Source organism: Bombina bombina, chromosome 3, assembly GCF_027579735.1.
Source record: "Bombina bombina isolate aBomBom1 chromosome 3, aBomBom1.pri, whole genome shotgun sequence".
Lineage (NCBI taxonomy): Eukaryota > Metazoa > Chordata > Amphibia > Anura > Bombinatoridae > Bombina > Bombina bombina.
Genome location: NC_069501.1, coordinates 366219671 through 366363849, shown reverse-complemented (window position 1 = coordinate 366363849; position 144179 = coordinate 366219671). Strand labels below are relative to the sequence as shown.

At 36.5% G+C, this 144179-nt stretch overlaps 1 protein-coding gene across 4 annotated transcripts; it reads left to right on the top strand.

Moving 5' to 3' along the window:
- Nucleotides 1–26653: 26653 nt before the first annotated feature.
- Nucleotides 26654–143516, top strand: NDP (norrin cystine knot growth factor NDP). 4 transcript variants are annotated; one of them, XM_053706499.1, is made up of 3 exons: nucleotides 26654–27158; nucleotides 75345–75676; nucleotides 139440–143516. In XM_053706499.1, the coding sequence occupies exons 2-3, from the start codon at nucleotides 75503–75505 to the stop codon at nucleotides 139665–139667; spliced, it is 402 nt and encodes a 133-aa protein (XP_053562474.1). In that variant the 5' UTR covers nucleotides 26654–27158; nucleotides 75345–75502; the 3' UTR covers nucleotides 139668–143516. The 4 variants fall into 4 exon arrangements, with proteins under 4 accessions (XP_053562474.1, XP_053562472.1, XP_053562473.1 ...); XM_053706497.1 differs by having other exon boundaries at nucleotides 75340–75676; XM_053706498.1 differs by lacking the exon at nucleotides 26654–27158 and adding an exon at nucleotides 28535–28784.
- The last annotated feature ends 663 nt before the right edge of the window (nucleotides 143517–144179 follow it).

Here is a 144179-nt window from a genome sequence, read left to right as displayed (position 1 = left end):
CAGAATTACGCTGGGATTAGAGACATTTTCATATACGCCCATGGAACACCCATGTTCAGTCCATTTTATGAAAAAACAAAGTATAAATTTCTGTGTGTTTTTTCCAGTGTACTAAAATTATGATTTACGCTTTGTATATTTAATACGATTTATTCCTGTGTTACATACAAATGTTACGTTTTTTGGTAAAATACAATTTTTGGTGAAGAATTTTGTTTTACAATTTTTCCCTGCTTAGTTTTGTGTGAATGATTCAAATATTTGTTTTGTATGATGTTTAAAATACAAATTTTATTGTGCACTTTTCATATGAAAATGCAGCATACGCCCCTTAGAGAGACACCCTGTTTTCAGGGTAAAAGGTGGCTTTATAGAATTCCACTAGGGAAATAGAAGGACTGGAGAGTATTCTTTAATAATCTCGCCAGCCCAGAGAGCTTTAGATCATCAGGCCCTCAGAGTATTTAGTACTGTCAGGGCGGGGGTTAAGTCAGGGATAATTCTGAGCAGATACTTTGCAACCTGGGGTTTAAGTAAGGGTGGCTAAGGGAGCAGAGCTGGGGATGTCATGGCTGGGTAGAGGCAAGTCAAGGTTGTGGCTATGTTGTCTCCATTTTTACGTTTTGTCCATGGAACTTTTGTAAGATAGGGAATACTATGAGAAGGACAGTGGCGCAGTGCTCCCACACCGAGAATAAATGAGAGATCTTTGTCAATATGCTTGTTATCAAAATGCTAGAAAACATTTGCATTTTCAGTGTTTATAAATATTTGATTCTTAACTTGTATTGGCACATATCTTGGCCTACTACGTAATCAACATCCAGCAGTGTTAATATTTATGACCTTCTGGGGTACTGTTAGGCAACACAAAAAGTTAAACTTTAATGCACTGAGGGGCTACTCAGTATCAGATATTGACCTTCTATGAGACAGGAGGTGCTTGAATTCATCTAGGCCTTGATTATTGTTAATAGCTATAGTCGTAAAAACATTAAATTAAAAGTATTTGAGGTGCCTTGTGTTAATATTTCCTGGTAACCACCTTCAAATACTTTGCTGTTTTCTGAGAAGATAACATCAAAAAAGCACATTTGTGTGGCTTCCATAAAACACCATCTTGTGTGGATGAACGAGCAACAACTTGCTTAGATCATTCCATATACATTGCAGATTTATAAAATAGCTTGGATGGCTGTATGAAATTTTCTATTAGACTTTATATTTTTTCACAAAGATTTTCTAAAGGTCTAAAGACTATGGCCTCTAGTTATTAACGTGTCTACTTTACCTGCCTTCGCCGGCCCAATACGCCCGCCTAAGCTCGCCTACCATCGCCGCCGCGGACCTGAAAAATCTTGCCAAAGTTATCAATAAAGCTGTCAAAAAACTGTGCACCAAGTACGGGGCGATGAGCAGTGGACTGTGATAGTTATCACTCATCCGATCTCGCTGCTCTTCGGCTTTTTGACAGCTTTATTGACAAGCTGTCACTAAGCACCCACACTAACTATACTGTTCTACCCCTTATACCGGCGCCCCCGGAGCCCCCCGCAACTAAATAAAGTTATTAACCCCTAAACCGCCACTCCTAGACCCCGCCACAACTCTTATAAATGTATTAACCCCTAAACCACTGCTCCCGGAGCCCACCGCCACTCTAATAAACTGATTAACCCCTAAACCGCCGCTCCCGGACCCTGCCGCCACCTACATAATACCTATTAACCCCTATCCTGCCAACCTATACCGCCACCACCTATAATAAATGTATTAACCCCTATCCTGCCGATCCCGTACCCCGCCGCAACTAAATAAATAGTTTAACCCCTAAACCGCCGCTCCCAGACCCCGCCGCCACCTATATTAAACGTATTAATCCCTAATCTGCCCCCCCTACACTGTCGCCACCTATAATAAATTTATTAACCCCTATCCTGCCCCCCCTACACCGCTGCAACTATAATAAAATGATTAACCCCTAAACCTAAGTCTAACCCTAACCCTAACACCCCCCTAACTTAAATATGAATTAAATACATCTAAATAAATATTATTATTAACTAAATTAATCCTATTTAAAACTAAATACTTACCTTTAAAATAAACCCTAATATAGCTACAATATAACTAATAATTATATTGTAGCTATTTTAGGATTTATTTTTATTTTACAGGCAAATTTCAATTTATTTTAACTAGGTACAATAGCTATTAAATAGTTATTAACTATTTAATAGCTACCTAGTTAAAATAAAGAGAAATTTACCTGTAAAATAAAAACTAACCTAAGTTACAATTACACCTAACACTACACTATCATTAAATTCATTATTCCTATTTAAAACTAAATACTTACCTGTAAAATAAACCCTAATATAGCTACAATGTAATTAATAATTACATTGTAGCTATTTTAGGATTTATATTTATTTTACAGGTAACTTTGTATTTATTTTAGCTAGTTAGAATAGTTATTAAATAGTTATTAACTATTTAATATCTACCTAGCTAAAAGAAATACAAAATTACCTGTAAAATAAATCCTAACCTAAGTTACAATTAAACCTAACACTACACTATCATTAAATTAATTAAATAAATTACCTAGAAATAACTACAATTAAATACAATTAAATAAACTAACTAAAGTACAAAAAATAAAAAAAATAAGTTACAAAAAATAGAAAAAATAAGTTACAAACATTTCAAAAATATTACAACAATTTTAAGCTACTTACACCTAATCTAAGCCCCCTAATAAAATAACAAAGCCCCCCAAAATAAAAAAAATGCCCTACCCTATTCTGCATTAAATAGTTAACAGCTCTATTACCTTACCAGCCCTTAAAAGGGCCTTTTGCGGGGCATGCCCCAAAGAATTCAGCTCTTTTGCTTGTAAAAAAAAAATACAACCCCCCCAACATGAAAACCCACCACCCACATACCCCTAATCTAACCCAAACCCCCCTTAAATAAACCTAACACTACCCCCCTGAAGATCATCCTACCTTTAGCCGTCTTCAGCCAGCCGACCACCGATGGAACAGAAGAGGAGATCCACAGCGGCCAAAGTCTTCATCAAAGGGGCGCTGAAGAAGTCTTCCATCCGATTGAAGTCATCATCCAGGCGGCGGCTTCAATCTTCATCCGGAGCCGAGCCATCTTCAGACGAGCCAAAGTGGAGCCATCTTCTTCCACCGACGACTGAACGACGAATGATGGTTTCTTTAAGTGACATCATCCAAGATAGCGTCCCTCGAATTCCAATTGGCTGATAGGATTCTATCAGCCAATCGGAATTAAGGTAGGAAAAATCTGATTGGCTGATTAAATCAGCCAATCAGATTGAAGTTCAATCGGATTGGCTGATCCAATCACCCAATCAGATTGAGCTCGCATTCTATTGGCTGTTCCGATCAGATGTTCTCAGGGTAAAATGTGACTTTATAGAATTCCACTAGGGAAACAGAAGGACTGGCGAGTATTCTTTAATGATCTTGCCAGCCCAGAAAGCTTTAGATCATCAGGCCCTCAGAGTATTTAGTACTGTCAGGGCGGGGGTTAAGTCAGGGTTAATTCTGAGCAGATACTTTGCAACCTGGGGTTGAAGTAAAGGTGGCTAAGGGAGCAGAGCTTGGATGATTAGAGCTGGGGATGTCATGGCTGGGTAGAGGCAAGTCAAGGTTGTGGCTATGTTGTCTCCATTTTTACGTTTTGTCCATGGAACTTTTGTAAGATAGGGAATACTATGAGAAGGACAGTGGCGCAGTGCTCCCACACCGAGAATAAATGAGAGATCTTTGGCAATATGCTTGTTATCAAAATGCTAGAAAACATTTGCATTTTCAGTGTTTATAAATATTTGATTCTTAACTTGTATTGGCACATATCTTGGCCTACTACGTAATCAACATCCAGCAGTGTTAATATTTATGACCTTCTAGGGTACTGTTAGGCAACACAAAAAGTTAAACTTGAATACACTGAGGGGCTACTCAGTATCAGATATTGACCTTCTATGAGACAGGAGGTGCTTGAATTCATCTGGGCCTTGATTATTGTTAATAGCTATAGTCATAAAAACATTAAATTAAAAGTATTTGAGGTGCCTTGTGTTAATATTTCCTGGTAACCACCTTCAAATACTTTGCTGTTTTCTGAGAAGATAACATCAAAAAAGCACATTTGTGTGGCTTCCATAAAACACCATCTTGTGTGGATGAATGAGCAACAACTTGCTTAGATCATTCCATATACATTGCAGATTTATAAAATAGCTTGGATAGCTGTATGAAATTTTCTATTAGACTTTATATTTTTTCACAAAGATTTTCTAAAGGTCTAAAGACTATGGCCTCTAGTTATCAACGTGTCTACTTTACCTGCCTTTGCCGGCCCAATACGCCCGCCTAAGCTCGCCTACCATCGCCGCCGCGGACCTGACAAATCTCGCCAAAGTTATCAATAAAGCTGTCAAAAAGTCACGCACCAAGTACGGGGCGATGAGCAGTGGACTGTGATAGTTATCACTCATCCGATCTCGCTGCTCTTCGGCTTTTTGACAGCTTTATTGACAAGCTGTCACTAAGCACCCACACTAACTATACTGTTCTACCCCCTATACCGGTGCCCCCGGAGCCCCCCGCAACTAAATAAAGTTATTAACCCCTAAACCGCCACTCCTAGACCCCGCCGCAACTCTTATAAATGTATTAACCCCTAAACCGCCACTCCCGGAGCCCACCGCCACCCTAATAAACCGATTGACCCCTAAACCGCCGCTCCCAGACCCCGCCGCCACCTACATAATACCTATTAACCCCTATCCTGCCCCCCCTATACCGCCGCCACCTATAATAAATGTATTGACCCCTATCCTGCCGATCCCGTACCCCGCCGCAACTAAATAAATTGTTTAACCCCTAAACCGCCGCTCCCAGACCCCGCCGCCACCTATATTAAACGTATTAATCCCTAATCTGCCCCCCCTACACCGTTGCCACCTATAATAAATTTATTAACCCCTATCCTGCCCCCCCTACACTGCCGCAACTATAATACAATTATTAACTCCTAGTCTAACCCTAACCCTTACACCCCCCTAACTTAAATATTAATTAAATACATCTAAATAAATATTATTCTTATTAACTAAATTAATCCTATTTAAAACTAAATACTTACCTTTAAAATAAACCCTAATATAGCTACAATATAAATAATAATTATATTGTAGCTATTTTAGGATTTATTTTTATTTTACAGGCAAATTTCAATTTATTTTAACTAGGTACAATAGCTATTAAATAGTTATTAACTATTTAATAGCTACCTAGTTAAAATAAAGAGAAATTTACCTGTAAAATAAAAACTAACCTGTTACAATTACACCTAACACTACACTATCATTAAATTAATTATTCCTATTTAAAACTAAATACTTACCTGTAAAATAAACCCTAATATAGCTACAATATAATTAATAATTACATTGTAGCTATTTTAGGATTTATATTTATTTTACAGGTAACTTTGTATTTATTTTAGCTAGTTAGAATAGTTATTAAATAGTTATTAACTATTTAATAACTACCTAGCTAAAAGAAATACAAAATTACCTGTAAAATAAACCCTAACCTAAGTTACAATTAAACCTAACACTACACTATCATTAAATTAATTAAATAAATTACCTACAAATAACTACAATTAAATACAATTAAATTATCTAACTAAAGTACAAAAAATAAAAAAAACTAAGTTACAAAAAAAAAAAATAAGTTACAAACATTTCAAAAATATTACAATTTTAAGCTACTTACACCTAATCTAAGCCCCCTAATAAAATAACAAAGCCCCCCAAAATAAAAAAAATGCCCTACCCTATTCTACATTAAATTGTTAACAGCTCTATTACCTCACCAGCCCTTAAAAGGGCCTTTTGTGGGGCATGCCCCAAAGAATTCAGCTCTTTTGCCTGTAAAAAAAAATTCAAACCCCCCCAACATTAAAACCCACCACCCACATACCCCTAATCTAACCCAAACCCCCCTTAAATAAACCTAACACTACCCCCCTGAAGATCATCCTACCTTTAGCCATCTTCAGCCAGCCGACCACCGATGGAACAGAAGAGGAGATCCACAGTGGCAGAAGTCTTCATCAAAGGGGCGCTGAAGATTAGAAGTCTTCCATCCAATTGAAGTCATCATCCAGGCGGCATCTTCAATCTTCATCCATCCGGAGCGGAGCGGAGCCATCTTCAGACGAGCCGACGCGGAGCCATCTTCTTCCACCGATGACTGAACAACGAATGACGGTTCCTTTAAGTGACGTCATCGAAGATGGCGTCCCTTGAATTCCGATTGGCTGATAGGATTATATCAGCCAATCGGAATTAAGGTAGGAAAAATCTGATTGGCTGATTAAATCAGCCAATCAGATTGAAGTTCAATTGGATTGAGCTCGCATTCTATTGGCTGTTCCGAGCAGCGGTTTAGGGGGTAATAACTTTTTTTAGTTGCGGCGGTGTAGGGGGGCAGATTAGGGGTATTTAGACTCGGGGTACATGTTAGGGTGTTAGGTGCAGACATTTCCCATAGGAATCAATGGGATGTCGGGCAGCAGCGAACATGAACTTTCGCTATGGTCAGACTCCCATTGATTCCTGTGGGATCCGTCGCCTCCAGGGCGGCGGATTGAAAACCAGGTACGCTGGGCCGGAAAAGAGCCGAGCGTACCTGCTAGTTTTTTGATAACTAGCAAAAGTAGTCAGATTGTGCTGAACTTGTGTGCGGAACATCTGGAGTGACGTAAGAATCGATCTGTGTCGGACTGAGTCCGGTGGATCGAAGCTTACATCTCTAAATTCTACTTTTGCCGGTGTGTAGGGCTTGATAACTAAGGCGAATCAGCCTCGCCACAAATACTCTGCGGAATTCCAGCGTATTTGAGGTTGACGGCTTGATAACTAGGGGCCTATAACTGTATATGTTTGCTTGGGGAAACCTCCCTGAGTTGATTCCCGAAGTGACCATTTATTTGGCATGCAGGAATTACCTGGGTTTTTGCCAGTTATGACTAGTTTTACTGATAACTTTCATTCTCCTCTACAAAAGCTGCTATTGAGATATATTACTAATGTTTGCCATACATTGCATCCCTCTGTGCCAGCTGATAAGAAGTGAGGGGTAATACTGAGGTCCAGAGGTGTTGGAGAGATCTTCCCGCTGTGTGGCAAAGGAACTAGTCTGTTCTGGGCACTTCTCCCCAGTCTTTTTAGATCATGTTCTATTATGACAATACAGCAGTGATGTGTCCATATCAACATTTTAGTCTTGGAGTTTCTCTTTATGGCCCATCACTGTGGATTGACATACAGTTTTTGGATTGCCTCAAGGTGGCCTCAATCTGCTCCACTAGCCTATTTTAACTGGTCCTTTTGATTACAGACTATGAGGCCTATTTATCAAAGCGTCAACTGAAAATACGCTGGAATTCCGCTTCGTAACTGTCGCGAGATTGATCCACTGTAATTATTAAAGTGTAAAGATTGTCAAATGATGAAATTTGTGACGTAACATACGATCCAGCAATCTCAATCCGACACAGATCGATGCGAGTTAAAAACCCGTGGAATTCAAGCGGAATTGTGTTCATTCACCTTCCTATTCGACACTATTTGAAGCTGATACGAAGTTATAAAAAATTCAGCAGTTACGCTCACGTCTTTTCCGACGCAGCGTACCTAGTTTTCAATCCACCACCCTTGAGGTCGCGGATGCCATAGAACTCAATGGGATTCGGAAAACACTGAAATCTTATGTTCGATGCTGCAAGACAATGAAGCATATAACCTAATAAAAGCCAATTACAAACTATTAAATATGTATACCCTTCAAAAATCAAACAATATTATTGCTCCACATTTGGTGCACTAGTAGATATAGGGATAAAAATGAAAAATACGTTACTACTGATGGATTATGCTACAACTTTGTCTCATTACAAATCAAGGGGACAATATTATTTCTACATATTTGGTGCAAAGTTTTGCCCCAAACTTGTTGCACTAATAGATATAGAGATAAAAATGAAATAAATACACAACATAATAAAGCTAACTTCCTTTTTATTTTTAAAAAAAATCTATGTGCACCATGTTTAAGCCATGTAATACAAGTCCCACTCTCCACTTCGCGCCATATTTGACTCAACACTTTTCGCACCAATTATGACGCAAACTCCTAAATAACCCCCACACTAGTGAATTTTTCAACCATTTTTTATTGGAATATGCATAATCACATGATTTATGACATCAGCCAATCTGATTCAAATATATGTAAGTGCCATTTGTTACATTGTGTATTATACTTTGAAAGTATGTATATGGGAAATTAGTATCAAAGATAAACATTAATGCTGACATTAGGACACACAGTGTAATATTTTAAAATTCGAATTGATGTTTGTTTCAATAAAATCTTAAGCTGATAGCTCAGACGGATAGCCCACCTAACTTTAAACTGTCATGATTTAGATACAGCAGATATTAAATTCACCTCTTTACTGTCATGATATGTTCAGTGTATTTCTTCCTTCTCTTGAATTTATTTTTCAGTAAGAAATGTCATCTTATATGCCAGGCCATTTTATAACACCTGTGAAGGGGTGGTTTTTAAAAAATAGATTGCAATCAGGAGGGGTTAGACAGGTGCAGAGAGAAACCTAGCCCAGCTCTTAAAGAGACAGGAAACCCCAAAATATTATTTCAAGATTTGGATAGAACATACAATTTTAAACAACTTTCCAATTTACTTCTATTATCAAATTTGCTTCATTCTCTTGTTATCCTTTGCTGAAGGAACAGCATTGCACTACTGGCAGCTAGCTGAAGACATCTATTTAGCCAATCATAAGAGACAAATGAGTGCAGGCACCAATTAGCAGCTAGCTCCCACTGGTTTAACTTAAATTTTCAATTTCCTATCCCTTTAAAATAGCCATAGATTTAAAATAAATACATATGATACTCTGATTATATGTTATATTCAAAATTATTCCTACTCAGAATAATAATACATTTACAATATATACATATAGTGGTATAAATAAACACAGAGATATGACAGACAACATTGTTTAGAACAAAAAAAGGAACTTCGGGACATGTAAATATGTTTGAAAAAGATTTCTGACATAACACACACATATATATATATGTGTATGTGTGTGTGTGTGTGTATATATACATACTAAAATATGTATGTCCAATCTTAAAAAGAATTCTAATAAGTCACTCTCCACTTTGCACCAAATATGTCGCTACTTGCTATATTCGCAATTAGTCCTGCTCAGAAAAAGAATACATTTACACTATATACAATAATGTGCTAAAGAGAAATGTGCTTGTTCGTGGACAGTATTAAAATGGTATAAATAAAGATTGGAAAAGCCAGAATAGCCGCGACATCGATGACTGTTAGTTAACACCAGTCTGATGCTCTTCGCACCGTACTTGACGCGCGTTTTTGACGACTTTTTTTATAAATAAGGAGATCGTATTCAGATCCGTGGCGGCAATGTTTGGCAATGTTTGGCGAGCATATTGACGCCCGCGAATGCAACATAGTTGACGCTTTGATAAATAGGCCTCATTATGTTTTTTTTATTTTTTTTATTTTAGAATTGTATCATATACTTCTCTTATACTTGCTCTGTATTTTCTTTTACATTTAATACAAAATTAACAAAAACAAATCACATGCATCTGTATTCCTATTTGTAGCTGGAAACTTGGACTTATTTGATCTAATGGTCAGTTTGTAGGTATTTATGACTGGTCTGGAAAAATCAGTATTCCTTGCTCCTATAATTGTCAGGTAATCTATTCAGATATACTAGAATATTTCAGAAAGTGTTATACTCATTTTATGCCACACTGCAGCTAAATATGTCAGACAAGTAATAATTCATTTAAAAATAATAACATGTGATAGGACAAAATGTTATTGTCATTAAATGTACCTATACACAAATATCATAAATCTTAAAAATTCCACTCTGTCTTTGAGACTCGTTTCTTAGCCACCATAGAACATGAGAAATATGAGATGACTCAAATATACATTAAAGGGACATAAAACAGGTTGCGATATGTTCATATACTAAAAGGGCTAATTAATTAAAAATAGTTTGCATAAAAAAATTGTTTCCAAATTGCTGGCAAGTATTATAAAATAATTTTAAAAAATAAGCAAAATTAATTACATAGCTAAACTGCCTGGAGCAACCAACTTCACCCCTCTTAGGGCTTGCTTCCATTGAGCTGTAATTCCATTTGCGTGCACTCCCAAACTGATAAATATGCTGTCGGCAGCAATATTGTTTATCAACTCCTTCCAACGGCCTGTTAAAACCTCAATTTCGGCAACTGGACTGCGGCTGCCAAAAACATTATCGTGTCCCATACAAAGTATAGGAAGCCGCTAATCTTTAATTAATACCCGGTTTCCAATGCCTGCGCAAACAGTAAATACACTGTCGGAGGCTGCCGATACACTAACAAAAATAGCACCCAGCTCAACTAGGTTCTAAAACAGGAAAAAAGTGCTCTTTGAGACCTTTTTCCCATTGAAATCTAACCCAACACATCAAAACCCCTCTATCCGCCATCCCCCCCACATCGCAATTTATAATAAATCTATTAACCCCTAATCCGCCATCCCCCACAACGAAATCTAGCTCTAAACTCCTAATCCGCAATGTATCTATTAAATCTATTTACCCCTAATCCGCAATGCCCCCACATTGCAAAGTATCTATTAACCCCTTAATGACCGGACCATTTTTCAATTTTCTTACCCTTAATGACAATGGCTATTTTTACATTTCTGCAGTGTTTGTGTTTAGCTGTAATTTCCCTCTTACTCATTTACTGTACCCACACATATTATATACCGTTTTTCTCGCCATTAAATGGACTTTCTAAGGATACCATTATTTTCATCATATCTTATAATTTCCTATAAAAAAAATATAAAATATGAGGAAAAAAATGAAAAAAACACACTTTTTCTAACTTTGACCCCCAAAATCTGTTACACATCTACAATCACCAAAAAACACCTATGCTAAATAGTTTCTAAACTTTGTCCTGAGTTTAGAAATACCCAATGTTTGCACGCTCTTTACTTTTTTTGCAAGTTATAGGGCCATAAATACAAGTAGCACTTTGCTATTTCCAAACAACTTTTTTTCAAAATTAGCGCTAGTTACATTGGAACCCTGATATCTGTCAGGAATACCTGAATATCCCTTGACATGTATATATTTTTTTTTAGAAGACAACCCAAAGTATTGATCTAGGCCCATTTTGGTATATTTCATGCCACCATTTCACCGCCAAATGTCATCAAATAAAAAAAAAAGTTCACTTTTTCACAAATTTTGTCACAAACTTTAGGTTTCCCACTGAAATTATTTACAAACAGCTTCTGCAATTAAGGCACAAATGGTTGTAAATGCTTCTTTGGGATCCCCTTTGTTCAGAAATAGCAGACTTATATGGCTTTGGGGTTGCTTTTTGGTAAGTAGAAGGCCGCTAAATGCTGCTGCGCACCACACGTAAATTATGCCCAGCAGTTAAGGGGTTAATTAGGTAGGTTGTAGGGAGCTTGCATGGTTAATTTTAGCTTTAGGGTAGTGTAGTAGACAACCCCAAGTATTGATCTAGGCCCATTTTGATATATTTTATGCCACTATTTCACCGCCAAATGCGAGCAAACAATTAAAAAAAAATTCATTTTTCACAATTTTAGGTTTCTCACTGAAAGTATTTACAAACAGCTTGTGCTATTATGGCACAAATTGTTGTAAAAGCTTCTTTGGGATCCCCTTTGTTCAGAAATAGCAGACATATATGGCTTTGGCATTGCTTTTTGGTAATTAGAAGGCCACTAAATGCTGCTGCGCACCACACGTAAATTATGCCCAGCAGTGAAGGGGTTAATTAGGTAGGTTGTAGGGAGCTTGCAGGGTTAATTTTAGCTTTAGTGTAGAGATCAGCCTCCCACCTGACACATCCCACCCCCTGATCCCTCCCAAACAATTCTCTTCCCTCCCCCACCCCACAATTGTCCCCGCCATCTTAAGTACTGGCAGAAAGTCTGCCAGTACTAAATAAAAGGAGTTTTTCTTTTTTTTAATAAAAAAAAATAAAATGTTTTAGCTGTGATGGACCCCTGCCTTAGCCCCAACCTCCATGATCCCCCCCCCCCCAGCTCTCTAACCCTCTCCCCTACCTAATTGCCGCCATCTTGGGTACTGGCAGCTGTCTGCCAGTACCCAATTTGCCCCAAAAACAAGTGTTTTTTTTATCTTTTTTGCAATTTTTAATGTTTTCTGTAGTGTAGCAGCCCCCCACAATACCCCAACCCCCTCCCCCTCCCAGATCCTTATATATTTATTTTTTTTAATTCTTTTTTCCCCCCTTTTCCCTCCTCATTGGTGTCAGTGGCCAGCTAATCGCGCGTGCGCACGCGCGCCCCCGCACGCTCCCGGCACCCGGCGTGCACATTGCACTTACAGGAACCGGATGCCGGGTAGCGATGGGCCGCCCACCCGCCTCCCTGTTATGCTCCCACCCAACGAACCGGCACCATCGCTACCGGTGCAGAGAGGGCCACAGAGTGGCTCTCTCTGCATCGGAGTCTTCTGAAAAGGTATTGCAGGATGCCTCCATATGGAGGCATCACTGCAATACCCTGAGAGCTGCTGGAAGCGATTGCGATCGCTTCCAGCACTCTCTTAGACAACTGACGTACCAGGTACGTCTATTGTCATTAACTGGTTGTTAATGCATGACGTACCTGGTACGTCAGTTGTCATTAAGGGGTTAAATCTATTAACCCCTAATATGCAATGCCCCTACATTGCAAAGTATCTATTTAATATATTAACCCCTAATCCGCCATCCCCCACAACACAATCTAGCTATTTAAACTATTAACCCCTAATCCACCAATAACCCACATCGCAATTAACCTAATAAATCTATTAACCCCTAAACCGCCAATAACCCACATTGCAATAAACTAATCACTAAGCCCCCTAACTAATCACTTAAACCCCCTAACCTAACACCCCCTAAATTAACCCTATTACATAAATTAAAATAATCCTAATTTTCAATTAAAATAAAAAACCTAACATTACTTATAAAAGAACTAAGTTTAAATTAAGCTAAAATTACATAAAATAAAAAAGTCTAACATTACATAAAATAATAAACAAGATTATAAAAAATAAAAAAAATTAAACCTAATCCGTATGAAAATAACAAAAAACACCCCCAAAATAAAAACACCCCCTAATCTAATACTAAATTTACCATATATATATATATATATATAGCATTTGTTTCTTAATTTAGGGGTAGCCTTAGAGATAAATGGGTGCAGCTTTTGCTCCCAGGATACTTAGAATAATAAACACTGGGCAAAAAAGGCCTTCTTAACACTCCACCATAGTAATTGAGATGGAAAGAAATTTCTGTTATGACAGACAGGGAATGCACCTTGGGGTCAGCTTTTAGACTTTATTCCAGTGGGGCTGAGTTGTGGTTAGAATTTGTTACAGTGTATCTTGGTCATGGCTTGTGCCACAGACAGGATAGGTTACTAGTATCAGGTCTCTGGCTATTTTCCCTAACAGGGCATAAAGCATCAACAAATAAATACCCAAATCCTAGAATAAAGCAGGGTAATTGTAAGTTGCTTAACTCTTAGTTTACCTCACTATTCATGGACCAGACCCACAAAAACATGTGCCCCTGCTCATTTCAGCAATTAGTAATTTGTTATGTCAGATGTTACCGCTTCATTAAAGGTTGAAGCGCTCTATCAGTATCAACAACACATAGATTAGTGGTAGGAATTCTATTTAACTACACATGAATTAGTTCACATTAGTAATTTGGTAAACGTGCGATGTGCCCCAAGTCTATGGAGGACTAGGGCTGACAATTGCTGTATGAGCAGTTAGTCAGCTTGGCCTAAGTATACGATCCAGAATTTAAGAGTTAAATCTAATCAGGAGAAAGCTTAAATTCGCTCCGGTGGTAAATTCAACATTAAATCTCCACATTTATGAAGTAATGAAGTAGGATTATGGACATAATAAGAAGATTATAGATATCCTCCTTTGAGCTGGAATTCTTGGAATCATGAGAGAGAAAGCTTTGTCTTGTTTCTATCAAAATAGTTTATTTTGTTGCATATACTGCAAATATGTCTTTCTTTTATTGTATAGTCTCTGAAATCATAAAGTCTGTTTTTCTGGTAAATGATTTTTTTTTGTTTCTCTTGACTGTGTTGTTATGAATTGGGTAATGTGCAGTGAGGCATACAGTATATAGTAGAACAATCATATGATTTTATAGTCTATCTATGGATATATATATATATATATATATATATATATATATATATATATATATATATATAGATAGATAGATAGATAGATAGATAGATAGATAGATAGATAGATAGATAGATAAAGAGCTGGGCTGGAACCACAAATAGGCTTTGGAATTTAAATGCAAAGCAGCCCAGTCTACCCATCTTTTGTTATTTAACCATGCTCCAAAACTTATAAGTAAAATGTACTAATTTAATTTACCAAAACATTTAAAGTTCGTAACATCATTCTGTCACTGTATTTTAAGAATTAGTTGTCATTAAACTGAAACATGATTAAAAAAAACTGAAGCTATTAAAGTTCAAATTTAAAAAGAATAATGGCTTATTGCAGATTAGCCCATGTGGTTACTGTCACTCAAAATATCAGGCACCTGAGCATATGTCACACATAAGCTGCACTATCAGAGAGTAATGACACTAACATCCACAGATCCACCTGCACACACAAAGCACCCATACGTTCACAATCACACAAACAGGTACCCACAGACATCAGCAGGCCCCATCAAGTGGAGCTGCTTCTCTTTTCCTGAAACGTCACAGTAAAAAGTTTTCTAGCGCTAAATGTGGAGTCCCTCTTATATATGAGTTTATTATTTCACCTCCTCCAGCACAACCAGTGGGTGTTTGTCATTGGAGTGCAGTTAACTGATTAGAAGAGGAAGTAGCTGTAATACTGTATTTATTGTCACACTTGAACATTTTCACATTCACCTATTATCATTCATAATTTATTCTGTATCTCACTGCTGCATGTTAACAATAGAGCAAAATACAGGTACAAAGACCCCAATGTGCGGAATTATCAAGCTCCGAATGGCTCGCCGGAAACAGCAGTTATGAAGCACCGGTCTTAAGACCCCCTGCTAGCAGCCGATTGGCAGGGGGTGGCATTGCACATCGCTTGTGCAATGATAAATGCCGACAACGTATGCTGTTGGCGTTCATCAATGTCTGTCGGACATGATCCGCTGAGTTTTGAATTCAGTGATCCAAACTTTTTAATTGATAGTTTTTTTTAAAAAAATCAAAAATTATTTTTCACACCTGCAACAATCTTTTCTGCCTGTGTTTTCTTTTTGTTTTTGTTTTTTTGTGTTCTAAAATGCAACAAATGTTACCTTTCTGATTACAGTACTTTACTATTTTTCTGATGGTACTATATATACAAAAGTATTAAAATGATATAATACTACCTTAAGGTTACATGTATAAGCTGTATAATGAAATGTAAATATTGCCTAAATGACATAAGATATTTTTGTATACTCTTGGTTCCATCCCCTCTCTAAACTGTACCATTTTAAAGATACAAATATTCCAAAATCCAAACTATTCCGAAATCCAAATCTTTTCCAGTGTCAAGCAGTTGGGATAAAGGGTTTTCTACCTGTATAAGTAACCAAAACGTGTAACAACTGACAAGATACATGAGCAATTTTCTTATTTATTTTGGTTCTCTTAGGTCTTAAATAGTATTACAGTAAGTAAAACACAGTAGCAGCAATGCATTACTGAGAGCTAGCTGAACACAGCTAGTGAGCAAATGACTAGAGACATATATGTGCTGCCACCAATCACTAGCTAGTTGCCAGTAGTGCATTGCTGCTACTAAGCCTATTTAAAGAGATTGTAAAGTTTTAATATTTAATACACACTATATAAAACCATTCATAGAAACAGGGGCACTTTAAGTCATTACATTTTTTAAAAATGCTTCCTTAGTAAATTATTTACACTTACTGATGGTGAACATTGCGCCGTTCCCCTACCTGCTTCTAATACTTAATATAGTTGAGCAATGACGAATCTGGCTTCATCCAATCATTGCGTGCCACACATGGCGTCCAGCTCATGGGGCATGCAATGATTGGATGAAGCCGGACCTGTCATCGCTCAGCTAAATAAAGTATTAGATGCGGGCGGAGGAACAGCACAATGTTTTTGTTTTACTAAGGAAGTGCCCTTACAAAATTTAGCAAGGGAGAGAATGCCACTCAGAACTCCACTGATAAGTGTGATCACATAAGCAGAAGGGAAATACCTCTATACAGTACTGTGATGGCGTGGTGTCGGCCAGAAGCGGCGTAGGTGATGTAAAAACAAGTAAATTATTTTATATAGTGTCTGCTAAATATGAAAACATTACATTTACTTTAAGTGTGCTCTGCAGCAAATGAGGCCAAGATAATAAAGCAAATTTGATAATAGGTGTAAATTGGAAAGTTGTTTAAAATTACTTGCTCTATCAGAATCAATAAAGCTTCTTTTAGTCCAGTAATGCTTTTCTCATAGAAGAACTTCCTGTAGTATATAAGTCTGATCCCGCCTGTTAAGGTTAGTCCAGTGCCAAAATACCAGGCAACCACAAACGATCATTTCAACCGTCATTGGGCTTTGTCGGTGAGGTGCAGCCATATTCCTTTAGGCACATTGGGCAAGGAGTCCACTTCTGGTTTCCCATTTTTCATTTACGGAGACTAAATACATACTCCTTCTGTATGCATTTAGTCTCCCTAAGATTATAAAATCTCATAGTGCTCACGTTTTTCAATATTGTTTATTGTGATCATAGGGCTCCATGTATGAAGCAGAGTAAGCTGGTCCAGAGCCCTTGCTGGGCAGGTTTGCACATGCAAGCCTGCTGCACGTAATGTAAGAAGCTGCGGTCATTAGATAAATCTCAAAGAGCTCACTCGCTTTGGGTGATTGATAGGGATGAGCGAATGTTTCCCAACATTCAAAAAATTAAATGAATTTTAGCACATTTGTTTATTCGTTTCAAAATTTCGAATGTTTGTACAACATTCTAACATTCGTTTTATGCATTAGAATTATGCTATTATATTTATATATTTGTATTAGTATTTCTAATGCTTTCTTTAAATGTAATATTCGGATTATTCAATATTCAAAATAGAAACATTCTAATTTATATATTTGTATCTATCATGTATCAATTTACTAAATTTCCTACTACATGAACGATTGAACTTCTGAAAATTATTTGTTAAATCCAATGTAACATTTGAAATTTCGAATGTGGACATTCGATCTAATTATGAACATTCAAATTCGAAAGTGACATTTAAAAAATTGAAAATAGCATTCGATTATAGAATTTTTATGTAAATCGAATTTCTACAAAAAACATTCGTTCTTACATTCAAATATAAACATATACGCCCATCCCTAGTGGTTAACAGTCCCTTCTCTCTGAATGTGCTGGTATAACACACTCATCGGAGTGTGTAATGATGCATAAGGGCCAGCGGATGAACAGATGCACTGCACGTATGCAGGGAAGGCGTGTGGACAGCTTCTCAAATTGAGAAGCTTGTCCACACGCCAAATAATACATGGGGCCCATAATCTCATTGCACACATCTGCAATTAGGACACACTGGCTTATTCAGGACAGGCAGTCAATTAAAACAAAAATACATTTTGATGTGTCCTCTTTTAGATTAAACAAAGAAGAAAAAAATGACTATAGTTACAAGCATAATTCTGTGAGAGAAAAATGATAAATTGCAAAGGGATTATTTTATTCCTCAACAAGTAATATATAGGGAACAGTTATAACTTAATGTTCTCCCATGTGCAGATACACATTATTACGCCTTAGTCTTCCTGTTTATGGAAAGTCTATCAGGAGTTTGATCTTTTAAATATATGATAACTCAGTGTACTTTTTTATAGTTTCTTTTAGCACATACAAACCTATTCTTTTATAAAAGTTATATTTTCACCTTATTTTAATATTTTGAGTAGAAGAATCTGCAAAAAGACTAAATATTCTTTCTTTTTAATTTCAGTAACTAAATTAACATTTTGGATATAGCCTAGCTGGAAAGTTTTACAGTTTAGTTATTCATCAAGTTTTAATATCAGCCTGTTTTTTTTGTTTGTTTTTTTTGCTGTTACATCACTCTTTGTGGACTGACTCTAACATTTAACCACTGGTTCACTATTTATATCTTAAAGGTACAGTCTTCACCAGAATTTTTATTTTGTTAAAAAGAAAGATAATCCCTTTATGTCTCATTCACCAGTTTTGCATAACTAACACGGATATATTAATATACTTTTTACCTCTGTTATTACCTTGTATCTAAGCCTCTGCAGACTGCCCCTTATTTCAGTTCTTTTGACAGACTTGCATTTTAACCAATAAGTGCTGACTCCTAGGTAACTAAACGAACGTGAGCACAATGTTATCTATATGGCACACATGAACTAATGCCCTCTAGTTGTGAAAAACTGTCAAAATGCATTCAGATAAAAAAGCGGCCTTCAAGGGCTAAGAAATTAGCATATGAGCCTACCTAGGTTTAGCTTTCAACTAAGAATACCAAGAGAACAAAGCAAAATTCATTATAAAAGTAAATTGGAAAGTTGTTTATAATTACATACCCAATCTGAATTATGACAGTTTTTTTTTGACTAGACTGTCCTTTTAATATACTTTAATTAAAATGAAGCAAATTCAGTAAAATATAATACCATCATGTGTTTCTTTCTGTTTTCCATATTATGTGTATAGCTGATGAACCATGAGTGTATTTATGCATGGGCAACTTGGGTTAAGGAGGCATATTTGAAGGGGAGCAAACAAGAGAAGAAACAAGTACAGTTCACATGGAAGATATTATCACACAAAACTTTTACAGGAAATGTGGAGGTTAAAATGTCAGAAAACATTAAACAAAATTACATGTAAATGATCCACTGAAGAGAAGTCAACGCAAAAAGGTGCTTTTCATTTCTGAACATAAAAAATGAACATATACAAAGAAAACATAACTGAAAAGAGCATAAACAGTAATACACCAATAACTATATCACCCGAGTAATGTGTATTTAAGGAGTTTAACTTCCAGCAACTTATAAGTTTATTCTAATGCTCAAAAGACTATTGCTAACAAAAAGGTGACAATACTATTCCAACATTACGTTTGTTGAACCCTCCCCACACTGTAAGTATGATCTGCCTATATACACAACCTTATGATTATAATAAAAATGGTGACACCTGTGTGAAGGCCTCATAAATCTGAAGTTAGGGAATGCTGAAGGCGGATTAATTCCCCTGAAGTAAAACTGCACATAGTGAATCATAGGGGGCAGCATTTGCAGATAGCAATGTAAAATTTAAACTCAGATATCTTATAGGGAAGTATAACATTGGCAGCATAATAAAATCATAATTTTATCATAATAGGAGTTTAAAGATTACAATATATTAGCCTTCAGTGGTTTTGAACCACACTCATCTATCTCACAGATATTTGTGAGGGTAGTACAAGGGATATTCTTGTGATTGTACTAAGGATCAAACGTAATAACATATTAAGCTTCATAAAAGTATTACTTGAGCATAGTAAATGAAATAAAGTTGCAGGTTGTATCAATCTTAACCATACTCTTCCCAGATTAGAAAATATTTTGGTGCGAAAATGGCAAAATTATTAATAACGTATCTAAAGAACAATATAATGGATGCAACAAAAATAATTGCACATACTATACAAAATTAAATACTTAGAGCTATTCTCCCAACATGAAAATTGAGATACAGCAAGCTTATAAACTTACAAACAAGTCATTCATACAATGCCTTGCCAGTCAGAAAATGTCCTCTTCCAACTGCCATGTGTACTGCATAATGGAGAGAGTATGATTGATGTCAGGGCAAGCTTTCATTCTCTGGATAGCGCTCCAACTTATACTCCCCCCTCTATATTTTAGAGTTTTTTTTAACTGTATTGGCAACTTAGTCCACAAAGGCAGCTAATGGGATAAGGAAGGAGCATGCAGCTGAACTCATGGATCCAATCAATAAAGACTCTGCACTTGATCAAAGGGCAAAAGCCAGCAGGTTTGGTCTGGAGTCAGTGCCCATGAAAACCACGAATGTATGCATCTCAAAATTGAAAGTTTGAGGTAGGTAGTGGAAGTTCTCTTTCCTGGAGGTCACCATTGCTGAATTTGTGAGCAAGTGCCCCTGATTGAGCAGGACATACTGCCGCTCATATCTCCTCATAAAATATATAACAAGTGCAGAAAAGATTGTCCAATAGAGGTAAGAGCTCTGCTGCCAGGGACTCAGTAGTAGGATCTGTGTAGCTTAGCATAATGATTCTCAATTAAGTGACAAACATGAAAAACAGATGGCTGATGATGCAGTAGTATCGGGGGAATCACTGCTGGTCAATAAATAGATAGATTTGATTAGAGAAGATGAAATTTCCTCTGTGCACTGCAGTTACCAGGTACAGGAGACACTGATGGTCAAAGATTCTTGCTGCTAACAAAAGTTCAAGGTAAGTATCTCCACAGAACTCTAGTTCTTTGCAGCCTTCTTGGTGCGCTGCCCACCGGAAGTCCCAGAGACTCAATTTTAATGGAACTTTACCCAAATGACACTCTTGGGCACCTCAAATTAACAGGTGAACAAAAGGAAGTCAAATAGAAACATAGGTCAAGATTTATTGTAATGCGTGATGGCAAGGTTCTCATAGAGAGAACCTGTCCGCACGCTTTCAGGGCCTCCGGGAAAGCATCGGCTGATGGAATTTAAGAGTGCACAAGGTAATCGCTCTTGCAACATGCCCCCTGTTCTCATGCAACCAATGAAGAGAAAATAGGGCTTGTAAATCATTCCAGACAATCAAGTCTGACATGTTAAGAAGCATCAGTTGTACAATCTGTGCTTCTTCACTTTCAGTTGCAGGCTCACATGAGTGAGCTTGTTTCAAAATGGCCCTGAAGCTGCTTACACAGCTTCATAAATGGGGCCCAAAGAATAAAAAACAGGTAAGAGGGTACGTCTATTAAAAGTAGAAATGTGATAACATTAATATTGGTCAGGGATGAATAGTCTTACATACTAAATATAAAGTGCCTTTTGATAAAGAATACATTTATGGCACTCAGGGAGCAGTGGGATAAGTATCACAAGTTATTAATAAACAATAAAATACACGGGACTTCCGGTGGGTGGCGCTTGAAGATGGCCACAGATTCTTGAGGCTCTGCACAGCTCATGGAACAAGTGGCTATATATCTCGCCATCCTAACATCCCTTGGCAAAATTTGTGCCCAGGAACTCTCCTGCATCGAGGAACACCACCCCTTGGCCGCCAAGAAGCAAGTTAAAGCTGAAAAGGATGTTTGGCGCTGTGGAACGGTTTTTTTACCGCCATGTTGTATATAGTTTTCATAAAATTACTGGCGCTCCTTACTGATCCTAAACAATGGATATATCTACTACTAAAGAGCCATACACTGATGCTCAAGTTCTGGTTGAAATAAGAGCCATGTTTCTGACTCAGCTAGACCGACTCCTATCCTCCTGCACAGACTTGTGCACAATAGTGAAGCTGAAGGAGCAATCTTTCTGGCCAAAAAAAGACTATCTTCAGTCAATATGGTGTTGCTTTCCAGAACCTAACGACCAATATCACATCTTACCCACAGGAGAAATGTAATGAACTCATGGACCCAACTCCTTCACAGATCGGAGAGGTAGCTGTGATACCGGCAACTAGGGAGGTTCCCTCCGGTTTACTTGGGTTAGAACCTGCCATAGATCTGCCTCTAGTTCCAGGGCTGGACCCCCTGCTACCATTGCCACCACCTCAGGCGCTTACCTCAGCTGGACCAAACAGTGATGAGAGAGCCGCTTACAACACCTCTACTCCCACAAGAATCATCAGGAAATTTTTGGTCTTGCAATACCAGCCCATCACTAAGTATGAAGACCAGCATGACCACTATCCGTATGCAATAGCTGCACAACATGTCACCCCACCGGGAAGGAAATTAAGTAAACTTAGATTGCGGCAGGCTGGTCTGGGATGCCGCGGATATGTTTCGGTTGATTGGCGAAAGCATCGTAATACCCATTTGGCTGCGGAAGTTGGATGAATTGTTACCTAGCTCATTATATCGTAAGGGGATTTCTCTAAGTACTCTGACAAAAGTTTAGGTATTTTACTGAACAACCCGATCGATGTTTCATCTTTCTATTTAAGGACTTAAAAGATGTCCTTCTGATGCACTGCTACACTTAGATCCTATTTCACGGCAGTTCCCCACTGAAATGTTATCTGGGATCCCTGCATTTATAAAAAGCACAACTGTGTGTTTTCCCCAGCGCTCCCAGTTATTTTTGCCAAGTGAACTGGCCTTCTCAAGCTATCCTGTGCACCAGATAAGATGGTTACCGGACCAGTACTACTGAACAATAGCTTTGGCCAAAGAGGGGATAGGCTAAAAAAGCGTGAAGACCATACTCATGCTGGCTTTTCTGGCATTTGAGCTAACACACTCCTTGAATAGTACTCGCAACTTGTGTTTAGCTTGATGAGTAGTACACTGCTTTCCATATTACATTGTACGCTGGGATTCAGTAAAGTTTATCACAATGCTAAATTTACTTTACACTACATGTGGATGTGGTAGTTCATTTATTTTCCTTTTGATTTAGTTGTGGTTTTGTTTTGTTTTATTTACTTTGTTTGTCTTGTAGTTTTGTTAATGCCAAAACCCAATATTGCCTTGTATATAAGCTTGGAGCCTTGTACCTACATAGATAATGGATTTACTGCTCATTTAAACACTCTGCTCTGTACTATCTCCTAATACCTGACACCTTGACCCTTCCTAATACGTATATTCCCATCAATAAGATCCTATTCCCATCAATAAGATCCTGATTTCTATTTGGCAGTTAAATTTGTCTTAATAACTTAAGTTGTCTACTTCTTACCCATTCAGGTCCATTGGCAATATGACCCTTCTGTCACTACTTTTACCAACGTGCCTGTGTAGAGTATAAGGTCTCTGCAAACTTGTTCTAATCTATTACTTATTATGTTTTTTTTTTTTTTTGTGTTCCTCATAGTTATATCTCTGCAGATACACAGTTTATTCCCCTATATACAGAATCCTGTCATGAGCTATAGGTGAAATAGCCTTTATTCCTGTATACATAAAAGCTTTGAACTGTGCACTTACTCAAGTATTGGTTATTCTGCTCACTGGATGCACCCTGCTGTGTGTGTCACTCCAACTCCACTGCACGCTTACGTTTGGGTATATTTTGATTTGATTTGTTTAGCTAGGTTGTTTTGTATTGTTTAGTATGATTAAAAAGAAAATTAGAGAGTTCAGATGACTGACGAGAAGAAAGCTGCAGTAATTATATTGTGGGTATTAACATGTTAGTTTATTTCACAATTCAATTTCTTGCTGGTCTTAGAAACCCACCTATTAACTGTGTTTAACTGTATTTTCATACTCTTTGTAGCAAGTGCTTAGTGTCAAATTATTCTATAACTGTAATCTGAGCAACACTGAATTTTCTGCATGTCGTTGACTCTATGTTGTTTACCTGAGCTCTTCTCAATAAAAATAATTTTAAATAAAATACACATGAAAGCCACCCATATGTTAATCTAGATACTTTTCTATAGTTTACTAAACTGTTCCCCCATACAGCTTGCACCCCTTTGAATCATGTTTTTTTGCTTAGACACCATATTATACCTCATGTCTAGGGGCATTGCAGGCTGACCTTTCCTTTTTTTCCCTCTTTCCTCTTCAATTAAGAAAAAGAATACATGAAATCAGTGAAGGAGCGTTGACTGATCACCTGTTTTCACTTAAATTTAATTCCTGAATACATTATTTATTATGACAAAAATTAATTTTACAATATTATATTTACAATGGCAAAGAATATTCTCTTGATAGGATGTAGTCTACATATACATGTGCATAATAAAGTCTTCTTCCAATAAACAATCCAAAAATCGTAAGGCACTGAACTATTCCAATAGTTAATTATTTTGTGTAGTTGGAATAGTACAGCTGGAAGTAGCTGCTAAACAGTATGTGATAAACTGCCAGATGAGATTAACCCCTGAACTGCCAAAACAACCAAATGTTAATCAAAAACATATGTTCTTGCAGTGACCTTGGCCAAAGTTTTAACACATTGATGGGCCATATTACAAGTGGAGTGGTATTGAATGCTCCCGCTTGTACTCTTATTCCGCTAGAAGTAAGCTTTTTGCGTGCTTCGGGTAGCACTCGTATCACAAGTTCAAAGTAAAACATTTTTGCTTGCGGCGCTAAGCCGATGCACTCATTTTATGTATCAATGTAAAATTTAAACTCAGATATCTTATAGGGAAGTATAACATTGATAGCATAATAAAATCACAATATTGTCATAATAGGAGTTTAAAGATTACAATATATTAGCCGTCAGCGGTTTTGAACCACGCTCATCTCTCTCACAGATATTTGTGAGGGTAGTACAAGGGATATTCTTGTGATTGTACTAAGGATCAAAAGTAATAACATATTAAGCTTTATAAAAGTATTACTTGAGTGTAGTAAATGAGATTAAGTTGCAGGTTTTATCAATCTTAACCCTACTCTCCCCAGAATAGAAAGTATTTTTGTGCGAAAAACGGCAAAAGTATTAATAACATGTCTAGTTATTGTTATTGTTGAAAAATATAGATAATCGCTTTATTTAACATTCCCCAGTTTTGCATAACTAACACTGTTATAAAAAAACTTTTTTCCTCTGTGATTACCTTGTATCTAAAGCTCCTGCTGACTGCCTCCTTATCTCAGATCTTTTGGCAGACTTGCATTTCAGGCAGTTAGTGCTGACTCTTAAATAACTCCACGTACATGAGCACACTGTTATCTATATGGCACATGTGAACTAATGCCCTCTGGCTGTGAAAAACAGTCAAATGTATTCAGATTAGAGGCGACCTTTAAAGGCTTAGAAATTAGCATATGAGACTACCTTGTTTTAGTTTACAACTAAGAATACCAAGAGAACAAATCAAATTTGATGATAAAAGTAAATTAGAAAGTTGTTTAAAATGACATGCCCTATCTGAATCATGAAAGTTTAATTTGGACTTTACTATCCCTTTAAGCACAATCAATTCTATTTTTGCACTCATATAACAAGTCCAACATAATTTTTGATAGCTGGAGTTATAGTCTAGGCCAGGGTGCATATACATCTGCATGTTGGACAGTGCGAGTATGCTAAATCCCTCACATAATAGACTTCTATAGGGGTGCACAGTTATTCATGATGGATATCACTCGAGCACTAAGCTAATGGTGCGTTAATACAAACACAGAAGGAAATATATATTAGGCAGTGAGTGATGGGTAAGTGCTGATATATTTCTCTTTACAATACCCTAATGATGTGTTAAGCCAATAGTGCACAAGTAGTAGAGTTTTTTCCTGTGTTTTTTTTTTACTATACTTTTATTAATAAGGACTGACTTCATGTCTCTCAAGCACTAAATTTAACCTGTTACTTTCCATTGCTCTTGTGCACAACACTTAAATCCCCTCTTGTAATTCAAGCACAAGGAGTGCACTAATAGCACTTCCTGCACTATTCATTAAAAGTATCGGGCACGCTAAAAAGTTTTCACTATGTTAAAATGCTTTGGTTAAAACATTTAACCATGCACTTGTAATACTAGATTGTGCAGTATTCTTTGCATGATGCGCTATCAATTGTGCTCCACTTGTAATCTAGCCTTATGTGTTTAACCCTGACAAATGTGTTAAACACATAGGTATGGTCATGCTCCTAAGCAGGACATAGTCAGTGATTGGCAGCTATGGGCTCATAATTGGTTCACCGGTATTGCTCTGTTGAGACTCTCCAATAATTGCAGTCCCCAAGCAGGGTTTTGCCTGTGTGTTTAACTCCCATAAAGGTAAGTAAACTAGGTTTAGTAATGCAACAATTACATGTACATTTGTAAGAAAACAATTCATGATACAAATTCCTTTCAAGACTTTATGCTAATTTAAAGATAACAAGAACAATGTATGAGCTTTGTGCCATGAACCTAATACTGTTTGACACCAAATGACAAAGTTCCCGGTGGTCTTGCAATCTGTGGGGAGGTAAAGGTGTGGAAACTTTATTCCACTGGCTCTCTGGTTTCCATTTAGGAAATTTGGGGCTGCCCAGAGAAGCACAAACCCAACCCAACACGTCCCAGACTCTGCCCCAGCTATCCAGACACATCCACTGTCAATCCTGTACCAGATTTCTCATTTTAAATGTTGGTTGGTATGCAGTGAGGGTTGTGTCACTCTAGGGTGACCCTGCTTGAAGCATATCAGGATTTCATTGTCAACTTAGTTAAATATACAAACTTTATTGAACTACATTAGACTAAATAAGTTTCAAAACAGAAATGACTTACTGGATTTCTGGCTAGAAAATAACATTCCTTTCTGGTTTATGATACTCTATTAGGTTGAAAAACATGTGACTCTGGTTTGTAGTAATTTCAACAAATTATGTTTTGTGATTTCCCAGATAACAAGAGCTTCATATTTCTGCGGAATTCCCATTTGTTAGTGAACTGCCGCTGTTATCCTGATTGATATATGACTGCAATGGCATTTTTCCATCTGACATTCTCTTTACCCCACTCTCTCTTCTGCTTTTAAACAACAGAATCAAGTTTTCTGTGTTAAAATAAAAGGCAGGTCATGTGACACACACAGAGAACAAAAAGCATTCAGGATTTACCAAGACTGGATCTCTCTAGAGCAGTGAAAATATGGAACTTGAATTTGCTGATTGTAAAGGTAGGTGATATGTTAAAAGCTGCTGTGGTGCAACTGCTATAGGTTTTATGAAACTTTATTAGTTATCACAAAAATATAACACAACTATTTTATTTTTAAGTTTGTAAAAGCAAAGTTAACCCCAGTAATGCGAATGCTAATAAAAAGCTAATTGTAATAGCATATGACCAGATAAGAAGGACGTGTGCTTTCCTTGAATATTGTTTCAGATCTAAGACAGAAAGCAATCTCTTTAAAATCTCTTTAAAATATTTTTAACATGAAATGCTGGTCTAATAAAAATGAATCAAAATATGCAACAATACTTTTATTTTACATATAATTAATTTGCCTTGTAAGATATTTGATCATTTGTGTTAATTTGTGTGTGGTGTGGTTTGTGTACATATATATTTATATATAAAATATATATGTGTGTGTGTGAAGGTAATTATTGTAGAATTTAAAGATGTCTCATTTATTTGCAAGTGGATGTGCTCCAATCCCCACTGTTTTGTGTAATTATTTAATCCCATCCATTTTTGTAAGGTGCTAAACCAAACTTTGTGGATATATATATATATATGTTTAGATATCAAAATAAACAGAGTATTGCATTGAGCAATGATACTTTTTTATTGGACTAACAATACATTTATAAGATGAAAAGCTTTCGGAAGAATGTCTTCCTTTTTCAAGTCTGAAGCAATACTGACCTGCAATACTAACACGGCTACTCCAATCAACGTGACTATATATATGTTTAAAAGAGCTCCTGGTTACTCATTTTTTTAATTAAGGTATATACATATATATATATATATATATATATATATATATATATATATATATACTGTATATAATTCTAAATTGTCAGGATAAAAAGTTGGTTACTTACTAATTTGGAAATTAAGTGCAACTTTTTTGTAACTGTGCTAAACCAAATTTTATGTGTATGTAAATATATATATATATATATATATATATATATATATACACATATATGTGTGTGTGTGTGTGTGTGTATATTTTGTTTTATTGTCTGATTTAAAAGCTCCTGATTACTAAATTCAAATGAAGTGTTACTTTTTTAACTACTTATGCCTGTTGTTCTCTTGTCTCTTGAATTTTTAGCATGACTATGACAATAGGCAACACTTATTTCAAGTTATGGGAGTCATGCTGCGCGGCAGCACTTTTAATTTATACAATAATATTTATACTAATGTTAGGAGAGCTTTGTTATGGATTGAAGAGCACTGGTTATGGATTAGAATGGATTTAATGTATGGCTTTGATTGGTTGCTGGCTATGAGGAAATCTACAGTGTTTGTCTTGGCAGTACCTCACAGGAGTATATTTAGTAGTGAGCTTAGTTCCTACAGCACAACAAATGCAAACGTGTGAACTGGGTAGTCAGTACATTGCAGACAAGAATGCTTAATACAAAGCACTGGCTTTAGACAATCTGTGAAAGGGACCATCAATACAAGACCTCTAGGAAAAGCTGAAAGCAATGCTTGAACATCAGTTTTTGAAAGTAGACTAAGATTTTTTATTCTGTAAAATGTAAACTTCACCTTTTTGATATTTTAAACAATTGAAGAATGAAGACACATGATATCAGCAAATATTACTCAGAAAAAGGTAAGATATGTACTGTATTGCTTATTGCTAAATATTATTAATTGTAAAACTGTACTTATAGATGTCTAAATATGTTATTATTAATGACTAAAGGAAAGCACATTTATAGTGATGTTAAAATAAAAAAAAACAAAATAATTAAAAGTTCAATAGAGGTACCCTCTGTCTATCTATCTATCTATCTATCTATCTATCTAGCTATCTGTCTGTCTGTCTGTCTATCTGTCGATCGATCTATCTATTATCTTTCTATCTATCAATCTATCTATTTATATATATATATATATATATATATATTTATCTATTTATATCTATCTATCTATCTATCTATCTATGTATCTATCTGTATCTACCTCTATCTATTTATATCTATCTATTTTTCTATCTATCAATCAATCTATTATCTTTATATCTATCAATCTATCTATTATCTACCTATCTCTATCTGTCTATGTATATCTATCTATCATTATATCTACCTATCATCTATCTATTGATCTATCTATCATATGTCTGTCTGTCTGTCTGTGTAACTGTCTGTCTGTCTGTCTGTCTGTATAACTTTCTGTCTGACAGTCTGTCTGTATGTCTATCTATATGTACACTTTACATATTGTTAGGTAATTACATAAATACTTTCTAAAATATTTTTGTTACTTATCTGATTCTTTTCAAATATCATTACTTTTAAGATATTTTTCTCTTTTAATTTATAAGCCGGTCAAAATTTTATTTTGTTCTTAAAAAATACATTGTATAAATTTTATGTAATAACCATCAGTGCTTGGGAATATAATTATTGTATTGTTGGTTACTTTGGATTAATCTGCTGTGCACTTTTTTAATTTAAAATTTAAAATATCAAAATATTATGATTTTATGCAAGCTGTTCATGTATATTTTGTGATTCAATTGAAATATATAAATACACTAAAAAACAGCTTAGCTGGTGGTTTCTGTGTAGATGTAGATCCCTTTGTATTATTAATGTTGCATTTACAAACCCAGACAAAGGCATTAGTATTAGACACTGGCACTGTTGGTGATAAATACTTTTGACTTTCCATTGGATGCTTAAATTCTGATAATACCGAGATAAAAGGCCAGCTGTAGTTAGATTATTCATGCCTCGCTGTGGGTGACCAGCTCTCCTGGATTTTCCACAGTTCACAAAATGAGTGTTGTCAGAGTTTTCTGTCTGGACTGATTCTGATCAGCTGTTATTTCCTTTTTATGTGTGCGAGTGTGTGGAACATATTAACATTTCTGTATAAACATGTGCTATGTTTGGAATCTCTCTCATACCCCACCTCTAACTTTGTAGAACAATAAAGAAAGGTTGTGAGCCCTTTGAGCAGCTGGTCGTCTGAACATGCTGGACATTGAACCAATCTTCTAACGGGCACCACTTCAATCACTTCCACTTTAGCTGGATACTTAATGCTTCTCTAGGCTTTGTTTATTTCCACCTCCCTTCTCTTAAGAGTGGTATTAAGGACAGAATTATTTAAATGCCTGGCTTTAATTTAAATTGTTATTATTAAGCTTTTCAAAGCCAATAGATAAAACCCAAATAAAGTAGTGCCCCATAATTTATAATCCAACACTACAATTAAACAACTATGTTATGCCATGATGAAAAATTAAGATTTGAATATACTACGTTTTTTTGAAGAAAAACTAAATCTGCACATGCTAAATAGCATAAGTCTACATTAATAATTACATATCAAAAATCAGAAAAATAAAGCTAAAACTGATGCATTTTAATCTATCATTTATTTTTAATTAAATTCCCACATGCTTTAAAGAAGCCTTGCCCCAATAAGCATTTATATCTAAATGTATTCTTAATTATCTATATTGACCTACATCTTATAAATATTAGCTATGCCATGATGCCAGTAAAATACCCTCTGGGTGGCTACCAAACACATTAGTGAATAGTCTCCATAAAATATGCAATGCATAGTGTGTAAATATACGCTATTATTTGTCATGTTAAAGCTGATGATGAGAATTAAAGTTCGCTAAATTATTTACAATTATGATAGGTTTAGCTCACATTTGCCTAAATAAAATAGTAGCTTTCTTTTAAAATGTGTTTTAACATTCTGTATCACCAGCTAATTTGTCTAATTGCTGTGCTGAAGTTGGTAAAATAAGGGAAGTCTGTATACAAAATTACATGCAATCAAGTATGACTAAAGTATCAGGAGACTTACAATGCTTAGGTGGAAATACAGAAAGTCTAGCACTGGTGACAAAACTGGTGAAAATGTATTTGTATAGTGCCATTAAATTCCATTGCGTTGGGTGCATGACTGGGAGTACACAATGTCACTAATCCATGGTAAAAAAAAAAAAAAGATTTTAAAACAGACTAAACCTAGAGCTTACAATCTACAGTAGAGGGTGTGCCAGTGATAGTTCTAGCCCAGTGGTGGCAAAACATTTTTGGAGAATGTGCCCAGATTGACAACAATCTTACATAAAAGGGTCTTATAAGCAGCATGGGGCTAGTTGCCAGTAGTTTGGTGGTAGGTCAGTGGCAATACTACATGCCACACAGCAAGATTATTGTTTTTTAATACCATCTCGACCAAGTGTGCCAAGATTTGTTGGTTTGTGTTCTAGGCCATATAAATTGAAGGTGCTAAAATGGGGAGAAGAAAACTACATTTCAGTCTTATGCTCATGTCCTCAACTTTATTAATTTACAGTCCTTTCTTATTTTTTAACCCTCCTTGTCCTGGGTAGGGTGCATGATATGTCTTGCATATTCTTTTTTTCCTTTTAGATTTGGGAGTGCAACAATAATGAATGCTTAGAGCACCACAGGCCCCCATCACTGCCACTAGGGTATTCTACAAAATTCACCGTGCAGCTATCAATTGTTCCGCTGCATGTTTTGAGAATCGGTTAGTCTAAAAATTATGTCTTTTTCCATTTCTACTGGAACCTGGGTATCTTGCATATTCATTCAAAAAACAGCAATGTGTAAGGAAATGACAGCACAAGATTGTTCATACTCAAGGCTGTAAAATATAGCCATGTCTTCATGCAGATGAGTAAATCAGAATGAGTGACAAAGATAATTTGGACACCTGTACTAAATCTTTATACCCATAAAGGGACAGTAAATGGATAGTAAACCTTAAACATTTCATTCATTCATTTATTCATTCATTTATATGTATATACCACTTGAAGTCTATAGCATGTACTTTATATTCTCAGAATTGTAAAACCCACAATCAGAGTTAATTTACAAAAAAAACATTTTATATTCCAACCTCAAAGTGTTTTTAAGCCCCTTTAGGTTGCTTAGTGTAGTAGCACTGACCTTTCCAAACAATAACAAAGTAATGACATTTTTACATGCTATTTAGCAAATGTACTTGACGATGTAGACACAAGCAGGCAATGTGTGTTAGGGGACAACATGAAGCATGGTGGGTCTTATAAGTAACTTAGTTACACAGAATGCGACCCCTGGTCCCAAATACCCCTCTCTGTGCTAAGATTTTAATATGTCTCTTTTTTATTTACATCAGAGCTGCATCACGAACATGCGTGTTTATTGCCTTACTTTCATTGCTGTTGTGTTTTGTCATTTGATACTCAGTTTCTAGCCCATATAGCTAATCCAGATGTTGTATTTAGGATTTATTGGAAGTCCATAGAAAACATACACTGTTACTGCAGTGCATTCTAAAATAAAGTTGCTTGTACATTCAGATGGAGGTAAAAAATGTAACTGTTGGGATTTCAGCTATTTAATCTGTGGGTTAAACTTAATCTAATTTGCATCTAGTTAAATTAAGGAACCTCAGGAATGCTTATCTGCAAAACACTAATCAGTATTTCTAAATTAAGCATCTTCAAGATCGTTCTGGTTGTGGAAAACCTCAACATAAACGTTATTTTCATCTTATCCTGGAGATGAGAGGTTTGAGGTTTACAAGCAGTTTTGAAGTGGAATGATCAAGCAGTGTTCCTCAAACATAACGAACATACACAAAATTGACGAATACTCCTTAGTAGCCAGGCACTCAGGTCGATAACAAAGGGCCAGATAAAAAGTGAAGCGCAAATTAACGCTCCCGCTTCAGCAGTAATTGCACTAAAAGTAAGATTTTTGCACTCTTATTATGAGTTGAAAGTAAACTGTTTTCGCTCTCACAGTAACCCGAGTGCAAAAATCCAAAGTTAAATTATTGCATGCACGTTCACGTATTCCCCATAGAAGCCCATGGAGAAAAAAAGTGGGGGAAAAAACCTAACAATCCACTCTTGCTCAAACACAATCACAGATTATGATTTGCGCAAACCGGCATGAAAATATAAATATATCACATTCCAATGTTCTGCACATAACAGAATATGTTATATATTTCTACATATATCTGATTTTTTTTATACAATATATATATATATATATAGGTATATAAATATACATATGTGTATATATATATATATATATATATATATATATACAAAACATGCAAGGGGACTGCACTATCAGACCGGACCAGGTACACATCCTATGACCATGCAACATTCTCAGCCCTGGGTACTCACTGGCACTCACAGGAAGGTATGCTGTCCCCAGAGTCACAGGCAGTTAACCCCAGACAGGTCTGGGTGCAAGAACCATAGGGACAATTACAAAACAAATTAATACAACACACAGAGAAAGTCCAGCACTCACTTACAAGCTCTAAGCTGACATTAAACGCAAAAATGGAAGGATTAGTTACCACATCTGGCCAAATGGGACAAGCCCAGGTACCACGTCAAGGTCCCTTCCAAAAAATTGGGACCCTAAAACAGCCACACAATGCAAGCTCTCAATCCAACAAACTGGGACCAAGTGAAGGGTGCACAGGCTTATGTAATCACCCCAGATATATACAAAACACGGAAGGGACTGCACTCTCAGACCGGACCAGGTACACATCCCATGACCATGCAACATGCTCAGCCCTGGGTGCCACTGGCACTCAGGAAGCTGTGCTGTCCCCAAAGTCACAGACAGTTAACCCCAGACAGGTCTGGGTGCAAGAACCATAGGGAAAATTACAAAACAAATTAACACACAGAGAATGTCCAGCACTCTCTGTGACTCTGGGGACAGCACAGCTTCCTGTAAGTGCCAGTGAGCACCCAGGGCTGAGCATGTTGCATGGTCATGGGATGTGTACCCAGTCCGGTCTGAGAGTACTGTCCCCTTCCGTGTTTTGTATATGTCTGAGAGATTGCATTGATATAAAATAATATTTACAGTAAATACATAGTAAAAAATATTGCATAAATATGCTTTTACATATTTTCATCTACTTAACGGCAAAGGGCTCCAATGCACTTATTTATATGTCTATATGTATGCATATGTATTTATGTGTTTATATGTGTATATGTATATATATATATATATATATATATATATATATATATATATATATATATATGTCTGTAAATACATATACAGGCAGTCCACTGGTTACAGACACCTGACTGAAGATGACAACATTGACTAAAATAAATCAAGTAAACATAAAAGCATTTCTTGGATACACTACTACACAAAGTTCTCTCTCTCTCTATCATTCAAGGAAGCACTGCCAATTTATTATTTAAATAGGTTAGTAAAGTTGAAGTCCTAGCTTCAAGCATTTGTTAAATTGGTGGAATATGATAAGGACTGTTATAGTATCTTCTTTCTGCTGTGGTTATGGAACTTTGCTTATTATAACTACGTTTTTGGTGTAAAAGAAGATTGTGGAACCACTAGATCTCCTTCTATCCATTCTCTTTGATGGGACTTTTACCATGGACATTTGAATGTATTTATATTTATAATTTGTATTCTTTATATTCAGCTTTTTATATTATATGATTCTTTATTTATTAGTTATATATTGGGTTGATTAGAGTGCCCCCTAGAGATACCTTTTCTGGTTGTTTCTATATGCTTATTATAACTACAGCCTAGGACAGTTTATAGACATGAAATATAAGAGACTATGGGGTCAATGTAACAAGTAGTAAATGCTGCTTCCCACCCACATCATTTCTGACTCACCAGAAACGTAAGTTAAGAAGCACGCTGCTCCTTAACTTCTCCACCACCTTTTAGCTGGCGGACTCAAATCATTCTGGTTTGATCCGATCAGGATGATTGAAACCCCCTGCTAGCGGCCGATTGGCCACTGGTTAGCAGGGTGTGGCATTGCACAAGCACTTCACTAGAAATGCTTGTGCAATGTTAAATGCCGACCATGTATGCTGGCAGCATTTAGCGAGGTCAGGCGTACATGATTTGCTACTGCTCGCCTCTTGATAAATTGACCCCCAAGTAACTATTCAAAGAATTTTCTTGACCACTAGGGTCCGAGATAGATCAGGCCAGTGTAGATAATTAGTCGTACGGACAATATGTTCATCTTTTATTTATATAGTTTTACGTCATAAAAAATAATACACTAAGGATGTGTTTTGTGTATGTTCAGTATGTTTTGGGAGTGTTGACCAATCTTTCTTCAGTGGTTTTGGAACTGTTAGCATTGACTGCTGTAACATTCACTCAGACTCCTCTTTTATCTTGAGTCTTGGAGAGCTTATGCTGACTACAGCACATCTGTACTTTGTAATAAACTCTCTATGATCAATGCTAATTGTGCTTGCATGTTAAATATCAATTTGCAATTATGTGTATAGATGTAGTCATTTTTTTCGTGTTCAGCAGTGAATGTAATAAATCCCAACACTGGAAAAGTTTCAAGAAAAAAAAAAAAAATACAACAGTAGAATACTCCTTTTGACATTGACCATTAGGTGGCACAATTCCAGAAACTGTGTGTTACTGTATGTAAGGTAAGATTTACAGTACTTAGATACTTTCAGATATCTATAACTATCATTATAAATTAAAATTTAAAAAAGAAATATACAATGTAGTACTTTTTTTAATTAAAAATTAATAACATTTAGTGTATGCAAAAAAAAACATATTTTTATGGCATGTTTTCATCTGGATAACTCTTATTTGGGAAACAAAACTAAATATGAGGCTTACTACTTTATATATTTGCATATTGGGAATCATTGATGTTGAACAGGTCAGAATTTCTTAAAGGCACACGGGCATAAGGCAAAATAAATAAATAATTTCCTGGTAAGACCTCACCCTTATTGTGGAGTAAAGTTTTGGGCATCTCCTCTTTAAAATACACTAGAAATAAGAGGGTTGAGAATAAGCCAACAAACCGGTAAGGAGATATGATTATCTTATGGGAATATGCTCCCAATCAGGAGGGTTTGTTGTACAAAGAATGAGGTCACCCACTGGCCTTCAACAAATGTTTGTTTTTACAGTAATAGTTGTCAAGTTATAGAAGTCTTATAATGTTGTGACTCTATGTTTATAATATCTAGCACTGAACCTTATTCATCTGTTTACCCTTGAAAATGCCCATTTACAGTGTGTATTTTCAGTGGTAGGGGAACTAGAAGGAAAGTATTAACTCTCCTATGAGAAAAAAATGCCAAATATTTTGAATTCAAATGGTGTTTTTTTGTTATTTATTTCAATATTTTACAATATGTATTTGAACTTCACCTATTTCTCTTTGTTGTAGTTCTTAAAGGGACACTAAACTCAAAATTAAACTTTCATGATTCAGATAGAACATACAGCGACTGTGCTCAGTTTTTTATATGCGCAGTTTCTGAGGCACCTGCTACTACTACGCATAAGCAAGTGTTCAGTATATATGTACGGTATATGAGTCAGTGATTGGCTAATGGATGTCATATGATACAGGTGGCTGGCAAATTGAAGTAAATGTTAAAATTGTTCATTTATTTTATCTAAGAATGCATGAAGGCACCCAGGAAAATATTTCCTTTTAAGGGCTTATATTACACGTGGAGCACTAATTTAATGTGCGCCCATAAACGGCCAAATTTGCTCGGTTACGGGCGCATGTTAAATAACCAGCCATTGCAAGTGGCTGGTTAATTAAAAAAATGTCCCCCAATTGCCCCCAAAAGCCACTCTTTGAAGGTGCCGGCAAAAACGGAACAAACAAATATCCAAAGTGTAATTGAGATAATAAAAAAGTTTTTATTGCAACACGTTTCTTGGCCACACACGGGCCTTTTGCTCAGGCAGATATTTGTTTGTTCCGTTTTTGCCAGGACCTTCACAGAGTGGCTGTGAGGATCGGCTGTTCATAGCTGTAATCACTGCGACCACTGTGAGTGCCAGCCTGCCCCATTAGCACCTATTTTCTAACAGGTGCCACACAAAATTCTGAGTGAATTTCTTAATACTATATTGATTGTTATCTGCAGCAGAGTTATACTATGATACACCCCTTGTTCTTGTTTGCATTTATTAAATATGAATATTGCATAAATATGCTTTGACATGTTTTCAACAGCAAAGGGCTCCAATGCACTTATATATATATGTCTATATATGTATACATATGTATTTATACTTTTATATGTGTATATATGTCTGTAAATACATATATACACAAATAAATACATATGTATACTTATAAAGACATATAAATATACATACATATACATGTTTAGACATGTATATGTATGTGCCTCAATGGTAAAGACATTTGCCTGCCTGAGATCTTATATGTTTTAGCCTTTATAACTTTTGTGTGCAATATTTTTTTTAATAATTTTGATTAGATGGTGTTATTATCAGTGTAACTATAATTTGTAATTTGTAATGTATTTTGTTGTGTTTGTTCAACTTTTATGTTTCGGGAATCAGTTAACCAGTACTCTGAAGTCGCAGTAATGATTTTAGCGTGAGCACTATCGTGTTTACTTTCAAATCATAAGACGAGCTGTAAGTCCGTTGAGCACAAACCCTCAAGATATACGCCTTATCGGTCGGTCGCAAATGTTTACACTCCACTTGTAATCTAGCCCTTAATAGCATGTTATTAACGTACAAATTGCAAAGTCATTACATATTATGCTCCGGGTTTAGAGTAATAAAAAGGAAGGACAATGAAATAATGTCTCCCTTTGGGCACCAATTAGAAACATACACCTATGAGGCTCTAATGTAAAATAGATAAGTATTCTGCTTCAAATTAATTTTATCATACCCTTATATATAGAACATGCTTGATGTAAACATTTTTAATATTTAATTCACTAGGCTAAGTTTCTGATCAATAAAACTTATTGGTAAAAGAAAATGCATCATTCTTACTACAAAAAATAAACCATAATACTGATGAGACCTCACTTTATAAGGAACAGAGTATCGTTTCTTCAATTATGGGCTACATTGCCCTTTAGATATAATATGGTTGCTGTAAAAATAAAAATTACACATGTCACTAGATACTTCCATATATTTGTTTGGTTATTAATATGTTTGGGATATTTTTTTATGCCACCCATTAAAAAATTAGACTCCCAATTTTGTAACATTTTGCTTTAACTGCTTCATATTCTTTGGCTCTGACAGGCTGTTTATTTTTTTGTTCAATTTACTTCTTAAAATAACAGGCACATTACTGTGAAAATAGTGTCACAACGAAAATACATTTTGTGTAATTATGTTAATATGGATGTCAAAATATGTTATATGGTGATTACATTTATTCAGAATTGTCATGTTATTTTTAAAGACATTTAAGTCTTTCACAATGTAATTCTATTTGTTAGCAAAGTAAAAATAAGCATTAAATGAATTTGCTTAAAAAAATCATCAGGTTTAATTGTTAGCAGGTTTTCCAAATGTTCATGTCAAACATGCTTTATGTTTTACACATGGATGAACTTTATTTTTCAGTTTTGAGAACTCTTATATTTATTTGCACATGACCTATATAAATGTCATTAACCTTGCCAAATTTTTATTTGTTATGGCTTAAAATTTTACCTTCAATTCTTGATTTATTGAGACATAAAGCAAGCATGCTCACTATTATGAACATTCCATAAAATGATATGTTCTATAAATTAAAAAAATCAGAATAATATTACTCAGAACAGATGGTTATTGGTAATTATCAATTCATTTAATATAACTACTTAATTTTCTCATGAAACACCAATAACAGATATTGAAATAAACAAAAACAAAAAAATGCAAATAGATTTCTATGTTTAACTACAGAAACAAATAGAAAAAAATTATTATTATTATTATTATTATTATTATTATTAGTAGTAGTAGTAGTATTAATAATAATAATAATAATAATAAATGCAAATAAAACATGATATACACCTTACATTGAAAACATTGATTGATGCAATGTTTTTTCATTAAAAAGGTTACAGTATCTGAAACAAGCAAATGTTTTATTAGATACTAGTCCTAAAGCCCGTTAACACGGGCCGTGTTGTGTTGTGTGTTATTATTTATTCTCTCTCTCTCTCTCTCTCTCTCTCTCTCTCCTGTGCGCGCCTTCAATTGCCGGTCCTCGCGCTGCTTTCTTGTCAGCTGTGCTGCCGGGTCCTCGCGCTGCTGCCGGGTGGGTGCGCGTGCGATCAGCTGCAAGAGTTTGTCTGAACTGCGCATGACGGCTTCAGACAAACTCTTGTCTTTTATAATATAGGATAAAAATATGATATATCCAAAAATCAAGATGTTACTCTAAAATATAATATGCAAAGTTTATTCCAGTTTATAACTTGCAAAGTTAGACTGTGGAAAGTGTTTGGAATGCTTGGAAGTAGCCTTGAGGAAAAAATGTAAAGATAAAAGTTTAAGGAGAAAGAAAATAGGATGTCAATCTTAACTTTCTTGGCACTCTGTATTGACTGATCAAGGGTGGGCTAATTTTAAGGATATTTACACACTTTTCATGGATGAAAGGACAGCAGCTACATAGCCTATTAAATTGAGTAAGATTGCTATTGACTGGAGAACCAAGCAAATCCACAATTAAGCTAAATTGAATGCACTGCAATGTAGGCCTACAAAATACAAGCATAGTTTCTTTGACCATGAAACCATGAAAGCAAAGATCACACTGAATACTCATATTCAAGGCCTTGCATCATTCACAAGAGTAAACTCCTTTTTGTATGGGAGATATACCAGCATAACATATTAGTAAACCTAGCTTTTAACCCTAATGGAGTTAAAGATGTTGAAGAGAGAGAGAGTGATAATCCTAATTGTGTCACTACATTATCACCCATCAGTTCTCTAAAAGGTCATTAAGAACAAGAGAAAAATATCTAGACCCTTGTCTTCTTGTGCACAAGGAGAACAACCATGTACCAAGTAGGTTTAAGAAAAAAGTTCTAGCTTTAGGATCTTTTGACAGAAACAGGTCATAGAGAATGTTATGGAAAGAAAATGTATCTAACTAAAACAGGGTGTCATAAATGTCCAAACAATAACAAACTTATATAGCTAGTTAGCACAGAAATAATTCCACCATCCACACACCAAACAATTATTTTTATAATGCCTCATTTTGACATAATTTAGATTAAGGCCTGAAGTGGGGAAAAAAAGATCTACACCATTGGGAGATAGATTTAACTGGGCTTAAAAAGACCAATAAAATATAAGAGGTAACAAAAATTAGAGAATAAAAAAAATGTCATTGGAAATTAGTCTGCAAATATCAGTTGTGTAATTTTAGTTTACAACTGTGGTTTCATTTCTAGATTCGGATCACCCAATGGGTCTCTGGACCCTCTCATAAGAACCCATGTAGCGTAGCTAAACTGTAAAAGTAGAGTATATAAGCATATTACCCAATATTTTCAAATGTATTAGTGTTTCTAGTTTCAGTAGCTTACAAGGTCCAAGATAAACCTCAGAAACATTTTTTTTTTAAATGTTTTATTGAAAACTGTAAAGTAAATTACAATACAAACAGGAAACAATAAATTAAGTCGAACAAATCTCGACTCTGACATAGGTGCAGAAAGTTACGTTTTGTCCTTTTTATTTTTTTATTTTGAAACTATTTGTTAATAGTGATGTCGCGAATAGTTTGCCAGCGAATAGTTCCCGGCAAACATAGCTTGTTCGCGTTCGCCACGGCGGTCCGCCCCCTATTCATCATCATTGAGTAAACTTTGACCCTGTACCTCACAGTCAGCAGACACATTCCAGCCAATCAGCAGCAGACCCTCCCTCCCAGACCCTCCCACCTCCTGGACAGCATCCATTTTAGATTCATTCGGAAGCTGCATTCTTAGTGAGAGGAGGGACAGTGTAGCTGCTGCTGATTTAATAGGGAAATTGATAGCTAGGCTAGTGTATTCAGTGTCCACTACAGTCCTGAAGGACTCATCTGATCTCTGCTGTAAGGACAGCACCCCAAAAAGCCCTTTTTAGAGCTAGAACATCAGTCTGTTTTTTTTGTTGTTTTTTTATGTGTAATCTAATTGCAGTTGCCTGCCTGCCAGCGTGTGTGTCAGGCTCACAGCGTATACTGTGCCCACTTGCCCAGTGCCACCACTCATATCTGTTGTAACAGTAGTGTACATTTAAAAAAAAAAAATAATAGCAGTCAGTTTCCTTCACACGTGTGCGTTTCAGTGCCTGCCAGGGCACAGTGTCACACCAGTGCAACTCATATCTGGTGTAACAGTAGTGTACATTAACCCCTTAATGACCACAGCACTTTTCCATTTTCTGTCCGTTTGGGACCAGGGCTATTTTTACATTTCTGTGGTGTTTGTGTTTAGCTGTAATTTTCCTCTTACTCGTTTACTGTACCCACACATATTATATACCGTTTTTCTCGCCATTAAATGGACTTTCTAAAGATACCATTATTTTCATCAAATCCTATAATTTACTATAAAAAAATTATAAAATATGAGTAAAAAATGGAAAAAAAACACACTTTTTCTAACTTTAAACCCCAAAATCTGTTACTCATCTACAACCACCAAAAAACACCCATGCTAAATAGTTTATAAATTTTGTCCTGAGTTTAGAAATACCCAATGTTTACATGTTCTTTGCTTTTTTTGCAAGTTATAGGGCCATAAATACAAGTAGCACTTTGCTATTTCCAAACCATTTTTTTTTTTTCAAAATTAGCGCTAGTTACATTGGAACACTGATATCTGTCGGGAATCCCTGAATAGCCATTGACATGTATATATATATTTTTTTTTTAGAAGACATCCCAAAGTATTGATCTAGGCCCATTTTGGTATATTTCATGCCACCATTTCACCACCAAATGCGATCAAATAAAAAAAATTGTTCACTTTTTCACAAATTTTTTCACAAACTTTAGGTTTCTCACTGAAATTATTTACAAATAGCTTGTGCAATTATGGCATAAATGGTTGTACATTTTTCTCTGGGATCCCCTTTGTTCAGAAATAGCAGACATATATGGCTTTGAAGTTGCTTTTTGATAATTAGAAGGCCGCTAAATGCCACTGCGCACCACACGTGTATTATGTCCAGCAGTGAAGGGGTTAATTAGGGAGCATGTAGAGAGCTTTTTGGGGTAATTTTAGCTTTAGTGTAGTGTAGTAGACAACCCAAAGTATTGATCTAGGCCCATATTGGTATATTTAATGCCACCATTTCACCACCAAATGCGATCAAATAAAAAAAACGTTATATTATTCCAAATTTTAGGTTTCTCACTGAAATCATTTACAAACATTTTGTGCAATTATGGCACAAATGGTTGTAAATGCTTCTCTGGGATCCCCTTTTTTCAGAAATAGCAGACATATATGGCTTTGGCATTGCTTTTTGGTAATTAGAAGGCCGCTAAATGCTGCTGCGCACCACACGTGTATTATGCTCAGCAGTGCAGGGGTTAATTAGGGAGCTTGTAGGGAGCTTGTAGGGTTAATTTTAGCTTTAGTGTAGTGTAGTAGACAACCCCAAGTATTGATCTAGGCCCATTTTGGTATATTTCATGCCACCATTTCACTGCCAAATGCGATCAAATTTAAAAAAATACTTTTTCACAAACTTTAGGTTTCTCACTGAAATTAGTTAGAAGGCCACTAAATGCAACTGCGCACAACAAATGAATTATGCCCAGTAGTGAAGGGGTTAATTAGGTAGCTTGTAGGGAGCTTGCAGGGTTAATTTTAGCTTTAGTGTAGAGATCAGCTTCCCACCTGACACATCAGACCCCCTGATCCCTCCCAAAGAGCTCTCTTTCCTCCCCCACCCCACAATTGTCCCCGCCATCTTAAGTACTGGCAGAAAGTCTGCCAGTACTAAAATAAAAGGTATCTTTTTTTTATATATATATTTTTTAGCATATTTACATATGCTGTTGTGTAGGATCCCCCCCTTAGCCCCCAACCTCCCTGATCCCCCAAAACAGCTTCCTAACCCTCCCCCTCTGCCTTATTGGGGGCCAGTACCCAGTTTGCAAATAAAATGTTTTTTTTTTAATTTTTATTTCATTTTTCTGTAGTGTAGCTCCCCCCCCCAAGACCAATCCCCCACCCGCTCCCAGATCACTTAGATTTCCAAGTACTAAATATTTTGCACCCCTTTCTCCCACTTATAAAAACATTTTTTTCTGTAGAGTAGCGGTTCCCACCCGCTCCCTCCCCGTGCTTGCGCCCGCCCGCTTCCTCCCGTGCACGCGCACGCGTCTGTCACTGTGAAGCGGGCGTAACCCTTACACTACCTGATCGATACAACATCATACCTGATGTTTTAAAGCACGTTATTCCAAACAATTTAGGAATGTTAGGTGATTTATGCCCTTTATGGATTAAAACCAGACTCTGCATCAACTATGTAATTTTCCATGGGAGTTTTGCCATGGATCCCCCTCCGGCATGCCACAGTCCAGGTGTTAGTCCCCTTGAAACAACTTTTCCATCACTATTGTGGCCAGAAAGAGTCCCTGTGGGTTTTAAAATTCGCCTGCATATTGAAGTCTATGGCAGTTCGCCCGGTTCGCCCGTTCGTGAACATTTGTGGAAGTTCGCGTTTGCCATTCGCGAACCCAAATTTTTATGTTCGCGACATCACTATTAGCAAACAGTAAAATACAATGCAAAATCATAGACACTATGAGATAGAATAACGAAAATGTCTCTTGCAGGAAAGATTGTTGAGAGTTAGGGTGTGGTATTACAGTTTATGTACTTATCTTAGAAAATAGCGTTACCATGGGTTTGGAACATCCTCTGACATTATCACAAAGTATGACACACAACCTTAAGTATAGTGGGCTTGTAATGAGGTTTAAATTTGTGGAATCAGTCCCTTTTTGACACAAAAATTTAGAGGGGTGTGAAAGGAGTTTGATGTATGTATTCTTCCCAAAAAAAGCAGATGAAGTGGTAGTCATCTATATGTTTGTTTTGTGTATAGTGTAGTTTTCTAGTTGGAGGAAGTGGGTGGTTACTAACCTCCAGGTGGATAGAGGTGGGAGAATTTGTGTTTTCCAATTCTTTGGGATCAGCCTTTTCGCCGAATTTACCATAATGGTCAATAGTACTAGGCGACATTTGCATTTAACATCAGACAATTTATTGAATAGAAAAAAACAGATGTCAAGATCGAGTGAAATAGATAGGGCCTTCTCAATTTCTATTTTGATAGACATCCAGAAAGATTGGGCGATTGGACAGGTCCACCATATTTGTGTTGGGGTACCTTCTGTAGTGCAGCATCTCCAGCACTCTGGTGAGATTGCAGGCAGGATGGCATGTAGGCGGGATGGTGTTTAGTACCATCTGTATAAAAATGTTGTGTTAATTTCCATTGTGTATATGGAGGATGAGGATTTGGTCATAGAAGTGAAAATCTTTAACCATTCCTTATGGGATAGAGTTTTAGCAATTTCCCTTTCCCATTTTTGTACATATGAGGGGAGTGAGGTAGCATAGGATTGTTGAAGTAGATGGTATGTGAGGGAGAGGAGACTTTTGTTCTGAACATCATGGGAACACGTATGTTCCAAATTGCGTGAGAGTAAGGTTCTATTAGGGTGTTTAAGAAGAAAGTCTGAAAGTTGGCCATAATGGAACCAGCTTTCGTATCTGTTGCCAATGAGCTTCCATTTTATTCACACAATGGGGCCTATTTATCATGATGCGAGCGGACATGATCCGATATTGCGGATCATGTTCGCTGAAGATCGATAAATGCCGAAAGCATACGCTCTCAGCATTTATCATTGCACCAGCATTTCTTGTGAACTGCTGGTGCAATGCCGCCCCCTGCAGATTCGCTTACAATCGGCCGCTAGCAGGGGGTGTCAATCAACCCGATCGTATTTGATCGGGTTGATTTCCGGCGATGTCTGTCCGCCTCCTCAGAGCAGGCGGACAGGTTATGGATCAGCGGTCTTGATAATTCGGCCCCATAATCACAACAGATACATAATACACAATTACTGCATACACAAGGATTTTTTCTTGATAAACAAGCTTCCATTTTATTCATACAATATCACAACAGATACATAATTCACAATTACTGAGACAGAGTAACATTTCCATGAGTTTAGTACACTTATGTGCAAGGATGCAATAAATACTAGAATCTGTATTACCACAGAAAATTGCAGTAAACTGTAGGGATTGCACTAGTAGTGGTAGTGATCCACTTGGAAGAACCTTTGAGGTAGTCTAATTGTTCATAAGGCAGATGGGCTGTGAGAAAAAAAGCTGCTCCAGTGCCTAGATGTTCTGGTGCTCAGTGCTTTCAAACACCTTCCAGAAGGCAACAATTCAGAGGTTGTGGCCAGGGTGTGAGGGGTCACTGATGATTTTGCTAATCCTTTTTCTCATTCTGGAAAATCACAGATCCTGGAGGGATCACAAGAGAATGCCAATAAGCATCCTGAACTGTTTGTTGGAATTTTCTAATATCAGATTTTGTAGCCGAACCAAACCAGACAATTAGTGAAGTGCACAGGATGGATTCAATTTTAGCTGTGTAGAACTGGGTCAAAATTTCCTATGACAGATTGAACTTCTTCAGTTAGTGAAGAAAATACAGCCTCTGCTGGGTCATTTTCAGTATGGAATAAATTTGATGTTTCCACTTCAGATCTTGTGAGATGGGAGAGCCAAAGAACCTGAAGGACTCTATAGCTACTAAAGTGCTCTTCAGTATGGTGAGGGAAGGGATTACTGTTGTGTTCCTCCTGAAGTCCATTATCATCTTCACTGTTTAGCTACAAGTTGTTTTGACTGTACCAGACCTCCAACTTCTGAACCTCATGTCTGTAAGCAGACTCATCTCTATCTTAGTTAGGGCAGATGACTGTGTTGTCATCAAGGTAAAAGTCATACATTTCAGTGTAAACTGAAGAAACCAGTATTTAAGAAAAAAAGAACTTGTGATGGGACAGCTAATTATTGGCCAGTTGTCAAATACACCAAAAAAAAGGCAATGATGTCTGTGTTTTACTGAGACTTACTTATATTTTGTAACCTATTCCCATACATCATAACTCTTCAGAATAAAATAAGCCAGAGGAATTATGTATTGTCTCAGTGATTTCTGGTGATTTGAAGTTACCAGACAGGGCCAGGACTTGGTGTGTATTTAAAGGGACAATCAAGTCAAAATAAACTTTTATGATTCAGATAGAACATGCAGTTTTAAGACACTTTCCAATTTACTCCTGTTCAAATTGTACACAGTCTTTTTATATTCACACTTTCTTGGGAAAAAGATACTACTGAGCATGTGCACAAGCTCATAGGGTATACGTATACTAGTCTGCTAATCTCTGTCACATGATGCAGGGGGCCAGAAAATGGGAAAAAAATAAATGTTCAGAAAAAAATCTACTGAAATTCAGAGTATGTGCTAAATCATTGTCTTTTTATTATGCACTTGGTAATTATGTAATTCTACTGCATTGAGTGGTCCTTTAAGTAAAGTGCTTTTCTTTACTTTATTTGTGTACAGGGTTAACCTGTTTGCTGCCTCACTCACAATAATAATTCTTCAAGTTTTGGTCCAGTTTTTTAGTTCAATCTATGTGTATTCACATATCTCCTCTTTCACCATCCCATGGTTATAATTTTTTTTTTTTTTTTTTAATGTGTCATGTGATAATAAACAAGCCCATTATGGTGGAGACTGAGATAATCCACCTCTATCAACTATTACTACACTTCTAACCTTGTACAATCACTGACCAGATTTTTCACTCCATCCATGCATTTTCCGTTGACTGCCAATTGAATGAAAAATGTCTATCTATTTTATCTCCGGTTACCATTCCTTTTTTTTTAGAGAGGACAGAAGGATGTAATGCACTCTTTATAATAACACATATGTCATTGTGTACAGGTGTGATTTAAAACAATATTTTTATACCCATTTACATAATGAATAATATAGTCATCAGACAACAAGAAATAATTAAATATTGTCCTGACATATCATAGTTTGTCTGAGATAGTTGGGTAACTGTTTTATTACCAGCAATCTGACAAGTTTAATGTAGGGAAATTGGAATTGCCAGACCAGCCATACATTTCTCAGTGAACCAATTCATATTCACATAGGGACATACAGATGTGTATTTGTCCAGAAACCATGCCCACATATTTTCAGAGAGGTTAAAAGAACAAACATTAACCCCTGACATTTTTTAAACTAGCCCCACCATGTAGTTATCATGATAATAGTAATAGGCAGGGCTCTTTTTGTGGGGGTGCTCACTGGTACTCAATACCTCCACTTCTGTCAAATCATAATAGGTAATATCAATAATCATCATGTAAATGTTCTAGTTTTCACAAGAGGGGGCTGCAAAATGCATCAAACATTGTAAATAATGTTGTCCCTTTGCTTTACTCAAAGTTACTGAGCAGAATATATCAATCAATTTATCAATGAGTACTGGCACCTTATTTTGGAGTACCGGTACCTTACAAAAAAAGCACTGGTAATAGGTGTGAAGATAAAGAGACACCTGTATCTAACCATTTCTTGGAAAAAGGGCACCAAATCAGCCAGTTAAGGTGGCAAGTGATAGACCACATAGAACCAAACAGAAATAGAGCAAACCACGAGAAATTGTTAAAGCATAAAAGGAAATGTTTTGGATTTACAAATTAGGCACTATGGCCCCTAAGGGGTTAAATAGGGAGTTTGATTGGACAGTATTTCAGTTGAAGCTTAAAATTGTTCAAGAATATGTAAATCCTAATATCAACTAAAGCTGGATAAATGCATATCAATGAATATGATACTAAGAAAAAGTGATAATGTATATGTAAATGTTATGATGTAATTCATTTTAGCCTTCTTTCATGATTCAGATAGAGAGTACAATTTTAAACAACATTTCAATTTACTTCTATTATCTAATTTGCTTCATTGTTTAGATATCCTTTGTTGAAGAAATACCAATGCACATGGGTGAGCCAATCACACAAGGCATCTATGTGCAGCCACCAGCTATCTAGATATGCTTTTCAGCAAATGATATCAAGAGACTGAAACAAATTAGATAATAGAAGTAAATTAGAAAGCTGTTTAAAATCGCATGCTCTTTCTAAATCATGAAAGAAAAAAATTGGGTTTCATGTTCCTTTAAGTTGAAAAATATTAAAATAGTAAAAGTTAACCACTAGATGGCGCCAAATTGGAATAATAGAATGGCGGAAAAATGGACCTTTAAATAGAATACCAGTATTGTGAATGTTAAGCATAATTAAGGGATGAAATCCCGAAACATCGCTATGTTTTTTACTACGATGAAATAAAGTCAATATTTTTATATAAAAAGGTGCTGTGTACACTGCTGTGTTATCTATGATAATAGTAATACCTTAAAGGCACATTGTAATACAAGCTATTCTGGGCCCTATAAGTGATGAATACTTACAATATACATTCTGTTGCTGAGTAGAATGGCACAGTTTACATTCCAACAGTATGTATATATTGGGTACTTGTAAAGCGAGGCTAATCACCCATAAGGGTCTCAAGGCGCTGCTCATTTTATCAACCTCGAAGGATGAAAGGCTGAGTGGACCTCGCCGGGGATTGAACCTGCAACCCTTGGGTTGCCACTGAGCTTAGCCACAGTGCCTTAGCATGCGGAGCTATCTGTTTACAAGAGCATGTGTGGTGTCGGAGCGGTACTTGAGTTACATGCACTTACTTCAATGACAGCTAAGTGCTTGTGTGTAGCATTGTAAGCTTGCAATTCTTCCAAGGTACGCACCTCCCGCTTAGCATCCTTTTAAAACTAAATTTCTTTTGCAAAATTGTTCTGCAATCAATTCTGAGGTTATAGATGCAGTAAATAGAACATCAAGAATGATTAAATCAGTATTTATTGTATTTCAGCTAAAAAGCGTATAACCTTATTTATCAACAAACAATTCTATACACTTTAAAGGAATTTTTCATAGAAACAAATATATATATCAATATGCACTACTATCATTTGTGATAATAATAAGTGTTCAGGAGCTGAAGAGAATGCATGGGCATTACAAATAAGTGACAATAATAAAAAAAATACTTATGTTTTAGGTAAGGTAGTAAATGATGCAATGGATTTAATTACAAAAGATGTCATTTGTCACATATGTATGTATATAATGCATATATTTTGCATTCTTTGCACTCAGGATAGTTACTTACAGATGTAGCCTCACTCACCTTTATTGGAAACGTATTGAAAAAAAAAATGAACCAGTTGCTTTTCCCACAGCCAAGCTTTTCTGGGTTTAATTTCCCTCAATAATGTATGACTGCAGGGAATATGGGTTAGGTTGCTATTATGACTACATGGTTAATGTTATTCACATGTATCTAATTTACAAACAATTCACAATAACAATGAACTAAAAATGCATTATCTAAATACACATCATGGATATAACCACAATGGAAATACACTAAAGAAATCCAATGGTAAAAACCCCCCAACTTTTTATGATAGGGCATCTCTGTTTTCTGCAAGCTAGCCATAGTTTATTTGCTCTGTATATGGGCATGTATGGTCTTGAACACAATTTCTTTTGTATTGTTATGGGAAAAATAATGGCTTAGTGTATTGGGTAATGTATACAATTAAATTGCAACACATGCTGGAATCCTGTGTAAACTGTCTTATTGCTAACTCAGTATAATGAATAAAAGAGTGTATTGTTCCAAACTTTTTCTTAATACAATGTGAAAATGATGAACTATTATGGGAAATCTGAATCACCATTATAGCCTAAATATATGAAGTGGAGCACAAAAGTCCACATTCTGACTATCCACAGCCCTTTTAAACCCTGTCCATGCCCATTCCGACTACTCCAGGGTGTTATAATTCCACCCACATATCTCCACAACTCAGTCCCCAGTCTCTTAGTCACTTTCTACATTTAGCCACCAATCAGCAAGCACTACCCAGGTGCTGAACCAAAAATGGGCTGGCTCCTAAGCTTACATTCCTGCCTTTCAAATAAAGATACCAGGAGAACGAAGAAAAATTAATAATAGGAGTAAATTAGAAAGTTACTTAAAATTGCATGCTTGAGGGGCAAATAATTAAGGGACGAATGTCCCCTGATCCCCCCGTTTCCGCGCAAGCCTTCGGGCTCGCCGGAAACAGCAGTTAAGAAACAGCGGTCTTAAAATTCTATTAAGACATTGAAGGAAATTAAACCAGGCGGCGGATAAATTAAGGAGCAGCAGGCAGTAATCAACCCGATCAGATACGATCGGGTTGATTGACACCCCATGCTAGTGGCCAATTGGCCGCGAATCTGCAGGGGGCAGCATTGCACAAGCAGTCCAACAGAAGTGTATGCTGTCGGCATTCAGCGATGTCTGTCGGACATGCAACACTACAGCGTATCATGTCGGACAGACATTGATAAATCGGCCCCCCTGTCTGAATCATGAAAGAAAAAAATATGGACTTCAGATTCCACTTTAAATCAAACTCCTCCCCCACCCAGATGATCTTTGAATGCTCAAATTAGTTAATACCATCTAAACACATCATATGAAAATGTGATTGGAGCATTTATTTTACACTTTGCTAAACTTCAAATAATTATTGTGTTATTAACATAAGATATAAGCATGAAGACAAACTTGAATAGTGATAAACGTTTTGGAATCACCAAATAAATGCTGCTAAAATAGGTCTTAATCTGAAAATTGTTTATTGGTTTCAAAATTAATTTAGTAGAAAAAAAAACTATATATCTACATAAAATGTAATTAACTAGTAGACTGAGTAAATCTGCTTTAAATTCCCCTTAAAGGACCATTAAAGTGGAAAAATGTTATCGCTATGGATCCTGCAACTTTATGTATTTAAACCCCCCTAAGAGGTTAAACACATAGTTAAAAGTACTGCTCCTGAACCGCAGAGATCTGCTGGTCCTAAACAAAAACTGATGCTAGTCCAATCAGCAGCTGCATTTGCATGAACTGTTTAGCAGAAGTTTGTTGTGGCATTCTGCTTTTTATCTGTGTACTCTTGATACTATTACTTCTAGTTTATCTGGTTCTCATATTGTTTAAAATAATATATTCAATTCATTGCTGCCTTACTGTAATACTTTGTATTAATAAATCATTATTAATACTCCCTAAGCAGTTTCTGCAACTCATCACTCAACACATTAGAAGTTACATATTATTCTATGATGCAGTTTGCATCTCTCTTGCACAATATATACTTTATCTAATTAAAGTATACACGTTTGTAAATGGCTATATGATGTCTCTGTTAATCGTCTTGGATGTCCTGTTATTCATTGTTAAAAAATTTCTCTGTTGCAAAAAAACTTGGATCCTCTTTATCAGCAACAAATCCCAGAGACATCAATTTCATTAACAGTGGATTTTCCAATAGGAAATGTAATTTGTTTAACATTGGATTTATTATCAGGGGGTCCATGACATTTTAACCTAGGAAACCAGCATTTTGCTATACAACTTTTAAGGGTTTCTTATGAGCAGCTATACACATATTAAAACCTTGAAGAACATGCTATTTTTTTTTGTTTGTTTTGTTTAATATTTTACCAACATTAATTCTAAACAGGACACTGTAGACAACAATTTACTACAATATAAGAATTATAAAATCCTTACTTTCTTCTATAGTGTGCTGTTGATACCCAATACAAATTGTTATTAATGACATTTTGGTCATGTAAATAGCTTGCACAGGCCTTTGTATAATGTGAATTCAGAAAATCATGTCTTATTAGAGACTATGATATCAGAGCTCATGGTTGGTGAATGTGATTTCTTTCATGTAATTAGCAACAGTCCATGAGCTAGTGACGTATGGGATATACATTCCTACCAGGAGGGGCAAAGTTTCCCAAACCTCAAAATGCCTATAAATACACCCCTCACCACACCCACAAATCAGTTTTACAAACTTTGCCTCCTATGGAGGTGGTGAAGTAAGTTTGTGCTAGATTCTACGTTGATATGCGCTCCGCAGCAGGTTGGAGCCCGGTTTTCCTCTCAGCGTGCAGTGAATGTCAGAGGGATGTGAGGAGAGTATTGCCTATTTGAATGCAGTGATCTCCTTCTACGGGGTCTATTTTATAGGTTCTCTGTTATCGGTCGTGGAGATTCATCTCTTACCTCCCTTTTCAGATCGACGATATACTCTTATATATACCATTTCCTCTACTGATTCTCGTTTCAGTACTGGTTTGGCTTTCTACTACATGTAGATGAGTGTCCTGGGGTAAGTAAGTCTTATTTTCTGTGACACTCTAAGCTATGGTTGGGCACTTTTATATAAAGTTCTAAATATATGTATTCAAACATTTATTTACCTTGACTCAGGATGTTCAACATTCCTTATTTCAGACAGTCAGTTTCATATTTGGGATAATGCATATGAATAATCATTTTTTCTTACCTTAAAACTTTGACTTTCCCTGTGGGCTGTCATTATTTTTTGCTTCTGGTTGCTAGAAGCTTGTTCTATGGCATTTTTTCCCATTCCTGAAACTGTCATTTAAGGAATTTGATCAATTTTGCTTTATATGTTGTTTTTTTCTATTACATATTGCAAGATGTCCCACGTTGAAGCTGAGTCAGAAGATACTTCTGGAATATCCCTGCCTGGTGCTGGAGCTACCAAAGCTAAGTGTATCTGCTGTAAACTTTTGGTATCTGTTCCTCCAGCTGTTGTTTGTACTGTTTGTCATGACAAACTTGCTAATGCAGATAATATTTCCTTTAGTACTGTTACATTACCTGTTGCTGTTCCGTCAACATCTAATACTCAGAGTGTTCCTGATAACATAAGAGATTTTGTTTCTAAATCCATTAAGAAGGCTATGTCTGTTATTTCTCCTTCTAGTAAACGTAAAAAGTCTTTTAAAACTTCTCATTTTTCAGATGAATTTTTAAATGAACATCATCATTCTGATACTGATATTGGTTCTTATGATTCAGAGGATTCTGTCTCAGAGGTTGATGCTGATAAATCTTCATATTTATTTAAAATGGAATTTATTCGTTCTTTACTTAAAGAAGTCCTAATTGCATTAGAAATTGAGGATTCTAGTCCTCTTGATACTAAATCTAAACGTTTAGATAAGGTTTTTAAATCTCCTGTAGTTATTCCAGAAGTTTTTCCTGTCCCTGGTGCTATTTCTGAAGTAATTTCCAGGGAATGGAATAATTTGGGTAATTCTTTTACTCCTTCTAAACGTTTTAAGCAATTATATCCTGTGCCATCTGACAGATTAGAATTTTGGGACAAAATCCCTAAGGTTGATGGGGCTGTCTCTACTCTTGCTAAGCGTACTACTATTCCTACGGCAGATCGTACTTCCTTTAAGGATCCTTTAGATAGGAAAATTGAATCCTTTCTAAGAAAAGCTTACTTGTGTTCAGGTAATCTTCTTAGACCTGCTATATCTTTAGCGGATGTTGCTGCAGCTTCAACCTTTTGGTTAGAAGCTTTAGCGCAACAAGTAACAGATCATAATTCTCATAGCATTATTATTCTTCTACAACATGCTAATAATTTTATTTGTGATGCCATCTTTGATATCATTAGAGTTGATGTCAGGTATATGTCTCTAGCTATTTTAGCTAGAAGAGCTTTATGGCTTAAAACTTGGAATGCTGATATGTCTTCTAAGTCTACTCTGCTTTCCCTTTCTTTCCAGGGTAATAAATTATTTGGTTCTCAGTTGGATTCTATTATCTAAACTGTTACTGGAGGGAAAGGAACTTTTTTACCACAGGATAAAAAAATCTAAAGGTAAATTTAGGTCTAATAATCGTTTTCATTCCTTTCGTCACAACAAGGAACAAAAGCCTGATCCTTCATCCTCAGGAGCGGTATCAGTTTGGAAACCATCTCCAGTCTGGAATAAATCCAAGCCTTTTAGAAAACCAAAGCCAGCTCCCAAGTCCACATGAAGGTGCGGCCCTCATTCCAGCTCAGCTGGTAGGGGGCAGATTACGTTTTTTCAAAGAAATTTGGTTCAATTCTGTTCACAATCTCTGGATTCAGAACATCGTTTCAAAAGGGTACAGAATTGGCTTCAAGATAAGGCCTCCTGCAAAGAGATTTTTTCTTTCCCGTGTCCCAGTAAACCTAGCGAAGGCTCAAGCATTTCTGAAATGTGTTTCAGATCTAGAGTTGGCTGGAGTAATTATACCAGTTCCAGTTCTGGAACAGGGGCTGGGGTTTTATTCAAATCTCTTCATTGTACCAAAGAAGGAGAATTCCTTCAGACCAGTTCTGGATCTAAAAATATTGAATCGTTATGTAAGGATACCAACATTCAAAATGGTAACTATAAGGACTATCCTGCCTTTTGTTCAGCAAGGGCATTATATGTCCACAATAGATTTACAGGATGCATATCTGCATATTCCGATTCATCCAGATCACTATCAGTTTCTGAGATTCTCTTTCCTAGACAAGCATTACCAGTTTGTGGCTCTACCGTTTGGCCTAGCTACAGCCCCAAGAATTTTTACAAAGGTTCTCGGTGCCCTTCTGTCTGTAATCAGAGAACAGGGTATTGTGGTATTTCCTTATTTGGACGATATCTTGGTACTTGCTCAGTCTTCACATTTAGCAGAATCTCATACGAATCGACTTGTGTTGTTTCTTCAAGATCATTGTTGGAGGATCAATTTACCAAAAAGTTCATTGATTCCTCAGACAAGGGTAACCTTTTTAGGTTTTCAGATAGATTCAGTGTCCATGACTCTGTCTTTGACAGACAAGAGACGTCTAAAGTTGATATCAGCTTGTCGAAACCTTCAGTCACAATCATTCCCTTCGGTAGCTTTATGCATGGAAATTCTAGGTCTTATGACTGCAGCATCGGACGCGATCCCCTTTGCTCGTTTTCACATGCGACCTCTTCAGCTCTGTATGCTGAACCAGTGGTGCAGGGATTACACAAAGATATCTCAATTAATATCTTTAACACCGATTGTACGACACTCTCTGATGTGGTGGACAGATCACCATCGTTTAGTTCAGGGGGCTTCTTTTGTTCTTCCGAACTGGACTGCAATTTCAACAGATGCAAGTCTGACAGGTTGGGGAGCTGTTTGGGGGTCTCTGACAGCACAAGGGGTTTGGGAATCTCAGGAGGTGAGATTACCGCTCAATATTTTGGAACTCCATGCAATTTTAAGAGCTCTTCAGTCATGGCCTCTTCTAAAGAGAGAATCGTTCATTTGTTTTCAGACAGACAATGTCACAACTGTGGCATACATCAATCATCAAGGAGGGACTCAGAGTCCTCTGGCTATGAAGGAAGTATCTCGAATTCTGGTATGGGCGGAATCCAGCTCCTGTCTAGTTTCTGTGGTTCATATCCCAGGTATAGACAATTGGGAAGCGGATTATCTCAGCCGCCAAACGTTACATCCGGGCGAATGGTCTCTTCACCCAGAGGTATTTCTTCAGATTGTTCAAATGTGGGGACTTCCAGAAATAGATCTGATGGCCTCTCATCTAAACAAGAAACTTCCCAGGTATCTGTCCAGATCCAGGGATCCTCAAGCGGAAGCAGTGGATGCATTGTCACTTCCTTGGAAGTATCATCCTGCCTATATCTTTCTGCCTCTAGTTCTTCTTCCAAGAGTAATCTCCAAGATTCTGAAGGAATGCTCGTTTGTTCTGCTGGTAGCTCCAGCATGGCCTCACAGGTTTTGGTATGCGGATCTTGTCCGGATGGCCTCTTGCCAACCGTGGACTCTTCCGTTAAGACCAGACCTTTTGTCGCAAGGTCCTTTTTTCCATCAGGATCTCAAATCCTTAAATTTAAAGGTATGGAGATTGAACGCTTGATTCTTAGTCAAAGAGGTTTCTCTGACTCTGTGATTAATACTATGTTACAGGCTCGTAAATCTGTATCTAGGGAGATATATTATAGAGTCTGGAAGACTTATATTTCTTGGTGTCTTTCTCATCATTTTTCCTGGCATTCTTTTAGAAGTCTGAGAATTTTACAATTTCTTCAGGATGGTTTGTATAAAGGTTTGTCTGCAAGTTCCTTGAAAGGACAAATCTCTGCTCTTTCTGTTCTTTTTCACAGAAAGATTGCTAATCTTCCTGATATTCATTGTTTTGTACAAGCTTTGGTTCGTATAAAACCTGTCATTAAGTCAATTTCTCCTCCTTGGAGTTTGAATTTGGTTCTGGGGGCTCTTCAAGCTCCTCCGTTTGAACCTATGCATTCGTTGGACATCAAATTACTTTCTTGGAAAGTTTTGTTCCTTTTGGCTATCTCTTCTGCCAGACGAGTTTCTGAATTATCTGCTCTTTCTTGTGAGTCTCCTTTTCTGATTTTTCATCAGGATAAGGCGGTGTTGCGAACTTCTTTTAAATTTTTACCTAAGGTTGTGAATTCTAACAACATTAGTAGATAAATTGTGGTTCCTTCATTCTGTCCTAATCCTAAGAATTCTAAGGAGAGATCATTGCATTCTTTGGATGTTGTTAGAGCTTTGAAATATTATATTGAAGCTACTAAGAATTTCCGAAAGGCTTCTAGTCTATTTGTTATCTTTTCCGGTTCTAGGAAAGGTCAGAAGGCCTCTGCCATTTCTTTGGCATCTTGGTTGAAATCTTTAATTCATCATGCTTATGTTGAGTCGGGTAAAACTCCGCCTCAAAGGATTACAGCTCATTCTACTAGGTCAGTTTCTACTTCCTGGGCGTTTAGGAATGAGGCTTCAGTTGATCAGATTTGCAAAGCAGCAACTTGGTCTTCTTTGCATACTTTTACTAAATTCTACCATTTTGATGTGTTTTCTTCTTCTGAAGCTGTTTTTGGTAGAAAAGTACTTCAGGCAGCTGTTTCAGTTTGAATCTTCTGCTTATATTTTAAACTTTATTTTGGGTGTGGATTATTTTTCAATGGAATTGGCTGTCTTTATTTTATCCCTCCCTCTCTAGTGACTCTTGCGTGGAAAGATCCACATCTTGGGTAGTCATTATCCCATACGTCACTAGCTCATGGACTCTTGCTAATTACATGAAAGAAAACATAATTTATGTAAGAACTTACCTGATAAATTCATTTCTTTCATATTAGCAAGAGTCCATGAGGCCCACCCTTTTTTGTGGTGGTTATGATTTTTTTGTATAAAGCACAATTATTCCAATTCCTTATTTTTTATGCTTTCGCACTTTTTTCTTATCACCCCACTTCTTGGCTATTCGTTAAACTGATTTGTGGGTGTGGTGAGGGGTGTATTTATAGGCATTTTGAGGTTTGGGAAACTTTGCCCCTCCTGGTAGGAATGTATATCCCATACGTCACTAGCTCATGGACTCTTGCTAATATGAAAGAAATGAATTTATCAGGTAAGTTCTTACATAAATTATGTTATTTCATGCCTTCTTGCAAAGATTTTTTCTTGTGACTTATTTTAATAAATGATTTACAATCAAATAGCATCAATCAAAGCATGTGTCACACTTTGTCGGTGTTAGCCAATAGAAAGCCTGCAGTTGTATTCAGCCACATGCCTACCATTACTGGCTGTTTAAGATGCAGGTAAAAAGTTGGCAGTGCAAATCCAGAAAAGGTGTAAAGGACTTTACTAGAAACAAAATCATTTTGGTTAAATAGGGTAAAAGAGAAATGTGTTCACATAACTGATATGCTTCTGACAATGAATAAATTCATCTTTCTATTGATACGTTTGGTGTAATGTTTTGAACTTATATTAGGAATGGTTGGGGGTGCACAATTTAATTAGCCTAATAAAACTTTAAAAAATAAAAAAAAATTACCTTTTATGTGTTGGCATTTAACAGAATGAATTTGAGAGTTTAGCTGAGTAACCATGTCCTCTGTGTTGTGAGTTTATATTTATGTTCAACACAATAGGAAAGATGTAATGAAATACACATCCCAAAGTCAAGCAGTTTAATATATACAGTATATGCTAGACACGTGCACAGGAACCATTTTCATTTTATCCAAAATTTTCTTTTCATTAAATTAAAAATTTTTCATTTTAGTTCATTTTTGTTCATGGCTGTGTTCGTTTTGGACAAACTTTTTAAAAATAGTACTAGTAAAATTAAATGCAGTATCACATTGACACCCCCTGCTAGCGGGCGGATTGACCGCGAATCTGCAGGGGGCGGCATTGCACCAGCAGTTCACGCTACATTGTATCATGTCCACTCGCACTATAATAAATATACCCTAAACTGTCACTCTATTCGGCTGCTCCTTCCTGGTTTGCATGCTATGAATAATGCCTGCTAGCATCATAAACAGCATCAACCAAAAATGGAAATTATAAAAGAAAATAAAGTGTTTTTATTCTCTTTTTAATTTTCTTTCGTTTTTTCAAGTTTTTGGTAATGCCATTTTCGTTCTTTTCGCTGATTCTTCTGAAAACGAATGCACACATCTAATATATACTGGCTGAAAGATTTCATTATATATAAAAACAGGCCTTAACCATAAAAAATAAACAGGATACAGTGTGCTTTTTAATTGAATTACTTTTAATACATTCATCCTATTGAGACTCCCTTTTATTAATATTATAGAGCTCTAAATAACTTGTCGGGCAAAGACATCTAAAATGTAATTTTTATGTATGTTCAGTACATTTAAATAAACATGTTTAAGCTATAACTTAAATTCAAATACATTTTTTATCAGAGTACAAATTCATTCACATTTACTTTCAGCTTGTAATATGAGCGGAATTTAACTTGCACGCAAACCCTATATCACTTGGGTGCAAATGATAGTGATCCACTAGTAACCTATCTATGGTGCAGTCACAAATGAGTAGCAGTGTAGTTGGAATAATGGTTTTAAAAATCATAATTTGCTGAGTAAGGAAAAATGTACACTAATTTTAATTGCATTTAATTTAGTTAAAGATCATAGTAAAAAATATTGCAGCTAATAAACACCTCATATTTGCAAGAACACATTGCAATTTTAATATCTTAACTGAAACTGTGACAAAATGCGCCATTACATCAAACTAAATCTAAAGAAAATAGCGAAAAAAGGGAGGGCTTTATATTATAAATAAATCAAATATACAAACAATTGTCCCTAAACCCTTTAGATCTGACAAGATAATTTCTTTATAATAACTTGACTTGCACTGCATATTATATCTTAAGAAAACTCATTTACAGTTTTAAACAAAGTAACACTAAACAATTAAATGATTCAATTTGGATACTAATATACAAGGCTTTCTTTAGCTTTGCAAATCAATTTGTTTACCGTACATAAGCATTTATCAAAAAGAATGACTTTAGAAAGTAACTAAATCTCTGTGGAGTAATCTAGGCTTAAAACGATTAGAACAAAAAACATTCTGCACTCACACAGGAAAGCTCATCCCTTGGCTCTGTTATACTACGTAATATTCAATTCTCTAAAGAGAACAGGAACTTCTTAATTTGTACACATATTTTATTTTTCAGTATCTCGATATTTCTTTGGCATTTTGAATACAAATAGAAGATGAACAGGCTGGAGTACAGGGGATGTCTATTTTTCATAACTATATGTTTCAGTTATATTCTTAACATACTTTCGATAGCTTACATAAAAGAACATTAAACCCCTTGAAATTGAAATATATAGAGCTAGATTACAAGTGGAGTGCTAATTTATCATACACCCATAAACGGGCACATTTGCCCGTTTACGGGCGGCACAATAAATAACCAACAAGTGGCTGGTTAATGCTATCACAAACTTGCGGTAGCAGTTAGTGCTCCGAAAATTTACCAGAGATCAGATCTCTGGTTAATTTTAAAAATATTGCCCATTTGCCCCCAAAATAAAATGTGTGGTAATTTTATTAATATAAAATACATGAGCATCTTTAATTTTCAAAATACTAACTGCATGAAGCAATTTTAAATGTGCGAATGTGGGGAATAAAACGGCACTGAAAAGTGCCTTTACATTGCGGTCTATGGGGACTGTGTTAATACTCAAAATATATATGGATTTGCTTATATAAATATATATGTATGTATGTGTTAATATGTGTATATACACAAATAAACACATAAATATATATATTCATATACATATATATTTAAACATTGCTTTTTCCAACGCTGCACGACTTTCTCCCTTCCCTGTACTAGGTTCTGTGCCATGTAGGACAGCATCAGAACGAGACTCCCATTGGAGCCTATGGAAGCACGCTCTTGTGCGTGCAAAGCTTCCATGCAATGTGAACGCGAGGTCGCGTTCACATTGAGCCTTACTTATAATACCAGCGCACAATTGCGTGTTCTGGTATTATGAGTAGAGTGCAAATATTTTACCTTCCACTTGTAATCTAGTCTAAGGGGTAGATTCATCAAGTGTCGGATGGACATGATCCGCTGTAGGGAATCATGTCCGCCCAAAATCGCTAAATGCCGACAGCATACGCTTTCGGCATTTAACATTGCACAAGCATTTCTGGTGACGCTAGCAGGGGGTGTCAATCATTATGATTCACCTCAGAGGTGGTGGATGAGTTAACCCCTTAATGACAACTGACGTACCAGGTACGTCATGCATTAACAAGTAGTTAATGACAATGGACGTACCTGGTACGTCAGTTGTCTAAGAGAGTGCTGGAAGCGATCGCAATCGCTTCCAGCAGCTCTCAGGGTATTGTAGTGATGCCTCCATATGGAGGCATCCTGCAATACCTTTTTAGAAGACTCCGATGCAGAGAGGGCCACTCTGTGGCCCTCTCTGCACCGGTAGCGATGGTGCCGGTTCGTTGGTGGGTGGAAGCGCAACAGGGAGGCGGGTGGGCGGCCCATCGCTACCCGGCATCCGGTTCCTAGAAGTGCAATGTGCACGCCGTGTGCCGGGAGCGTGCGGGGGGCGCGCGTGGGTGTGCGAGCGTGCGCGCGCATTAGCTGGCCACTGACACCAATGAGGAGGGAAGGGGGGGGGAGATTTTTTTTTAAAATAATATAAAAGGATCTGGGAGGGGGAGGGGGGTAGGGGCTTTGTGGGGGGCTGCTACACTACAGAAAACCTAAAAAAAAGAAAAAGAGCAAAAAATACTTTTGTTTTTGGGCAAATTGGGAACTGGCAGACAGCTGCCAGTACCCAAGATGGCCGCAATTAGATAGGGGAGAGGGTTAGAGAGCTGGGGGGGGGATCATGGAGGTTGGGGCTAAGGCAGGAGTCCATCACAGCTAAAATATTTTATTTTTTTTATTAAAAAACTCCTTTTATTTAGTACTGGCAGACTTTCTGCCAGTACTTAAGATGGCGGGGACATTTGTGGGGTGGGGGAGGGAAGAGAGCTGTTTGGGAGAGATCAGGGGGTGGGATGTGTCAGGTGGGAGGCTGATCTCTACCCTAAAGCTAAAATTAACCCTGCAAGCTCCCTACAACCTACCTAATTAACCCCTTCACTGCTGGGCATAATTTACGTGTGGTGCGCAGCAGCATTTAGCGGCCTTCTAATTACCAAAAAGCAATGCCAAAGCCATATAAGTCTGCTATTTCTGAACAAAGGGGATCCCAAAGAAGCTTTTACAACAATTTGTGCCATAATAGCACAAGCTGTTTGTAAATAATTTCAGTGAGAAACCTAAAATTGTGAAAAATTTTAAGTTTTTTTTTTATTTGCTCGCATTTGGCGGTGAAATGGTGGCATAAAATATACCAAAATGTGCCTAGATCAATACTTTGGGTTGTCTTCTAACAAAAAATATATACATGTCAAGGGATATTCAGGTATTCCTGACAGATATCAGGGTTCCAATGTAACTAGCGCTAATTTTGAAAAAAAGTGGTTTGGAAATAGCGAAGTGCTACTTGTATTTATGGCCCTATAACTTGCAAAAAAAGCTAAGAACATGTAAACATTGGGTATTTCTAAATTCAGGACAAAATTTAGAAACTATTTAGCATGGGTGTTTTTTGGTGATTGTAGATGTGTAACAGATTTTTGGGGGTCAAAGTTAGAAAAAGTGTGTTTTTTTCCATTTTTTCCTCATATTTTATTATTTTTTTTGTAGTAAATTATAAGACATGATGAAAATAATGGTTTCTTTAGAAAGTCCATTTAATGGCGAGAAAAACGGTATATAATATGTGTGAGTACAGTAAATGAGTAAGAGGAAAATTACAGCTAAACACAAACACCGCAGAAATGTAAAAATAGCCATTGTCATTAAGGGTAAGAAAATTGAAAAATGGTCCGGTCATTAAGGGGTTAAGGAGCAGCTTACGACCGCTGCTTCTTAACTTTTGTTTCTGGCAAGTCTGAAGGTTCACACGGAAACAGCTGCATCCCCACCATAATAAATCTACCCCTGTAAATTATATGTAGTAAAAAACACTTTGCAATATATTTTCATTATACTTTTATTTTTTATTTTGCCTGCTTTTGCTGTAATTTAACTCTGAAAAGTGCGGGATGTCTGATTCCTTTGCATTCATATAAAGCAATGGGTTCCTCAATGTTACATCTTAGCTTTCCCTTATTTAAAGGGACAGTCAAGTCCAAAATAAACTTTCAGGATTCAAATAGGGCATGTAATTTTAAACAACCTTCCAATTTACTTTTAGCACCAATTTTGCTTTGTTCTCTTGGTATTCTTAGTTGAAAGCTAAACATAGGTAGGCTCATATGCTAATTTCTTAGATCTTGAAGGCCACCTCTTATGTGAATGCATTTTGACAGTTTTTTACCACTATAGGGCATTAGTTCAGGTGTGTCATATAGATAACACTGTGCTCACGCAAACTAAAATAAGGAGGCAGTTTGTAGAGGCTTAGATACAAGGAAATCACAGAGGTTAAAAGTGTATTATTATAACTTTATTGGTTGTGCAAAACTGGGGAATGAGTAATAAAGGGATTATCTAAACAACATAAATTCTGGTGTTGACTGTCCCTTTAATTTCTTCTACTGAGGACAATTAGGGACATATAAAGTGTGCAAACAATTGCTGGGTTGAATATAACACTATTAAAATTATTTTATATATCTGTGTTTAAATCAGTGTTTAAAAAGTCTTCAGAAATCTGTCACTAATTGTCCCCAGCAGAAGAATTTAAATAAGGCAAGCCTAGGTTTCAATATGGCCGTGCATATTAGATTATAGAAACTAGAAACTATGGTACTTTATAGAAACTAAAACTTTACACTTCTTCAATATGTCATCATTAAATATAATTTTTAAAAATGCACCTATATATTATTCTCAGGCTAATCTTTACTTGGAATAAATAATTATATCTAGCCTTTATTTGCTGTGTAATGTCCCTTTAACAAATCCAGCTACATTTCTAATGGAATGGAATTCTGTTGGAGATGAAGCTAAAGAACACACAAGATGAAACTCCTCTCTGCATTCATGTCTGTAAAACAGGACATGTCTGGAATGTTGTGAATGCGTATTTAGTACTATAGGTTCTATGTTAACAAGCAATGAGTATTCAGCACCTAAAACATTTCACCTTTGTAATAAAAATATATATATTTAGTAAAACAGAAAATGGTAAACATATTATCTTTGGGGGAATATGATTTGCATAAATTACTATGGGCTACAAAAATATTATCACTTATATTCATTAACACCACTTGAGCACTATAAATAGCACTTTTATTTTTATGTTCAAATTACAAGTCCAAAGTAATTGTTGAGTGCTCAACCTATAATCTAGAGCACACTAACATCTGCATGTTGGATAGTCTGGGAGCATTGATTTAAAAGACTTCTATGGGAGCGCTCAGTAAAATTCAACTCGGATATTGCTCAAGTGCAACACTTTAAAGGGACAGTCAAGTCAAAATTAAACTTTCATGATTCAGATAGGGCATGCAATTTTAAACAACTTGCCAACTTATTTTTTATCATGAAATTTGCTTTGTTCACTTGGTATTCTTTTTTGAAAGCTAAACCTAGGTAGGCTCAAACTGATTTCTAAACCGTTGAAGGACACCTATTATCTCATTGCATTTTGACAGTTTTTCACAGACAGTGCTAGTTCATATATGTAATATAGATAAACATTGTGCTCACTCCCATGGAGTTATTTATGAGACGGCCCTTATAAGCTAAAATGCAAGTCTGTCAAAAGAACTGAGATAAGGTGCAGTCTGCAGAGGCTTAGATACAAGGTAAAAAGGTGTATTAATATAACAGTATTGGTTATAATAAAGGGATTATCTATCTTTTTAAACAATACAAATTTTCAAGTAGACTGTCCCTTTAACACACCACTTATAATATGAGTGCAATGAGTGTGCTAATAGCGCTCGCTCCTGGATCTACCCATTAAAAGTATAGGGCAAAAAAGGTTTTGGACACCTCAATATGCTTTGGTGGGTAATATATTCAGACATCCACTTTTTAAAATAGATCTATGTTATTATTTGCGCAAGGTCACCCTGCACTATCAATTATGCTACAGAATAATAGCGCAGTCACTCTCAACCCCACTCTCCAACCCTATGCAAATATCTCGTAAAACCGTTACAAGATAATTTTCCCATCTGGCACAGCCAGATGCCATCTCTAATATTCCATATCTGCTAAATTTTGATTATTTCAATAAATTAAACATATGATTTGGGGAGAAATGGTCTTATACAGATGTGGTACGGTTGCTATGGGATATTAAACTCTATGCTAACTCATCACTTATCACAAAAATTTTAGGAGTGCTCATTTGTCATAACGACTGAGGTGGGAATTTTGAACAATTCTAAACTGGTAATTAAATTTAATGGCTGGAAATAATTAGAATTGGATTTGAATTAAAGATATCAATATTGTCTTCCAAAGATGAACCTGGGGTGAGGAAATTTGGGAGAAAATAAGTGTTTCTGCAGAAAATATATACTCATTTTTTTTTATTTTATTTTTAATAATACATTTTTATTGAGGTTCTTTTCAAAACAAACAATCATTAATTGTCAACACATAATAAAAAGAAGAATAAATTGTTACAGAGTAAGCTGCCAAAACAAGATCGTATAGGTATATAAAACAGCTAAATGACAAATTACCCATTAGATATAAGCAATAAACTCTGCTCAAACATTATACCTACTATAAGATAGAGGCGGCCATTTGTAGACCGCAAAGGTACGGTAACGAAGTAGAACGCAGGTAAGCAGTGATGTGACAGGGCCACTCGTGGGCCCCTGTTGGAGAACCTCTATTTTATGTTTTTTTAAAACTATATTTAGGATATATTTAAATAAAGCTCACAAGAAAATAGCTTTAAGGAAAAGCAAAAGTTGAAATATGTGAGCAGCAAGGTAAGTTGAGAATATTAGATACAAGCTAGATGAAAAGTATGTAGCAACATATGCTAAGCCTATGGTAAAATCTGTTAAGGATATGTTAATGCGCTGCATAAATTAAAAGGCTTTAGGATGCGGTATAGACTAGAGAACCGCGTTTTTAATTCACCTAAACTAGGTGATATATTATTACGTGGGGGAGGGGGAGGTGGTCAGACAAACTATGGTTTCACTGCTTGAGGATGGGGAGTTACCCTAGACTGATAGACATATTAAGAGACGCTGTGAAACGAATAATTAGGGTTGCAGCATGGTCGTGTGTATTGACATCAAATAACTTAGAGGTGTACAAAAAGTAGCATTGATTGCATAGTATGTTTATATTGTGTCTAGGAAGATAGAACCTTTGTGCCTAGGCTCGGAGATCTGAAGTGACGTTTATATCTCTCCGTAAGTCATAGTGGTATAGGGAAGAATGCCTGGTATCAGTCTTGCAGGACCAGCCTGCGCTAATAAACTTTATGGAAACTTTAAAACACTTATGCTAGGCTACCGGACTTTCTACCGAGCAGAGCCCCTGTTGGATAGAAGCTGGTAGGTGTTTATCTTATACAATACAGGTGTCGCCCCCAAAGTCTACCACATAAAATATTGAGACCCACAGTGATTATGCACTAGTTTGCCCCAATACTTTGGGAAAGAATTGCTATGATTAAGGAGGACACAACCAATATTAAAAGGAGGGACACAAGACATACTATAGTTCTGCTATGAACTAGGAGCGGTGTGCATCCAATAGAGGGAAAAATATCTCAGTAATAAAAAATTGCAAGTAGAAATACCCTGCCTCGGCCGCAGGCAGTGCACCCCCTCTCAAGGAAGACATCAGCGCGTTCGATAACCCTAGTATGATCTTATTCTCTACCATTATACTGGAGGGTGGCAACAGCTATTCCTACATATAGGTAATTCATAGCAGTATGTACATGGGGAACTAGTGGTCAGTGGCTCTAATATGTCTCTATTAAAACACTAGTGCCAACATAAATTGGCTGTTATATAACTGTGTGAGATGGGCAGTAGTTTAGCGCAAACCTGGAGCCTGGGGCTCAACATATATGTATTCCTACATATCCAAGGGTGAAAAAACTGATGTGTATCTTATATAAAAACTCTGCTCGGTATAGTGCTGGGAAATATTTGCTCCTTATGCGTATCACGTATAAAAACTCTCTGCTCTGTATATTTCTGGGAAATATTTGTTCCATAAGAGATATATGCCCTAAGCTTACAAGGCAAGTGCGTTGATGTGTCAGCCTTCAAAATAAATATATAACTGTGAATATTATATACTGCAATAAAACTTCCCTACCCGCATCTATTAAGCCTACAGTGACATTGAAAGCATAAAACTCAGTACATATATGTGAACAGTGGCAATCATCAGGTCTTTGTTTCCAACAATAGTTTTAGGCAATAAAAGGTAGCTGGGGAGATATAGATAATTACTTAGCAACTAGATAAAGCAATGCAATGCAAGCCAAACATTAAGCCAATAATGTAAATAAAATAAATATTGTCACGGACAGTAGGTCCTCAGCACAATGGTGAGCTTAAAACTTCAGCCCATTAAACTTCAACAAGTAGTTCAAACAGTCAGTGAGGGGGTACCATAGAAGGACTCAGCTTGTGGAGAGTTATGGAATATAAAAGTAACAACCGCTCATAGTAATAAGCTAGCATTTTGTACTGTGCAAAACAAAGGGCTATCGTTATGTACATTAAACATATTGCAGGCTTTTAATATGTAGTATTTAGTTATGTCTTAGAGCGGTCTTAGCCTGACAAGGTATGCATTGTCATAAGCTATGCGGCAACAGGGGGGGAAAACATATTAATAAGGCAAACAACCATGGAAATCTTAATAACATCTTGCCAATATAACCCTTCAATGGTCAAGAAATTAGCGTGTCCATGTCTTAAGTCCCCAATAGATATAGTGGACTTAAACAACTTCAGGTCTGTTCTTTTAACCAATGCCCCTGGGGGCCGTGGCTTCTGTACACTTCTGCGGTGGTCCCTCTGAGGAGCGGTCAGGAGAATTACCTCTCACAACGTGGCCGGCATTGAGGATAGTAGGTATAAGCACACTCCTTTCTTTAGCAGCTCTAAGGAGCAAAGGGAGAGCACTCCAAATATGGCCCCCGGCTGTACTTATACTGTGCCCTGTGGCTGCGCGTGTACTTGGGAATGAGGTGCGGTCTGATCCGAGGTCTGACGGTCCACATAGCAACTCAGGTTTAGCAAGATTATCAGGGCAGTCATCAACCACAACCTCCGCAAATGTGTCCGCCTCGCATTCTGGGCGATCGTTGCCACTACAGTCAGGCAGTCCGCCATATTGTAGGGATTCAGGCAGGGAGCACGAGGGCCCGGGGGTTAGTAAAGCCGTATGGTTACCCTGATCCAGGTCATTGGCATCTGCAGTCAGGTTAGGGGCAACATGCACAGATAGACTAGCCCCGGCACAGCTCCTCGCCAATGTTGTCTCCATCCTCGCATAATCTTCATGTAAGAGCTGCGCCACAGCCAGTCCCCAGTTGGATAGGGCCTCCATTCCGATCTTGTTCCTTACAGAGAGAGTCCCATAGCCAAATATAGCAGCTTGAGCAACATTTGAGTCTGCGATATTAGCGAGAAGTAAGGAGTCTCCTTGTAATGCAAAAACACATTATTTTAAGGGCAAATAAAGGTTTTAAATTTAGTTGAAGCCAGGGGCTTCACTCATGGACGTCTGTCTCCCTTGGCAGTTGGCTCCGCCCCCCCAATATATACTCATTTTAATGGAAGGATTTGAAGACAATTAAGATTTTATTTCCTGACACAGTTCACAACTCTAATATTTGTTATGGGAATTTCAGTGGTATATTGTAAAGAGTTCAGTTTCAATTTAATTATTCTAAAGTTTAAATTGACCAAGACAACATATTTTTCATATTATTATGACATTAACTTTCAAATAAATATGTTTTTTTTATTGTGATAAGTATGAGCAGCAATCACAAAAAAAATGCTTTTACAGCTGGGATACAAATTATGCTGATTTTTGTTTTTTAAATCAGCTTGAATGAATTGTACATTACCATTGGGATATATATAGAGACAAAATATACAAGGTATATTTAGCAATTTAATACTACATATAAAATAACATTCTTCTAGTAGTATTCAGTTTACTGTTTTTGGCATAAGGGTAATTGAATGAATATATGATGCATACAATTGTATATAAAATTGTTATGGTTTAGCTGAAACGTATTCACTAACAAGTAACAGATCAATATCTTTGTTATGGCAATATAGTAAACAAAACAGAAGCCTTGTATTAACCCCTTCCCGCCCTTTGGACATTCTATGCCGTCTTAACCGCTAGGGCTGGACGGCATAGAACATCCTAGCCTTTTGGCTGTACTTAAGTCAAAGGCGCTTCCTGAATGGGATCACGGGCTGAAGGGCATGCCTAGCATTATAGGCACTCCAATTAGAAAAAAGGAGGGTAGAAAAACTTGCGCTGAAAAAACCTTTAGATTAAACTTCACTATAAATGGCAGGCAATCCAAAACCTGATTGGAAAAGCTATTAGAAAAAGGGAGAATATAGCGAAGCGCTTACAAATAATACTATTTCAGGCTTAAAATCTAAATATATACAAGCAAGTAGTCCCAAATATATATGTATATGCAAAAAATAATAGCAATTATGTTATATATATACTGATACCATATAGAGACTTTCTGTAATACACCAAACAGTATATGTGATAATGTGCCAACCAACAGGTATGTTAATAAGGGTAGATGAATGAATTAAACCTCACACAGCCAATGCTCAAAAAATATATAATATTTTATTATTTATGAAGGTTAAATTAAAATAGAACTCTTGAATAAAATCATTTTAATTCATGCATGATTGTTAGTAATATTAAAAATATTTAAAAGCCTAAAATCTCCATTTATGGAGATACACATAGAAAAAAAGGGGGATATTTAGTGCACACTAAATTGGGAAAGAAATAATTAATTTAAATCTTATTCTGCTGTGTAGGATCCCCCTTAGACCCCAACCTCCCTGACCCCAACCCTCCCCCCCCCACTAGCTATTTGCCACCATTTTGGGTACTGGCAGCTGTCTGCCAGTACCCACTTTGCAATAAAATGTTAACTTTTTTTTTTCTGTAGTGTAGCTGCCCCCCTTCATACCCTACCCCCTCCCCCTCCCAGATCACTTTTAAAAATAACCCCCCCCCTGCCACCCACCACCCTCTCCCAGCACTCTCTCAAACCACTTTGATTTTTTTAAGTGCCTAGATTGTGCCCACTCGCCCCTCACCTCCCGCTCGCACCCGACATTGACTACTGGTCGGAAGGAAGTTCCCCAACAAAGGGCCGCCCACCCGCCTCCCTGCAATGGCTCCCACCCACCAACGATTGGCACCATCGCTGGCCGATGCAGAGAGGGCCACAGAGTGGCTCTCTCTGCATCGGTGTGCCTATAAAGTTATTGCAGTGATGCCTCAATATCGAGGCATCACGGCAATACCTTGAAAGCGGCTGGAAGCGATCAGGATCGCTTCCAGCCTTTTGAAACCCCTGACAACGTACAGGGTACGTCGCTGGTCTTTAAAGACCAGTTTTTGTAAGACGTACCCTGTACAACATGTGTCATTAAGGGCTTAATATAACTGTGTTAGTTATGCCAACCTGGGGAATGGGTTATAAAGGGAGTATCTATCGTTTTAAACAATAAACATTCTATTGTATACTGTCCCTTTAATAGTTCAGCTAGAGCCTGTAATTTGTTTAACCCATTTAGTGCACCTGGAAAGAATGTGTCATCATGCAAATTGCTACCTGTGAGTGCATGACAAACCATTCTCGTCATCCAGGCGGAATCTCTGATCACAGCACGGATCATTAATTCACCTGCACTGCAGGCCCAATCATGGATAGTGGGCTGCACCTCTAGAGCTACATGGGAGTGCCTGTGATGTCACCAAGAAACTTGTGTAGTTGCATCACAGAGGGGGTGGGCCACAATATGACAGACAGGTAAGCGAGCTGGATGGGGGGTTGCTGATTAAACCCTTCAATCTCAGCTCCTTTACTAGCTACTGACCTCCCTCTGTGACCTCTCATTTGAATGACAATTGCCTGCTGTTTCAAATGGTGATCTTAGAAAGGCTGTTCAAAGCAGATGTTTAAAAAAAAGTACAAACAAAACACATGGGGATTTGCTTGGGATCAGGACATTATAAACTCAAATAAAGCTTAGAGCTATAATGTATATAGACTCCTCCTAACACAGTTTGTTTCTAGTCCCTATTTTAAAAAGAAAATATATATTAATTTTGTCTGCATAGTCAGGTAATCACTGTGGTAAAAGTGATCACCTTGCAAGAAAAAAAAAAGTGCTTTTATTTCAGTACTGTGCAAAGGGGCATCCCTACTTTATATTATAACCCCCAAAAGCCTGTATGGACCCCTATGTCCCATGTGACTACCCTTGATGACAATTTAGTAAGGTAAAATAATAATCAAATCTCCTAGCAATTTACATGCACTGTTTAGAAATAATACTTGAGGATAAAACTAAAAATAAAAGTAGTTATGTTATCAAAAAATTATTTTTGGAAGAAGAATTATATTCATTGCGTATCAACCTAAACATAAGTACCTAATGGTAGTCTATGTTATGTCTAGTCTGTGTTTTTAATGCAGTTGATATTAATTCACAGTTGTGAAGCTGGTTTAAATTATATTTTGAATGGCTGATACAGAAATGGTTAGGAAATGCCAACAGGCAAGTTGATATATTGTTTAATTTTAGTTATGACCTAGTCTTTGACCCATAGTTCTATGTCGACTTGGGTTTAGCTCATTTGCACACCCACACTGTTGTTTCAGATTTCAAAAAAAGTGCCAAGTGCTAATAAAAAACATTTTATGGGCTAGCAAAATATATTAGTAAAAAAATATATTAAATATTAATGTGTCTGTATATTGTTATTGGGGTTAGTATATTTAATGAAATTATCTTTACTGTACAGTATACTTCTGTACTGTAGACATACTTGGACTATCAGGTATTTAAAGGAACCGTGTACAATATAATTTTTATTGTTTTAAAAGATAGATAATGACTTTATTACCCATTCCCCAGTTTTGCATAACCAACACAGTTATATTAATATACTTTTTACCTCTGTGATTAACTTGTATCTAAGCATCTTCTGACAGCCCCCTGATCACATGACTTTTTATTTATTATCTATTGACTTGCATTTAGTATTGTGTTGCGTTAAATCTTAAATAACTCCTCAGGCGTGAACACAATGTCATCTATATGGCTCACATGAATTAGCAGTCTCCTGTTGTGAAAAGCAAATAAAAATAGCATGTGATAAGAGGCTGTCTATAGTGGCTTAGAAATAGGCAGACATTTAGAGGTTTAAAGGTTATAAAGTATATTAATATATCAATGTTGGTTGTGCAAAGCTGGGTAATGGGTAGTAAAGGCGTTATCCATCTTTTTAAACAATAACAATTTTAATGTAGTCTATCCCTTTAAACTAAGTAAACATATCATGTTGCAAAATGAAAAGTATCTAATTAATCTAGCTACAGTTGCTTTGTTATTTATTAATTAACTTATTTTGCAGTTATCCTATTCATTATTTGAACTTACACAGTATTTTAACATCAATAGACTTTGATGCATTATATAAACATATTTTTCGTGCTACAGAATGCAAAGTGAGCCATATTATAGCCTTATATTTGGTATTATCCTTAGGTATTCACAAGTAGACCTATATTTTAAGAACATCATATCTCATTTAACACCTTGTAATTGCTAGATAGTTCTATTTTCTTGCTATAGAATGACATATCAGCAAATTGTTTGCTGTAATTGTTTTTCAATAGTCAAACTTCACCCACAACTAGCCTCATTTGGAGGAGCCAGTCTGGGCTGACAAGGTTAGCTCCAGTCATAATGTTTGTCATAATGTCTATATAGAGTGCATCATTTTGAATTTCCTATGTGTTGAAGCCAATTGCCGAAAGATATGTAGCATAGCTAGCCTTGAGAAGCCTGCAGGGTGCTTTTGTTTTAGTTATGAGAATTAGAAAATCCTCAATTTTCAGAGCTACCTTACATGAAAGGGGAGCATAATAAATAATACAAGTATATTGCATATTTATTTTACTATGTATAACTAAACCTTTTATTTTTATATCTCAAGGTGTTTACTACCCCTCGAAATCTAAAAATAGATGTGTTGGCAACATAGGATACAAACTAGACTGACTCACCCTGAAAAGTTTTAATACTGATACAATTTATAAAGCTATTATTTGGGGAGCAGCCTATGATAAACACACGCAGTATGGACTTCTAAACCTACAGTATATAAAATAGTTTTGCAGATTAACAGGTCTTTTTGATTCTGTAAACTTTTTCTGTGCCCATTATGGATGCTCCCTTGCCAAGGTTATTGCATTCCCTTTTGTTATTAGGGGAAATACAATGATAAAGGAACAAACACTATTTTTATCACATAAGGTTAATGACAAGTCTAAATAGTCTATCACAATGGTCCCCAATCTTTTTGAAGCCACCGCCCCTTGGTTCCCTAAACTAACCATCAGTGCGCCAGTAACTTTAAATATAAAACTAAAATGTAATTTTGCTTTAGGCATCAAGTAAAGAGCAGTAAATTATGCTAGTTAGTCTTAGCAGGGCCACTAGCATCTTCTTCTACTCCTTGCCTACTAGCACCCCCTATGGTAATCTCAGCATCTCCGCATCTTCTTCTACTCCTTGCCTACTAGCACCCCCTATGGTAATCTCAGCATCTCCGCATCTTCTTCTACTCCTTGCCTACTAGCACCCCTATGGTAATCTCAGAGTCTCCTTCTACCTATTGTGCCTATTAAAACCATCCTCTTTTATTCCATTGCCCACCAGGTGGTGGCACTCCGGGAAACACTAATGTAGTTTATTTTTGCCCTTTCAATGTTCTATGTTTTTTTAATTATTTAATATTTACATATATATATCATGTTCCAACTTCATGCACTCACTACCATCATTTATTCAGATGCCCGGGTGTCTCCTCCTTAATGTATCCATGCAAAAAACTTTAAACACGAGGGCACTCACAGGACTTGATTATATAGAAATTATTTATTCATCAAAATATTTCATCAAAGAAGCAAGGTCGACGTTTCAGCTTATAACCTATGCCATCTTCAAGACCATCTAAAATACAGACAATACATTACATTGTTGTATTGGAAATATATACATAATTTATATAAAAATAAAAAGCAAACGAAAAATAATGTGCATTTATTACTAACACCTTCAAACTCATTATCTGTGTGAATATTATTTTTGTCCACAAAGGGTTAATCCCAATGAGGCACATACCGATATAACCATTTTAAAACATTTTAAAACAGTGATTTTCTCTCACTCACAGCACATATATTTACACAGACCATATGTTATAAAAGCATATTGTATCAACAAAGTTTATATCAAAATAGCAAAAGGTTTACATATCTTGCTTCAAATGGATTATATTACATTGAATACGATATCTTATACAGCATAATTTACAAAGGCCTTTAAACATCAGAGTTCACAAACTCGGCATCTCAACCGCCATTGGAAAAAAGCTGCTAGCAATATTAAGTGCAAAGCAGTCTTTTAAGTGCAAAGCAGTCTTTTAAGTCGGCCGCTTGATTCTAATTGGCTATAGCATCATATGATGTTTCAAAGGAGGTGTGTCAAGGTAGCAACTAACGTTTACAATGTAGCAAACTAATTGGCAATCCTAGTAGTATCAGTGTAGGTACCGGGGAATACCAAATGGCTATTAGAGAATATTGGTGGTTATTGGTGCACAGTTTAGTGCCGTGTGTCCCATAACAAGGAATTACTCGCTATGCATAGCGACTTTTAAATGCATCTCGCAATCAATATGTCATGTTAGTTATACTACAAATTGCCCTGTATCCAACAAGTTATCAACAATTCATTGTACACATGTTGCATATAAACAGTAAATGAAAGAATAAACAAACACATTGATAGATTTATACATCATTGGATATAGTGGGGGGTTTTCCTTAATAGAACAATGAATAATCGATATAGGTATTTAGTCCCATTGGGGCCAGTGGGCATAATCTATGTATCCACTGTGTTTCTCTTTTAAGTAATTCCTCATCCCTGTTGTCTCCTCTTTTAAGTGGCGGAATCCTGTCAATCACCATGGCACATAACATGGCCACTGTATGACCCATTTCCAAAAAATGCCTGGCTACTGGCTGGTCACTTTTTTATCTTTTAAGGGTCTGATCTAATAGCACTCTTGTGGTTCGCAAGTCTTTCTTTAAAGGGGGTACTCGCTTTACCTATATAAAATTTCCCACATGGGCAAGTGAGAAAGTATACTACATAATCAGATGTGCATGTAAGGCTATGTCTAATGTTGTACTTTTTGGATTTAAAAGGGTGGATAAATGATGTTCCAGAGAATAGTGTGTTGCACGTTACGCAATTTCCACACTTTCTCTTTAGGTAGCCAGGTTATCTTTTCCTGGCTGATATCCTGCTTAACTAGCATGGTTCTCAAACGTTGTCCTTCTCTGTATAGCATTCTAGGTGGTTTCATGCCCTTAAAGGGTAGTATATATATAAATGTATTTAATTTTATTTTATTTATTTTTTATGTGATTTTTTAAACAATATTTTTTCTTTCAACAGAGCAGCTGAAGAAATGATCGGATACCAAATTGTACTTCATTCCAAGGAACAATGGAAACCTGCAAAGAGAGATGTTTTCATTATTTTGAAAAAACTCTGGGATTTTATATTTGGTTCATAATTTATTAGGGTCCCTACTTCTAAAAAAACATTGGTTTGAACAATGGGAAATCATGTCTTGGTTGCATGGATTTCTGCATTCTCGTTGGTTGCAATTTTAATTAATGCAGACAGCAAAAAAGGAAACACTTTTCTCACAGAATCGGATCCAGGACGTTGTATGAGGCATCATTATGTTGATTCTATTACTCACCCTCAACACAAATGCACTGCAAAGGTATAGTATATTCATATTCAATGTGTCTGGTGGTATAAATAACATACAGTATAAACATATTTTTAATGGTAAATAATTTCAACAGAGAATAATGAACAGACCAAGTAGTTCTTATCTACTGTCAAAATGTAAACAGTAATTAGATTAGGTTTGACATTATTTATGAATGTTTGAAGTACTCTGGTATATACAAATCAAACATTTAATCCATTGTATGTGAGATACTCTATGAAACCCCTGAAAGTATTTTATCAATGATTCTAACAATTACAGCTTTTGATAATTCGTTGTTAATTTTTAGAAGTGGAGACATAAAAGGGCATAAAACATCTTGCAATTAGAAGACTTTTAAGTTATCTTGCAATAAATTTACACAGTGATGTGTGAATGCATACTGAATACATTAAAGAGATACTAAGCACAATTTTTTTTCTTTAATGATTCAAATAGAGCATGCCATTTTATGCAACTTTCTAATATACTCCTATTATCAATTTTGCTTCATTCTCTTTCTGTCTTTAATTGAAAAAAAAGGAATCTAAGCTAAGGAGCTGGCCCATTTTTGATTCAGCACACTGGTTAGCGCTTTCTGATTGGTGGCTACATTTATCCACCAACCAGCAAGCGCAACCCAGGTTCTGAACCAAAAATTGCTTTTCAAATAAAGATAGCAAGGCAAAGAAAAATTGATAAAAGGAGTAAATTAGAAAGTTGTTTAAAATTGTATGCTCTATCTGAATCACAAAAGAAAAAAAATTGGGTTTTGTATCCCTTCAACACTTTCACCTAGATTACGAGTTTTGCGTTAGAGGCTATGCGGTGCTAACGAGCAGTTTATGCTCACCGCTCACTTACAGACAGTGCTGGTATTACTGGTTCTTACAAACCCAGCGTTAACCGCAAAAAAGTGATCGTAGAGCAAAATTTTGCTCCACATCTCACCTCAATACCAGCGCTGCTTATGTTAGCGGTGAGCTGGCTGAACGTGCTCGTGCAATCAGCCAATCGGAATTGAAGGGACGCCATCTTGGATGACGTCACTTAAAGGAACCGTCATTTAGTAAGAAGACTTCGATGGAAGAGGATGCTCCGCGCCGGATGTCTTGAAGATGGACCCGCTCCGCGCCGGATGGATGAAGATAGAAGATGCCGTCTGGATGAAGACTTCTGCCCGTCTAGAGGACCACTTCTACCGGCTTGGATGAAGACTTCTCCCGGCTTCGTTGAGGACTTCGGCCCGGTTGGGTGAAGACTTCTCCCAGTAAGGTGATCTTCAAGGGGTTAGAGTTAGTTTTTTTTTTAAGGGGGTATTGGGTGGGTTTTAGAGTAGGGTTGGTTGTGTGGGTGGTGGGTTTTAATGTTGGGGGGGATTTGTAATTTTTTTTACAGGTAAAAGAGCTGATTACTTTGGGGCAATGCCCCGCAAAAGGCCCTTTTAAAGGCTATTTGTAATTTAGTGTAGGGTAGGGCTTTTTTATTTGGGGGGCTTTTTTATTTTGTTAGAGGGATTAGATTAGGTGTAATTAGTTTAAAAATCTTGTAATTTGTTTATTATTTTGTGTAATTTAGTGTTTGTTTTTTTTGTACTTTAGATAATTTTATTTAATTGTATTTAATTGTATTTAATTTAGGGAATTCATTTAATTATAGTTTAGTGTTAGGTGTAATTGTAACTTAGGTTAGGTTTTATTTTACAGGTAAATTTGTCTTTATTTTAACTAGGTAGTTATTAAATAGTTAATAACTATTCTACCTAGTTAAAATAAATACAAACTTGCCTGCAAAATAAAAATAAACCCTAAGATAGCTACAATGTAACTATTAGTTATATTGTAGCTATCTAAGGGTTTATTTTATAGGTAAGTATTTAGTTTTAAATAGGAATAATTTAGTTAATGATAGTTATTTTTATTAAGATTTATTTAAATTATATTTAAGTTAGGGGGTGTTAGGGTTGGGGTAGGAGCGGTCCCACGTCTTTGGGGAACAGAACCCTTTTAGATCCAAAATCAAGACATACAAGAGATTCATAGATGATCTCTTGTTTGTGTGGACAGGGAGAGATGATGAGAAGGTAGAGTTGATCAATTATCTCAATGACAATAAGGTCAATCTTAAAATTACTGCTGAAACAGGGAAGGAACAGATTCCATACTTGGATGTGATACTAAAAGGCCCAGCTTCCACAGGTAAAGTGGTCACAAGTCTATATAGGAAGCCCATCTCCTCAAATACTATCCTTCATGCAAAGTCTTCACATCCAAAGCACACTGGCTTTGGTGTTGCCAAAGGCCAGTTTATCAGACTTAAGTGTAATTGTACTATAGAGTCTGACTTTATGCGAGAAGGAGAAGTATTGAGGAATCAATTACTTGAAAGAGGGTATTCCAGGAAGACAGTGAATAGAGCCTTTTTAGAGGTTAAAAGACTTGACAGGCATGTTCTTTTACAAAGCTCAGTGAAAAATGTCAGATTCAGATCCCAGGAGGATAGACCCTGTTTTATAACAACTTTCAGCCCACAGTTTGATGAAATTTGTAAAATAGTTATTAAGCACCTACCAATTGTAACAGGAGACAGCCTTAAAAATTATGTGTCATGGGGTTGTAGTTTCATTTTCAAGAGGGGTACTACTCTGGGCAATATTTTATCTCCCTCCATGATACAAAAAAAAAGAACAAGAATAAGTAGTTGGTTAACTTCTAAAGGTCGCTATAAGTGCCACTTTTCACAATGTATAGCCTGCAATCACATGAGACCAACCAAACATTTTCAATCATATGTAACTCAAAGAGTCTTTGATTTAAGTGAATGTACCAATTGTCGCACAAAGTTTGTAATCTACCTTACAGAATGCTCCGAATGTAAACTACAATACGTGGAGTGTACCTCAAGAGAGGCACGCTCACGTATTAGGGAACATCTTAATAACATAGAGCAAGGAGTAGATTGTTCAGACCTTGTGCGCCACTTCATACTGATGCATGACAAGAATGTTGCCACTTTCAATTGGTGTGTTATTGAGCACATACGAAATGGTCCCTGAGGTGGGGATAAGACAGCCAAATTGTTTTATAGGGAAGCCTTCTGGATATTTCTTCTTAGAACCAGAAGACCACAAGGTTTTAATATCAGTGGAGACATAATTAACTTTGGAAAAAAATATAATTTGTGGAATCCTAATGGTAGTTTAATAAGTAAATCTGATTAAGTATATATCCCCTAAGAGTTGCAATTTATTGGTTATAAGGTGCATTAACATTTCATAACAAGCAATATGTGGCTATGAATGTAAATATTAAATATATTGTCCAATTTATACAATAAATTATGTGACACTGGTATTGGGAGAGATAGAACAAATGTAAGATTTAAATACAACTAATATGTCAGACAAACAAATTGAACCTAGCTTCTCTGTTGCACAAGTAATAATTTATCAGCCAAGTCTGTTCGAAGTAGTTAATTAAGCCACAGTTTATTTTCAATTAATTGTAATTGCAGTGACTATATATGAAGTGCAAGATCACTGATTGGGCATCTACGATTAAGGCATACTAGCCAAAACGCGTCAGATGCATAGCTGACAGCACTGTTGGTGTACAGTATTAACACTGTACATTTTGTTCCTATGAAGGCTTAATAAAGGTTTCTTTTACCTGAATTTGAGGCTCGCTGTTTTTTTCTTCAAGTCTTGGTGTTAGGGTTAGACTTAGATTTAGGAGTTAATAACTTTAATATAGTGGCAGTGACGTTGGGGGCGGAAGATTAGGGGTTAATAAATGTAGGTAGGTTGCGGCGATGTTAGGAACAGCAGATTAGAGGTTAATAAAATGTAACTAGTGTTTGCGAGGTGGGAGTGCGGCGGTTTAGGGGTTAATATATTTCTTATAGTGGCGGCAATGTCTGGTTCGGCAGATTAGGGGTTAAAATTTTTATTATAGTGTTTGCGATGTGGGAGGGCCTAGGTTTAGGGGTTAATAGGTAGTTTATGGGTGTTAGTGTACTTTTTAGCACTTTAGTTAAGAGTTTTATGCTACGGCGTTGTGGTACCAGTCTTGACAGGAGAGAGTCTACCGCTCACTTTTTGTCAGACTCGTAATACCGGCGCTATGCAAGTCCCATTGAAAAAATAGGATACGCAATTTACGTAAGTGGATTTGCGGTATTTCCAAATCTGGCCAAAAAGTGAGCGGTACACCTGTACCTTCAAGACTCGTAATACCAGCGGGCGTTAAAAAGCAGAGTTGGGACCGGCCAACGCTGCTTTTTAAGCCTAGCGCAAGACTCGTAATCTAGCCGATTGTCTTGAAGGTGCACTTCATTGTCTACTACTGAACCTGGCTTGAGCTTTTATTTGACTATCATTTGCCTGCTGATTTTGTATTTTTGTCAGACCCTGAGAATCTGACTGCTGCTTGATTATTACTTATTTTGATACCTGATTCTTAATGTGTGTTGACCTTTCCATGCTTTGATCTTTCTGTGGATCTTGGACAAATTGCTCTATTTTGAACTTCTGTGTATGATCTTGCCTGGCTGACTGTACATCTTATCTAAGCCCCTTGTGTTACTTTCCTCAGTTTACATCATCAGCTGCTTTCAGTTCTACCATTTTCCAGGTGTCTTTTCATTTTACTTACACTTATTGCTGCAACAACCGGTGGGTTACATCCAAGGACATCTAGGTTGCTTTGGATAGGTTACACTAAAAGCCTATCTCTGGCCCTTGGTTAACTCCTGGAGTAATATTACATGACATTAAAGCTTTCACTTTTGCATCACAGCAAAGTCATAAACGATCATAATGACATGCCAAGGTTTATTTTACTATAATTTGTGTAAGAAATTTTAGCCATTCACTGGAAAACAGTATTGGAAATCAGTGGTAGATACACTTCATGACAGTTTGATGTGCTTTGGTGATTTTAGATAGAAAATTCTATTTCAAAAGTGAAGATTTACCCATTGGGATTTTCTAAAGGCATCAACTGGTGTCAAAACTTAGAGCCAAAATATTTTTTTTAAAATATAAAATTAAATTTTTTTATAGTGCTTTGCTTATGAGATTGAAAATAGTATCTCTACCAAAATCAGCTCAAATCTGACCAACTAGTACAGTTCAGTGTCTGCGGTCAATACGGCCATTCAATATTCTTGTAGAAGAGGTCGTAGAAACAAGTTTTTCTTATAGCTCAAATTTGTTATTTCGGAGCAAGATCCAAACAAAAATACTTAAAATTTAAAGACAAAGTTCTCAATCAAAAACAAACAGTAAGCAAAATTGGAATATATTATATGTATACCCACATATTTCTGATGCATTCAGCTATTAAAAAAATAACATTGATAAACATCTGGCAAACAAATATATGACATTAGATTTCCTACTTTCTGATATTTGAAAATTAATTAATATAACATGACATTATTTGAAAATCTTCAATTCTCTAGGGTGGGGGGGGTCTGCTGAAGTTATATCAAACATTGTATGAAACTACTATATCTTTATTGAGGTAGACAATATCAAGAGGTTTGTCTTTCTGGATTTCAGTCTGGTACATAAAACTGTCAATTCATTTTATCCGACTTACAATAGTGACGCCAATCTTGATAAACAAAAACATTCTGTTTATTAAGGGGATGTATAATATTTTGCACATGTTGCATAGAATAGAATTGGTGATTGTCAGGGTATTAAAACATGAAAGAAGAATACTGGCAAACTTCAGAATAGTTTTATTAGTTTTGGACAGCATGAAATATATTTATAAGATTTCTTTTTTACCACAAGCAATTTCAATGAAAATTAAACATGTAAATTGAGTTGTTGTTGTTTTTTTTGTTTTTTTTGCTTCAATACAGGTATTAGAGCATCATTAGGATAATCAATGGCTTTGTTATTCTGTGCTTTAGGGAAATTGCAGATGGTGAGAAAACCAGGATAAGAAATAAATCATTATAATTAGAACCTTAATATGATAAAAAAAAGAGTAAGGTATGTTGCACCTTCTACATGTAAGTGTGGTACTTACATAAAACTCTGAATTTTACATACTGTTATTAAAGGGACATGAAACGCAAACATTTTCTTTCATGATTCAGATAGAGAATATAATTTTAAACAACTTTCCAATTTACTTCTATTATTTAATTTGCTTCCTTCTATTGTTATCCTTTTCTGAAAGGTTTATCTAGGCAAGCAGCAGAGAACCTAGGTTCTAGCTGTTGATTGGTGGTTGCCTATATATATTGATTGTGATTGGCTCACCCATGTGTTCAGTTAGAAACCATTAGTGCATTGCTGCTCCTTTAACAAATGATACCAAGAGAATGAAACAAATTATATAATAGAAGTAAATTAGAAAGTTGTTTAAAATTATATTCTCTATCTGAATCATGAAAGAAAAAAAATTGGGTTTCATGTCCCTTTAATTCACTAGAAGAAGTGCATACTTTTAGTATACCAGAAAGTTGGATTTTGCTTTATTCTGGTATTATCATAATTTTGTGGCATCCAAAAGATGTGAAAAATAAAAAATATTTTCTTTCAGCATTCATGCTTATGGGGAATTCACGGTGTACCAATGGAAGTGGGAAATGTGTATACACACATACTGTATATATGATCTATCTGATAGTTATCGGCACTGTGGATTAAAATCAATCGCTAACAAGCAAATAAAACATTGGTTTTAAAAAAGCAGTTATATCTACTTACCAACAAAACAAAATGGCTACTGCTTGCAACTTCAGCAGAATTTTCAATAAATTTATTTACAGCTGTACTGAAATTAATTCATCGTAATCTCTGAATTCGTTGGAGGATCTTCACCAACAAGCACATTCATTAAATCAATCTCAAAACCAAATTTAATAGATCTTTGTGTCGTACTTGGACTGTAGCTCTAAAAAAATCATTGCATTCTAATAAATCAGAGTACTTAACCGATATACTTCAGGTTATCTTTGTTTGTATTGATTGCCAGTACTATAACTCTGCCAATGCAAGAAATGTATGCATTATAACTATGGTGTTAATCTAAAACACCCACACAAACTTAAACTATAGCTGTTTATGGGACAGATAGCAAGTGGCTCGCTATCAGATTTTTTCACACTAACTCTAACTGTGCTCAAAGTAAACTTTTAAGGCGGGCGGGTTAGCGCATGTTACAAGTAAAAAGTTAGCGCATGTTACAAGTAAAAAGTTAGTGCACGTTACAAGTAAAAAGTTAGCGCATGTTACAAGTAAAAAGTTACAACATGTTACAAGTAAAAAGTTAACACAAGAACGAAACCCGATGTACACTAATTTCAGGGCTTCTGATATCGCAACCACTTTAACTTCTCCCCATAGACTTCAATGGAGCACACTTTAAAAAAAATGTTATCACTCACAAGTTATTTCATATTTAAATGCATTTGAGTGGAAAGGGCTCCAAAGTGTGTGTTTATATGTGTGTGTGTGTAATACATGTGTAGACTTGTGTATATACATGTGCATATATATATATATATATATATATATATATACATGTATACCATATACCTTGTCATATACCATATACCGTTTAACCCTTATAAAACTATTAATATTTATTTGAAAGATTTTAATCATAAAGTGTTCAGTGTAATATTTTATTTTGTAATAGTTTATTTTATTTATATTGTTAAGTTTAGAACATTGGAATGTAAAATATTAACAGTAAAAACATAATTAAAAATACTAAAATGGAATTAAAATTATTTTTCATACTAAAATGTATTTGAGTGGAAAGGGCTCCAAAGTGTATATATATGTATATATATATATATATATATATATATATATATACACACACACACACACACACACATTGCATCCCTTACCAGTCAAATACCTTGTTATATACATATACTGTACCTATTAACCCTTATTAAAAAAAACATTATTAATATTTATTTGAAAGATTTTAATCAGAAAGTGTTGAATGTAATGTTTTATTTTGTAATAGTTTATTGTATTTATGCTATGTTTGGTGCAACTTTTTTTTAACCCTTAAACTTTTACGCTAGGTCTTTGCATACTTTTCTTGTTTGTGTTAGAGCACAGTCATTTCCATTCAACGTGTAATATGTGCTTAAGCTAGCTTGGTTTCAATATTGAAAATTCAAAAAAATGAAGAGTCAGAAATTTTAGGAACCATGGCTCCCTGGTTGACCGATTTGGCAGGCTCTAAGTTGGCTTAACATGAATTTTGAATGCGTGACATCTACATTTTTCTACTGGTTTCAGCTCATAGCTCTTAATTATAAAAATGACAATATTCACTTACCAGTACAATAGTGAGTTTACTGTTAAAACATATAATTCTAGAAAACCTATATTTCTATTAAAATTGAAAATTGTACTAAGTCTATCACATGGTAGATATTAAAAAAAAATGTGTTACTGAACGAGTTAACAAGGTTGAAAGGCAAAGAGGAATCATCAGTCAAGGTCAAATTGATGTGTCTTAGTGTTACTGGGTGGTCACATAACTAAGACTATGAAATTGCATTTCGTTCTCAATCATAAGGGTATCGAGGGCAAAGTCATGTAGCCAACATGTGTGATATATGAACTTTATACCTCAGGGACAGGTGGAAAATGTGAAGTTGTGAACCTGTTTATGTGATTAGTAACAATGAATATTTCAGCTTTCATAATGCACATATTTAAAACATAAAAGTTTATGCTTTGAAAGTAAACATCTCAGTACTTGCACATTTGTATTTTACATGTTTTGTAACTTGCTAAAAGGAATTTAACATAACAGGCTAGATATAAGTGGCGCGCTATTGTTAGCAAGGGATGCGTTAAGCAATATTGAGAATGTGCTATTGTGCATATTACAAATTGAAAGAAAATGGTTGCGCTCGAGCACAAACAAAATGTACGCTCACCGAATTAGCGTGACTGAAGACCATGGGGTATATTTAATAAAGTGTGGACGGACATGATACGATGTAGCGTATCATGTCTGCCGCACATTGATAAATCCTGACAGCATACGCTGTCTGCCTTTATCATTGCACCAGCAGTTCTTGTGAACTGCTTGTGCAATACCGCCCCCTGCAGATTCATGGCCAATTGGCCGCTAGCAGGGGGTGTCAATCAACCCGATCGTATTCGATCGGGTTGATTTCTGTCCGCCACCTCAGACAGGTTATGAAGCAGCGGTACAGGTACAGGTACGGAGCTTTTCACCAAACACAACATAAACAGATTAAAATAAAGTATTACACTCATATATACACTTTCTAATAAAAAATATTTTATATAAATAGGAATAAAACAGTTTTATAAGGATTAAAAGGAATTTGGTGTATGACAAGGGCTATAATGTGTGTGTGTGTATATATACTTAAAATTTTCTTTGCATTTTTAAATATTTATTTCGCTCTCCCTCTATATATACTGTATATATATCTATATATCTACATCTGTACATATTCCTTTAGATATATATTGGTATATATATATTTTTAAATTATATATAATATATATATATATATATATATATATATATATATATATATATATATATATATATAAAATGCAGAACAGATCGCACTCCATAAGTCCAGTAATGATAACCCAGGGTGCAGCAAAAGGTAAAAGGTAATAATAAGCAGCAAGGAAGTGCACTCCAATAGGAATTATTTTCAATATAGTCACTTTTATTGTACAATAAAAGTGACTATATTGAAAATAATTCCTATTGGAGTGCACTTTCCTTGCTGCATATATATATATATATATATATATATATATATATATATATATATATACACATTTGATCCTGTGTGCAGTACATTGGAATGTAAAATATTTTTAGGCAGAACAATATTATAGGCAAAGATAACCATATTAATTTTTGTTCTGTGTCAAACAATCATAGTTTCATGTAGAAGAAACCATGATTAATTTAGTTGTAATAAACATTGCTTCTTGAATTAAAAAAAACGTAATCATTTTATAATTCTGTCTAAATAGTGCTTTACAGATCTTTAAACAATACATTTACCTTATGTAATATATTTGCATTCATTTTTAAAGTAAAAAAGGTTATTATAGCTCAACACATTTTTGAACATCAATGTTAAAGGGACACTGAACCCAAATTTTTTCTTTTGTGATTCAGTTAGAGCATGCAATTTTAAGCAACTTTCTAATTTACTCCTTTTTCAAATTTTCTTCATTCTCTTGGTATGTTTATTTGAAAAGCAAGAATGTCAGTTTAGATGCCGGCCCATTTTTGGTGAACAACCTGGGTTGTCCTTGCTGATTGGACAGCACCAATAAACAAGTGCTGACTATGGTTCTGAACCCAAAAATTGCTGGCTCCTTAGCTTAGATGCCTTCTTTTTCAAATAAAGATAGAAAAAGAACGAAGAAAACTTGATAATAGGAGTAAATTAGAAAGTTGCTTAAAATTGCATGCTCTATGTGAATCAGGAAAGAAAAAATTTGGGTTCAGTGTCCCTTTAAGGATTGAAATTAAAGTGAACCATTAATTAAAAAACATGAACCTGGAATATATTTATATTAATGCATATCAGGATAAAAAAAGAAGCTCATTCCTACATTTTAGTTTCAGGTGTTTCAGTAGAATTGTTAAACCAAAAAAAGTGAATGCTATTTTACAGTGTTTCTCTAATTTATGATGCCCATCTTGGGAGGTCAGGATGAACTTGATGACTTTCCAACTCTTTCTCAAGGGACAAGTCTGTATTATAGGGGAAGTCTCAGAATCAGCTAATTTGTCAGCCTTACAAATCATGAGTTTACCCAGATTACCAGTTATATTCAGCATTTACCAAAACACAAAGATTATTTTCCAGTGTATACTCTGGCTGTAATGCTAAAGCACAGCTTCCTGTGCACCCCAGTCCGTGGGCTTGTTCTGAATTGGGATCTCTGTCCTGCTTTCCCAGCTTCCTAAATTTTTCCCCATTTGTATCCCAGTTTTTCTTATTAAAACAGCCCTTGATTATAAAAATGAAATCTTGTTTAGCATGCTTAAAGGGATATTGTACTGTGACATGTTTTCCCCTTTAATGTGGTCCATTTACCTGCTAAAGAATATTAAACTGTTTACAAATAGGCCATATACCTTTATTTAGTGAGTTGAAATAGCCGATTTTGCCTGTGGAGACTACCACTTCTATTGAAAATGCCAAAACTGCAGTAGTTGCTATAGAAAAGCTATGTTAAAAAGAAGCAGTGACACAAATCAGTTTCCCATGGGGCAGAAGATCCAGCCCATTTGATAGGGTTTCCCTGCAGCAGCTTTTGATACAATGAACTGTTATCGTCTGTTTACCTTAGTACACTGTCCTTTTAACCTCTGACGTCACACATAGCATCACTATAGAATGTTTAACCAAATCTATACTGTAGATGCTAATAAACAAAATATTTTCATTAAAAAGGGATATAAAAGTAAAAAATGAAATGTGCCTAGGTGCACTTCAATTATAAATATAATAATTTCTGCAATATACTTCCATTAGCAAAAATGTTTCTAGTAAATGTTATTACTGTTTTTCAGCAGCATACTCACATCTGCTGTGAGGGCCTGTGCACCAGTTGTCACGGCTACATCTATCTGCCCAGCTGTGATTATGGGGAGAGTGTGGGCATGAAGGGGTTAATAGCACTCAGCCTCTGGCTACCTTTTCCCTATACTTCTACAAGGGTATAAAGGGAAACCAAATTAACCTCCAAATCCTGTCTGCACCACCCCAGATTAACTATGCTGCCACCACCCAAGAACTTTGGTTAAGGGTGTCTTGGGGAACCCCAATTACACTCCAGTAATACTCAGAAAAGCAACTGCTGCAAATTTACCAATAACGCACACAATTAACAGTTAGGTAACACAATTACAACTGTGTCTCTGGGAGTTTGTGAATTCAGATACTAGAGCCCAAAGACAGAATTAGATTATTGATATTTTAATGACAAAAAGATGAATAAATGCTACAGAGAGCATAATTACATAAATCAAGAAGACATACAAAAAACAAACAAAATAGATGCAAAATACAGTTCTTGAAAATAAAATGGGACTTAAAAGACCTGTAAATACAGTAGATTTGCATAATCAATAAATGCATGATAAAAAGACAATGCAATAGCACATGGGGGCCGATTTATCAAGTGTCATGTCCGATAGACATCGCTGAATGCCGACAGCATACACTGTCGGCAATTAACATTGCCCAAGCAGTTCTAGTAAACTGCTTGTGCAATGCCACCCCCTGCAGATTTGCGGCCAATTGGCCGCTAGCAGGGGGTGTCAATTTTGACAGCTTGTTTAATCGGCCCCTCAGTCTGAACTTCAAATGAGTAGTAGATTTTTTTCTGACAAATTTTAAAGTTATGTCTATTTCCTCTCCTTCTGTATCATAAGACAGCCATCAGCCAATTACAAATGCATATACATATATTCTCTGAATTCTTGAAAATGCTTAGTAGGAGCTGGTGGCTCAAAAGTGTAAATATAAAAAGGCTGTGCACATTTTCGGACAGATTACGAGTTTTGCGTTAGGAGCTATGCGGTGCTAACGACCTGTTTTTTCTCACCGCTCACTTACCTGCAGCGCTGGTATTACAGGTTTTTATAAACCCGGCGTTAAAAGGCAAGAAGTGAGCGTAGAGCAAAATGTTGCTCCATACCGCACTCCAATACCAGCGCTGCTTAAGTCAGCGGTGAGCTGGTCATATGTGCTTGTGCATGATTTCCCCATAGACATCAATGGGAAAAAGTCTAACACCTGCAAAAAAGCAGCGTAAAACTCAGTAACGCAGCCCCATTGATTCCTATGGGGAAACACATTTTATGTTTACACCTAACACCCTAACATAAACCCTTTAAGTCTTTGGGCTCCATTTATTATAGGTTGAGCAGACATGATACACTACTGCCAATCATATCCGCTGGACCTCACTGAAAGCAGCCAGCATACGATGTCCACATTTAACATTGCACAAGCAATGCTTGTGCAAAGCCACCCCCTGTTGTTTTGCAGCCAATCGGCCACTAGCAGGGGCTGTCAATCATCCTGATCAAATCGAAATGATTTCAGTCAGCCACAGGTTAATTGGCAGCATTCTTTAGACCGCTGATTCTTAACTATCGCTGGGGCTCCGAAGCACCTATTTCTTCTTGCTTAATGGAGTCCTTTGACTTTAGTGAACCTAATGCTTTAGCCAATCTTAAGTGGTGGTTTTAAAGAGCAATTTATATTTATTTATAGAATTCTATATGAAAAATATTATAGTTACTTATCAATTACAGGTGGAAAAAAGAGATCATTTCTCCCCCTAACCATTTCTTATAAATTGCAACAGTGACAATGCTTTGACAGGTATTAACATACTATTATGGGGGAAAACAGATTTTTAATGTAATGTCATCCACATGGATTTTCCTAAATTTTGACCTCTAAAAGGGGTTAAAGATTCTATTTATTTTAATGTGAAAATATCCACATTCATTAAAGTAAGTCTGAAATAACAATTTATTTAAACACATTTATTAATGTGCAGACGGACATGATCTGCTGTAGCGGATCATGTCCACAGCACATCGATAAATGCCGACAGCATCTAGTGAAATGCTTGTGCAATGCCGCCCCCTGCAGATTCGCTGATCGTAACTGATCGTATCTGATCGGGATGATTGTTGTCTGCCGCCTCAGAGGTGGCGGACGAGTTAAGGAGCAGCGTTCTTAAGAACGCTGCTTCTTAACACCTGTTTCCGGCGAGCCTGAAGGCTTTGGCAGAAACAGTCGGCACAATACAGGGCTTAGTAAATCGGCCCCTATATATTTTTAAAAGTATTTTATTAAAAAGTATAACTAATACAGCAGTATCAGCTGTACTTTCCTTCTAATGCTCACTGACTGGAAACCTCCCATAGAACTACTGGTGGAAAGGGACTCAGGTCTGCAAATCTGTCAACAAAAACATTGGCTTATTCTGAAAAGGAACTTGCATATACAAGAGAAATGTCTACAATGTCCATGGTGGTTTAACTCTGAAAGAGGCATGAAACTCAACATTTTTCTTTTGTGATTCAGATAGAACATACAATTTTAAAATACTTTCCAAATTACTTTTTATTATACCATTTGCTTAGTTCTCTTACTACCCTTTGTTGAAGAATCAGCAATGCACTTCTGGGAGCTAGCTGAATGCACTGGGTGATCCAATTAGATGAGACATATATGTACAGCCACCAATAAGCAGCACCTGAGTCTTCCTAGGTATCCTTTTTAATTAAGGATATCAAGAGAACAAAACAAATTAGATAATAGAAGTACTGTAGATTGGAAAGTTCTTTAAAATCACATGCTCTATCTGAATCATGAAAGAAAAACAGCAATAGTGGTCTTAAGACTGCAGCTTGTTAAATGGGTAGCAAATAAGCTGAGGATTTTCAATATGTCAGCTTTGTTGAAGGCAGCTTGCAGCTAAAACACGAGTACACATCATTGGGTTACATCATTTGGGAGTTCTGATCTTTTTTGTATAGAGTTTTGATGGAAGTAACTTTACAAATATCTAGGAAAACCTGGCTGGCAGAAAATGAGTTGGCTAAGACCATGTTTTCTTATGTAGATACTAAGTAAATTAGGAAGATTATTTAGTGTTTGATTTTGGGTCATGTTAGGGCGTCCTAAGGATGAGTAGAATGACTGCTTGTTTCAGAACAGATGGAAATAAAATAAATGGAAAGTAAATGTTGAAGAGGTCACTGAAAAGATAAAGAATGATATAGGTTAGTTAGTAGAAATATTTTAATATGGTTAGAAAATAAAATGCTAAAATATAACATTATTGATTCATTTTCACAATAGTAGTTTAGCAAACATTGATCATTATTAACGTAAAAGGATTGTGGCTACTGATTTATTTCATATTGCATTGGACTTTTAATCTAATTAATTTTCTTCAGTAACAAATTAATTCTCTAGTTTTCAATCATATCAAATAGATTACCCTCCAGCTGGCCATACTGATGTGCAGTTAAGTTAATTAGGTTTTAAGATATTGGATACTTGCATACAGTAATGAGATCTTTTCTACTTTAAAGTGTGATTACCAGAATAATCAATAAGACTAAGATAATTGTTCAAAGCAAATTATTTTTGCTAAACTAATAATTCTGCAAGTTAATTTCAATGTGCTATATTAGTTTTAAATTTGTTTTTCACAATTGGTATAGTTAGGTATTAAATGTTTGTTGTTATTACATAGGCTTAGCACTATACATCTTCAATAATCACATGTTAAACAGAATACCTAGGGAAGATCAAGAGTTTTATGCAGTAGCGGACGTACTCAACAGAGGGCCCTGGGGCAGAAAATGTTTTGACCCCCCAAAAGGTAACTCTGTATAATTATTTTGAGGATAGATAGATAGATAAATAGGTAGTTACACCTGAAACCTGCACTTATAAAAGGCTCACCTGTATTACGATTGTACACATTCTGCACAAGCCTACTTATAGACTGACTGCTATGAGAGCCCCCCCAGCCCTTGGCTCCCAAGTGCCACTGCACCTGCTGCACCAATGGTAGTTCCACCCCTGGTTTTATGAACTATATTGGAAAAGTGTGTGCAATGTTATACATCATTGTTGCAAGCAATGTTATACATTTTTGCAAACATTGCTGCCATATAAAGCTCAAAACGTGCATAACTTCTAAAATACTTGTCATTGAGACCACTCGCCAACCCCTTTCAAATCCATCAAATAAATACTTTTTGCTTTACTTTTTTTAAGACATTTTCCAGCTGAACGCTTATTTTGCCATTGTAGCATCATGACATTTTGCACTCCTTTTTTGTTAAAGGGACATTAAACACTAAATAGATTTTATAAACAGTACTGAGGTTATATTTCCTGCCTCCCTCTAGTCATGGGTGCCGACATTTTGAAATCTAGCTTTAACTGCATTCCAGTGCTGACAAGTGTTTTCAAATGTGCAGCAACTCTCTTTCAGATACCTGCAGTGTAACCTAGGTTCCAAAATGATGGCATCCATAAGAGAGTGCATGAAATGTATTTACTGTTTAATGTCCAATTAAGCTGTCAAAATCATTTCCTAGTTTAATTAAAATGTTAAGAAAGTAAACAACACTTTTAAACTAGGAGGCATGCACACAAATAAAATATTTACATCACAGTTTTATTTTATAGCAATTAAGTGTTTGAATGTTATACAAATTCTAATCACATATTCTCATAACAAGTCTCTAAAAGATTAAATGAATAAATTAATGTATTAAAAAATAATTCTCACTAAAAATCTGTGGTTTTATGGACTTACTGAAATACAAAAAGCAGGGAAATAACCTAGGAAACTCAAACTCAACAACTCTAGCGAAGCTATCACACAAATAACATTATGGATGACAGCACATATTAGATAAGTGATGTCATCGCAAATGACATATAGTTAACAATGTGCGGGCGGACATGTTTCTAACTTTTAATACATTTATGTGGTTTTAACCTACTACGCTTAGAGGAGTGCGCCCTGTTCTTTATTCCTCTCTACAGTATACAGTTTCTTTTAATTGTAAAAAAAAAAATTCAAAGTGTTTTCTGTCCAAACACACATGAATTAAATTAATTTTTTATAATGACACTTGTATCTTGTCCAATCTATTAGAGAACAGGGTTTTCAGATTAAACAAAACTGTTATATGAAAACAATTACAAAATCTGGGTATGGTGTGATTTCAGTGTCTTTGCATCTTGTTAATTCAAGAAAACTTTGTATTCAAATAATTCCACAACAGTATTCCAATATATCAGAAAACTCTTTTTGATCTACTGTTTTTTTTTCGCATGTTGTTTTTGGAATTTTTATTTAACAGTCTTAACTTCTTGAAAACTAATTTTATCTGTTTCAAATTCCAAACGGATTTCAATAGCTCTCATCCGATTGGCTGTTTTGAACAGCCAAAAGGATTTCAGAAGCTCTCATCCTTTTGGCTGAATCAAATCAGCCAATAGGAATGCAAGGTATGCCATTTTGAAACGGCTACCTTGCATTCAACTTCAGTGTACGGCGGTTATCGTATGAAGAGGACACTCCGCGCAGGATGTCTTCAGCTTCCAGGATTGCTCCGCTCCGTGCCAGCCGGGATGAAGATAGAAGACGCCCCCAGGATGGATGAAGATTTTGCCACCTGGATGAAGATTTCTCACTGCCTGGATGGAGATGGATGTCCGGACCATGAGTAGATATTCTGGGGTTAGTGTTAGTTTTTTTTTAATTTTTTGGGTGTTTTTTTTTTAGATTAGGGCTATGGGCTTTTTTAAAAGAAGTGAATGCCCTTTTAAGGGCAATGAAAAGAGCTGAATGCCTTTTTAAGGGCAATGCCCATACAAATGCCCCTTTAGTGGCAATGGATAGCTTAGGTTTTTTTATTTTGGGGGTTGGTTGGGTGGTGGGTTTTACTGTTGGGGGGGGCTTTGTATTTTTTTACAGGTAAAAGAGCTGTTGAACTTAGGGCAATGCCCTACAAAGGCCCTTTTAAGGGCTATTGGTAGTTTATTGTAGACTAGGGGGTGTTTTTATTTTGGGGGGCTTTTTTATTTTTATAGGGCTATTAGATTAGGTGTAATTGTTTTTATTTTTGATAATTTAGTTCATTATTTTTTGTAAGCTTAGTATTTTTTATTTTCGTAATTTAGTATTTATTATTTTTTGTAATTTTAGATTTTTTATTTTTTTTCGTAGTGTTAGTTTTTTTTAAATTTGTAATTTAGATTTTTTAATTGGTAGTATTTTTAATTTTATTAGAATAGTAATGTTAGGTTAATTTATAGTTTAATGTTAGGTTTATTTTTATTTTACAGGTATTTTTTTATTTATTTTAAGATAGTTATATTGTAATTTATAAATTATGGGGTGTTAGGTTTAGGGGTTAATAGTTTAATTTAGTGTTTTGAGATGTGGGGGGCTGGTGGTTTAGGGGTTAATAGTTTTTTTAGTGACAGCAATGTGGGAGGCCGGAGGTTTAGGGGTTAATAACTTTATTATAGTGGGGCAATGTGGGAGGCCGAAGGTTTAGGGGTAAATAACTTTATTATAGTGACGGCGATGTTGGAGGGTGGCGGATTAGGGGTTATTAGGTTTATTTAATAGTTAGGGGTTCATAAATTTAATATAGTGTTTACGATGCGGGAGGGCAGCGGTTTAGGGGTTAATATATTTAAATAGTGTTGGCAATGTGGGTGGGCGGCAGATTAGGGGTTAATAACTTTAATAGTCGTGATGTGGGTGGGCAGCAGATTAGGGGTTGATAAGTTTAATATAGTGTTTGCGATGCGGGAGGGCGGTGGTTTAGGGGTTAATAGGTAGTTTATGGGTGTTAGTGTACTTTTTAACAGTTTAGTTATGAGTTTTGTGAAACATTTTTGTTGCGCAAAAAACTCATAACTACTGCTCTCAGATGGCGGTATGGATCATGTCGGTATAGACTGTAATGCAAGCATTTTAGCCTCAACGCACAACCTGTAATACTGGCGCTATGAAAATCCCACACAAAAACTTCATTTTTTTGAGTGCGGAATGGACGTTGTGTTACAGGCTAAAATGCTTGCGGTGTAATAGCGACACGATTCGTAATATGCGTTACTGGCCATTACGCTGGAATTGCCATTTTTCAGCGTTAAAAGCCGTAACGCAAAACCCGTAATCTACCTGTATATTGCAATTGGCATCAATGTCAACAAGTAAAAATACATTCAGCAATTTGTACTGTACATAATCAAACACTGTCGGTCAGATTACTAGTGCAGTGCACAAATGCAAGCGGAATGGAGAGTTAACATTGCTGGAGCACAAACCATACCACTTGCATTTTTTTCTCTTGTATAACAAGTCTATGGTTAATATATATTGTGCGCATGGTAGAATAATGAGTGCTACAATATTAATGCTGGATAGCTCAGAAACATTCTTTCCCTCAGATAACAGATTTCTATGAGGGCCAGCTCTAAATTGTATTATAGTTTATTATTATTATTATTTATTTGTATAGCGCTGCAAAATTCTGTAGCACAGGGTTATACAATAACAAAGATTTGTGCTAAAATACAAATACATAACAGATTAAACTAAACTAGTATAGGAGAAGGGACCTGCTCCTAAGAGCTTACAGTCTACAGGATTTCATGTTCAATACCGCTCGAACACTAGGCAGAAGGAGTGAACATTTTGCCCAAGTAGTGGCGTTTTTTGGTAGCATTTTTTGCCATACATCTTTCATGTTTTTGAATGCACAGCAGCACGGTATGTAAGTTCATATTTATTTTTCCAAAAGCGCTAAAAGCTAAAGCAGTATTTTGGATTCTCCGAAAGCACAATTCTGACAACTTATACGAGCACAATGCGCACACTGCTACTGCTTCCCTTTAAAATTATAGGGCGCACCGTTTATGATTCAGGTGCTTTGAAAAAGCGCTGGTTATATTTTTTGCTTTGGCTAAAATGTATTTTATCAACAACTTCTAAAACCCGTCCGTGCTTGTCTTGTACTCTAGCCCATTGTCTGGAATTAAATTGTGAGTTTAATGTTTGCCCTGCTGTAACGTGCTTTGTAGCTATAAAGTCTTGCAAAGATGTTTTTTTTTTTCATTACATATATTTAATCATCTTAACTTTTTATATTCTTCCAAAACGCATCATGTCCTTAGTCATCTATTATTTACAACCTTCATAGAACAATACTGATTAAATATGCCCTTAATTGTCTTTTTCAATGACATGTTATTTCAAATTGCATTATAAATCTCAGAAAAATAGAAGTTAAACAGAAACAGAACACTTGATGCTGTACTGTAAAATGTAGATGAAAGACTTGAGACATCTAATATATTATCTAATGTGCTGTATAATCTAAAACAGCAGTTCATGTTTGTGAAAGATAAACATATACCACTATGTAATGATGGGTATTATCATATATTTTCAAACCCATTCCAGAAAAAAAAAACATAAATTACAAAAACAATGAAAATCATAAAAAATATGTAATCATCATTCTAGCTTTTAAGCAATATAGAACGTTGTGATCATTTCCAAATGAAGGTTGTCTATTGTTGGTAGACATGAGTCAGAGGATTAGGTTTTGTTATAAATGAATGTAAACCATGATAATTGAAATTTCTTTATGGTCTTTCACAGGAAATCCATAGTGATTATCTACAAAATTAGAAAGTAATTAGATGCTAATTATGCAAAGGGTGTTGAAAAGATTATATAATGACAAAATGGTTACATTCTAAACAGCATGACTAAAATATCATGCTAACCGTCAATTTGTTAATCTCTGAGGAATTATCACAGAGTAAACTATAAGCACATTTTGCATTATTCATAAAAATATTTGCTTTTTTTCCCAGTGAGCACTCGTTGATTTTCTTTTTAGGCATAATATTTGTGTTCACAATGGAATCCTTTGTGCATCAAGTGAATTGCAATCTTGCCTACTACATTTGATTTTTTTTTAAATAAAACTGAGAACTGCACATAGGTTTTAGCAGTGAGCAAGTAATTTACTACTTTAGTGAGTCAGTTAGTCTTGCATAAATATAGATTGAGATCACAGAGAAAATGACAGATCCATGTAAAAAATAGGGCTTTTTATTGGCGAGCCGATAACACGTTTTGGGTTTCAAGAAAAAGTTGAAAACTTGCATATTTAGAAGCTGAAATCTCAGCTCCAAGATTACCAGCATCTCCCAGTTTAAGCCAAGAGTAGGTGCTCTTTGCTATTAGTATTGGGGGAACAGAAACTAAGAAGAAAGCTTCTTATATATAATATCATAAGATACAACAAAGAACAAGGTGGCACACGGTTTGAAAGACTATACCTCTATTGACGATAAATGTATAGCTTTTCAACCCGTGTGCCACCTTGTTCTTTGTTATATCTTACAGCCTGGACGTCAAGGGTGGTCGTGGTCCTCTTAGGCGTTGCACCGGACCTATATGATTCAAGGTGATTTCTTCCAAAAGATTGGATTGTGACAGTGTGGATCCCACAGTTTTTTCACCATAAGATACAATCCACTTCTTCAGTATGTTTTTCTTACTGTATCTTATGTAAGTTCCTGCACTTATGTCAGCAATTATTATGTAACGCATTGCTGGTCAAAAGCATTGTTAAAGGGATATTAAACAGTATGATATTGTAATATAAAATGTTTTATTATGTTTAGTAAGTGTTCAATATACTTTTATTATTTTATTGACCCATTTTACTGTAATTTAATAAAAATTGTTGTTTTTCTATTTCTACTGAGTTTCTATAAAGTAATGGGTGCTGCCATATTTAAATTTAAGTTTACTCCCTTATCTATCTCTCCTGCTAAGGACAATTAGGGAAAGATATAAATCAGGCAACAAAAAAATGCAAAGAAGGCTTTGTGGAATCACAACAATAGGATTGTTAAAGTAATTATCTAGCAGGGTTTACACATTGGGGCATATTTATCAATGTGTGAGCGGACATGATACGAAGTAGCGTATCATGTCTGCTGCACATCGATAAATGCCGACAGCATACGCTGTCTGCATTTAGCATTGCACCAGCAGTTCTTGTGAACTGCTGGTGCAATGCCGGCCCCTGCAGATTTGCGGCCAATCAGCCACTAGCAGGGGGTGTCAATCAACCCGATCGTATTTGATCAGGTTGATTTCTGTCCACGGCCTCAGAGCAGGTGGACAAGTTATGGAGCAGCAGTCCAGAAACAAGGGGCATCAAGCTCCATTTGGAGCTTGAAAAATATGCCCCATGGCCTTGTTTGCACAGTATTTTTATTACCTGTTTTAAATCTGCCCCTAACTGTCCTCAGAAGGAAAAATAGATAATGGGGAAATATTACTGAATATTAATATATCATTATGTCTACCATGTATTTTCTGTTTAATAACCCTTTAACGTGACATTTAAGTCAACACATCTACATACAAAATATAATTTTTTTTAAAAAATTTATACTGTTGGCATTTAATATTTGCATTGTTTTGAAGTCCAGGAACACACCGCTTGAAAATGATCTGGAGCATTTCTTTTCTTTATTGTTGTCAATTAACTTTCATAGAATTTAGCCTTTCAGGGGTAATGGGCTCTTATTTCCTTATAGAGGTGCCTATGTTATTACAGAATATGATTAGTTTTTAATTAATTTGTAAGCTTTTAAGGTCTTATGCATTTTTTAATAGAGGTCAATAGTCATACAGCACTATACCAGGTGCAGGTGAAATAGGGGCTACTGCAAACATCCCTTAAATCACAAAAATCAATGTTCACAGCACCAAATTCTTATGAAGAAATACTTGTCTTTATTGTGAAATCTCATATCAATAATGTGATTAAGGGTGAATAACCCGAAATGTTGCTTATTATCTTTTGTGTGCCTTGAAGTGAAATGTCACAATAAAGACAAGTATTTCTTTATAAGAATTTGGTGCTATGGACATTGCTTTTTATACATTTATTAATGGGTGTGCTAAATCACTCACATAATGACGGTTATTGCTCAAGTGCCTAGCCGATAGTGCTCTAAGTTTCAGCTCAAATAGTGTTCTTCATTTAGCTTTATACTAAAGCATATCATTGAATTTTAAGTACAGTATAAAACACACCACATTCACACACATACATACACACAAATACACACACATACACAGGCATACATACACATATACATGCATACACACACACACACACAGACATACACACACACACATACACAGTAAACACACATACACAGGCATACATACACACACATACACAGGCATACACACACACATACACAGGCATACACACACACACATACACAGGCATACACACACACACACACACATACACAGGCATACACACACACATACACAGTAAACACACATACACAGGCATACATACACACACATACACAGGCATACACACACACAGGCATACACACACAGGCATACACAGGCATACACACAAACACATACACAGGCATACACACACACACATACACACACATACACAGGCATACACACACACATACACAGGCATACACACACACATACACACACACACACGCACATACACAGGCATACACACATACACAGGCATACACACGCACACACGCACACACGCATACACACGCACATACACAGGCAAATGGAAACAAAAGTTTGTCACGTGAACAAATGCAAAACAAATCTGCAGAGTAAATATAACATTTAGTCATTTTTATCATATTTTTTCAGTCTGTCTATACTTTTTCCACTACACACATTATAGTAATAGTGACAGATAAAGGTGGAAATGTATGTTTCCATGTGTTTTGTTGTTTTAATGACTGCATTAATTTATCAGAATATATCATTTCCAGTAACATGTTTCCATTGATAAGGCTTTTACATTAAATGTGGAAAATACACAGAGTAGATAAACAGAGAGAGAGGGGTTTAATGTTTTACAAATTTGAGGTTTCCAAATTAACAGGGTTGATATACATTTTAACAAAAACAAAGGCAATTTGAAATGAATATAGTTGATGACAGATGTTTGGAATATGCAAGCAATGAAAGACTGCTTTATTGTAAATAGGTAGTTGCTTGCTTTACACATAATCACGCTAATATTTTTGCGTCAAAACCCGCACACGGATATGTACAAGGCCATCAACTATGTCCAAACCCGCATTTTTAAACTTGCGAGCGTACTTATCCTCCAATCCTCGCTACCACTCTATTTTTCAATGCAAATAGTTAGATTTGACAACTAACTCACAATAATACAAATGTACTAATAAATCTATTTATCCACACGCAACATTTTTCCCTACCACCTCGTAATTTTTGCCTCACCACCTTTTATGTGGCGGGCAAGGTACAAAACAATAGGAAAGTCAACCTAGATGCCAGTCTAGACCAATATAAAAGGCTGTAAACTCATCATTGTACTTACATTCTTTATTTCTTGAGCTATAGAGACACTTCTGTATTTGTTTCTTATCCGTGTGATGCAAATCCGGTCTAGAAGACAGAATATTGATGAAAATGTAGCTAATCGATTAGTAAGAAGAAGGAGATTTCGTGTCCCCTGTGTATTCCTTCCACGGGTTGGTTTGCATGGCCTTTCAGACAGAGAGATCATACAAAGATTCCGGCTTGATCATGAATCCATATTACACTTGTATCGAGAGATAGAAAGTTATTTGGATTTCTGAAACTATTAGCTGCATTGCATTTTATGGCAACAGGCTCCTTTCAGGCGGTTTTGAGCGTCATTATTGGACTAAGTCAATCAGCATATTCACGTCACTTAACAAAAGTCATCAAGGCTATGATGATTATTTTTCTGCGCTATGTTTGCTTGCCATCTATCCAAGAAGAATGGCAATCTATAAAATCTAATTTCTATAAAATGGCTGGCATGCCCAATGTCTTTGGGGCCATCGACTGTACCCATGTTGCAGTAAGACCACTTCTTGCATGTGAGGAGATTTATCAGAATAGAAAGCATTTCCATTCATTGAATGTTCAGATGTTTTGTGACCCCAATATGAAGATAATCAGTGTCCGTTCAAACTACCCAGGCTCGTGTCATGATTCAAGCATCTTAAGGCAGACTGGATTATATTGAAAGTTCAAGGACAGAGATATGCCCGAAGGATGGCTTCTAGGTAAGCATAAGTGGCGTCAAATTTGTCTTTTGTAATTACCATTCTAATTTGTAAAATTTTTGTTAAAAGCAAAAATGTAACCAAAATGTTTCAATTAGTATTAAAAAAATAATTTTTTTATTAAAGGGATATTCAAGCCAAAATTGTAATCCACACGGATACATTTAATTTTAGAATAGAAGCATTTTTGTAATATACATGCATTATCAAAAATGCTTCTAGTAAAAGTTATAACTGTTTCAAAAGTGTATTTAAGTATGCACAGTGCACCTCCATTTTGAACACAGCACTTGCTCAGAGAGCCGAAGGTGCTTGTACCATCTGGTAAAGACTCAATTTGCTAAGTGCTGACATAATACAAGCTCAAGTAATGCTCTTAGCAAATGCAGTGTTGAAAATAATGGTGCACCAGTAATATCTTGTTATGTTTCACTTGCACGTGCAGAGAAAAACGCTAACTTAAAACAGTAATATTTTTACTAGAAGCATTTTTACATATATACATACCATCAAATAGTGGTGAATGGCCAGTCAAGCTGTCAAACCGTCCCAAATCTGATTAAAAAAAAATAAAAAATACATTTTTATTAGACATTTTTATATTGAAATAAATTAAAAATATTAAAATTCGCTACAATGCTTTGAAAATTAATTAAAAATTTAACAAAGTTTGAATGACTTCATTATATGTCTTACATATGTCATCCGATCTCTAAAGGATAAATAATTTGAACCAAATTACTGTCAATGCTATCCTTGGTCTGAGCTCAGAAGTCCTTTACAAATATCATGAAACAATATTTAGAATAATCTAGTTTTTGTGTTTGACAGATGCAAGACATAACAAATGCTTGCAAATTATATTTCAGTCTTCCAGGGCCACCAAAGTAAACATTTTGATTTTATGTTTCAAATAAAGAGTTCAAATGTTAAAAATTTTCAAATTGTATACAATCATCAATTTTGAAAAATGATCTTTATATACATTTTTAAAAAGGAATGATGTAAGTTTACATGAGTAAACCTTTTTAGTTCACAAAATGGTTCTTTCCTGATCATTGTAAATGCACAAACAATCAAGAAAGTGTTGTAAATTGTGATGAACCAAATATTGGCTGTCTAATTCGATTAGATTCAATAATTTACAAATACATATAAAAATGTAATAATGGATAATTTAACATTTTTACTCATTTTGAAATTTTAATTAAATAGAATACTCTATTTGAATCACTATTGAAAACAATTACTATCACTTTAATGTATGTTTAAAAAGTAAAGAACAATAAAAATTACATTAATTTTTGATTTATTAAACAAAGAAGATATTTTTTAATAGCAATACATAGACTTATGCTACATAAATAATGTTTGATTTTGAATAAATAATGTTGACTTACAAGTTCCTCTTCTAACACCTGTATCTGGAGTGCTGGTCCTTATATCTGGGAGTGTATCCGCAGAGGATGAACTGTGTATGACAGTTGATGCAGACCTTATAAATTGACCATGAGCTGTACTTAGGGCGTATTATGGCCTAAACAGACTTGTGTATGTGTATAACTCTGTGTGCATGTTTGTGTCTGTGTATGTTAATTCTGTGTGTGTGTGTGTGAAACTATGTGTGTGTATATGTGTGTTCCTGTGTATGTGTATAACTCTGTATATGTGTGTGTGTGTGTGTATATGTGTGTGCCTGTGCATGTGTATAACTCTGTATATGTGTGTGTCTGTGTATGTGTATAACTCTGTATATGTGTGTGCCTGTGTATGTGTATAACTCTGTGTATGTGTGTGCCTGTGTATGTGTATAACTGTGTATGTGTGTGCCTGTGTATGTGTATAACTGTGTATGTGTCTGCCTGTGTATATGTATAACTCTGTATATGTGTGTGCCTGTGTATGTGTATAACTCTGTATATGTGTGTGCCTGTGTATGTATATAACTGTGTATGTGTGTGCCTGTGTATGTATATAACTGTGTATGTGTGTGCCTGTGTATGTGTATAACTCTGTATATGTGTGTGCCTGTGTATGTGTATAACTCTGTGTATGTGTGTGCCTGTGTATGTATATAACTGTGTATGTGTGTGTCTGTGTATGTGTATAACTCTGTATATGTGTGTGCCTGTGTATGTGTATAACTCGGTGTATGTGTGTGCCTGTGTATGTGTATAACTGTGTATGTGTGTGCCTGTGTATATGTATAACTCTGTGTATGTGTGTGCCTGTGTATGTTTATAACTCTGTGTATGTGTGTGCCTGTGTATGTGTATAACTCTGCATATGTGTGTGCCTGTGTATGTGTATAAATCTGTGTATGTGTGTGCTTGTGTATGTGTATAACTCTGTGTATGTGTATAAATCTGTGTATGTGTGTGCTTGTGTATGTGTATAACTGTGTATGTGTGTGCTTGTGTATGTTTATAACTCTGTATATGTGTGTGCCTGTGTATGTGTATAACTCTGTATATGTGTGTGCCTGTGTATGTGTATAACTATGTGTATGTGTATAACTCTGTATATGTGTGTGCTTGTGTATGTGTATAACTGTATATGTGTATGCTTGTGTATGTGTATAACTCTGTATATGTGTGTGCCTATGTATGTGTATAACTCTGTATATGTTTGTGCCTGTGTATGAGTATAACTCTGTATATGTGTGTGCCTGTGTATGTGTATAACTGTATATGTGTATGCTTGTGTATGTGTATAACTCTGTATATGTGTGTGCCTATGTATGCGTATAACTCTGTATATGTTTGTGCCTGTGTATGAGTATAACTCTGTATATGTGTGTGCCTGTGTAGGTGTATAACTCTGTGTATGTGTATAACTCTGTATATGTGTGTACTTGTGTATGTGTATAACTCTGTATATGTGTGTGCTTGTGTATATGTATAACTCTGTATATGTGTGTGCTTGTGTATGTGCAGGGCTATTATGTGTGTATTTGTGTGCCGTGTATGTGTGTAACTTTGTGTGTGTTTTGTATATGTGTGTGCCTCTGTGTGTGTGTATTTGTACGTGTATAACTCTGTGTGTGTATATATGTGTTTTTATGTGTGTGTGTTTTTATGTGTGTGTGCATGTATGTAACTATGTTTGTGTATGTGTGTTACTCTGCAGCCATGTGACACTATTCACCACGGACCTCCCTTATTTACAAACTGTTTGGAGCTAAGGTTTCTGTCAAATTGTATACCTGCTCTCTGTATGCAAGATTGCTGGTTATATATGTACCCTGTCTCTATGGGGTATATTTATTATAGTGCGGACGGACATGATACAATGTAGCGTATCATGTCCGCCGCACATCGATAAATGCAGACAGTATACGCTATCGGCATTTATCATTGCACCAGCAGTTCTTGTGAACTGCTTGTGCAATGCTGCCCCCTGCAGATCAGGTTGATTTCTGTCCGCTGCCTCAGAGCACGCGGACAAGTTATGGAGCAGCGGTCTTTAGCAGCAGAATTTATTGTGCATAGGGCAGCACAAAACCTAAATATGCCACTGGCTGTACTTGTTGACGGTCTAGAAACAGCTGATGATGATCGTGATCCAATGGTTGTGGGTATTTCATTGGTACTCCTCACGGGCTGTGGTTGTGGTGGAGCTGTACCTTTAAAAATATTAAAAAAATATTGTTAGTAATCCACTGAAAAAGTTACTGTCAACAACATAATTTATTAAGTTAAATAAGAAACAGCTAGAGTACGAGTTGTGCGTTATGAGTGAAAAAGCATCGTTATGGCTCTTTTCTCTCTTGGAAGGTGTATCCAGTCCACGGATTCATCCTTACTTGTGGGATATTCTCATTCCCTACAGGAAGTGGCAAAGAGAGCACACAGCAGAGCTGTCCATATAGCTCCCCCTAGCTCCACCCCCCAGTCATTCTCTTTGCTGCTCTAGCAGTAGGGCATCTCCACGGGAGGGTAAAGTGAATGTGGTGTTAGATTTGTAGTTTTATATCTTCAATCAAAAGTTTGTTATTTTTAAATGGTACCGGTTTGTACTATTTACTCTCTGGCAGAAAAGTGATGAAGATTTCTGCTGAGAGGAAAACGATTTTAGCATGTTGTAACTAAAATCCACTGCTGTTCCCACACAGGACTGATGAGTACCAGAAAACTTCAGTTGGGGGGAACAGTTTGCAAGCTTAACTGCATTAAGGTATGTTTCAGTCATCTTTTTTCTAGTCAAGACACGATAATGCTAGAAGACTGACAGGAATCCCCATGAGGGAAGGGTAAGCCATATTCTGAGACTTAGTATAGAATAAGGGCTTATTTAACAGGGCTCAATAGGCTGGTGGACACTGTGAAAGGGCAATCGATTATTTTATTCAGCAAATACTCATTGGTAGACACTTTTAAACACCTTTAGTGTGTTTATTAAGGGGTTTTTTATCCACATGGCATAAATTTAGTCACCTAAGTGTGGCTTTGAGGGCCTCACAACTCCGGAGTGGAGTGGGAGGGGCCCTAATTTCGCGCCTCTGTTGCGCAGTTCATTTCTCCAGACAGTTCATGCTGCTTCACGTGGAGGGTCCAGAGACTGCTTGAGGGACTCACAGAAGCTGTTTTTCCCCAAACTAATCCATAAGGGAAGGTAGGGCCACAGCAGACTGCTGTGGCAAGGTGCTGTAGTGCTGAAACCGGTTGTGGGCTTTAGACTGCTCCGGTTTGGGCATTAAGGGGTTAATCAGGCTGAAACTTGGTGTGCAATCACATCGAAGCATTAGGCACATACTGTGAAAATTTCAAAAGATTTGGTGCATTTTTCACTGTTTTGTAAAATTGTGTGCGCTTTTTATTTCTTAAAGGCACAGTACCGTTTTTTCAAATTGTGTTTTTTATTTGATTAAAGTGTTTTCCAAGCCTGTTGCATATAATCCTAATCTGTTTAACATGTCTGACACTAAGGAAAAGCCTTGCTCTATGTGTTCAGTAGCCATGGTGGAACCCCCACTCAAAATGTGTCCCAAGTGCACTAATGTGTCTATACAATTTAAAAATCATATTGTGTCACTTAAAAATGTAGCCCAAGATGATTCTATGATGGAAGGTAATGAAGATAGTCCACCTTCATCTCCCCAAATGTCACCACCAGTTACGCCCGCGCAAGCAATACCTAGTACCTCTAGTGCATTGGCACCTATTACATTGCAACAACTAGCGACAGTTATGGATAATTCCCTTGCGGCCTTTCTATCCAAACTGCCAGTTTTTCCTACAAAGCGAGATAGCTCTGTTTTAAGAACAGATTATGAGCAGTCAGAAGCTTTGGGAGGTTTATCTGACGTACCCTCACAACACTCTGATGTAGGGGCGAGGGATGTGATGACTGAGGGAGATATTTCTGACTCAGGAAAGGTTTCTCAACGGGCAGATTCAGATTCATTAGCTTTTAAATTTAAGTTGGAACACCTCCGCGTATTGCTTAGGGAGGTTCTATCCACTCTGGATGATTGTGACCCTATGGTGGTTCCAGAGAAATTGTGTAAAATGGACAAATACCTAGATGTCCCTGTATACACTGATGCGTTTCCGATCCCTAAAAGGGTTGCGGATATTGTTACCAGGGAGTGGGAAAGACCAGGTGTCCCTTTTGTTCCCCCTCCTATTTTTAAGAAAATGTTCCCCATTACTGACCCCAGGCGGGACTCGTGGCAGACGGTCCCTAAGGTAGAGGGAGCAGTTTCTACGCTGGCTAAGCACACAACCATTCCAATTGAAGACAATTGTGCTTTTAAAGATCCTATGGATAAAAAATTAGAAGGTTTACTAAAGAAAAATTTTGTTCAACAAGGGTTCCTTCTACAACCGATCGCCTGCATTATTCCTGTAACTACTGCAGCGGCTTTCTGGTTTGAGGCGCTGGAGGAGTCGCTCCAGAGGGAGACCTCATATGACGAAATTATGGATAGAATTAAAGCTTTAAAACTGGCTAATTCTTTTATCACAGATGCCACTTTGCAATTAGCTAAGTTAGCAGCAAAAAAATGTCAGGTTTCGCCATTATGGCGCGCAGAGCGCTTTGGTTCAAGTCATGGTCGGCCGATGTGTCGTCCAAATCAAAATTACTAAATTACTTTTTAGTAAAAAAATCAAAAATACTAAATTACTTTTTCGGGCCCGAGTTGAAAGAGATTATTTCGGATATCACCTGGGGAAAGGGCCATGCTCACCCACAAGATAGGCCTTTTAAGGCTAAAAAATAAGGCTAATTTTCATTCCTTTCGCAACTTCAGGAGCGGTCCTGCTTCAACCTCTGCAACCGCAAAGCAAGAGGGTAACGCTTCACAGCCCAAGGCAACCTGGAAGCCTTTGCAGGGCTGGAACAAGGGTAAACAGGCCAAGAAGCCTGCAGCTGCTACTAAGACAGCATGAATGGGTAGCCCCCGATCCGGGACCGGATCTGGTAGGGGGCAGACTCTCTCTCTTCGCTCAGGCTTGGGCAAGGGATGTTCACAATCCCTGGGCATTAGAGATCGTTACTCAGGAATATCTTCTAGAATTCAAGGACTCCCCTCCAAGGGGAAGGTTCCACATTTCTCGTCTGTCTACAGACCAGACAAGGAAAGAGGCGTTCTTACGCTGTGTAGAAGATCTACTCAAGATGGGAGTGGTATATCCAGTTCCAGTTACAGAACAAGGACTGGGCTTTTACTCAAACCTGTTTGTGGTTCCCAAAAAGGAAGGAACTTTCAGGCCAATCCTGGATCTAAAAATTCTAAACAAATTCCTCAGAGTTCCATCATTCAAGATGGAGACCATTCGAACAATCTTACCTATGATCCAGGAAGGTCAATATATGATTTACCGTGGATCTAAAGGATGCGTACCTACATATTCCTATCCACAAAGATCATCATCAATTCCTAAGGTTCGCTTTTCTGGACAAGCATTACCAGTTCGTGGCCCTTCCTTTCGGTTTGGCCACTGCTCCCAGAAGTTTCACAAAGGTGCTAGGGTCCCTTCTGGCGGTACTAAGACCGCGGGGCATTGCAGTAGCACCTTATCTGGACCACATCTTAATACAGGCGTCGTCTTTTCCCAGAGCCAAGGCTCACACGGAGATTGTACTGGCCTTTCTAAGGTCTCACGGGTGGAAGGTGAACATCGAAAAAAGTTCTCTGTCCCCGCTCACAAGGGTTCCCTTCCTGGGAACACTAATAGACTCGGTAGAAATGAAAATATTTCTGACGGAGGTCAGAAAGTTAAAGCTTTTAACTACTTGCCGAGTTCTTCATTCCATTCCTTGGCCTTCTGTAGCTCAGTGCATGGAGGTAATCGGATTAATGGTAGCGGCAATGGACGTAGTCCCTTTTGCTCGAATACATCTAAGACCACTGCAACTGTGCATGCTTAAACAGTGGAATGGAGACTATGCAGATTTGTCTCCTCAAATACAACTGGACCAGAAAACCAGAGACTCTCTTCTCTGGTGGTTGTCTCAGGATCACCTGTCTCAGGGAATATGCTTCCGCAGACCGGAGTGGATCATTGTAACGACCGATGCCAGTCTGTTAGGCTGGGGGGCGGTCTGGGACTCCCTGAAAGCTCAGGTTATGGTCTTGGGAAGAGTCTCTTCTCCCGATAAACATTTTGGAACTGAGAGCGATATTCAACTCGCTTCAGGCATGGCCTCAACTAGCGGCGGCCAAATTCATCAGATTTCAGTCGGACAACATCACTACTGTAGCTTACGTCAATCATCAGGGGGGAACAAAGAGTTCCCTAGCGATGACGGAAGTAACCAAAATAATCAGGTGGGCGGAGGATCACTCCTGCCAGCTCTCAGCAATTCACATCCCAGGAGTAGACAACTGGGAGGCGGATTTCCTAAGTCGTCAGACTTTTCACCCGGGGGAGTGGGAACTCCACCCGGAGGTGTTTGCCCAGCTGTCTCAGCTATGGGGCATTCCAGAGTTGGATCTGATGGCGTCCCGTCAGAACACCAAACTTCCTCTCTACGGGTCCAGGTCCCGGGACCCCAAGGCGGCATTGATAGATGCTCTAGCAGCGCCTTGGTCCTTCAATCTGGCTTATGTTTTTCCACCGTTTCCCCTTCTCCCTCATCTGGTCGCCAGAATCAAGCAGGAGAAGGCTTCGGTGATTCTGATAGCGCCTGCGTGGCCACGCAGGACTTGGTATGCAGACCTAGTGAACATGTCATCTGTCCCACCATGGACACTGCCAATGAGGCAGGATCTTCTAATACAGGGTCCGTTCAAGCATCCAAATCTAGTTTCTCTACGTCTGACTGCTTGGGGATAGAACGCTTAATTCTATCGAAGTGTGGTTTCTCTGAGTCGGTTATAGGCTAGAAAGCCTGTCACCAGGAAAATCAGGAAAATCTACCATAAGATATGGCGGAAATATCTGGGTTGGTGTGAATCCAAGGGTTACTCATGGAGTAAGATTAGGATTCCCAGGATATTGTCCTTCCTCCAAGAAGGATTGGAGAAAGGATTGTCAGCTAGTTCCTTAAAGGGACAGGTATCTGCTCTGTCTATCCTTTTACACAAGCGTCTGGCAGAGGTACCAGACGTTCAAGCGTTTGCTCAGACTTTAGTCAGAATCAAGCCTGTCTATAAACCTGTGGCTCCGCCATGGAGTCTAAATCTTGTTCTATCAGTTCTTCAAGGGGTTCCGTTTGAACCTTTACATTCCATAGATATTAAGTTATTATCTTGGAAAGTTTTGTTTTTGGTAGCTATATCTTCTGCTCGAAGAGTTTCTGAATTGTCTGCTTTGCAGTGTAATTCACCCTATCTGGTGTTCCATGCAGATAAGGTAGTTTTACGTACCAAACCTGGTTTTCTTCCTAAGGTTGTTTCTAATAAAAATATTAACCAGGAAATCATTGTTCCTTCCCTGTGTCCTAATCCAGCTTCTAAGAAGGAACGGCTATTACACAATCTTGATGTGGTTCGTACTTTGAAATTCTATTTACAAGCAACTAAAGATTTCAGACAAACATCATCCTTGTTTGTCATTTATTCTGGTAAGAGGAGAGGTCAGAAAGCGACTGCTACCTCTCTTTCCTTCTGGCTGAAAAGCATCATCCGATTGGCTTATGAGACTGCTGGGCAGCAGCCTCCTGAATGAATTACAGCTCATTCCACCAGAGCTGTGGCTTCCACATGGGCTTTCAAGAATGAGGCTTCTGTTGAACAGATTTGTAAGGCAGCGACTTGGTCTTCACTGCATACTTTTGCCAAATTTTACAAATTCGATACTTTTGCTTCTTCGGAGGCTATTTTTGGGAGAAAGGTTTTGCAAGCAGTTGGGCTTTCCGTTTAGGTTACCTGTCTTGTTCCCTCCCTTCATCCGTGTCCTAAAGCTTTGGTATTGGTATCCCACAAGTAAGGATGAATCCGTGGACTGGATACACCTTGCAAGAGAAAACAGAATTTATGCTTACCTGATAAATTACTTTCTCTTGCGGTGTATCCAGTCCACGGCCCGCCCTGACAATTAAGTCAGGTTAAAATGTTTTTGTTTAAACTACAGTCACCACTGCACCCTATGGTTTCTCCTTTTCTCCTAGCCTTCGGTCGAATGACTGGGGGGTGGAGCTAGGGGGGGAGCTATATGGACAGCTCTGCTGTGTGCTCTCTTAGCCACTTCCTGTAGGGAATGAGAATATCCCACAAGTAAGGATGAATCCGTGGACTGGATACACCGCAAGAGAAAGTAATTTATCAGGTAAGCATAAAGTCTGTTTTTCACTACCGCTGGTATTACAGGTGTTGTAGGTACCGCACAACTTTTTGGCCATCACGCAACGTAACTACCGCACCTTTCAAAAAGTCCTTTTTCAATGGGACTTCCATAGCGCCAGTATTACGAGTTTGCCTGTCCGGCTAAAAAGTGAGCGGTACAGCCTATAACTACAAGATCTGTACCGCCACCTGAAAGTCAGTAGTTATGAGTTTTACGTTATAAAGTTGTACCATAAAACTCATAACTAAAGTGTTACAATGTACACTAACACCCATAAACTACTTATTAACCCCTAAACCGAGACCCTCCTGCATCGCAAACACTAAAATAATATTATTAACCCCTAATCTGCCGCCTTGGACATCACCACCACTATAATAAACATATTAACCCCTAAACTGCCACACTCCTGCATCACAGACACTAGTTAAATATTATTAACCCCTAATCTGCTGCCCCAATGTTGTCGCCACCTAAATACACTTATTAACCACTAATCTGCTGTTCCCTATGTCGCCGCCACTATACTAAAATTATTAACTACTAAACATAACCCTAAGTCTAACCCTAACGTAACCCTAACACCCACTAACTTTAATATAATTAAAATAATTCCAAATAAAAATTACAATTAATACCTAAATTATTCCTATTTCAAAATAATGCTGCGAGCCTGCAGTTATGAAGCAGCGGTCACAAAGACCGCTGCTCCATAACCTGTCCGCCTGCTCAGAGCAGGCGGACAGACATCGCTGGAAATCAACTTGATCGAGTACGATCGGGTTGATTGACACCCCCCTGCTGGCGGCCCATTGGCCGCGAGTCTGCAGGGGGCGGCGTTGCAATGCTGAATACGGCGAGCGCATTGCTCGCCATATTCAGCGAGGTCTGGTGGACCTGATCCGCACTGTCGGATCAGGTCCGCCAGACTTTGATAAATTGGGGCCACTGTATCTAGCTTATGTTTTATTTTTATTTCACAGGTAAGTTTGTATTTATTTTAACTAGGTAGATTAGTAATTAAATAGTTATTAACTATTTACTAACTACCTAGTTAAAATAAATACAAATTTACCTGTGAAATAAAAATAAAACCTAACCTGTCTTACAGTAAAACCTAACATTACACTAAAATTAAATAAATTACATGAATCAAATACAATTAACTAAATTACAAAAAAAAAATAAACACTAAATTGCACAAAATAAAAAAGAAATTATCAAATATTTAAACTAATTACTCCTAATCTACTAGCCCTATCAAAATAAGAAAGCCCCCCAAAATAATAAAACCACTAGCCTAAACTAAACTGCCAATAGCCCTTAAAAGGGCCTTTTGCGGGGCATTGCCCCAAAGATATCAGCTCTTTTACCTGGCAAATAAAAATACAAACATCCCCCCAACAGTAAAACCCACCACCCACACAACCAATCCCCCCCAAATAAAATTCTATCTAAAAAACCTAAGCTACCCATTGCCCTGAAAAGGCATTTGGATGGGCATTGCCCTTAAAAGGGCATTCAGCTCTTTTACATGCCCAAACCCTAAGCTAAAAATTAAACCCACCCAATAAACCCTTAATAAAACCTAACACTAACCCCCGAAGATCGACTTACAGTTTTGGAAGAGCGGACATCCATCCTCATCCAGCTGGCAAAGTCCTCATCCAATCGGCAAGAAGTCCTCAACAAAGCCGGGAGAAGTCTTCATCCAAGCGGCAAGAAGTCATCATCCAGGTGGGCAGAAGCCTTCATCCAGACGGCATCTTCTATCTTCATCCTTCTAGCGTGGAACGGGTCTATCTTCAAGACATCCGTCACTGAGCATCCTCTTCATACGGTCCCAGCCGTACACTCAAGGTTCCCTTTAAGGGACATCATCCAAGATGGCGTCCCTTGAATTCCGATTGACTGATAGAATTCTATCAGCCAATAGGAATTAAAGGGTAAAAAATCCTATTGGCTGATGCAATCAGCCAATAGGATTGAGCTTTAATCCTATTGGCTGACCCAATCAGCCAAAGGGATTGAGCTTTCATTATATTTGCTGATTGGAACAGCCAATAGAACAGGAGCTCAATCCCATTGGCTGATTGGGTCAGCCGATAGGATTGAAGCTCAATCCTAATGGCTGATTGCATCAGCCAATATGATTTTTTTTCCTTTAATTCCGATTGGCTGATAGAATTGTATCAGCCAATCGGAATTCAAGGAACGCCATCTTGGATGACGTCCCTTAAAGGGAACCTTCAGTGTACAGCTGGGACCGTATGAAGAGGATGCTCCGCTCTGGATGTCTTGAAGATGGAGCCGCTCTGCGCCGGAAGGATGAAGATAGAAGATGCCATCTGGATGAAGACTTCTGCCCGCCTGGAGGACGACTTCTTGCCACTTGGATGAAGACTTCTCGTGGCTTCTTTGAGGATTTCTTGCCGCTTGGATGAAGACATCTCCCGGCTGGATGAGGATGGATGTCTGGTCTTCCAAAACTGTAAGTGGATCTTCGGAGGTTAGTGTTTTATTAAGGGTTTATTGGGTGGGTTTTATTTTTAGCTTAGGGTTTGGGCAATGTAAAAGAGCTGAATGACCTTTCAAGGGCAATGTCCATCCAAATGCCCTTTTCAGGGCAATGGGTAGCTTAGGTTTTTTAGGTAGGTTTTTATTTGAAGGGGTTGGTTGTGTGGGTGGTGGGTTTTACTGTTGGATGGTTGTTTGTATTTTTATTTGCCAGGTAAAAGAGCTGATTTCTTTGGGGCAATGCCCCGCAAAAGGCCCTTTTAAGGGCTATTGGCAGTTTAGTTTAGGCTAGGGGTTTTATTATTTTGGGGGGGCTTTTTATTTTGATAGGGCTATTAGATTAGGTGTAATTAGTTTAAATATTTGATCATTTCTTTTTTATTTTGTGTAACTTAGTGGGGGAGGGGTTTTATTTAGTTAATTGTATTTCATTAATGTAATTTATTTAATTTTAGTGTAATGTTAGATTTAACTAGGTCACAGGTAAATTTGTATTTATTTTTACTAGGTAGTTAGTAAATAGTTAATAACTATTTACTAACTAGTCTACCTAGTTAAAATAAATACAAACTTACCTGTGAAATAAAAATAAAATCTAAGATAGATACAATATAACTATTAGTTATATTGTAGCTAGCTAAGGTTTTATTTTACATGTAAGTATTTATTTAGTTTTAAATAGTAATAATTTAGGTATGAATTTTAATATTTATTTAAAATTATTTTAATTAGGTTAAAGTCAGTGGGTGTTAGGAATAGGGTTACGTTAGGGTTAGACTTGAGGTTAGTTTAGGGAGTAATAACTTTAGTATAGTGGCGGCGACATTGGGGGCAGCAGATTAGGGGTTAATAAGTGTAGTTAGGTGGCGACGAGATTGTGGGAGGCAGATTAGGGGTTAATAACAGTAATGTAGGTGGCGGCGATGTTGGGGGCAGCAGATTAGGGTTAATAACAGTAATGTAGGTGGCGGCAATATTGGGGGCAGCAGATTAGGGGTTAATAACAGTAATGTAGGTGGCGGCGATGTTGGGGCAGCAGATTAGGGGTAATAACAGTAATGTAGGTGGCGGCGATATTGGGGGCAGCAGATTAGGGGTGTTTAGACTCTGGGTTTATTTTCCCCATAGACTTTAATGGGGCTGCGTTACAGAGCTTTACGCTCCATTATTGCAGGTGTTAGGCTTTTTTTTTTTGCTGACTCTCCCCATTGAAGTCTACAGGGAAATCGTGCATGAGCACGTCAAAGCAGCACTGGTATTTGGGTGCGTTATATAGCTCAACGCTGCCATATTGCCTGCAAACGCCTGTTTTTTGTAAACTTATAATACCAGCGCTATAGGGAGTGAAATACCGCCGAAAAAGCTACGGTCGTTAATTTCCCTATAGCGCTCAAAACTCATAATCTGGCTGAAAGATAATACTGATATGTACCATTCCACAGTTTTACATAACCAACACTTTTATATGAAATTGACAGTTAAAGGGACACTAAACACAATTTTTTTTTTTAATGATACAGAGAGAGCATGCAATTTTAAGAAACTGACTAATTTACTAATGTTATCGTTTTTTCTTCATTCTCTTGCAATATTTATTTAGAAATCAGGAAAGTTTTGTTTGAGAACATGAGTTATTCTTGCTTATTGGTGGCTAAATGTCAGCCTCCAATAAGCAAGCGCTATCCATGGTGCTGAACCAAAATGGGCTGGCTGCTAAGATTTACTTTCATGATTTACAAATATAAATATCAAGAGAACGAAGAAAAAATGATAATAGGAGTAAATTAGTAAGGTAATTAAAATGCTCTAACTGAATTAAAAAAAGAAAAAATTTGGGTTCAGTGTCCCTTTAAGAAAAAAAAATCACTTTCAAGTTTAAAATAAATATTTTATTTTTTAAAATTGCCCAGTTTACTTTTATTAACAATTTTGATTATTTCTTATCTGCATTCTTAGGTGAAAGCTAAAAATAGGAAGGCTCAAAGTAAAAATTGTAAGACTTTGAAGGCCGCCTATTACATGAATTTTTAATTGCTATTCACAACAGTCGGAGAGCTACTTCATGTGAGCCATATAGATAACATTGTGATCACGCCAGTGGCTTGTGGTAGATACTGCAATAATTTGGCTAAAATGAAAGACAATATAATATATAAAAAGTCATGTGATCAGGGGGCTGTCAGAATATGCTTAGATGTACTTTAATCTTAGAGGCAAAAAGTATCCTATATAATAAAAGGCCAAGTGTGTTTGTCCGAAGCTGTCATGCGCAGTAGAGACAGCACGAGGACAAACACACCTGGCCTTTGAGTCACTAGCTGATCTGCGGCAGAAGTGGGCGTGGCCGGGCGTGAGCATGGGACGTGGTCGTCGGGAAGGGGGCGTGGCCAAACGTGAACGGCCGTGAAGGGCGCATGGCCTGACGTGATGGGGGCGTGGTCGGGCACAGTCGCACAATAGAGGGGAGAGAGATAGAGAGGGGAGAGAGATAGAGAGATAGAGAGGGGAGAGAGATAGAGAGGGGGGATAAATAGAGAAAGGAGAGAGATAGAGAGGGGGGAGAGAGAGGGGGGGAGAGAGGTGAGAGAGAGAGAGGAGGGTGGAGAGAGAGAGGGGGGGAGAGAGAGAGAGAGAGAGAGGAGAGAGAGAGGGGAGGGGAGAGAAAGAGAGAGGGGAGGAGAGAGAGGGTGAAGAGAGAGGGGAGGAGAGAGCGAGGGGAGGAGAAAGAGGGGGGAGAGAGGGAGAGAGAGGGGAGAGAGAGAGCACAAAAGAGAGGGGGAAAGGAGAGCGCAAAAGAGAGGGGGGAGTGAGAGCGCAATAGAGAGGGGGGAGAGAGTGCAAAATAGAGGGGGGAGAGAGAGCGCAAAAGTGGGGGGGGGGGAGAGCACAAAAGAGCGGGGGAGAGCGCAAAAGAGAGGGGGAGAGAGAGAGCGCAAAAGAGAGGGGGAGAGAGAGAGCGCAAAAGAGAGGGGGAGAGAGAGCGCAAAAGAGAGGGGAGAGAGTGAGTGGGGGAGAGAGCGCAAAAGAGATGGGGGAGAGAGAGAGAGCGCAAAAGAGATGGGAGAGAAAGAGAGAGCAAAAGAGAGGGGAGAGAGAGAACGCAAAAGAGAGGGGGAGAGAGAGCACGCAAAAGAGAGGGGGAGAGAGCGCAAAAGAGAGGGGGAGAGAGCACAAAAGAGAGGGGGAGAGAGAGAGCTCAAAAGAGAGGGGGGAGAGAGAGAGCTTAAAAGAGAGGGGGAGAGAGAGAGCTCAAAAGAGAGGGGGAGAGAGAGCGCAAAAGAGAGGGGGGAGAGAGAGAGCCCAAAAGAGAGGGGGAGAGAGAGAGCAAAAGAGAGGGGGGAGAGAGAGAGCTTAAAAGAGAGGGGGAGAGAGAGAGCTCAAAAGAGAGGGGGAGAGAGAGAGCGCAAAAGAGAGGGGGGAGAGAGAAAGCTCAAAAGAGAGGGGGAGAGAGAGAGCAAAAGAGAGGGGGGAGAGAGAGCAAAAGAGAGGGGGAGGGAGAGAGCGCAAGGGGTGGGACCGCTGTGCTGCAAAAAATGGCCCGTGTGAACGGGCTTTAGGACTAGTATTAATATAAAAGTGTTGGTTATGTAAAACTGTGGAATCAGTAGTAGAGTAATTATCTATCTTTTTAAACAGCAATCATTGTGGTGTTGGCTCTAAATTGAACCCCTTTGTGACCAGATCACTTTTCCATTTTCTGACCGTTTGGGACCAGGGCTATTTTTACATTTCTGCGGTGTTTGTGTTTAGCTGTAATTTTCCTCTTATTCATTTACTGTACCCACACATATTATATACCGTTTTTCTCGCCATTAAATGTATTTTCTAAAGATATCATTATTTTCATCATATCTTATAATTTACTATAATTTTGTTTTATAAAATATGATGAAAAAATGGAAAAAAACACACTTTTACTAACTTTGACCCCCAAAATCTGTTATACATCTATAACCACCAAAAATACCCTGAGTTTAGAAATACCCAATGTTTACATGTTCTTTGCTTTTTTGCAAGTTATAGGGCAATAAGTACAAGTAGCACTTTGCAATTTCCAAACCATTTTTTGTCAAAATTAGCGATAGTTACATTGGAACACTGATATCTGTCAGGAATCCCTGAATAACCCTTTACATGTATATATTTTAGTAGACAACCCAAAGTATTGATCCTGGCCCATTTTGGTATATTTCATGCCACCATTTCACTGCCAAATGCGATCAAATAAAAAAAATTGTTAACTTTTTTACTGACTTTTTCACAAACTTTAGGTTTCTCACTGAAATTATTTACAAACAACTTTTGCAATTATGGAACAAATTGTTGTAAATGCTTCTCTGGGGTTCCCTTTGTTAAGAAATAGCAGACATTTATGGCTATGGCATTACTTTTTCGTAATTAGAAGGCCGCTAAATGCAGCTGCGCACCACACTTGTATTATGCCCAGCAGTGAAGGGGTTAATTAGATAGCTTGTAGGGAACTTGTAGGGTTAATTTTAGCTTTAGTGTAGTGAAGTAGACAACCCAAAGTATTGATCTAGGCCCATTTTGATATATTTCATGCCACCATTTCACCGCCAAATGCGATCAAACAAAAAAAATTGCTAACTTTTTCACTAACTTTAGGTTTCTCACTGAAATTATTTACAAACAGCTTGTGCAATTATGGCACAAATGGTTGTAAATGCTTCTCTGGGATCCCCTTTTTTCAGAAATAGCAGACATATATAGCTTTTGCTTTTTGGTAATTAGAAGGCTGCTAAATGCCGCTGCGCACGACACTAGTGTATGCCCTGCAGTGAAGGGGTTAATTAGGTAGCTTGTAGGGCGCTTGAAGGGGTAATTTTAGCTTTAGTGTAGAGATCAGCCTCCCACCTGACACATCTCACTCCTTGATCCCTCCCTGACTCCCCTCAAGCAGCTCTCTTCCCTCCCCAACCTCACTATTGTCACCGCCATCTTTAGTACTGGCAGAAAGTCTGCCAGTATAAAAATAAAAAAGGTTTTGTTTCTTTGTTTTATTAACTTTTTAAATTATATATTTTCTGCAATGTAGGATCCCCCTTACCACCTAACCTCCCTGAGCCCCCTAAACAGCTCTCTAACCCTCCCCCTCTCACTATTTGCTGCCATTTTGGATACTGGCAGCTGTCTGTCAGTACCCACTTTTCAATAAAATGTGCCCATTTTTTATTTTTTTTTATAATTTTCTGTAGTGTAGTTGCCTCCCCTCAATACACTACCCCCTCCCAGATCCCTTTCCTAACATTATTTCCCACCACCCTCTCCCTTCCCTTCCTATGTGCACATATGTGCAGATCGCGGGCACGCGCGCACACACACCCTGCCTCTGCGCGCGCACCGGCGAGTGATTTCACACTGCTGGCCTGATAGTTCGCCAGCGATGGCCGCCCACCTGCCTCCCTGCAATGGCTCCCACCCACCAACGATCGGCACCATCGCTTGCCGATGCAGAGAGGGCCACAGAGTGACTCTCTCTGCATCGGTGTGCAAGAAAAGGTATTGTAGTGATGCCTCAATCTCAAGGCATCACAGCAATACCTTGAAAGCGGCTGAAAGCGATCAGGATCGATTCCACCCCTTGAAACCCCAGAGGACGTGTCAGGCACGTCCTTTGTCCCTAAGAGTATTTTTTTGGAAGGACGTGCCTGACACGTCCTCGGTCGTTAAGGGGTTAATATACTTTTTAACTTTGTGATTACCTTGTATACAAGCATCTTCTAAAAGCAACATGGTCACATGTCATTTTATTTATTATGTATTGAGTTTCATTTCAGCCAATTAGTGCAATGTCTGAGAAAAGGCATGGCGTGAACAAAATGTTATCAGTAGGTCTCCCCTACATTGCAAAGCAAATAAAAAAATTTTATAACATGCGTCCTTCAAGGTCTTTTAAATTATCATATGAGCCTTCCTAGTTTAGCTTTCAAATACACTCTTGTTTGCAGGAACAATACAGTAGATAATATAGTTAAAACTTATTTAAGATATTGGCGTCATACTTTCATACAAGAGATAATTAGAGAACCAAGCTTATTATAGAATCAAAGTGAAATTAAAACTCTATTTCATTTATATATATATTTAATAAATCAATAACTATGCAAAATTATTAATATTGTGTCATTTATTATATGCATAAAAGTAAATAAGGCCTATGTGCGACGTAACATACGTAGGCCGCAAATTTAATTTTTTGAAAGAAAAAGAATGTAATTTATCAACAATAATATTGGATAAATACATCGATCAATTTTTTAGATGAATTTTGCATACATTTTTAAGTTATACATTTACCTCTCAAATCGCTGTCACAGTCGTCCGTTATGCCGGTAATGATCTCAGGCCCTAGACGCTGAACAAGCTTCTGTTCATAGTCGTTTAAGTCAGCCATATATGCTCTTCCAACTCCGGTAGCACAAGCAGAATTTTTTTTCTTTGGTCAATTTAGCTTTTGCGAACATTATAAAGTTTCTTGGGCACTAACTGCATCGCTCATTCTATGCCAGATCATCTTTCTTCTTACAAAATTGGTCTGTCGTACACAACATCCGAATAAATAATCATATGATTCAATATTCATATGAATCAAAATTATGTTGATGAGAAAAGTGTGGATTCTTGGATTTTGAAGTCTGGGAATCCGATCTAGATGAAGACATATCGAATTTGTAATTTGAATTTTACAAATAAAATGCAGAGAATGAACTGATCAAAAGTTTTGAACGATAATAAAGTTTTTTAGAAATGTTGCACTTTTATAGTTGCTAAATTCTATTCCCGCCACTACTATGACGTTTGTGACACCTTGCAGGTCACGTGTTAATAATTGGCCATACAAATCTACAGTACATTAGATTAGTTGCGGCGAGCGAGGTGTCAAAGTTAGCAATCGTCTGCCACTGCTCGAAAAATATCTGCAACCTTGATTAGTAAAACCCCTCCTAAGCAGCAAACTGAAAATGTAATTAAACGTAAATCTATATGAAAGTGTTGATGATGATATGTGTAAATATAGTTATTTTTTTACTTAACAATTAATGTAAATTTATCACAAGATCACAATTAGTAATGCCATATAAGGTAATTATGTGAGTGACATATCCCTGATATTTATACCATGCGGGGCTTCCGGTGGGAGGAGCGTGTGAGTAAGCACCCACGCTCTGTGCTCTGTGTATCGCGTAGAGAGACTGTCTCCATTACCCCAGCTCTTGGCTCCTGTTGGCGGTGTACTTTTAGGACTGACTGGGATAATTCCGCAGAGGAGCTTATGCTGGAAGTCACCTACTACTGACCGGGTCGGGTGGTACTGACCATAGCCATCCATGACTGGTGTAAGGCATACACTGTAAGTGGCCCCTGAAGCAAGCAATTAGCCGCTGGCATTTAGAAACCAGTACGAGGTGGTACGGTAACTGTAAACACGATTGGTCAAGAAAAAGTCCTTTGTCTGCTTTCTTTAGGTGCTGGAGCATGCAAGAGGTGTCCCGAGCGGACCAGCATTGTTATGAGGGCGTCGGATACAGACCCAGAGTAGTGCTGGCAGGAGAGGGTATTGCATAAAGCTTTCAGGACCTGCACAAAAAAACCTCAAGTATCTAGATAATCGCTTGGGAGGGTATATGCTTATACATCAAGTGTGTTTTTTCTTGTACTCAATTCTTTGTGGGGCCACAGTGTGTACGGTGCCAGATGCTGCAGGTATTTAACAGCTGCACCTGATATATGTTTGGAAAACTGTGCGCTGGAAACATGTTTGGGATTTTGTGAGGAAGCGGATCTGCTTATTGGCCAGTATAGGTCACAATCTGAAATTGGGACTGTGTTTGGTGTGGGCAGCTTAAATTCCTAAAGTCTGATCTCAACTGTATAAAACACACTAGAACTCTACTTCAGTAAAGATCAGAAGAACTGTATGCTTGAAAAAGGGAGAAAAAAATATATATATACTACTGCGTTTCAAGATTCCCCACAGATTGCTTCCAAGGTGGCATTACAAGAAGCAGCGGGGCTGGCGTCTTACCTATGCCCCCCTACACGTATCTAAATTGCAGCACAGGCAGAACATAGAAGGAGTCCGATGCTATAATGTAGTTAGTTCTTGCCGCTGGTCTGATACTCCCATGCTACCATTTATTATAACCCTGGATATAACAAAATCTTTTTTTTTTTTTACTTGTACGACTTTCTTTGAAAAAGGGTGGTTGGACTGATCAGCTGTCTGGTTGAAGGCACCACCATGATATAAGGATGACCTTGAGTTTAAATAGTTTGTAAAAAGAGGATGATATGCTTCTGTGTTGTATTTTTTTTTTTTTCCTTTTTTTTTTTTTTTTGGCAAAATCCTATTTACTGTGAAGGTGCTCTGATACACTAATTGTACAATTTACCTCCATTACATTACCACAATTAGTGGGTCTAGATGTACATGAGAAAGGTATTGCTGTAGAAAGAGCCCATAGGACCGGTCACAATAGGACTGATCATGATAATAAAAAGCGTCCCAGAATAATAATGATACGATATTTTAATTTTCAGGATAAAGTTCTAATTATGCGACATTACAGAAAGGCTAACCCACTGTTTATTGAGGGCAGACAGATATTCCTTTCCAGGACTTCTCTGCTGAAACAACTGCAAGGAGAAAGGAAATGGCCCCTTATTGCGCTGGTCTTATTAAAGCAGGCCTACAGGGCAATTTGAGATATCCAGCAAAAATTGTTATAAATGAGAAGGAAGGGCAAGTACGACTTAACTCGCTTGATGAGGCCAGGGCATATTGCAGTGAGAAGAATATTACTATACAAACTTAAGGTGTTATTTTATAGTGATTAATAGATGGTAGGCTGTAATTTATGTTCATAGGGGCTGTTGCATCAATTAGCTATGAAAGTTGATGGCTACTGGATTGTTTTTTTATTATGTATGTCAAACAGTACTCTCTGTGGTTTTCTGTTTTTTTTTTGGGGGGGGGTTGCCTTCCTCTCCCTCGGGGGCAGCCCACTATTTTTTATACGTATATTTGAAATGGGACAATTTATATAAGTGGGAATTATGTGTAAAGATATAAATTTAGTTTCATGGAATGTTGGAGGTTTAACGTCCCCATCAAAACGTAAAGCTATTTTAAAGACCCTTAAAAAATTTAATCAAGATATAATTCTCTTACAAGAGCTGCACTTAAAAGCTTAAAGCAAATTGGATCACTGAAATAATTGCAACCCCCTGCACAAGTAGGAGGCGAGGAGTTGCAATATTATTCAATAAACAGTTAACATATAGTATAACCAGTAAAGTATTGGATATAGAAGGCCGATATCAGATAATTGGTATAGAGATAGCTAAGAGAGTATGGACAATCTGTAATGTTTATAGTCCAAATGAGTTTGATAAGAAATTCTGGGTTCACCTTAAACAAAAGTTAATTCCACATCTAGATCAAAATCAAATTCTAGTAGGAGATTTTAATCTGGTGATGTACCCTGAAATTGATAGATTTCATCAAAGAAAAAGCAGCAGATATGAAAAAGAGGTTGTTTTTTTTTTTAGAGAATTCTGTAAAAATGTAAAGTTAAGAGATGTCTGGAGAATTCAGCATCTGGATCAAAGAGAACTGGTTAATGGGGAGGTGGCGTGAATATCTCAAGTTGAATGTTTCATACAGGAACAAAATTGAGACCTTCTGGGAAGCTGGGAAAGTGGTCTTGAGAGGTGAGGTCAAGAATTATATGGTTAAATTGAAAAGAAAATATATTGCAAGAGAAATACAATTAGCTAATCAGGTGAAAAATACATACAGAAATTATATAAATAGTGCTAATAATTTAACTTGGAATAAATATATACAAGCCAAAGAAGAGCTAATGATCTTTCTAAATAGAAAATGGGCCATGGAAGATATAAAAGCTAGAAGTCACTTTCAGGGTTTTCAATGGATATCTGCTAAACATTTAGTTAGGATCACAAGACATAGGAGAAATAAGAATGTGATCCCTGCAATAAAACTTAATAATTCTATATACACATAGACCGTATAAATTAAAGAGGCTTTTTATAAATATTATCAAAATATTTATTCTCATGGTAAAATTGATAGAGATGCAAAAGAGAGTTTATGGAGAGACATAAATTTACTGAAAATATTGTGTGAAACATTGACAAACTTATATCAGGACATAACGATAGATGAGATAATTATTGCCATAAAGAAAATGAAGGCGGGTAAAGCACCGGGTCCAGATGGGCTTTCGGCGGAGTTCTATAAAATTTTGAAAGAGGAAATTAGCGGAACGTTGGTGGATCTTTATAATCTTTATTATACACAGAATAAAATGCAGTCACCATATTTTACTGATTCTATAATCTCACTAATACTTTAAAAAGGTAAACAAGCATATGATATGGGTTCGTATAGACCCATTTCTTTACTTAACCATGATTACAAGATATTAATGGTCATTATAGCGGATAGACTCAAAAAGATAATAGGGGATATAATACATCTGGACCAGACTGGGTTCTTGCCAAGTAGAAACCCTACTAGGAATATGTGCAGGGTTCTGATTACTCTAGAACATTATTATAATAGGATTCGTATTCGGGAAAAACATCTTATAACTGATTTAGCACTGGTAACAATAGATGCGGAGAAGGCATTTGACTCCATTATTTGGGATCATATGCTTTCCACTATTTCATATTTTGGATTTTCTGGTAATCTAGTAAATATAATTAAGTTGATATATAATGCCCCAAGGTCACAACTTTTAATAAATGGGGAACTGTCACCCTATATAACGTTACATAGAGGGACTAGGCATGGGTGTCCACTTTCTCCACTCCTTTTTAATGTCACTTGAGACACTTGCAATAAATTTGAGGAAGAGATAGATGGTATTATGTTAGGTAGACAAAGTTTAGTAGTCTCCCTTTACGCTGATGATATTTTGTTGTTCATTAAAGATTCAAATATAAATATACCAAAATCTTTGGAGATAATGAACTGTTTCAGTAAATTTTCTGGCTACAAGATAAACGCTTTGAAGTCAGAAATTCTGTGTATTATTAAAACCAGGAAAAGTTGCAATACACATCCATTTCGGGAAGTGGCATATATCAATTATCTGGGAATCAAATTGGGAAAAGATCCAAAGGATTGGCATGACCTCAATTTTGCAGAGTTTTTTGCAAATCTGGAACATAAATTGCAGAGATGGAACATATTTTTTCTTTCGCTTTCAGCAAAAATTATGGTAATTAAAACTATACTTTTCCCCGGGTTGTTATTTTTGTTACAAAACCTCCCTGTTTTCATACCTAAAAAAGATATTGCTAGATATAATAGGGTATGTGCTGCATTTATTTGGGGGAAAAAGAGGCCTCGTCTTTCCATAGACAAGCTAACTACTCCTAAGAGATATGGCGGCTTTGCGCTACCAAATTTGAGATATTATAATTAGGTCGTAATGGTCAAATATGGAGCAGATTGGCAAACTGAAGGTCAGCATATCACCTATTATGATATTGAGTCCGATCTAATGGAGCCATTTAGCTTAAAATTGGTTTTACACCATAAGTATACTAACCTACCAAGCAACATTAAACAGCTAAGTACATTTTATAACATAATACTGGCCTGGCAAAAAGTTTGTTCACTGTTGGGTATAGACTATCAGAAATCGCGCTATCTTCCTATTATTGGTACGCCGGCTTTCTCTCCAGGGATTAACAATGCAATATTTAGAGAGTGGCATGCTAAAGGGTTAACATATTTTTGTCAGCTTTTGAAAGAGGATAGTAATACAATACAATTATATAGTGAAATCGCATAGAAGTATCATCTTTTGCAAAAAAAACTTCTATGCATATCTTCAGATTAGGAGTTTTCTTACAGCAATTGCATTGACTGGTGAATCAGATTGGAACTTACACAAGTTAGAGATGGGTCTTCAATTGTACAAAGCTGGCAAAATATCAATTGCATATTGGTATAATGTTATTTATTCTACATTGGGTGTCAAACATATAGATAAAATTAAGGGGACGTTTGAAAGATATTTTCCAAGTATACAGGAAGAATTTATTAGGACGAGTATAAGTCTAAGTGAGGCGGCTACACCGATCATTAGTTGGCGGGAAGCACATTTAAAATTACTAAATAATTTTTACCTAACCCTGGATAGAATAAATAAATGGGCTAATATAGGATACAAGTGTAGGTGTTTCAAATGTAAGGCGGAAAAGGCAGATATCTTACACTGTTTATGGCTATGCCCTAAGATAAAACAATTCTATGGTAAAGTAAATTTTTGGTTAAATAAATATATGAAGAGTTAGATTGAGTTTACGCCTAGGGATATATTCTTTTTACAGGCTGGTTTTGCGCCTAAGAAATGGAAAGTAGTAAAAGCACCCACTATTATCGAATTCATAGATTTAATGAAACTACAAATGGGAGCAGAACTCTTTGATAATAAACTGTCAAATGAAAACCCTCTCAGGAAGTATTTTGATAAATGGTTAAACCTGATAGTGAATTGGCCACTGTCGATTCATTGACAATTTATAGCCCCGTTAAGAGGTACTATACCCTTTTTATTATTGATATTTGAAGATATACTCCCCCAACAGTGGAGTGAAGCTGATAAAGACAAATAGTATACGTATAGAGACGTAGTGGGTTCTCTCTGGTGGGAGGGGGGGGGTTAAATGTTTTTCCCCCTTTTTTTTTCTTTGTTGTTGTTCAGTCGTGTTTGAGGTTATATATGTTTTTATCTATATGTACAGAAAATTATCCATTTTCGGGTTTTGATCTTGCTTATTAGGAAAAATTATCTATCAAGCTAAAAGGTTTAGCTACAGCATTTTGTATTTATTTTTTTCTATGTGGTATGAAAATTATCTGTGAAAATGTTTTGAGAACGAAGTACTACCAATTTACTGTACAATTGCTATGATTTTCATTTTGCTCTTGCCGTGTTTTTTTCTTCTTTTTTGTAAATGAAAATGGATGTCAAATAAAATTTAAAGATATTTAGTAATGCCATATATGTTGCTTAATTGTCTAATTAACAAACACATCATTGTAATCGCAAATTCTAGTGATTGCACTGAATATACAAGCATATATTTCATAGTTTGAAAGTGTGATTTGGGCACTATTTTTAAATGTTTAATAAACAAAAATAAGTTTCTGGAAAATGATCTTCTACTATATTAGAATTTTATTGTAGAATTATTATTATTATAAGTAAAGTATAGAGGGTGCTATTGTGACCTAAGTGTTTTTGTAAAGTTTGTGATAAGTGGGTTCTTGTAGTGATTTCAAATGGATTAGAATGGCTTTGAATTTGAAAACATTGCAAAAAGCCATATGAGACACTTAAAGGGACACTGTACCCAATTTTTTTTATTTTGTAATTCAGAAAGAGCATGCAATTTTAAGCAACTTTCTAATTTACTCCTATTATCAATTTTTCTTTGTTCTCTTGCTATCATTATTTGAAAAAGAAGGCATCTAAGCTTTTTTTGGTTTCAGTACTCTGGACAGCACTTTTTTATTGGTGGATGACTTTATCCACCACTCAGCAAGGACAACCCAGGTTGTTCACCAAAAATGGGCCGGCATCTAAACTTACATTCTTGCATTTCAAATAAAGATACCAAGAGAATGAAGAAAATTTGATAATAGGAGTAAATTAGAAAGTTGCTTAAAATTTCATGCTCAATCTGAATCACGAAAGAAAATTTTTGGGTACAGTGTCCCTTTAAGACAGGAATTCTAATGAACTAGAATAGTACTCATTGTTTGGAGCAGTAGAAAGAAAATGTTTTGTCCATTTATATGTCAAAGGGGAAATTTGGCTATTAATAAAAAAAAGAAATAAAAAAAAAAACATTATTTTTTTTCTTGGCAAAAGTCTCCTGGTACATCATTCTAATCCTGCCTTATTTAATTGATAAACTGAATCTGATTTTTTTTACACCTGACACCACAAACTGTTATTTTTTCAGATGCCTAATGAGCTAATACCTAATGTAATGAAGACTTTTTCATTTCTATGGACCCAAGGCCTCATATTTGAAAAAGAGTGGGTCCCATTATTGAAAAAAGGGGTTTCATATTGCTATAGCAACATTTGATGATTCAGCATTAATTTGTATGGCGGCAGACAGTGGTATTCATTATGTTTTGGCACCGGATATATCAGTGTGAAAGTGTAACACACTAAGATCTGGATTTGCACATATCTCTATGGGGTCGATTTATGAAGCAGCGGATGCTGCTTCCGACCTATTCTGCTTCAGTTGCACCTGAAGCGGAAGTTAAGAAGCAGCGGTACTAAGACCGCTGCTCCTTAACTCGTCCGCCACCTCTGAGGTGGCGGACAGCAATCACCCCGATCAAACACGATCATGTTGATTGACACCCCCTGCTAGCGGCCGTGAATCTGCAGGGGGCGGTATTGCACCAGCAGTTTACAAGAACTGCTTGTGCAATGATAAATGCTGACAGCGTATGCTGTCGGCATTTATCGATGTGCGGCGGACATGATACGCTACATCTCATCATGTCCGTCCCCACAATAATAAATTGACCCTTAGGTGTTACTCTTTGGCGTTGATATATATATATGGCATTCGGGATTTGTTTCACAAACAAAAAAACCAATCCCAAAATTTAGCCCATGCCTAGTTTCTAGTTTCGTAAACATGTTTTTTTCTATTGCTTTCATAAGTAATTTATATTATATAGAACATTTATATTATGCAGTAATTCAGGAAACATAGTTAAAGAAACATGAAACATATTTCAAATTTACTTCTGTTATCAAATATATTTATTTTTCTAGGTATCCTTTGTTGATGGAGCAGTAGTGCACTGCTGGGAACTAGCTGAACTCACTGGATGAGCCAATGACAAGAGGCAAATATGTGCAGCCACCAATTAACAGCTACCTCCCAATAGTGCATTACCACTCCTGAGCTTACATAAGTATGTTTTACAACAAAAAATACCAAAAAGAGAGCACAAAGTAAATTAGATGATAGAGTAATTTGGAAAATTGTTAAAAATTTTATTCTCTATCTAAATCATGAAAGAAAAATGTTGGGTTTCATGTCCCTTTAATGTACACAGTAAACATATTTACTGTAAAATGTTATTTCAAAGTGTATTATTTTCTATTGTAAAAAGAGTCTCATAGCTTTGGTAGGCATCTGGACCACGACATGGCAGAAAATAGGGTTCTTCACATAGCAAAATATATCCTATGTATTCATAAATACATATTTCTACATATATCTTATGGTATTTTGGTACAATATATATCTACACCTATATCTATCTATCTATCTATCTATCTATCTATCTATCTATTTATCTCTCTCTCTCTCTCTCTCTCTATATATATATATATATATATATATATATACAGGTAGCCCTCAGTTTACGCCGGGGTTAGGTTCCAGAAGGAATGGTTGTAAATTGAAACCATTGTAAATTGAAACCCAGCTTATAATGTAAGCCAATGGGAAGTGAGGGAGTTAGGTTACAGGACCCTCTCAAAATTGTCATAAGTAACATCTAATACATTATTTTTAAAGCTTTGAAATGAAGACTTTAAATGCTAAACAGCATTAAAAAACCTAATAATATAGATTGTATCATCATCAAACTAAGTTTAATGAACAAAAACATTTGCTAAACAGCATTATAAACCTAATAAAATAATCACACAACACAGACTTCACTTGAATTTTTCTGCAAACAGTTCTTTCTATGCATTCCAATCTGGACTGAGTTATAGACAGGAAGATCTTGTTCCTTTGAAATCTGCTTGATAGCTCAGGTCTGGTTAAACTGATTAATTTCAGCTTGCTTAGCTTTGCTGCAACACAAGCGGACAGCTCCACCTACTGGCTATTTTAATAAATGCACTGCTTCTCAATGCTTTTCAATAGCAGTCACATGACTGGAAAAAAAGGTTGTTATTCTGAAACGGTGTAAATTGAACCGTTGTAAAACGAGGGCCACCTGTATATATACAGTATATATATATATATAAAATACATGATTATATATAGGTATAGATATATACAGATATATATATATGAATATGTGCAGAACATTAGAATGTGAAATATTTATTGTAAATACACAATATAACACTTTATTAAAATAAATATTGCATAAATATGTTTTTACATGTTTTTATCTACTTAACTGTAAAGGGCTCCAATGCACTTATATACTGTATTTGTCTATATGTGTATACATTTGTATTTATTTGTGTATGTCTGTAAATACATAAATACACGTATAAATACATATGTACACACATATAAACATATATCTATACAAACATATACATATTTAGAGATATGTATGTATGTATCTCAAGGTTAAAGCCCTTTGCTTGCCTTTTTTTCTAACACCTGAGACCTCGGGGTCGATCCGATATAGATCGTAGTTTGCGGCGCAAGCGAGGGAACCCGCGTCACCCGCAGTTTCAGCTCGCAACTCGAGCTATCCCATATATGTCGCCGTCAGATGCTAACATGCCGTAAGTCTGATAAACCAGCGATGTCCAGAAATCTGCGCAAGTACAAATTTCTGGCGTCGCCAGTGATTTACGGCACGTTAGAAACTGCCGGCGCCTACAAAACCTGAGTAAAGTCTAAATTACCCGCACTGTCTAACACGCCTCCCTAACATAGCCCGACACGTCTAACACGCCTCCCTAACATAGCCCGACACGTCTAACCCTCTATTCGCTATCCCCCCTCACTAGCCTAACAATAAAATATGTATTAACCCCTAAACCGCCGCTCCCGGAGCCCGCCGCAACCTAATTAAATTATTAACCCCTAAACCGCCGCCAGCTATAGTAAATCTATAACCCCCTAAAGTGAGCCCCTAACACCGCCGCCATCTACCTTACCTACCCCCTAAAGTGAGCCCCTACCCCGCCGCTATCTATTTTAAAATTATTAACCCCTAATCTAATCCCCCTACCCCGCCGCCATCTATATTAAATTATTTAACCCCTAAAATACTAAACTATCCCTACCACTAAACCTAAGTCTAACCCTACAAATTGCCCTGAAAAGGGCTTTTTGCGTGGCATTGCCCCAAAGTAACAGCTCTTTTGCCAGCCCTTAAAAGGGCTTTTGGCGGGCATGCCCCAAAGTAACAGCTCTTTTGCCAGCCCTTAAAAGGGCTTTTGGCGGGGCTTTGTCACAAAGTAAACTGCTCTTTTGCCTACAATCTACATCCCCCTACACCGCGGCAACCTATAATAAATGTATTAACCCCTAATCTAATCCCCCTACACCGCCACCAGCTATATTAACCCTAATTATATTAGGGTTAATATAGTTATTATATTATCTATATTAACTATATTAACCCTAATTATATTAGGGTTCATATAGTTAATATCGTTATTATATTATATATATATATTAAGTATAATAACCCTATCTAACTCTAACATCCTAACTAAACTCTTATTAAAATAAATATAATATTAATATTATTAATTAAAATATTCCTATTTAAATCTAAATACTTACCTATAAAATAAACCCTAAGATAGCTACAATATAATTAATAATTACATTATAGCTATGTTAGGGTTTATATTTATTTTACAGGTAAATTGTTAATTATTTTAACTAGGTATAATAGCTATTAAATAGTTATTAACTATTTAATAGCTACCTAGTTAAAATAATTACCCAATTACCTGTAAAATAAATCCTAACCTAAGTTACAAATACACCTACACTATCAATAAATTAAATAAACTACAAATATCTATCTAAAAAAACAATTAAATAAACTAAACTAAATTACAAAAAAACAAACACTAAATTACAAAAAATAAAAAAAAGATTACAAGATTTTTAAGCTAATTACACCTATTCTAAGCCCCCTAATAAAATAATAAACCCCCAAAATAAAAAAAAATCCCTACCCTATTCTAAATTAAAAAAAAGTTCAAAGCTCTTTTACCTTACCAGCCCTTAAAAGGGCCTTTTGTGGGGGCATGCCCCAAAGAAAACTGCTCTTTTGCCTGCAAAAAAAAAACACAATACCACCCCGCAACATTACAACCCACCACCCACATACCCCTAATCTAACCCAAACCCCCCTTAAATAAACCTAACACTACCCCCCCCCCTGAAGATCTCCCTACCTTGTATTCACCCCGCCGGGCAGAACTCCTCATGCGATCCGGGCGATGTCTTCCAGCAAGCGGCAGTGAAGTCTTCTTCCATCCGGGTGATGTCTTGAAGCAAGCGGCAGAGAGTCTTCTTCCATCGGCGATGTCTTCAAGCAAATCGGCATCTTCAATCTTCTTACTTCGCTCCTCCGCCGCGGAGCATCGATCCGACACGGCGACTTCCCGACGAATGAGGTTCCTTTAAATGACGTCATCCAAAAGATTCAAGTTCAATCCGATTGGCTGATTGGTTCAGCCAATCGGATTGAACTTGAATCTGATTGGCTGATTCAATCAGCCAATCAGATTTTTCTACCTTAATTCCGATTGGCTGATAGAATCCTATCAGCCAATTGGAATTCGGCGGACGCCATCTTGGATGACGTCATTTAAAGGAACCTCATTCGTCAGGAAGTCGTCGTGCCGGATGGATGCTCCGCGGCGGAGGAGCGAAGTAAGAAGATTGAAGATGCCGATTTGCTTGAAGACATCGCCGATGGAAGAAGACTCTCTCCCGCTTGCTTCAAGACATCGCCCGGATGGAAGAAGACTTCACTGCCGCTTGCTGGAAGACATCGCCCGGATCGCATGAGAAGTTCTGCCCGGCGGGGTGAATACAAGGTAGGGAGATCTTCAGGGGGGGTAGTGTTAGGTTTATTTAAGGGGGGTTTGGGTTAGATTAGGGGTATGTGGGTGGTGGGTTGTAATGTTGGGGAGTGGTATTGTGTTTTTTTTTTGCAGGCAAAAGAGCAGTTTTCTTTGGGGCATGCCCCCACAAAAGGCCCTTTTAAGGGCTGGTAAGGTAAAAGAGCTTTGAACTTTTTTTTAATTTAGAATAGGGTAGGGATTTTTTTTTTATTTTGGGGGTTTATTATTTTATTAGGGGGCTTAGAATAGGTGTAATTAGCTTAAAAATCTTGTAATCTTTTTTTTATTTTTTGTAATTTAGTGTTTTTTTGTTTTTGTAATTTAGTTTAGTTTATTTAATTGTATTTTTAGATAGATATTTGTAGTTTATTTAATTTATTGATAGTGTAGGTGTATTTGTAACTTAGGTTAGGATTTATTTTACAGGTAATTGGGTAATTATTTTAACTAGGTAGCTATTAAATAGGTAATAACTATTTAATAGCTATTATACCGAGTTAAAATAATTAACAATTTACCTGTAAAATAAATATAAACCCTAACATAGCTATAATGTAATTATTAATTACATTGTAGCTATCTTAGGGTTTATTTTATAGGTAAGTATTTAGATTTAAATAGGAATATTTTAGTTTATAATATGAATTAGATTTATTTAATAAGAATTTAGTTAGGGGTGTTAGGGTTAGATAGAGTTAATATAGTTTATATAAATACTATAGTAACTATATTAACTATATTAACCCGAATATAATTAGGGTTAATATAGTTAATATATATAATGTAATAACTATATTAACTATAATATACTTAGGGTTAATATAGATAATATAGCTGGCGGCGGGGTAGGTAGATTAAATTAGGGGTTAATAATTTTAATATAGATGGCGGCGGTGTAAGGGGTTCACATTAGGGGATAGATCAGTTAGATGGTGGCGGTTTTAGGGGCTCACAGTAGGGTGTTAGTTTATGTAGATGGCGACGGTTTAGGGGTTAAATACTTTATTATGGATTGCGGCGGGGGATCGCGGTTGACAGGGAGATAGACATTGCGCATGCGTTAGGTTTTAGGTTTATTTTAGCAGATCGCGGTTGACAGGGAGATAGACATTGCGCATGCGTTAGGTGTTAGGTTTATTTTAGCAGCCAGTTTAGGGAGTTACGGGGCTCCAATAGTCAGCGTAAGGCTTCTTACGGCTGCTTTTTGTGGCGAGGTGAAAATGGAGTAAGATTTATCCATTTTCGCCACGTAAGTCCTTACGCTGCATATTGGATACCAAGCTGCGCGGGTTTGGTATACCTGCCTATGGCCCAAAAAACTGCGGGCGAAGGCAGAAATATACGCGCGTAACTTCTAGGTTACGCCGTATATAGAATACCAAACCCGCGCAAATATTGGCGTCGCCGAATTTTGCGGGCGACGATTTTTATCGGATCGACCCCCTCATATCTTTGAGCCCTTATAACTTTTTTGTGCAATTTATTTTAAATAATTTCTATTAGACAATATTATTATGAGTGTATCTGTACTTTATAATGTATTTTTTATGTGTTTTGTAACACTTTTTTGTTTTGAGAAAAAGATAACTAGAGCTCCGAGGATGCACTGTCCCGATGCGCATTAACTTCAGTTTCACTCAAGCAATATTATGGGCGCTACACTTGACTCGTTTAAAGAGCCACGATAAACCCCACTACCCTTGTGCGTAGCTGCTACCACGCCACCCGTAATCTTGCCCAAAATTATTATTTTTCTTTATTTTCCATAAGGAGCATTTCCTGTAAATATAGAGAGATACAAAAAGGACGTCTTCTAAGGACGTCTTCTAGGTTGGGGTTCCAATTATCAGACACAGCTATTTCATATATAAAATATAGATAAAGGTGAAATTTTCCAAATATTTTAAACTTTGAAGATGGTATAGCAGGTTATTGCAAATACATTAAAGGTAAACAATTTTACAATCAACTGTGCCTTTAAATGAAGTAGACTTTATCCAAAACAGACAACACAAGTTAATCAAGCTTCATCTGCAGTTATTGTTTTACAACCAAGTTAGTACTGCAAACAAGTAGACAACTTACAATGTGACAATGATTAGAAAAATAGCATAACATTATTTTTCTAGTTTTATTTTAAAATGTTTCACCTGGTTTACATTTTTTTTTGCACCAGCTACCTCCTTGAAGCTAAGGAGCTAAATAGCTAATTTATCCATGCTCAACATAAATCTATCGCTCCCAGAATGCACTTCAGTTATTTCCCAGGGTCCCCAGTGGAGGTCTCCTTAAACCACCATATGTTTATACTCAGTGGGTTCTCTCATTAAGCAGCTGAACTAATGCAGTACCCTAGTAATCAATTAAAACATCAGCTTTATTTTATATATGTAAAATTCATTGTTGTTCTTGTCTATAAAGGGCAACTGGTGGCCTGTGTTGCACATATGGCATTCAGTGGCTTCCTCTCACTCACAGGCTACAAGAATACACATATACTATATTTTACCCCTCAAATGCCTCATATACTGTGGAATTAAATATTTTGTTATGGGACTGATATAAGAGTTTAAGGAACATTAAAAAAAACACTTAAACTTTAATATAAAATGTTTAATTATGCACAGATGCAGACCTCTGATGAGTATACTCCAGAGTATAATGATGATGAGTATCTAACTCTGTATATCTATTTATCTGTAAATATGTGTGTATTTGAGTGAGTCTGTGTATGTATTTATCTGTGAGTCTGTGTATGTATATATGTATCTGTAAATCTGTGTGTGTTTGTGTTAGTCTGTGTATGTATGTATGTATGTATGTATGTATGTATGTATGTATGTATGTATCTAAATCTGTGTGTGTTTGTGTTAGTCTGTGTATGTATACAGATAATGTCCACATATGTAGAGACTGGCTGCTATGGACCCCTCAAGCCCTTGGACCCCCTGCACCTGCTGTACTAATCGTAATTCCGCCCCTGCTCAAAAAAACTTTGCAATATAGTCTGTATTTATTTTGCCTACTTCTCCTGTAATTTAAATCTAAAATTTGCTATTTGTGTCTATTCCAAAAATGTCTAAGGGGCAAACAATATTGGGTTTATTGCAGCTGTTTGAACTAGTGCTCATCTTACAAGTTGAAATCAAATGCAATTGTTCGAGCGCAATTGAATTTAACTTGTGTCGAGATAGCGCCACCTCAGAGCTCTGGTTAACTGCTACGCTTGAATAAAAATTGTCACAAAACTCATAATAAAAAGATTTAAAAGTACAGTTGCACTCATAATAACACTATCTAATAAAAATGATTAAAAAAACAAATTGCATAAAAACTTTATAAAGACTCAAAGATATGAGGTCTCAGGTGTTAGAAAAAAAAGACTGCAAAGGGCTTTAACATAAAGATTAATCATTTTTCGTGTCTAAATATGTATATTTATTTATATACATATAATTGTATTTACAGTGGGGCAAAAAAGTATTTAGTCAGCCACCAGTTGTGCAAGTTCTCCCACTTAAGAAGATGAGAGGCCTGTAATTTTCATCATAGGTATACCTCAACTATGAGAGACAAAATGTGGAAACAAATCCAGACAATCACATTGTCTGATTTGGAAATAATTTATTTGCATATTATGGTGGAAATAAGTATTTGGTCACCTACAAACAAGCAAGATTTCTGGCTCTCACAGACCTGCATCTTCTTCTTTAAGAGGCTCCTCTGTCCTCCACTCATTACCTGTATTAATGACACCTGTTTGAACTTGTTATCAGTATAAAAGACAGCTGTCCACAACCTCAAACAGTCACATTCCAAACTCCACTATGGTGAAGACCAAAGTGCTGTCGAAGGACACCAGAAACAAAATTGTAGACCTGCACCAGGCTGGGAAGACTGAATCTGCAATAGGCAAGCTGCTTGGTGTGAGGAAATCAACTGTGGGAGCAATAATTAGAAAATGGAAGACATACAAGACCACTGATAATCTCCCTCGATCTGGGCCTCCACGCAAGATCTCACCCCGTGGGGTCAAAATGATCACAAGAACAGTGAACAAACATCCCAGAACCACACGGGGGGACCTAGTGAATGACCTGCAGAGAGCTGGGACCAATGTAACAAAGGCTACTATGAGTAACACACTACGCCGCCAGGGACTCCTGCAGTGCCAGACGTGTCCACCTGCTTAAGCCAGTACATGTCGGGGCCCGTCTGAAGTATGCTAGAGAGCATTTGGATGATACAGAAGCGGATTGGGAGAATGTCATATAGTCAGATGAAACCAAAGTAGAACTGTTTGGTAGAAACACAACTCGTGTTTGGAGGAGAGAGAATGCTGAGTTGCAACCAAAGAAAACCATACCTACTGTGAAGCATGGGGGTGGCAACATCATGCTTTGGGGCTGTTTCTCTGCAAAGGGAACAGAACGACTGATCCATATACATGAAAGAATGAATGGGGCCATGTATCGTGAGATTTTGAGTGCAAACCTCCTTCCTTCCAAACCTCCAGCAAGAGCATTGAAGATGAAACGTGGCTGGGTCTTTCAGCATAACAATGATCCCAAACACACCGCCCGGGCAACAAAGGAGTGGCTTCGTAAGAAGCATTTCAAGGTCCTGGAGTGGCCTAGCCAGTCTCCAGATCTCAACCCCATAGAAAACCTTTGGAGGGAGTTGAAAGTCTGTGTTTCCCAGCGACAGCCCCAAAACATCACTGCTCTAGAGGAGTTCTGCATGCAGGAATGGGCAAACATACCAGTAACAGTGTGTGACAACCTTGTGAAGACTTACAGAAAACGTTTGACCTCTGTCATTGCCAACAAAGGATATATAACAAAGTATTGAGCTGAACTTTTGATATTGACCAAATACTTATTTTCCACCATAATTTGCAAATAAATTCTTTCCAAATCAGACAATGTGATTGTCTGTATTTGCTTCCACATTTTGTCTCTCATAGTTGAGGTATACCTATGATGAAAATTACAGGCCTCTCTCATCTTCTTTAGTGGAAGAACTTGCACAATTGATGGCTGACTAAATACTTTTTTGCCCCACTGTATATATACTGAATATGCTAATTAAAGCCCTTTGAAGTCCTTTAATTCCAAACACCATTATAATTTTTTAATGAAATTTGTGAAAAATATTTTTTATCAGACAGTATTAAAATGAGTGTAACTGTACTGCTAAATGTATTTTTGATGTGTTTTGTCTCGCATAACAGTTAACCCGAGCTGTCAAGTTGCACTAAACCGGCATGTTAAAATTGATTGCGCTCAAGCGAACCTGTTTACTCATAATGCGTGCGCTATTTCTGATCCTGGCAAAAAGACGGAAACCCCTGATATTGCTTGCTCACTAAGTTAGCGAGCCACTTATAATCTAGCCCTTAGCCTAGTTTCTTCCCTATGGGTTTTAAACATTTAGGGGCATATTTATCAAAGTGCGAGCGGACATGATACAATGTAGTGTATCATGTACGCTGCACATCAATAAATGCCGACAGCATACACTGTCGGCATTTATCTGCAATACAGCCGCTAGCAGGGGGTGTCAATCAACCCGATCGTATTCGATCGGGTTGATTTCTGTCCGCCGCCTCAGAGTAGGCGGACAAGTTATGAAGCAGCGATCTGTATATCAAGAGAATGAAGAGCATTTGATAATAGGAGTAAATTAGAAAGTTGCTTAAAATTGCATGCTCTATCTGAATCACAAAATAAAACATTTGGGTTCAGTGTCCCTTTAAAAGTCACGGTAAAGATAAAAGCAAAAAGCGTAAGCAATTTTCCTGCCAAATCATCTTCTTCACAGTATTTGAAATACCAAAGGAATATAAAAACATAAACCAAATATTTTGACAAAAGATACATTTTTCTTTCTGTATGCTTTAATAGTTCTTAGTGCTGTATGCTTACATAGTTTGAGTGTATGTATTGGGTACTTTGTAAAGCATGGCTAAACACCTGTAAGGGTCTCAAGACGCTGTTTTATTTTATTGACCTCTGAAGGATGAAAGGCTGATGGACCTCGCAGGGGATCGAACCTGCAACCCTTGGGTTGCTACAGAGTTCAGCCACAGTGCCTTAACATGCTGAGCTATCTGTCTGGGTGAAGCAGGGTTCCTCATGCAAGCCTGCACATGCATGTTAAGAAGAATTACTCTACTTCTTAAAAAGTCTTGAAACCCAAAAAACTATTATTTATTTATTTAGTTAAAATACACAGTTTTAAACTACTTTCCATTTTACTTCTATTATCTCATTTTCTTTGGTATACTTTATTTAAAAGCATACGTAGGTAGGCTCAATAAACAATTGGGAGCTAGCTATTGATTGGTAGATGGCTGCACATATATTCCTTTTATCATTGGCTCACCCAATTGTTCAGCTAGCTTAAAGTAATGCATTAATGCTCCTTTGGCAAAGGATACCAAGCGAATAAAGTAAATATTATAATAAAAGTAAATTTGAAAATTGTTTAAAACTCTAAGCTTTATCTGAATCAAGAAAGAAAATACTTGGGTTTCAGGACCCTTGTAGCCATTGGTCACCTCAGAGTTGATGAATTTAAATCACCTCAAGACTATCTTGTCTGGGATAATTGGCAAGTCCTGCTCTTACAATTGGTTGAGTGAGAGGAGAGTGAGGGGAGGTACAGGTAAAAACTCATGCAATGATAATTGAGGGTTGCTGAAGAAGTCTTATTTGCCCCTTATCCAGGTCCTAGCTTGGAAACTTGTCTGCTCTCAGAATTATTAATAGGAGAACCACCTTTTATGTAAAGAAGTGCTTCCACAAACTACTTCTGGACCTACTCCTGAACAGTTCAACTTGAAATCATGACCCTTTTGTTCTGTCCTTATCTCCTATGCTACTTCATTATTTATCAACTTTAAATAAATTTAAAAAAAAATCACATTTTTCATTTGTTACTGTCAGTAAAATGTCAATGAGTCCATAATTTACATTTGGATTTTTGCATTCTAAAGGCATATTTTGGCTGTGGTGTTAAATTTTGGATGTCACTCATTTCTCCAATCCTCCATTTTTTATTATGACATCATTAGATCCACTCCTCCTGGAACATCAACTGTATTACAAATACTTGTATCCTCTGTAAAAAAAAAAGATATACCTTCCCTTGGAGGCCACTATCTATATTAATGAATATTTAAACACAATAGGTTTAAGAGCTAACATCTGAGAAACATCACTAGTAACCGCTCCCTCATTTGAATGCATATCACTAATTCCTTAAAGGGACACTCAAGTCAAAATTAAACTTTCATGATTCAGATAGAGAATGCAATTTTAAACAACTTTCCAATTTACTTCCATTAACAAAATGTGCACAGTTTTTTATATTTACACTTTTTTAGACACCATTTTCCTACTGAGCATGCGCAAGAATTCACAGAATATACGTATATGCATGTGTGATTGCCTGATGGCTGTCACATGATAAAGGGGGAGTGAAAATAGACATAACTTTGACATTTCTGAGAAAAAAATCTACTACTAATTTAAAGTTTAGATAAACTGCTATTGTATTGAGTTTTTAGCATGGTTTTGTTGATTATGGAAATGTACTGTATTTACTGGTTCTTTAAACAAGCATTCTACCCACGTAACAATTTTTGGGTCTAGTCCAAGCAATGCAATTTATGAGTTAGTTTGTTGTTCGTGTCAAATGCTTTGCTAATATCTAGATAAGCTACATCATCCTCCTTGGTCTATTAGGAAATGCATATTCTAGAGTATCATTAACAAGCCTCTTTTCTGTTATATTTCTTTATTAACATGTTTATTATTTGAATGAGATTTCAATAACATTCATTTTTATTTGTTTTAGATGGTACTGCTGGCTCGTTGTGAAGGACGATGCAGTCAAACCTCCCGCTCTGATCCACTTGTCTCCTTCAGTACAGTCCTCAAACAACCATTTCGCTCCACTTGTCACTGCTGCCGGCCCCAAACATCCAAGTTGAAAGCCATACGGCTCCGCTGTTCTGGGGGTCGCCGGCTGACTGCCACTTACCGCTATATCCTATCCTGCCACTGTGAAGAATGCAATTCCTAGAGACATATTAAAAGCAAACAACAAAGACATGTAACATCTGAAAGGATGATCAAAGTGACATATTTTTGCTATGTTGGAAACTAAAATAAAAATAACATAAGCAATCCGACCCACCTTAAACGCCATCTAGTATTTACTACAGAAATGATGAACAATATTTTTATTACTTTTTTTAATGTAGTTTCAGAATTTTTGGGGGTTAAACTATTTATGTCCCACTCATTGGAAGACAGAATCCAGTATACTGCATCAATATTTTGGAATTACTATACAGTTTTCTACTGAAGAATAAGTCTACCAGTCTTCAAGATCACAATTATTTTAAAGATTTCATTCCCTAGGATATTATATTATTTGAATGTGTGTATGAATGATGAAAAATGAATGGTTTGTTTGTTCATCTATGCAAAATGTGCATATGTAAATCAGTGAATTGAAAATAAAAATATTATTTAAATATTTAATGTTATTTCCCTATAATTCCCCATTTTTCCAGCTGTTCACCCGTAATGTTTTATTTTTATCTCAAGCTCCTTAAATTTGTGAATTATGCCTTGAACCTTTGTTGAGATCTCTCTTTCCTTATATGTTCCACAATCTTGTCAAAATTAGAAAGCACAAAACTGGATGTAGTCAGAGAAATAAACATAAATATTTTAATGCATTTTGGTATTGTTCTAAACCTGTAGCTGTAATTTAGACAAATTTATTTTACTATATAATATTCATACAGAAAAATATACAGTGCAGTGATATAGTTGAGTTATATTAAATTCAAAATTAAATTCCCCAATAAAATATGTTTAAAAAATAATAAATTGCAATGCACTTTCATTATTTATTTTTTCAAAGAGTATGTCCCTGGGCTACAAACAATGCAAATTTTACTTTACAAAAATAAAATTGTAATGTTCTTTTTAAACATTTATTTTCTATGAGATATTTTGCAAGGTAGTGATACGTTGCTGATTTATACAAAGAATACAACTTTATTGTCCCATTAACAAAAATGTCCTACTGATAAAAAAGGCATGAAGTTGTTAAGAGAAACTGACTTATTCTTATAAGTTATGAAGTACAAAACAATCACCTACTTTTACCTACATTTATACATTAAAGTTTATAGAACTATGAATAACTGGTTGTCTTCTGTTTCTGGCCATCATTTATAGTTCAACGAGAAAAAAACATCACTTTGCTGGCTTATATTTATGTACTTATAATGTGAAATACAACCCTTAATACAAGTAAATGTATTTGTAGCTTTTTGGCAAAAAAAATTAGAACATAGAAGCTATGTTTTTTTCCTCTATCCACAAACCCATAATGGAAACAATTTAAATGGGCATTAAACTCAAAGCTTTGTGCCATGGCTAGATTATAAGTGGCGTGCTAACGTTTGGCCGCGAGCTATATAAAAATATTGCAGACACATTAATTTACATGCATATTACAAGTTAAAACTAATCACGTTCACTTGAGCGTAAGTGAAGTCCATGCACTCCTGGTTAGCATCACTTAAAGGGACAGTCAACACCAGAATGTTTGTTGTTTAAAATGATAGATAATCCCTTTATTACCCATTCCCCAGTTTTGCATAACCAACACAGTTTTACCTTGTATCTATGCCTCCGCAAACTGCCTCCTTATTTCAGTTCTTTTGACAGACTTGAATTTTAGCCAATCAGTGCTAACTCCTAGGTAACATCACGTGTGTGAGCTCAATGTTATCTATATGACACACATGAACTAACGCCCTCTAGTGGTCAAAATGCATTTAAATTAAAGGAGGCCTTTAAGGTCTAAGAAATTAGGATATGAGCCTACCTAGCTTTAACTTTCAACTAAGAATACCAAGAGAACAAAGCAAAATTGGTGATAAAAGTAAATGGGAAAGTTGTATAAAATTACATGCCCTATTTGAATCATGAAAGTTTATTTTGGACTTGACTGTCCCTTTAAGACCTCTCATAAAACAGGGTTAAAAAAAAGTTGCATCAAACACAACATAAATACATTAAAATAAAATCTTACACTCATATGAACAATATCTGATAAAAAATAATTCATATAAATATTAATACTTTTTTATAAGGGTTCATTGGTATATGGTATATGGCCATGTATTTGACTACAAAAGGCTATAATATATTCTGTATATGTCTAAATAATAATGCCATAATAATATTTAATAATGTGTTTTACTGTGTATTTACTGTAATTATTTAACATTCCAATGTCCTTCACATACAGGAGATTTTTATTTTTAAATACATATTTTTATATCTGTATGTACCTACACCTACATATCTATTCCTATAGATATGTACAGTATATATAATATATAAAAAACAATAAAAATTAAATTTTTTCTATGTGAAGAACATTGGAATGTAAAATATGCATAACCCATTTTGGACTTTAGGTCAGCTTAGCGCACATAAAAAATTTGTTATCTTAAGGCGTGTTATTGAAATATCAAATATAAAATGTTATAAATATGAATAATAATTATTTACAAATTATTATAGATACTGTAAAAAATATACATTCTGTGGATTATTTGAAAAAATTTAGTATACCCTTAAAATGTTTTAATAATTATTATTAATGTTTTTTAATATTTTATATTTAAGATAACTAATTATTCATGTGCGCTAACCTGACACTGCATTACACTTAAAGCGTGAAACCCGAAGCTCATTATGAATATTTTACATTCCTATGTTCTTTACACGGAACATTTTTTTATTTTTATTATTAAATATATATTTCTATAGACATCTGATAATGTAAATGTAAAATATATATCTATACCTATATATATCTATATTGATAGATATATAGGTATAGGTATATACAGATAAATAGAGAAATATGTATTTAAAATAAAAATAACATAGTCCTGTATGTGAAGAACATTGGAATGTGAAATATTAATAACTCCTGTCGGGTTAGTGCGCAAGCGATAACTGTTTGTTTTCTTCTGCATATTTTATTAAAGTCTATGGAGAGAAAAAGTTAGTGCAGTCAGGATATCCAAGTTCCTGTTAGTGAGCATCGGGTTTTGCTTACACGCAAAATATTTTACGTTTCAACCTGCATGTGCACAAAGATTACTTCTGGTAATGTTTACATTCGAGTGGGAACACTAAATAGTGTGCCACTTGTTATCTAGCCCAGTGATTTTTAACCTTTTTTTTGCTGTGGCACACTTTTTTACATTAAAAAATCCTGTGGCACACCACCATCCCAAAATTTAAAAAAAATCACACATTGTAGCCTAATACAGCATATATATATACACATACACACAAACACACACACATACTGTATGTATTGTGCTGTTATGCCATGCCTCCTACAAACTACCCCTGCACTGGTAGTAAAAAACAAGCAAAGTTTAAAAAATATGTCACACTGTTGTCAATCTGCCGTGGCACACCTGAGGATCTCTCACGGCACACTGGTTGAAAAACACTGATCTAGCCCAAACTTTTTATTGTGCATAATTAAATAACTTTGAAATGCATTTCATTATTTATTTTGCCTGTTTTTCCTGTAATTTAACTCTAAAATTGCAACACTTACACATGTAAAATGTTTTTACATAGAAAACTTTAATACTGTATGTATTTATGTTGACACTAACAGGAAATCCACATTTGTGCACAACGGATACTCAGGCAGCAATTTGATTAAATGGACAACTCCACAGCTCTATTGGTGGACAAACTTGCATACCCTTGATGATTTTTTTAAGAGACATTCTAGTCACAGTTGAAATGCACATTAGTGTATTTACATAGATGTATTTTAGTAATAAACTTGTATACTGTTTAAAAGTTATGAATGCAAAGTGTTTTTGTAAAAAAAAAAGAAAATAAAAAAAGGCTACAATAGCTCCTTTTTCAACCCTGAAATCAGCACTACGTATCCATCTCAGAGTTTCCAGATCCATTGGTACTAATTTTAGCTCTGGAAAATAGGATAACCAGACTTATTTTTTCAACACTACATAACATCAGCCTCTACACAATAGTACAGGCAGCATACAGTCCCAAGATACGTTTAAACTTTTTCAATGGCATAAATGTGCCTCCATAAGTTGTTAATGGAATTCTATGCAAACTCAAAAACTAGCAAGGGAAATTATAGTTTTAGCAAATTTGTTTAGCTATTACAGTGTAGGCAAAGCAAAGGCACTGATCAAATTGGCGCAATGAAATACCTTATTTTTTTAGCTGAAATAGCGCATATCAAACTATTGTATAGGACCTGTACAATAGTTTGATCTGCGCCATTTCCGCTAAAACAAAAAAAGTGATTTCATTGCGGCAATTTGATCAGTGCCTTTGCTTTGCCTACACTGTAATAGCTAAAGGTTAAAGGTGCAAACTCTTCAGCTACAACTTGTGCTAATAGAACTATTAGATGATCTATTTAATCAAACACTGTTGCCGAGAGGCATTCCAGACAATTGGAGAATAGCTTATGTAGCACCTCTCCATA

What these genes read in the sequence shown, in the direction of transcription:
- NDP (XM_053706499.1), top strand. Translation starts at nt 75,503, where the DNA reads ATGGGAAATCATGTCTTGGTTGCATGGATTTCTGCATTCTCGTTGGTT. An exon ending in AACACAAATGCACTGCAAAG is followed by an intron (nt 75,677 to 139,439) that starts GTATAGTATATT and finishes TATTTGTTTTAG; the next exon opens with ATGGTACTGCTGGCTCGTTG.